This window comes from Spermophilus citellus (assembly GCF_964194105.1).
Source record: "Spermophilus citellus genome assembly, chromosome: 16".
In the NCBI taxonomy this organism is placed as follows: Eukaryota; Metazoa; Chordata; class Mammalia; order Rodentia; family Sciuridae; genus Spermophilus; species Spermophilus citellus.
In genome coordinates this window covers 45,496,445-45,640,623 of record NC_138196.1, presented here as the reverse complement: position 1 = coordinate 45,640,623, position 144,179 = coordinate 45,496,445, and the positions used below count along the sequence as shown (strand labels likewise).

Sequence of the window (144,179 nt, the reverse complement as noted above, 5' to 3'; positions counted from 1 at the left end):
AAATCAGCAGACCATATAGAAATACAGCCAATCAATGTTTGTAGTAGTTCAATTCATAATAGCTAAGTTATGGAACCAGTGCAGGTTCCCAGCAGATGAATAGATAAAGAAAATGTAGTATATATATGCAATAGAGTTTTCCTCAGCTATAAAGAAAAATGAAATTTTGATACTTGCTGGTAAATGGATGGAAATGAAGAATATCTTGCTAAGTGAAATAAGCCAGACTCAGAAAATGAAGCATTGAATGTTTGTTTTTCTCTAATATGAGAAAGCTAGATCAAAATAACAGGGAAAAGGGGGGGTGAAGAGAATCCCATGAAGATAGAAGGGAGATTAATGGAATGGAGGATAGGGATAAAGAGTGACAGAGGAGAGTCAAGGAAGGGGAAGAACTACCAAATGCAATGGACCAAATTATGCTATGTACATATAGGAATGTAGTAAATGAATTTCATCTTTATGCATATCTATAAAGCACCAGTTTTGAAACTGTAAATAAATAGAAGAAAGACCAGTAGAGTAGAGGAAGGGGAACAGGGGGAGTTGGAAAGGAAGGAAAAGAGGAATTATTGGGGACTGAAGTGGAACCAACTATATTTCATGCATGTGTGATTATCTAAAACTGAGCCCCAGTATTAGGTATAACTACAATGCACTGATAAAAACATTTTAAAAGATGAAAACATAATGATTCTGCACTATTTAACATGGCTTTCCACAGAGACAAAACTGAAGGTTAGAATATGTAGCTTCTCTTACCACTACATCAATTCTTTGTTCAATTTTGTTTGTCCTCTTCATAAACTGGCAAGCATCACCACATGGATTTCCATAGGTGGGAGTGAAGCTGGGTCCTCCTTCTGTGTCCTGAAGTACTGCTGAGTCAAAGGACATTCTCACTCAGAATTACTAAGATCAAATTCACTGGACAACTAGTTTTTAATTACACTTTAAAAGTATCTCTTATTATTTCAAATGCTGCTGTATATTCTGTTGGATTTAGTAAAATTTGTTTTTCTTTTTCTTCTACATTCATATAACCCTAAAATAATCCCTGATTGTGATTTAATGTCAGTTGTCATTCATCATTTTATTGATAGGACATAGGAATTGATTGGTTTTAGTTAATATGAGAAACAACTATTCACTTAGATTTACTTGTGCATTCTTAACATAAGCTATATTTCCTTAAAGCTAAAAAGTGAACACATATCCAATTGTGAGTCAATTGGAGAAATAGTAGGGTAAAATTATGATATAAATTTCCCTTTTAATAAAACTGAAGGAGCAAATTCAGATTCTTCTACTTCTGGGATCAGTTGATTCTTCTAAATTTATTCTAAAATTTTCTTTTTATTACCAATTATCCCTAATAATAGAAAGTGCATGTATAAAAATATACAATGCCATACAAGAAAATAATTTTTAGGGACAATAAATAAAATTACATTGTTTACTTTTGAATTTTTATTTTTAGATTGTCACTCTAAGTGTTTGCATATAGATTCAATTAAGCTGCCAATAGGAACTCTAGTAACTACATGAATGTATACTTTGGTCTAAACAATAGGTTCATGAAAATTTAGAAAGGTCCTTCTAGGTTTTTTTTTTCCTTAAAAAAATCTTCATTTAAAAACAAAATTTGGAGGCAGAATCATGGAATTCTAGAATAGGAATTTTCAGACAAGGAATTAATTGAGAGTCAAGAATTGGCATGAATGTTCAAGACTCACCTATAATACTAGAATTTAGAGCAAAGAGTAAGCAACCTTAACAACTCCTCCTATCACACCAATTTTTTCCACCATTTGCAGAGTGACTTATAGGATCCACAATCATCTTACATTCAATTAAGCTATCCCTGCATTCCAGCATGAACCACACTTTAGACAATTACTTGAGGCAAATGTGGGGCTCATCTTGTAATTTCCCCTTTTGCAAGAACCTTCTCCTGATTGGTATCAAATATCCAAAATAGCTTTCATATATTTTGTCTAGTTTTATAGTTGTTTCAGACAGGAGGGTAAGTCCAGTCCCCGTTTCTTCATTATGATTACAAGCAGAAATTCTATTTGCTTTGTTTACACATCTTTTAAGAAGAAAAACATGACAGCAAAAATTAGAATTTGCATTTATATTTTATATTCAGATTGAAACTGTCAGTCTTAATGAGTCCTTATACCATATGATGGATCAGGAGTTATCTTGAGATAAAAGTCTAAGCTTTTTAATGGAGGGGGTTGGTAATAGCATCATTTTCTTTTTAGTTTATTAAAATTAACATGATATTTCTAATTAAGGAGATCTAGAGTTTCTATTACCTAGTTTTAACTACACTGAAAGGTCAAGTGTTCTAAGAAATTCACCAGGAGAAGCCACATGTTGAAGATAATTAAGAACAAGAGAATAACAAGAAAATTATTAGCTGTCAGGTCATGAAGAGTGAACTCATCAGCCACCTTATCAGGCATAAAAACACTTGATGACCTAATTGAATATGTAAAGTTGCAAAAATTTAAATTATTGAGTCCAAGAAATGTAAACCTATATTTACTATCCTGAAAAATGAATTTCATTATAAGTGAGTTCTGTGTTTGAGATATTAGCTAATAATACCTTGGAAATCTCCCAATTAGCAAGGCATTTAAAGACTAATAAAATAGAACAACCATAACATGTCCACACAGAGAAGGTCATTTGATTTGTGATACAGCTTACATTGAAATGTTGGAAAGAGAATTTCTTTTTAATAGATGGTATTATGTTAATTATACATCTATATGGAAAAGACCAAATCAAACCTCTGTTACCCCATACATAAAAATGAATTCCAGCAGTATTGTTGATCTACTACCAAACTGAAAAATAAAACTCTTGGAGAAAAACATAACAGAATATCCTTGTGACCTTGGTGTAGGTAAAAATTTCTCTTAAAAAGGAGAAATAGAAAGTTTAGAGAAATAAAAGCCAACTGTCATTTTGAAAGGAGATGTTTTATATATTTGACAAAGGACTCATAAAGAATATTGAAAAATTTCCTATAAATCAATAAGACAAATTGCCAACCCTGTAGAAAGATGGACAGAAAACTCAAACAGCATTTTATAAATTATATTATACAAAGCCACTAAAAACATAAAATGGTATTCAAATTCATTAGTCATCAAGCAAATACTAATTAAAATCACAAACACAACAGATGGTTAACATGAAAAAGGCAGAAAATAGCAAATTAGTAATAACAAATAGCACCCCTGAAAAATTAATACCCTGCTAGTATGACTGTAAATTGGTGAAAATACTTTGAGAGACTAATTTTTGTCTACTAAACCTGAATATGCACATATACTTTTACCCACAAACTCAGTCTTTTATATTGACCTACAATATAGTGAACATTACTATATATTTTTATATATAATGAAAATAAAAACATACATACAAGAATGCTCATAATATTGTCTTTTAAATTAACCTGTAATGGTTAATTTGAATCATTGACTTGATTGGATTAAAGGATGGTAAGGATTATGGGTGTGTGAGGGTGTGTCTAGGAATGATTGGCATGTGGGATAGCCAACTAAAATGAAGGCCCTCCCTAAGTGTGGGCAGCACTGATCAATGGAATGATGGCTTAGCTGGGATAAAAGTTGGAAGAACAAGGAAGCAGCAACAGACAGACCCTGATTCTTCTTGAATGGGTTATTGATTGCTGCTACAATCATCTGAGGATGTCAGACTCTCAATTCCTCACTCTTCCAATGAGGATTCTGCAGAAGCCTTTGGTCTAGACTAGGGTAGCATCCTTAATCCCTTTTGATCTAGGGCTTCAGCCTCTTGGACTGCACAGCTACTGGTTCTTCCAGCTCTCCAGCCTGCAGATGGCCAACCTAATAAATCCCCCTTTTACAATTACACTTCCTGTTGATTCTGTTCCTCTAAAGAACCCTGACTAATACATAACCCAATGTGAGGGACAATTTAAAGTCAATTTACAGAGGGTTGGACAAAAAATTTACATTCATACCATGGAATACTATCCTGCAATTTAAAGAACTACCACAGAATACCTAATATCACAATGATAATAATGTGAGAAAGATTCTAAACCTAAAGTTTATTCTGTGAGTCCATCTGTAAGATATTCAAGTATAAGCAAAACTAATAAATGGTGTCAGAAATCAGAATTTTGGAATCATTCCCCTCTAATATTTGCTAAATTCATTACATCTAAAAAGAGGCTTTGATAAATAATTCAAAAACACATTCAAGCTTTCTTATCACTGAATACAGTAGATCATTTAAAAATGTTTCAAAGACTCATAAAGAGATATTAGGGTCATTTTAACTGTGTCATGAGTGTATAATCAATACGTTTCAATAAGAGAAATGATAAAAAAATTTATAACTGAAGGGAAATAATTTAAACTATTAACTTTGAATTCTAACATTCCTTTGGAAGCATTGCATACTTTTTTATTTTTGGGGTGCTTTTTAAGATTTGAGTAGGAATTTCTGAAAAATCACCCTATTAATAAAACAACAGCTATATGTACCTTAGCTATTTCAAAAAATAAAAAGTACAATATTCTCCTATCTAGTGATCCTGTCATTCTAAATGAACTAGAAAGAAATGCAAACCCAAGGTTACTGTAGCCCTAAAGGCCTCAGGGTAGATCTATATACACATAGAATAAACTTTGCTCATGTGCACTTCAACAATTTAGATTTTTTCAAAGGCATGTGGACTTTTGTTCTATTTTATATTGTGTTATGGAAATGTCATGCATAAAGATAGCAATGGAAGTACTTATCCAGGCTCCAGGTTTTGTTGATCAGTTATGGCATAATCTGTATGATGGCACTTAATCTATATAAATTCTTAGGAAGAGAAAAATAGGTTGGAAATTGAAGTTTACTAATGTTCTTGACTTTGGTGTTCAAAACAGCAAAGAGAATCTTTCCATAGGAAGAGGGTAGGAGGGCTTGCACAGATACAACCACAGAAGAACCATTTTTAAACGGAAGTATTGGGGCATGAGTTGAAAAAGTTGAAAAATGCATTATGCTAAATGTGAGTTTGAAATAAATGTTTTAAGAGATACATTATTATAGTTAGAATATTATAAATGTATCAATTAGAATATAGAAGTGTGAAAAGTGAAATACTGGTCTAAAATTTATATTCTAAGTTTCCCCAGTACAAAATATTTAGTAGTTTGCAAAGAAGAGATAAGAAAATGAAGAGGGAAAAAAATGGCTGTTTTCTCTGACATGGATTTCAAAACTAAAAATCCAGCCTTTTCTCAACACTTATGGTCCACTGCCTACATTTGGTCTATATGGAAACACAGAGTGAAGAGAAAAGGGAAGAGACACCATGGATAATTTCAAATTCCTCCAGAAGATCTACATGGAAATTACAATATCATTAGTTCCAGTACTCTGGCCTCTTGAGCAAGTTCCCTGCTATCAGTACTGTTTTGAGGCAAAAAACACGGAACAGACTGAAGGAACTGTGGAGCAAGCTGCACTGCATTTTTGGTTGCCAATGGCTAATCCTTTCATTTTAGTACATTCACTATGGATTCTGTTTTAGTCAGCTTTTCATTGCTGTAACCAAATGACCTGACAAAAACAATGTAGAGGAGGAAAGTTTATTTGGGCTCATGGTTTCAGAGGTTCCGTTCATGGTCTGCGACTTCATAACTCTGGGCCTAAGGCGAGACAATACATCATGGTAGGAGGGTTTATTGGAAGAAAAGAGCTCAAGATATGCCAACCAGGAAACACAGGGAATGAGTTCCTCCTCAGGGACAAAATATAAACCCCAAAGTCACATCCCTAATGACCTATTTCCCCTGACCACAACCTACCTGCCCACAGTAACCACCTAGCTATTCCATTCAAGTGAAAAAAAAAAACAAAAACAAAAAAACCCTGATTAGGTTGTAGCACTCATAACCTAACCATTCCACTTCGAAACATTCTTTCATTACTTCACACCTGGACTTTTAGGGGACACCATGAGCAGATGAAACTAGAGTTCGGAAGTGAACTAAATTACCCCAAAGCACTTGAAACACTTAAAATATACATACTTGTATGTGTATGAAAAATAACAGAAATATTGTTACTTTCATTAGGGTATGCTTAGTAATATTTCAGAAAATTTTAATTTAATTCCCTGTATATGAGTTTATTTCCTAAATGTATTAAGAAAGTTAATAAATGTTATTTTCTTTTCCCCTCCATCCATTGCACCTGGAACCATAAAGACTTAGTAGAAATGAATAGATCAATATTAATAATATACACTATCTTCACATTTTGTGGTAAATCAACAGTAAGACAAATTTTCTGATGGACAAAATCTAGGTAAAATTTTAGGTATGTATATGATTCAGAATAATATTTTTATTTATTTTGATTTTTAAATTTCACATTAAATTAGTAAGAAATTTACTTTTTAGTGTTTTAGGAATATTGAATCTTAATAAGTTATAAGTAAGCAAGGAGAAAAAAATGACCTGATTTTATATTTAGGGTAAGCCTCATCATGTAAATTATTTTGAGTTTAGAGATCCATCCTATTACCTATACATATATTTAAATAAAGCTGCGTATGCATATGAATAAAAGCTATGGGGTAGTAGTATTCATTCCACATAAAATTTTAAACTTTCTTAAGGTTGCATGAAGTGATTCACATTATCAATATAGTGATTCTCATTCTGCATGAAGATGAAAGATTCTTATTTATATCTTGTAATTGCTACTTATGAATCCTAAATTTAAATTTAAAATTTTAACTATACCTAAATATTTAAAGGTACAGATTTCTTAATTGCTTACAACATATTGTTTCCATGTTTCTATAGTGATAGTTAATCCCAAACAGGTTTATCCAATTAAAGTAAAACCTTTTGAACCTCATAAGATAATCTTTAATAAAGAAAGGATAATGAGAAAAAAAAAAACACTTCCTGTGTTCTCTACTTCTAACTAATTTTCCTCCCATCTGGACCATCATTCAGTGGAAGAAGAAACCAATTTAGCTCCCAGCTGTCTGAGTGACTGTCTTAAGATTGAACATAATTATTTATTCATTTATTCATCCAATCATTCAAAGATTTGTCATTAGCATTTCCTCTGGATTATGCATTAAACTAAGTGAAAGATTAAAAAGATATGAGAGGCATAACTTGTTTCTTGGCACCTGATAGCAAGTGTTCACCTGAAGACAAAGTATTCCCCCAGCTCAGCAAGTGAAGAGCAGTTCATACAGGCCAGATAATGGTGCATGGAAGGTTTGAAACAACAGGAGACTAGAGTCTAAAAAAGAGTTGTTGAGTGAGTGAAGGTCCATCTTGGCTTGTGGTCATTCTCATGAATTCTTTAGTTTCATCTCCATCAAGAGCAGCTGGATAAAAGTGTACATACAAAGAACAAGTGAGCCACTTTCCCTCCTGTTAGGGTCTGTAAACAAGTCAGGATGGCGCCTGGCATTTTGCCAGAGGGAGTGGTTTGTGAGGTGGCGCCAGCAAGCCATTAAGTGTGGAGATTCCTTATTGGTTGACTGCTGTATCTAGTTTATGTTAATTAAGATAAGCTGTGTGTAATGTATATATACCCCTCCTGTCCTTCAATAAACGGCTCCCACTCCTGCTGTATCAATCTACACAAGTTGCTCACCACCCCCCCACCCCACCCCCGTGGTTATTTTGCTGCAGCCGGACTTCAGCACCCTCCCACCCATGGAGACCACCTGATTCAAAGGTTAATGTGTAAGTAGGGTTTGGGTGTTGTTGTATTTGTTAAACTTGACACCACTGAGAGATCTGATAAAGGAAAAAAGGGAGGAGGAGAAAAAGAATATCAATAAAAAGTTGGCCTGTGATATAAGTGACATATGCTAAAAAACAGACCATCCTAAGATATTTCTGAATTGTGTCAGAATTGTCTGCCTGGAAGAAGAAACAAAATCATTTATCTATCAGTTTCTGTTTGCTACTGGTCAAAAACTGTCCTTCTTCATTAAAATGAACTCTCTAAAGTTCTAGGAATACTTAAAAATGTGAAGGCATCAGCAAAACACTAAAAGAGGAAGAAGAGGTACATGGCAAGGACTTGGACAATCCTACATGGTGTTCAATTTCTGGCTGGAGCTTACTGTGAAGGAGAGGAGGAAGAGGAGGAGAAGCAAATAGCCCTCCAAATAAACTACAGTCTTAATCAAGATAAAATTTTCATGTAAATTAATGCAGAGATATTCAATATTTTAAAATGAAAATATACTTCATTGGATAGGTGTGTGCCTCATGAAGTCAGAGACTGCTTTACTCCTTTGCAGTTTAACCAGAGTTCTTTACTATGCTCAGTATGTATTAGTCAGTATTGAGTAAATAATTATTGAGTAAAAATACAGGTTTCAATGATTTATAACATGAGTGTAAATAAAATACCATTTGGAACCAAACAAAATAATTCTAAGGCCCATCACTGATGGGAATAGATATAATTTAAAGTGAATATGCAGTTTTAATAGTTTAAAAAATATATAAAATCATAATTAAAATCCTTCAGTATAAGCATCTCATTTGTTACATGAGTTCATGGAAAATAATTTATATTGTAAGCATATTGTTTGTTACATGAGTAAATGGGAAATAATTTATATCTTCAATACTTAGTATTTCTCTGTTAATATAAGACATTACCTTCATAAAACCAATGGAAAAATACCATAATGCCAACTGAAAATACTTTCAATAAGTTATATATGTAAAATAAAACTTTGTGCAGAATGATAATGGTGTGACATTTTCAAAAATAAATAATATTCTTAAGTATGTTAAAGAAAACATCACAAATCAAAAGATAAGGAAAAAACTTGCTATAGTCCAGATCTGGAATATTTCCCAAAGGCCCTGTGTTGTTAATGGCTTGGTCTTCCATGTGGCACTCAGGGAGGCGGTGAAATCTTTTAAGAGGTGGGACCTACTTGGGGGATGTCAGGTCATTGGGCCATATCCTCAAAGGGGATATTGTGGCCATGGCCCCTTTTCTTTCTCTTTCTTTTTTAGCTTTCTGGCTGCTATGAAAAGAGAAGCTTCCTCTGTCACATGCTCCACCCATGATGTGATGAATTGTGCTTTCTTAGGTCCAAATCAACACAGCCATGTGACCATGGACTAAAACCTGTGAAACTAACCATGAGCCAAATAAACTTTTCCTCCTTTAAATTGTTTATTAATTATTTTGTCACAGCAATAGGAAGCTGACTAGCACAAGACAATTTAACAGTTTTTCTTTCAGAAAAAAAAATTAGGGGAAGAAAATTTCAAGTTATATCTTTGTATTTTGCTATTTTATGAAAAAAAGTCAAGATACAGCAGATTTCTCTCTCATAGTATATGTGTGTGTGTGTGTGTGTGTGCGTGCACGCGCATGTGTGTGGTGGTGGTGGTGTTGTTTTTGAGACAGGGTCTTTTTGCTGAAGTTGACCTCAAACTCCTGGGCTCAAACAATTCTCCTGCTTCAGCCTCCTATATAGCTGAGATTGTAGGTATGTGCTATAGTGTCCAGTAAATTCAAGATTGAAATGCAGTGGTGTTCAGGAGCCAGCTCCCGCAGGTATACAAAGGGCAATAGTTGAATTTTTAAGTATTTTATGAACTGATTCTGTAGGTAACTTGAAATTAACCACAATGTCAGCATGTATCCCATGAAAATGACTATCTACCACAAATCAGTCCCCATCCTAAAGGCAGTTAAACACTTGTCAACACAAAAGAGGAAATTACTTCTTAAAAAACTAATTTAGCTTTCTAAGGAACTCTTAGAAGACGAGGCCTTCTTAAAAAATATTACAAATAGAACTCATAATGGAAAAGGTCAATATATTTGTTATTTAAATTTTGTGAAATTTAAAAAATGCCAAGAAGTAGCAAGGAAAGCGACTTGTAAAGCATTTTATAGTTAAGATTTACTATAACTAACATAAAAGTAAATCTTAAAGATATTGGAAAACCACTAAGACAAAAAAAGGTAGCTAGAAATCATAGAATTACTGAAAATCCACTCAGTTATATTTAAAATTAACTTTATATGAAATATGAGTTCCATCACTAGAGATCAAATCAATTTAAAGTGAAACATAAATAAATATTATAGGTCCACTATAACACTGGCAAATATTATTTCTAAAAGATAATAGTGGCAACCACTATAGTAAAACAAGCAAACATCTGGCTATTTGAAATGTAAATTAATGCAAATTTTGTAAAGCTAGGTCTATAAGCTTTAGCCAAGAATTTCACCTTCACCTTCAGAATTCTGTGAGAGAAAAAGAATTAGGGATATACTTACAAATTTATATGTATGAATTTCTATCAAAATGCTAGTTAAAATATTTAACTACAAATTAAATACATAAAAAGAGGAACACTAAATAAGTCAATAAAAATAGAGACATAATAAGCAGTCAACAAAGATGTTTTATCTAATACAATTTAGAAACATGGAAAAATTATCATGGTACAACATAAAATTTTAAAGGCTTTAGATTATGTACATACACTCTGATCTTAATTAAATAAGATTGAATTGAAAAACAATGAATCAAATGTATGATATGTCAAGATCATTGTAATGTTTTGAGCAACTAATAAAAAAATTATAAAAAAAGAAAAACAATGACTAGTAGTAAATGTTGCAACATATTAATAAAATTTATTTCTAAGACCATGCAAGTGAATTTTTAATTTATAATTTTTAAAATATCTTTTATATTCTTTTATGATTTTTCAGATCAGAAAAGTATATGACAATTTTTCAATTAAAGTATTGCAAACTGAATATAAATATTTCATTTGCTCTTATATATTATTAGAAAATTTTTAGTCTTCAACTATAATGCTACTAGCTTTTATATAATATGATTAAACTTATTACGCATGCATTATATATATAGCACGTTATAGATATTATGGCGATAATATTTCCTCTTTCTACCATTCCTATATTTTCAAGTATTTAGCTTAAAATATTTCATGTTCCCTATAATTTTCAAGGATAAAATTCACTTGTTGAGACTTGTCTGCACACCAAGGTTAGGGGTCTTTATTTTTAAATTTACTTTGAGACAAAGACTTTCAAGTCAGTTACCTGACAAATAACATGAAGGTTACCCACAGAGAATGTTCCTACTTCTCACATCTTGGAGTGTTGGTCAACATCTGCCAGTATAGCTTTCTTACAACACTATCCAGTGACCTTTAGAATCAATTATAGGCACTGGTCCCTCTACAACCAATTATAGTCATGTTTCCCTAGAAAGAAAGCAAAGCGGAAGCTTACACAATTATTCATGTTAGTTAGCAAAGGCACAAACAGACATTCAAATCTTGCTAAAGTTTTTCTAAATAATAACCAAGAAATAGAACTTCATATTTATTCCTAAAAATGAGAAAGAGCAGAGACTTATAATTGAGCAAACTTGGCTAGCCAGTGTTTACAATTCTACACTGAATTTCTAGGCCTGTACAATGAGTGTTATGATACTATTTTTCATAAATAAAATACATTATTCTGTAAGTAAAATATTTACTGCAAGGATTATTGATAAATAAATTTCTTTATTTTTAGTTTTTATGAAAGAGTCTAAGTTATAAAATTTAAGGAATAAATTTATAAGGGATAAAATATATGCTATTGTTTTAAAGGAAAGTAATGTGTCCTGAACTAAATAAAAAATAATCTGCAACAACAAAATATTGTGTGTAAAATGATAAAAAAAACACCTGTAAACCACAAAACATTTTAGAAAGAAACTAATGAGTCTTCATTTGATATTTTCTAAATGCAATCGATCTGAATTAAAATAAAAAAGTATAATTTTTGAAATTTTATTAAAGTGATTAGAAAAAGAACAAAGAAAGCAAAAATGAATAAACTGGCCTATTTAGCACTGTGTTCATCTACTAAGCAGATTTAGAAGAAATTGTTTGCCCATAGGAGTTCTATGTGGGTAAGACTGTGATAATAAGAGAAGATGCAGTTCTTATATCAATGTAGTATTATTTCAAGTTAATTTGTTTTAAGCAATTAAAAATATCTACAATTTAGGGTTAGAGGAGGAAAGAAAAGGACCTTAAAATTTCCACATGGTTTACTGAATTAAAAAAGAGGAAGAGAGAGAGCAGCATGTCCACTGAGGCATATTCATCTGAGCTTTCTGTGAGCTGTCCATGTCTAATTATTGCCCTTCCATTTGGCTAAACATTCTTTGTGTGCACCAGGGCTGGGAGTACAAAATTGGAAACTGTTGACTTATGAGTAGTATTTAAAACTATAGGAATGTTCACTTTTATCTAGGAAAGAAAGAGTGAGTGAAAAGAGGAGGTCCTAGACTCAACTTCGGAAGAAATTTATATATTTATTTATTTATTTATTTTGGTACCAGGTATTGAACTCAGGGGCACTTAACCTCTGAGCTACATCTCCAGCTCCCCACCCCTTATTTTTTTGTATTTTATTGTGACAGGGCCACACTGAGTTGCTTAGGGCCTTGCTAAGTTGCTGAAGCTGGCTTTGAACTCACTATCTTCCTGTTTCAGCCTCCCAAGCCGCTGGGATTAATAGACGTGTGCCACCACACCCATCTAGAAACTTAATATTTAAGGGATCAGATTAAAAGAGAATCTTGAAAAAGAAACAAAAGTAGTTCAGAGTTGAAAGGAGAATGATGGCGAGAGTGGTGACATAAAAGCTGAGAGAGGAAAGAAGTTGAAGGAAGACAATGGGGAGCAACTGAATCAAATGCTGTTGAGCTTTCTGCTAGAATAAGAATGGACCCCGTGGACTTTTCAAAATGCGTGTCTGAGCATGGCAGCCCCATTGGAGGGAGGTATAAATGATGAGGAACTGGAGATGCCCTCTCTAGACTACTCAAAGAAATTATCAATAAACCAGAGTAGAGGATAGAGTGGCAACAGGAAGGATGTGGTCACAACAGTTTCTTTTTTGACCCAGAAACCATAAAATGCATTAGAATGCTGATGGGAGTAATTAATGGATGGCATTGCAGAAGATAATGCTAAGTGAACTTAGCCAATCCCCAAAAAACAAATGCTGAATGTTTTCTCTGATATAAGGAGGCTGACTAATAGTGGTAAGGAGGGGGAGCATGGGAGGAAGAGATGAACTCTAGATACGGGAGAGGGGTGGGAGGGCAGGGGCGGGGGCAGGGGGTTAGCAAGGATGGTGGAATGTGAGGGACATCATTATCCAAAGTACATGTATGAAGATACGAATTGGTGTGAACATACTTTATATACAACCAGAGATATGAAAAATTGTGCTGTATATGTGTAATAAGAATTGTAATGCATTCCGCTGTCATTTATTTTTAAAAAATCAATAAAAAAATAAAAATAAATATACCATAAGCCAAAAAAATAAAAAAAATTAAAAAGTTGAAAGATACAAGATAATGAACAGTCATAGTGACCCAACACCAGAGTAACTAATTAACACCTTCTTATTCTTCTTAATAATTCCATTACCTCAAGAAAGAGTAAGTTATCCATTCTAAACCACACTAATAGTATCCCTTGTTTCAGTACAGGTTAAGCATCCATAATCCTGGGTGGGGGAAGACTTGGAATCCAAAGCTTTTAAGCATCATTGTGGCACCATAGATAAAAAATTCCACATTGTGAATCTTTGTTTCACAAACAAAGTTAATTAAAATATTGTATCAGATTACTTTCAGGCCATGTGTATAAAGTATTGATAAATGAATATAATAAACATAAATGAATTTTCTGTGTCTGTAAATTATGCCATCTAAAATGTTTTATTATAGCACCCCAAATGAATTGCTATGGGAAGGAAAGCATAGTCTATTCTTCTAAATGCATTTACACATTATGTTTGAGCTTTAAAATCAAAGAAGTAAATAAATTCTAAATAATTGATATATGAACTGCCAGAATTCACTTTGAATTTTCATACAGCAAGGTGATTCATTTTTATAAAGAAGTAGGCACCATGTGTAAGAAATGCTCACATAGGAAAGAGAAGCCTGGAAAAACTTTAATATCTCCACGGAAATCAGAGCTTGACAATTCTATGGCATCAAGGTAGACTGGGGGGCAAAGCAACCTCAAAGAGTAGGGAATTAAAACCCTGCTTTTCTCTTTTAATCTATGTGCACACATTTGCAAAATGTTGAGCAAATGCTATCATGGTGCCATGGGAAACTGTCAATATTGATATTGCTTATAGATAAAGGGGACATATGCAGTAAAAACAGACCAAACAAACCAACTCAACAATTTTCAAGAATGCCAATTACAACCATTGTTAAGAACTGCTGTATTCAGCATGCCTTTCACTAAGCAGATCATTAAATCTGTGTCCTTTTAATTTAATTACAATTTGATGTGCAAAAGTGATGTATATTCTTAAAAGTTTCTAGTGCATGCTGTCTCAGATCACAACTTGTAAAATGATACCATCTTACTGACAGAGTTCAAACAGAGCAATGTGTCTAATTTGAATTTTCTTTTTACCATTCTGTGTAATGTTTAGAAGGAAAGTATAAACAAAAATTCTTACTCATGTAGACTGCCATTATTATATCTTAATTACTGTTAAGTCTTTGTAGTATGTACAGACTGCCAATAAAGATATTAAGAGGATTTTTTAAAAAATAAGCATTTCACTGTTTTATAGAAATATCCACGTTAGACATAGGTGCAGTAGTAGGGGACCATGAAATGACCCCACCTTAAAGCCAGGATATGCAAACTTAGCCTATGGGAAAAATTACAAATATATGATTAAATTTAAAATATTTTGTTCAGATACTAAAAAAAATTTACTGTTAAAATGCACAGAAAAATGAAAAACAGTGCTTTAATATACTGTGATTTAAAAATTAGTAACATCAAAGATTTAAATGTTTTACTTCTTTGAAAGAAAAATACCAGGAGTAGTTTGAATAATTCTTGCCTTCTCATTTTATATGGCTTCACAATCTTTTTTCTAAGTCTGCTTTAAACATTTTATCCTTTCACTTTCAAGTTAGGCAAAATTCCTGAGAGTTCCTTTAACATGAAATCCTTTCTAGCATCGATTCCTCTAGAACATCTGAACTCATTTTGTCACAACCACATGGCTACCTATAAAGTTTGCCCTCACTTTGTTCATCCAGCTGCTAATTGAGAGTCTCTTAAATGGTAACGGTTTCAATAGGGCCCAGTCAGTTACTTCTATCTTTGCATTCAATTTGAATTTTACTTCTAGACTTGTATCACTTTTCATTTCCTTACTGCACTTTCTTTATCCTTGGAGTTTCCTCTTTTGATTCATTTTTGTAAACTGTCAAGGAAGTTTAGCATTGAGAAATAAGGAGACGACACATCTACATGTTTTGCTCTGTGCATGAGATTAATAACAGGTATGCAGTGAGCTATAGTGAGTTAAACCCTTCAAATAAATCTATATGTCTTATTTAATATGATTTGTGGACTAGAGAGCTATCATTGAAGTTGAACTGTATAAAACTAACCACAGTAAATTTAGCAAGATAACTAAAATATGATCATGCTATTGCGTGAATGGTATTATTTAACTAAAACTGTGGAAGCTCAAACCATTCATATCAAAATCAAAGTGAAAATTGCCTGTACAGAAACACTATGAGGTTAAAGTTAAACAATATATAAGTACACACAAATATACACACACAGGCTAGCTGGCTATCTTTATAATAAGAAGAGTAGATTTCAAGAAATATTATCAAGAATAAGACAGCTTTTTCATAATAATGCAGTGAATTCAAGACGTAAAAATCTAAAAACAGAGATACAAAGTACATGAAGCAAATCTGTTACCTCTGAAAGGATAGGTGAATTTACAGGAGAAAAAAATAGGCAAATCTACACAGAGAAAGGGAGTTTTCAGTATAAGAAGAAATAGAAAATCTGTAGGAACACTCAGATTATCAAGTAGCTAGACAAATTGGCCTCTACAGATCACCTTACCCAATGACAGTGAAAGGCACATTCTTTTAACATGCTTACAGGTCAAGCACAAGGATAAATCATTCTTGGAGCCATAAAACAAGTTTAAAATAAATTTGAAAGTATTGAAATTATAAAAATATTGTTCATGTTAACAATGAAATTTTATTAAAAGCAATTTTAACAGATATCATTTAAATTCCCCAAATTAATTGGAGAATTAAATTCCCCAAATATTTGGAAATTAAATGGCATAACCATTTTGTATAACCCATGGATCAACAATATTTTCATATTGGAAATCACAAAATATATTGATTTAGATAAAAATGGAAATATAACCATAAATAATTTATAGAATGTACATAATTTTTTTTCAGAAATAAATTTATAATATTAAATATTAGGAAAGAGCAATTTAATTCCCCTAAAATATTAAATAAATTAAATACAAAAATAAAACTATAAGCCAATGAAATGTGGTGTTTTTTCGCCTGCAGGTTGAGCATAGGGATTCATGCATGTTAAGCAAGTGTTGTACCACTGAGATAAACTCAAATCCTAGAGTCAATGACTGAAAACACACACATACACACACACAAATAGAGAAAATAATTCAAATTTTGCTATAATACCCCAGCCAGACTAATCTTCATAAAATGGGAAAACATCACTTATCAATGAGAGAAATATAATTCACTTTTAAAGATAATTGGAAGATATTGTGACAATATACTTAAAAATTTAGAATAAATAAATAAATTTAAAGAAAGACACAAATTAAGGCAGCCCACACCAGAAAAAGATATAACTTGAAAACCTCCAAAATTTTAAAGAAATTTAATTTGTTGTTAAAAACTTTCTCACAAAGGAAACCATTTATAAGCATCTATGCTAATGAAGTGTATCAAAATTTTTGGAAAGAAATATATCAATACTTCTCAAACTTCGCTGGAAAATACAAAAAGAGAAAAACACCATCATGTATTATGAAGTCTACAGTACTCTGAGCCTTGAAATAGGAAAACATAAGAAAGAATAATTACACTCTCAGACTTACAAGGGTTTGCTTTATAATTTTTAAACTCTACTAATAGTACAAAAGCAATATGCATTCAGTAGAAACCATACTTTGAATTTGGAATTTTAATTTATTCCAGAGCTAGTGATATATAGTATGGTATTCTCCCATGGTGTTGGACAGCAACTGAAAGACACAGGCCCCATGGATTCACAGGTTCACAAGTGTAAATAATCAGAATTTGCTAAATTGGATGTATTAAATGAATTTTTTAACTTTTAACATTTATAACTTTGGATGGATTTATCAATATGCAACTCCACTGTAACTTAAAGATCATCCACAAATAAATCTTAGTCATAAATTTTGTCATTAAAAATCCTCAACAATTAGCAAGTTTAATCCAAACATAAATAAATAGGATAAAAAATCATGACTCTTTGGAGTTTATCCTAAACATGCAAACTTTGTTTAAATTTCAAAAATCAGACAATGTAATTCACAGGATTAACAGGTTAAAAATGAAAACATGTTCATTTCAATAAATGCAAAAAACCCCAACACATTCATAATAAAAATTTTCACAAAAATGAAAATAGAAAGAAACAATTTTCTTAAGATGATGAAGAGTAATTTTTGAAAAGGAAGAAGAAAAATACAAAGGAAAAAAATCTCTAATTGAGGGCATACTTTAAAGTGGAGGACTAAATTCTTAATCCCTAAATATGAAAGCATATTAACATTAACATATCAGCCTACCATGGTTCATGCCTAACAAAATTCAGCAATAAAGAAAATTTGGGCAGGGGATTATTTCAGTGATAAAGCAGGCAGACCTCACCTCAGGCAGTGGGTTCCATCCCCACATCACAGGAAGAAGGAAGAGAGGTGGGGGGAGGGGGAGAGGAGGAGGGGGGGGAAGAGAGGGAGGGAGAGGAGAGGGAAAAAAAGGAGGGAGGAGGAAGGAAATTTAAAGTGATTAGAAGGGAAAAAAATACCTTTATTTATACAATGCATACTACCTGTAGAAAAACTTAAGATATTTATTCAAAAACAACTAGAACTATTATTTAACATCAGCAAGGATACAGGACATAAGTCCAGTATGCAAAAAAGAAAAATGTTGATTGTATTTCTACATACCAGCAGCCAATAATCTGAAACTGACATATAAATAGCATTTTCAATGCATGAATCAAAAATTAAACTATTGCAGGACAAATGAAATAAAGGCTATGTAAAATCTATGCACTAAAACTACAACATTGCATAGAGAAATTTCAAAAGAACGAAATAATTTATGAAATGTACCGTCTTCGTGGAGCAGGAGATAATTTTAGCGTGTAAAGGGAAAGAGAAGTTGATGGAAACGTGAAAAGTCAACCAAAAGTTTAGATTAGATATTGAAAATATAGTGGGGAGTAAAAATATTTATAAATTAGGAGGGCTGGATTATTAAGAAATGATGAATTTTTAATGCAGTCTTCTGTGTCATCTTCAATATGTATCCTTTACCCACTCTGGGAGCCCATGTGTAGGAGTTAAGAAGTTATGCTATAGGAGGTTTTAATAAAGTGCAGAGTTAGTCCAGCCACTTCAAAAAGTTAAGTTTACTAAGACTGCTAGTGATCAAGTAATTCTGTCAGACTTTTTTCCCCTGGAGAATCAGGAATGGCAAGAGACTAATAAAAGTGGAGAAACACCTAGAACTGGATTGCCTGCAGAGAAAAAACAAACAAGAACACCACTACAAAAAAACCCTTGTGATTGGTGTTGGGTAAACTTCTGAAAAATTATTTTTATTCCCAATTCTTCTACCCAAGACTAAGGTATGTCCCAGATTGTCTCTCAAACATTTCTAATGAAGAGTATCATCTGAAATATTGTGAAATTATAATTTAATCATTTTATTCATTCATATCCAGAATATGTATACTTGAATTGTGAGATGTTAAAAATTATACCACAAAATAATATATCAGTAGTATTCCCAAATTGAAATGACTCACATACAAATATAGTTAAGTTTTACAAAGTTCTAAAGTTTTTGAAAGGCATTAATAAAGTATGAAAAAGCAAGTTAACAGTTTTTAACCCTCTCAGACTTAAATGAGAGCTTGAAACATGATATATCAGGAAAGACTAGATTCTTTCTCTTGAAGAGCTGTTGAAGGCAAAGATAGCTAATCTTGAGGTCATGTATGTTATGTTGAATTATGAAAATAATGTTTTACTTTCCTCTTTAAATTTAATGTTTCTGTATTTACGCTGATAACCATGCTACTAAAAACAGAATAACTATAAAAGTTTTTTATTACACCTGGAAAAAAAAGAAAATTTGTTTTTTATAATGCTAGTATTACATGAATATTCAATTTATGGATGAATCAAATGTTTTCCTCACCTCTCCATACACATGCTTTGTTTGGTATGTGTACCAAATCTAGGCACAATTCGCGTCACTTAAGAAAACTTGTACTTATTTCTATGGCAATACACATCATTATTTCAACTGTAAATGCATAGTTATTAACTTTATTACTCCCAATATCAAAGCCAGCAGTTTTTTAGTTTGTTTATAATCTATCCCAGGAAATTAAGGGTATGCTGCTCATCAGGCAACAGAGGAGGAATCAGTATTGTTAAAAATCGTATTGAAGAAAAAAAATGAAAGAACATTAAAAAATTGGATTAGGTGTTATAAAACCTTTCTCAACAAATTTTATGTCTATGTTTTAAAATGTAACAAGGATAAAAATATTGTCTCATAATTCTAATTTATACTCATGATTTATGACATGACATAATATTTGATATGGTCTAGTTCCATTTTGTAGTCAGAGACAAGTTTTCAAAAATATTTACATAGTAGCTTTATGAATATTAAAATATGGTACTTAGTGTTCAACAAAAATTTCTCAAACAGTAGGAATACTCTTTTTCAGAAAGACTCAGGGTTCACTAACTTCAACCCTAATACAAATGTTACCTCATAGTAATGATAACCCTTTATTTTCTGTTTTATTAACATCAAAATTTTCTCTTCACTTGAAGGTATAAGCTGAAATTTTAGCATCAAAAAAAAATACTAATGAGCAATCATTTAACCAGAGTCTATTTTTAAATTGTCTCATTTTAAACAGAGCACTTAATTCAGTCTTTGCTTCACTTAGATTGCATGTATGGTGAAATAATAAGAAAAATAGTGGATGGATGGCTTTTTAGATGTCCTGAAAATGTTTCTAGTGAGTATCAGAGAATGACTATTATCTGGCTCACAACAGTCACAGCACCTCTCCTATTCACTGAATATCCCAAGCCTTTCCCTCCAAATATTTTGATGATCCCTTTACAGAATCAGCATAGCAGTGCTTTCATATTTAACTACTGCAGAGGCTATTTTTTCTACCATTCTATGTTTTGGGTGCATTTTTCTAATATGCAATAAATGTATTTATGTGGGTTTGTTTCTGTGTCTTCTATTCTATTCCATTGGTCTTCTTGCCTGTTTTGGTGCCAATCCCATTCTATTTTTGTTACTATAGCTCTGTAGTATAATGTAAGGTTTAATAATGTGATACCTCCTGCTTCTCTTTTCTTGCTAAGGATGGCTTTGGCTATTTTGGACTTCTTATTTCTCCAAATGAATTTCATGACTGCCTTTTCTATTTCTATGAGAACATCATTAAAATTTTGATTGAAATTACATTAAATCTGGATAGCACTTTTGGTAATATGGCCATTTTTATAATACTAATTCTGCCTATCCAAGAACATGGGAGATTTTTCCATATTCTAAAGTTTGCTTCAATATTTTTCTTCAGTGTTCTGCAATTTTCAGTGTAGAGGTCCTCTGGAAATCCATATGTAGTAGAATGAAATTTAAGTCCTATCTTTCACCCTGCACAAAACTCAACTCAAAGTGGATCAAAGACCTAGGAATTAGACCAGAAAATTTGTACCTACAAGAAGCAATTGTAGGCCCAACACTCCAACATGTTGGCTTAGGAATCAACTTCCTTAACCAGACTCATAAAGTACAAAAGGTAAGATAAAAAATCAATAAATGGGATGGCATCAAACTAAAAAGCTTTTTCACAGGAAAGAAAACAATCAAGAATGTGAAGAGAGAATTGGAGAAAATCTTTGCCACCTACACCTCAGATGGGTGGTAATTTCCAGGAAATACAAAGAACTCAAAAAACTTAACACCAAAATAACAAATAACCCAGTCAATAAGTGGACAAAGGAACTAAACAGACACATTTCAAAAGAAGAAATATGAATGGTCAACACATGTATAAAATATGTTCAATGTCTCTAGTAATTAGAGAAATGTGAATTAAAACTTCATTGTGATTTCACCTTACACCAGTCAGAATGGCAATTATCAAGAATATATGTAACAAATGTTGGCAAGGGTGTGGGGGAAAACGTACACTCATACAGTGCTGGTGGGACTGCAAATTGGTGCAACCACTCTGGAAAGCAGTATGGATATTACTCAAAATATTAAGAAAGAAACCACCTTTCGGTCCAGCTACCCCACTACTCAGTATATTTCCAAAGCAATTAAAATCAGCATACTACAGTAACACAGCCACATCAATGTTTACACAGCACAGTTCACAATAGCTAAGCTATGGAGCCAAACTAGGTGCCCTTCAACAGATGAATGAATAAAGCAATTGTTATACACACACACACACACACACACACACACACACACACACAAAAGGAATATTACTCAGACATAAAGAAAAATGACTTTATGATATTCTCCAGTAAATGGACGGATCTGGAGATTATAATACTAAGTGAAATAAGGCATTTCCAAAAAACCAAAGGTCATATGTTTTCTCTGATATGTGGAAGCTAACCCACAATAAGCGGAGGTTGGGGGAGACAGGAAATAGAAGTCCATTGGATTAGACAAAGGAGAATGAAGAGAAGGGAGGAGGGATAGGAATAGGAAAGACGGTGAACTGAATCTAACATAACTTTCCTATGCACATATATAAACACCTCAGCGAATCTCACCATTTTGTACATTCGTAAGATAAAGGTCCTAATTAGAATAAGATTTATGCCATGCTTGTATAATTATATCAAAATTGATTTACTGTCATGTATAACTTTAAAAAAGCAATAAAAATAATATTAATAAAAATTTTACTATTTCAGTCTTCTCATAAATTATTTCAAAATCACTTCTCCAACTCACTTCTCTATATCTATACTTTCCTACTTTCATTCTATCCTCTTTAAATTCTGAAATTCTACTACTTATGTAAGAATGTAGCATTCATTCCAAAATTCATTTGCTGTTATGTAAGTTTTTAATTTAATGAAGCCTGAATCTCTTATCCATGCTTGTAGGGGTGCTGTGTTTGGGATTGGGGTTGATGACTACATGGCTATGGCATGCTCCGTACCTGGAAAGTTTCTGTGCAAAGGCATAGGATGTCCGGTTGCTATGGTAATGCCCTCCATGCTAGAGTCTTATCAGCTTTGACCTTATTCTTAGGCACATAGCTCCTGGGAATAAAGAACTTGCTAGCTTGATAACTACAATGTTTCACCAAGCTCTCTGCTTCTGGAGCTGCCTGCCAAACAGTAACTTCAGACAATGGACCTTCTTGAAAACTACACAAAGCTCCTAACATTGCATATTGTAACTATGAAATGTAACTGCAGAATAAGCAACCTTACTGATACTCTAAACAATAATGTGGTTATGGTACTAATGATCTAATGTAACCTATTGGTTTAAATAATTGTGGCCGCTTGGACAAAGAGCCACTCTGCCATTTTCCCTGCCTCTGCACTTTGTCTCTTTGTCTCCTTATTATTATTCTTTACAACTGGTGACCAACATTGGGCACGAGAAGAATTCCCTCCCCCAAAGTCCTCCCAGGCCAAAGAGAGTTTGGGACAACAGAATTCGCCTTAATAGAAACCCTTCCAGACGTTGACAAGTAACAGGGGAAGAGAGTAGCTTACTTCTGCCTGGAACAGGTTTTTGACATGCGTCTCTTTCATTGGCTGCTACTGATCCTTAATCAGTAGGCTATGGGTAATTGTCTATGCCTATCTGACTGGAAACAATGTCATCAGGCTGAGTTTTCTCTCCTACTTAGCACGGCTGGACAAACTGTAGGTGACAATGATCTTACTGCCTTGCTGACAGAGAAGAGCTCTTGTTGTCTTTTTTATCCAGAAAGTGGGACACTAAATTTAAAAGACTGGGAGAAAAATAGGTGAAACACTACATGAGAAGCCACGAATTTCTATTCCTGTGCTTCAAACTTGGTTTCTCTGTAGAGATGCAATTGATATAACCTCTATTTATCAACCTGCCTTCTCTTCTCCTCTGTGCCTGGCTATGCATATGCAGCCCCTTTAAATCTGCACCCCCCCACCCCAGCAGCGGCCCTGCCCTGGCAACAACACTCTGCCAGGAGCTGTCCTGGAGCCTCCCACACATGTGACCCCTCTAACTAATTCACTGCCATTGCCTTCATGGTCAGTTGTGGCAGCTACCCTAACCCTAGCTAGATCCCAGTTAATTCAGTGTTTGGAACAAGCTGTGGATGAGAGGGAGGGTCATAACATACCTATTAAGATAAATTCTGCTGACAAACCAAAATATGAACAGTTACCTTTTGCTGTATTTAAAGAGTTACAACTTTTAAATGAAAGGGAAAATACAAGGTTTAACTCTCCTGTCATTGAAACATGTTTGTCAGTTACTGCAAGTAGACCTACATTAACTCTTTGTTTAAATGAGCAGTCAGTTACAGGGTTATTGGACACAAATACTAATGTCATGGTGATATATACTTCTGTGGTATGGCTTAATGCATGGCCTCAAGAGGCCACCTCAGTCTGGGATAAAGGAAACAAAAATAAACAAGTGTCCAAAGACTCCATGTGGCTACCATGCTCTATCCTTTCCAATTCACAACAAATCATTACTTATATTCAACCACACATGGAAACTGTTACAAGATTTACAAGATTCAAAATAAAAAGAAAAAAATGACTCTCCACAAAATATGTAAACTATAGCATCATGCTTTAAGAGAATTATCTTATAATAGGAAGGGAAAAATGGTTACAACAGTTTTACTTACCTTTTAACTTCTGCTGGATCTCTAATTTTCCTAGCCTTATATTTAAAATGTAAATTAAGGACCTACAAGATTTACTAGGCTTATAAAAAAAAAAAACAGTTAAGAAAAAGGAAAAAAGTGTCTCTTATAAATCCAAACTGCTTGGCTGACTCTCTTCTGTGTTCAGCTGGCTTTCTTGACCAGTTTCTCCCTAATGTTATAGCACAGAAAGACAAACATTCTAAATGTACAAGTTTTATTTTTGAAAAAAGTTTTTTCTTAAAAATTTCACAGGCTTCCAACTGGCTCTTATCTGAGCTAAAATTACACTCTGAGCTGATAAAATTTAGTATTACAGTGATGTAAGTTTTAAATATTCTACATAAGTTGATGTATTTTTCTGATCAGTCTTGTTTTATCTAACTATAAAGGTTTTTACATTCTGTCTTTATCCAAAGACCAATTTCTCCAAAGTTATCTCTCAAATACATTCAAAAATTTCTTTTAATAAATCCTTAAGAGAATATAAATATGGTTATGTTGGAACCATGAGTCTGATAAATATCAAGAACAAAAATGCCGGGCTAACCTGAAACTCTTGATTTCAGTGTCCATGATACCTATTAATATTTCTATACCCAACATTTCCAATTATACAGGATATATATGTGTGTATACACACACACACACACACACACACACACACATACACACATATATATATATATATATAATCATGTACTTGATATCAAAATTCACATTTAGACAAATGAGCACTAATAAATAAAAATTAAAATAAAAAATGGATCCAAATGACTAAATTCAAATCAAGTAATGAAATTAAAATATAAACATCTTTAAGGTTCTAACTTATGGGTTTTTCTAGGTGAGCAAACAAGAAAGCCTTAATTTCTAAAAAATATCTAAAATATAATATAATATCCATTACTACTAAAATTTTTCTTCAACAAAACAGGGATGATTAATACTATTAATCATGTTTTTCTTATGTTTTTATGTTACAATTAATATAAGTAAATTAGATTTAACAAATATGGGATTAATTTTCATAATAGAGTTTCTTAAAAACATAAATTAAAAATTACATCTAATGCCAAACTGACCTCTCATTTTTTTTCCAGTAACAACAAAGAAACAGGACACCACCTCCTTTCTTGGTTTAAGTCCTTCTTTAAAATAGGCTTTACAAAAAATTAGGAAGGATTATCAACAATAATGGTGAATCACTTTTCAATATCTAATGTGCCATTGTCATTGATAGTTTTTCTCAAAAATACCTTATGCTTTTACAACAGTAGTTACTAATTATAATAAAAAATTTTATATGTTAAAATAATTATGTTGTCCTCATTTTTCAGGCTATGATATTTTGCCTTTTACTGTTATATATGCTCAATTAATTACTGATGGTCATACTAAAATTTTATCCTTAACAGACATGGACATTCATGTTTTATGCCTTACTTATGGAAAAACTTTTACAGTTCTTCCTCTACTATCAAGTTGTATTAACAATTTTTTTAGAACCAATTGACCTTTACATGCCTCATGACATGTAAAGAAATAGAAAATTCTATTTGTTATATCAGGTTATACATTTCCCTTCTTCCTTAATTTTTATCATTCCTCTTATAAATGGATTAAAGGTGTATACAAATAGAGATAAACAAAGAGGAGTAATACCTGTTCTTATTAATGATAAATGGACTGACTGTTATACCCTACCTCAAATCTCTCCACAGCAAGCTGAGTTAACTACCATTGTCCTGGCACTAAAACTATTTTCCACTACTTTAAACATGGTTACAGATTCTCAATATATAACTAAATTTGTTCCTCATATTTTTATAGCTGTATTATGCCCTCCTTTGGATTCCAACTTACTATCTCTTTTGTTAACCCTTCAAACTCTTTTACAGTGCCATATGTCTCCTTTCTTTCTCTCTCATATACACAGCCACACCAAAATTCCTGGACCTTTGACGGAAGGTAATGCTAACATGGATAAAGCTATAAAATTCCTTTGTCCTTTATTTTCAGATGCTGTGAAAACCCATGGATTATTTCATCAAAATGCTTGATCACTAATGAAAATGCTTTCCATCTCTTCTCAACAGGTTCATGCTGTAGTCAACAACTTTTCTCACCTTTTGGGCCCCTATGTAAAAATATGTTTATCCACAAGGCCTACGTTCTAATACACTTTGGCAAATGGATGTTATCCATTTCCCTCCTTACTTCTTTCTTCATGTTTTTATTGATACTCATTCTGGGTTCATTTGGGTTAGAGTCCAAAGGTCTCATAAGTTATCTACTTACATTTCTCATTTATTACTTTGTTTTGCCACCATGGGCAAGCCTATTCATTTAAAAATGTATAAGGTCCCTACCTGTACATCGTGCTTTTACACAATTTTGTAATCAATAAAACATAATTTTAAATCATAAAATTCTTCATAATTCTACTGGACAAACTTTGGTAGAATGAGCACATTGTACTCTTAAAACTGGTCTTTAAAAAGGGGGGAGGGAAATCTAGCCTCTCTCATATTAATAATGCTTTAGATGTTTTATTTATAGTTAATGCGCTCAACATGCAATACAAAGTTAATACTCACAACCGGTCATCCGCTTTGGATAGACATTTTATTCCCAAATAGCCATTACAAAAAAAATTATGTAAAATATAGGGTTCCCTCAAACCCAGGATGATAAGACCCTATGCTTCTGATCACCTGGGGAAAAGACTGCTATGCTTACACCAGCAGGTTCAGTTTGGATTCTAGCTCCATGCATGAGAACTATCAACTGTGAATGGACATCAGGAACTTCACAACCTGATCCCCAAGTTTTGTTTGATTGTGAATGAAGAAATCCCACCAAACAAAAGGACAATGTTCACTCTCCTTCAAAGAGAAAATACACTGAAAGAGGATCTCAAGCTACTAGACTTCCAGTGACTTGAGGAGATATAAAATGACTAACAGCATCAGCTCAACATGGATTGGCTCAAATGGGGTTAAAATGTACTCCAGAAAATTTAGTTACTGCTTTGATTGCTAAACTCACACAAAACTCTGTAAATGCTTTGGTCTTAACAATAATGTCATTCTATTTTTGTACCCCAGCTAGGGAAACTCAGTACAGTCAGACTCCTTAACTTCTAAAACCCATTAAAATATCTGGGTTTGCTTGGCTAAAATGTTTATATACCTACAAAAATATCTTCTGGTACCTATTGTTGTCTTAAAGGCTAACTGTGTTCTTACCATCCCTATAGGATTTAATAGGCCAAAATCCTGCCTAATATATTCATAAAAGGGCTATTCCCCTTGATATATTCCCCTCTATTTGTATATACCCTTCTCTTTAAGGCAAAATTTGATCCTTCGAACAGCTCTCAGGGCTTACAAAACCACTATAAAACTGGACTATGCTATGGTAAATAATATTAATCATACCTCTATGACAATTAATATGCTTCATGAAAAACAAAAACAACATCATCAAACAATTGGGCCGCAATTGATTATTTGTTATTACATCATAAAAGCTGACAGGAGTTTACTAATACGTGTTGCTTTAACTTAAGTGATAAGAGTAATTCTATTTCAAAGGAGTTAGATTACTTTAATGATATCATTGATAAGGTCTGACAAGATGATGGAGGTTTAGACTTATTGGATTGGCTAACTTCATGGTTATCCAGCTTTACTTGGGTCAAACAATTATTCAAAGGTGGATGTTTACTAATACTAGGATTGTTATGTTGTGTTGTGCTTGCTATTGTCAATGCCTACCCTATTTTTTGCCTCCACCAGTATTAAGAAGAAAACAAATATTATTCATCCGAAAGGCCTTAACAAAACAATAAAGGGGAGCTGTAGGAGTTCTGTGTTTGGGATTGAGGTCCCTGATGACTTCATGGCTGTGGCATGATCTTTGCCTGGGAAAGTTTCTGTGCAAAGGCATAGGGTGCCCGGTTGCTATGGTAATTCCCTCCATGCTAGAGTCTTATCAGCTTCAACCTTATTCTTAGGCACATAGCTCCTGGGAGCAAAGGAACTTGCTTGCTTGATAACTACAATGTTTCACTGAGCTCTAGTACTCCTGGAGCTGCCCCCAGAAGAGCAACTTCAGACAATGGACCTTCTTTAGAACTGCACAAAGCTCCTAACATTATACATTGTAACTATGAAATGTAACTGCAGAATAAGCAACCCTACTAATACTCTAAATAATAATGTTGTTATCCTACTAATGACCTAATGTAACCTATTGGTTTAAATAAATGTAGCTGATTGGACAAAGAACCACTCTGCCACTTTCGCTGCCTCTGCACCTTGTCTCTCTGTCTCCTTATTATTATTCTTCTTTACAAGTGCTAGTTGATTATATTCCTTTTAGGGCCCATGTTCAAAAAATGCAGAATAAATTTAGAAGTTCCTGTGTACATATCTGAATAATAAGTTCATACTGATGATGATGCATTAATGATGGTGTCTGATCCATCAGGGTTTTTTTTTACTCATTAGCTAAGTGATGGATGCTCTTTTACCCCAACTCACAATATATGTTGTCCAAATTTATGTTTCATCTTATTTTCAAATCATGGTATACTTTGAATCTTAAAGTCATTCTAAAATAGTCAAATATCAAATACAAAAAGCTTACTGTATCTTTTTTTGAGCTGGCCAGCCATGTCTTTATCATTGGATTCTATCACTAGAGAAAAGGTTTAGAAATGAGCTGTTCTTAGACATAAAAAATGTAAGTCAGATGGCTAAGGGCACCTCAGTATACTATCTTTAGAAAAGACAGAAGAATATACAAGGGCTGCAGAGGCCCATGAATGAGTAATAGGAAAATCAAGTTAAGAAATAAATCTTCAGAAAAAAAATCAAAATGAATTAAATTAAGCATCATTCTGAAAGAAATTTTGTCTATATACAGTCAGGGTGTTATTTGGATGAGAGGTGTCCCCTGAAAGCCCAGGTGTGAGACAATGCAAGAAGGTTTGCAAGAGTAATGATTGGGTTATAGCCTTAGCCTAATTAGTAAATTATTCCCTGATGGGACTAACTGAAGTGGTAGGGTGTGGCTGAAGGAGGTGGGAATTAGGGAGTGGCTTTGGAGTATATATTTGTATCTGGCTAGTGGAGTGTCTCTCTCTCTCTCTCTGCTTTCTGATCACCATAATGTGGACTGTTTCCCAATGCCACCCTCTCCTGCCATGATGTTCAGCCTCACCTCAAGCCCTGAAGAATGGAGCCAGCCTTCTATGGACTAAGACCTCTGAAACCATGAACCCTCAAATAAATTCTTCCTCCTCTATAATTGTGGTGGCTCCACAGCATCAAAAAAGGGTTACACATGGACATAGCAAAGAGAAGAATTACAAAGAACATAAATATTCCTTTCTTACATGGCTTTTCAATAAGGAAAAAATAAACCATTTAATAAGGTGTAGTGGTGGTGGGGGGGTCTGACTATTGTTTGTGGAGGAGGAGTGAAGCTAGATGCTTACTCTGCACCAATAAATATTTTAAAAGAAATACAAAAAAAAGTAGAGTAAATGTTAGTTCATCAATGTTATTGCTTAAGATGTATACACAGAAAGGAAAAGATATATACATTTTAATGGATTATTATAAAATGAATACCTGTGAAACCACTCCCTCAAATCCAGAAATATATCATTACCTATCTTCTGGAAACCACCCCTTGCTGCTTCCTATAAAAACCCCTTCATTTCCCCAGAGGCAACCACTGACATGACTTTTGTGAGAAGAGTGTAATTCAGTGTCTACATGTTTTTTATCACATGTATGTATCCTTATGCAACAGTTCTGTTTCCCCCATTTTAGAATGCTATATGATTAAAATCAAATGGCATTATTTAATTATTGCCACATTTTTAACAATTATAGCTGTAATATTGATCTTATCTATTTTCTGTATCCTTATTTGATCACAGTAAGACTAAATTCAGCGTGTCAGTACAGTTCAGCATATCCAGCTCAATATCAAAACACTGTACTTTGGGGTATCATTGTCTGGGCAGCAGCACATTCTGAGAACTCTAGTTCTGGCCTCTTCAGCCTTTCCCAACATTTAATACTTGGTTCCCTGAAGTACATATCTCTCTTCTCAAAATCCCTCAGTACTTTAAAGTATGCAGGTTTTTGTTATAGGTCATTGAACTCTTAGTGACATCCAAAATTTTTAGAAATTGATAAACTGGTAGAAAATTAACTCTAAGTAAGAAAACTTTGAGTTAAATTTAATTTCTTACTCTAATAAGTAGAGTAAGAAAACTTTTCCTGCAAAGGTGAGATAAAAAGTATTTTAGGCTTTGTAGACAGTACACTGTCACAAAGACCCAGCTCTGATGTTGTAGTGAGAGTAGTCATAGGCCATATGGTAACAGAAAAAAGGAGGAGAAGAGGAAGGAATAGGAGACATAGAACTATATTACAATCAAATTTTATTTATGCAAACAGGCAATTGAGCATAGTTTGCTGACCTATAGTACAAGGTTAAGATAACCCAGAATTTGATGAACATATGATTAATCAAAATGAAGTGCATATATAACATTCCCACAATTTTCATTTTGTTTTGCTAAATAATAGGAAACATGACTTGAGTTAATGTGATTAATTTAAAAAAAATAATTCTCAGTGAATTAGACAAAGGGGAATGAAGGGAAAGTGTTCTGTAGAATATAATTTATTTGAAATCTTATAAACTATTCTCAATTACATTTTGTGAAATTCTCTAATATTTTAAGGTGCTCTGCTTTATTTCAAATTAGGCAGTTACCATTCTAAGAAATAGTACTTTTTTTAGTACCGGCTTAGAAATATATTTTTTGTACACTGTCGCATGTGATTTTTGGTATCATGCCATTTTCTTTGCCACAAATATTCTAAGGTTTAAAAATATTTACCATTGCAAGATTGTAGTATGCCTTCTTACCTGAACTGACTTTTGCCATTATCTTAAACCCAAACTGACTTGCATTACTTCTATTAATAATGTTTTGATCCTAATAGCCACATGGATCCACAAGTGGGCTAGAAATCATGATTTTCCAAATGCCTAGGAAGGAAAAAAGAATCTACTACCAGTAAGTACTAGTAATGTCCTCCACATATATCCTTTCTAGATTTTAAATCTAAACATAGGTGTGTTTTCTTATATTTATTTCATCAACCTATCTACAAGGTAGTCAAACTAGTAACAGAAACTAATACATATTTTTTAAAAAAATATAAGCAATATCAAAAATGTTGAAATCTACCCAAAATTTTATATATATATAATATATATAGATTTTTACCATGATGTTATAATACTAAACTCCATAAGCAAATAAGTCAATGATGATAGTAAATACAACAAAAATATTTCTAACCATTATAATATTTATATTATCTATTTAAATTTCTGAATTGTCAAGGACAAAAAGAAAACTATTGGTAGATAAGTAAATAAGAAAGTAGAAGATAGAACTATCCTTTTCTTTTGTTTATATAAAAGTACTCTCCTCAGTTGATTTCACAGGACAATATAGCATGCCAATACTTAATTTCATCCTCATTTCATGTGTGTGTGTGTGTGTGTGTGTGTGTGTGTGTGTGTGTGTGTGTGTCAAAGGCCCAGAAACAAATGCCAAAATTAAAATATAATGAAATCACAATAAAAATTATTATAATAATACTAATAGTGATAATTAGCTCATGATTGCCTACTAGAGGAAAGCACAGCTACAAACTCATTTATTTTTCACAACAAACCTACAAGATAGATTATTCCTTTTTTCTTATTACAGATGAGGAAAATGAGGCACCATGAGGTTTAATAATTTTCACAAAGTCACATGTGGAAGACCAACCTTAGACACATCTTTGTGTTCAGAGCTTTCCCTACCCTTCTAGGTCCAAGAGCTTGTCCATGTGGAGGCGTGCCTGACCACAGCCCCTGAAGACCCAATCATCTCACCTGACATTGGGACACTGCCCCTCTTAATCTTCATTGGATGGGATTTTCCCCAGAATTTTTTGTTCCCCAATAAAAGTCCACTCCTGGCATGTTCTCTGTGTTCTCTGTGTTCTCTCTCTCTCTCTCTCTCTCTCTCTCTCTCTCTCTCTCTCTCTCTCTCTCTCTCTCTCTCTCTCTCCTCTTCAGTAAACCTCACTACTTTAATAGGTAGCTCAAGGCTGGGGGTATGAGAAGCCATCCTGGAGCTGGTTTAAAGGTAATTAGAGTCTGTCTCTTTAATTCAAACTCCCTTTGGATTTCCCACATAGCCAAACCTTCATCTGTGAAACCTGTGCTGGCCATGGGCTAATAAGTAGTGGATCCAAGGTTTGAAGCCAGATAGCTTAGCTCCAGAATCTGAGATTTTTACCATGATGTTATAATACTAGACTCCATAAGCAAATAAGTCAATATTGATAGTAAATACAACAACAATACTTCTAACCATTATAATATTTATATTATCTATTTAAATTTCTGAATTGTCAAGGACAAAAAGAAGACTATTGGTAGGTAAGTAAATAAGAAAGTAGAAGATAGAACTATCCTTTTCTTTTGTTTATATCAAAGTACTCTCCTCAGTTGATTTCACAGGATAACATAGCATGCCAATACTTAATTCTCCCACTATCAGTTACTGAAGATGAAAGAATCTTGCAGCTCAGTTAACATTTCCTATGAGATAGCTCCTTTAGGAAAACAATATGAATGTTAATGGAGGTGACTCAACGTTGGTTTTTCGTTTTTAAATTTTGACATTTTAATTCATACTGTTTATGATTTGACAATATACTTATAGATAGTATACTAGATATGAGAGACAATTAAATATGCTTAAAAATATGAACTCATCCCCTGGGTTGGATCCCTAGGAAGGCCAAATAATGATAATAATAATATGCTTAATTATAAAATAGGTCATTTTAAAAAAAGTCTCATTTCACTGATGACAAACTGAGGTTAAGTACCTTGCCTAATGTCACATAGTAAGCTCCAAAGACAGCATTCTAAACCCAGCAACCAGATATTAATGTTCATATCATATCTTCCACACTATACAAAAAAGAATCATATATATATATATATATATATATATATATATATATATATATATAGTAATGAGCAATTATCACAAAAAGATAAAAATGTTTGGTTTCTGGAAATACTGAGGATTCTATAACGTGTTTCTTAGGTAAACAATGTCATCTTTTTTATTGCAATAGTTTTCTACTAGCTGATTCATACAGTATCATTAGAAGTCCTGCATTCCTCATTTTTCTTATGATTTGGATGCAAAGAGTTTATTTCAAGACGTAAATATAATAATTTCAGTACTGATTTTTGAACAATTCTCTTTCATCTTTTTTAGGTACTAGATATTTTTAAATGTAAGAAATACCGTGTTTTGCGATAGGTATTTAAAGACGGAGATGCCTGTTTCTACCACAGTTAACCAAAATAAAATGAACAAATAAGTAAACAAAAATCTCTTCCATGTGATGTAAAAACAACCAGAGAAGACTGCTCCCTTGGGTTAAGATAATGCCATGTGAAGTGCTATGTAAATTTGTTGTAAGCATTATGACAGATGGGGAAGAACTCATTTAAATTTTCAAAAAGCTTTTGCTTTGCAAAGGAATTTTCTTAAGATAATTTGTATTCATATCTCAATAATGGAAGGCTCAAGATTAAGCATTGCAATTGTCATTTATATTACAAAGACAAATGCAATCTTGAGCAATTTATGCTTGTTCCATTTCCTCATTTTTCTAAATCATACTCTTCTTTGAACTATTATTCAGAGGATGACATTGCCTTTTGTCTTGTGGGGTATCCTGAACTCTGGCTAATGATAAACAGTTGCCATTTTCTTTCATCCTCATTATCATAGGCATTGTTCTTCTTCATGGGGTGCTGTTTTAGATGACAGCCTTGTCCTGCAGAGAGCTGCAGGATTCCACCAGATCTATTCAGGCACCTGAGCCTAATTAATGAAGTTTTCACTCTTATTCTTTTTTTTTTTTTTACCAAAAATTTAATAAATGAGAATAGCCACTTCTAAATCTCTATGGGTTAAGTGACTACTTTAAAATTGGTCATTACTAAAGATCTCAAAGCATATCTCATACCTAAGATATATCTGATGAAGAGAAATAGAATATGAAAAATTTTCACATTTATACTGTTTATTCATACTTCCCATGATTTGGCAGAGAGCTCGCCAATGTAATTGGGAAAGTATAAATCATTAAATTTTGAATTATAAAAACTGAATTTGAAAAGGAAGGAAGTAAAATGGGAAAGTAAGGGAAGGGGATGGATGGGAGAAAAGGAGGAAGGAAGGGAGGGAAAAAGAGAAAGTCCTGGAAGGTGGTGTTTAACCAGGTAATAGTGATCTGTATTCCTCAGACCATCTGGTTTCTCTGCATCTGCTTCTCTTTGTTTACCTCAAGAATCATCACTGTTGTAGTACTTTTTGTGAAGGGGTTGACATTCTTAGAAAAACTCGCATCTGGAGGAAAGTGGTTGGTCTGGTGAAGAGTCCCTCACCAAACTTAAACAATCAGAGCTCATTTTTGAAGCCATTAGACTTGGAATCATCTGTAAATTGTGTTCCTGGATCAGAAACAATGTTCTATAATATGTATCTTTGTTGAATAAAGAATTCAATGTAGAAGAAGCATTGCAAGAAAGAAAGGCAAGTTCATATCTTCAAGTCCTTTTTGTTTGATTTTGCTTTTCCCCAGTGAGTCTTAAGCATGTCTCATTTCTCTCTGGAAGAAGCCAACTATGATCAAAGACCGTATCAGGAGGTAGCAATGTTTGCCTTGGCTGTTAACATACAGCAGGACATATATTGGCCTTGTTGAAAGAAGTCTTTGCTCAACCCATGTAGCACTTCCAGTCTCTGCATCATGACTGTTTTGTATATGCTGTGACTGAGGAAAGATATTAACTAATTCACCAGATGGGCCATCTCATCAGTCAGATTATTGGTTAAGAGCTCTCTGGTGGGTATTTATATGGAAAATAAACATTTTCACACTCTGGTCCATTTTGAGAATTTCAAGCACAAATCATTCCCTCAGAGTAACAACCTTGCAACATGAATAATTGATTGTGGCCCTGATCTCACCTGTCCTCCAAGAGGTGGGATATTGCTCATGGATTACCATCTTGGTGGAGAGGGAGAGTTAGGAGGCTTCCACAGTTCAAAAAATATCAATATGGATTCTTCCAATCGTCAATTTTATATCTTCTTAGTACATATTTTGTGTCTTGGGAAATAAACACAGAATGGGTCTACAATTCCCATAAAAGTGTATTTGAGCCAAGAAAGCACTCAAAATGGTAGGAATGCTGAGTCTCTATTAACAAGTTCTGGGTAGTCACTTTGTGATAATGCCTCAGAGATGTTATATTTCCCTCTAGAGATGGCTTCAAGGAAGATTTATAATATATTTTTTTCTTATGGACTGAATTGTATCTCCCTCAAATTCATATGTTAAAGTCCTAATGCTCTTGGTTCAGGATGTGAGTATATTTGAAGACTTTTACAGAGATAATTTTACAGAGGTAATTAAGCCAAATTGAGTCCAATTGCATGGATCTTAATCAAATCTGAATAGTGTCTTTGTAAGAAGAGAAAATTCAGACACATTTAAAGCACCAAATATACACTTGGAGAAGTGACCATGTGAAGAGACAGAAAGAAGGCAGCTATCTGCAAGTGAATGAGACATTTGAGAGAAATCAAATCTGTGGACACCTTGCTTTTGGACTCTGGCCTCCAGATATGTGAAGCAGAGACTTGTGTTTATTAAGCCACCCGGTGTGCAGTATTATGACACCCAAGCACACTCCTATAGTACTGTAATAATTTTCTTTTTCTACTATGATGTTAACACAAACCTAGTAGCGTAAGAGAATACAAATTTATTATCTCACAGTCCTATAGGATAAATGTTGAAAATGGATCTTACTGAGCTAAAATCGAGTTGTCATTATGGCCACATTACTTTCTGGATGCTTTATGGAAAAAATGACTTTCCTAGTTTCTACATAACAACCATATTTTTGGGCAAGTGGCCTTCATTCTCCATCATCAAAGCCAACAATCTTTCATCTGTCCAGCTATTCTTCCCCATCACATCCTTTTCTTGGACTCTCTTCCTCACCTGTCTTCAAATGTTAAAAATCTACTGATAACACTGCACTCACACAGATAATCCAGAATAATCTCCCTATTTAATGCCATTTGAGGGAGTCCAATGTAACTAAGATTCCACATGCAACTTTATTCCTCTTACCCTGTGATGTAACACTGTTTCAGAGAATTAGGATGTAGATGTCTTTGGGGGAAGAGCATTATTCTGCCTACCACAAGTCTTACTGCAAAGTTGTTGGAGAATTTCTTAAAGAGCCCATCATTCAGGAACTGGAACAATTGAGGAACTCTTGTGAATCCCCACAATAAGGACAGTCTGATTTCTTCTCACCAGACCCAGAAATTTTCTATTTATATAGATCAAGTAGTTCCTTAAGAGACCACCCCACATTCATTTACTTCATTTTTTGATAATTATTTCACATGTACTTCATTTTTTGATAATTAATATGGAAGATTAACTCTCCTTCCTTCTACAAATGTCCTGCTCAATTGTCTTTTTGCCAAACCCAATCAGTAGCTAGAGGTCTACAGGGCCTCTTAGGGAAACTAGAGGGGTGAAGGAAGGAGGAGAGTGGATCCTGCATAATAAGTGAGAAATTTCCATCTTTTGATGGAGACCAGGAAGCACAGATCTATCCTTCCTGAATAGATTTCAAAGGAATAGCATTCAAGTCCTTGAGAAAGAATCTCCTGAGTTATAGGAGATGTGTATACAAAGGGTGAAAGAGAAGATTTGAAATTATATACCCTTCTTATCAAATTTTCTGAGAAAAAAGGTCAGGTGGAATAAACAGTAAATTCTGTTGATAACTGAAGTTTCCAAGACAGGAAATCAAAGGGGGCCTGACTTGCCCCATGGGCGTGCCTTTAAGCTGCTAGAAGCCATGTCAAAGTTTGGTGAAATCTCCAAGTGCAGGGTTTTAAATAGAGTGTGCCTGGAAATTAAGTGTCATTACAGTTCATATTATCTTCCCCACATGGTTCTTGGTTAGAATTTGCCAGTGAGTGGTCCTCTCAAGAGACCTGGGCAACAAAAGACAAAGGGACTTTTCTTCTCTGATTGTAAGCATATGAAAGAACAATGAAAGATTTGAGCTTTAGAGACACTCCTGAAAATCATCAATAGTAACTTCCAGAAATATAATGGAGGGAAATGGGGATATATAGCATATGCAATTATGTGTGTTCAGGAAGGCTAAGTGACCCATGTGGCTTATTGGAAAAAATTTCATGGAACAAATATTCTAGTAGGGGCTCTGTTACTGTCAGGTGACCCTAGATAATTTATTGAAGGGACTTTCAGTTCCCTCATTTCAAAATAAAGCGGTTTGGCCTTGAGAATAAAAGGATATGAAGCATGTGAAGTTGTTATAAAGCAAATGGTATCCACACTGCTTCAGTCCACTTGGCTATGGTTCAAGTCCAATTTTATTTTTGAGCCCCTAGGCAGACATCCTATAACAATTTCAGAGACTTCTGGGTAAGAATTTGCTTGATGCATTTTACTCAAATTTAAGTTAAAAGACACTTTTTCAACATTTAAACTTTTATCTAAACCGCTTGGTCTTTCATCACAATTTTGAAGCCTTACTTCTCTAAACTTGATGCATGTGTATTCATGTTTTTAAAATAGCACAAGAAATAGGCTCACATTCACTTTTGTCCTTATATTTTTGTCTTTTTAGTAAGACACGATCACGAGGAAAGGGTGGTTGTGAACGTTGCTCCTGGTAGACAGCTGAGCTGGCAAGGAAATTAGTCACTAGCACTTTGCCTATATTTTACTTTTTCGACTTCCCTAATTGCCTAAGGAGTATGTGACTTTAGGGTGGGGGTATACTTGCTTGCCTTTCAGTCTGAGGTCTCGTGTTCATCTGGCTAAGAGATGGGTTGTGTTTAATGGCTGCTGTAGGTACAGCTGTCAGGGGCTAAAATTTCCCCCACTGGCTTTGTTTTTGTGTCCTCTATTGTCTTTGGGTTTCCCTTCAGACTTCCCTTAAAAAGGACCCTGGAGGCTTTTTCAGTTGCTATCCCCTGGTGTAATAGTGTAGCTGCTGAGGAAGTGGCAAAGTTTGGGGGAGGAGAAGCAATCTGTAATTTTAAGCATTAAATCTTAGTCTTGTAGTGAGTCCTTTTCCTTGCTTGGATTGTGACCTGCACAAGTGTTTCTTGGCTTTCTGTGTTTTTTAAAAAATTAGTATTATTATTTTTCTATTCCCCTATCCAGTTGGACTGACAGGCCATCAGGAACTAGAATTGAGTAATTGCCCTTCAGCTGTTCAGGTAAGGAGACTGGTAAAGTCTTTTCAATGGAGGCTAGTTATTTGCTATTGAAAACACTCAGGGTATATTTTTAAATGATTGCATTTCCCCTACCTCTGCCAGAGACATTGAGTGATTTTTCTTAGCTCTACATTTTGAAAGCCTGATGGGATTCCTGGAGGTAAAGCCCATGAATATTTGAGGGGGGTGTGCCCTGAGACTGCAGCCCCTAGGAGTCTTTTGTTCTAGTGCTGGTCTACACTCAGCCTTCTGGAGTTTGCCAGAATTTCCTTTTAAGTTTTTCTACTAGATTTTAACCTCCAGTGGCTTTTTGCAACAGGAAACTGGTGTGATTCTCTGTATCTGCCCATCTCTCCCAATGTCAAGATGGTGATTTTTCCCTGAACCTCAATTCTTTGATGGGTCCAAGAAAAGTCATTGATTTTCAATTTGTTTTGCTCTTTTCTTGGTATGGCAATGTTAGTAGCAACGTGTGAGCTCTTTAGGAATCCAAGCTAGAACTCTGTATCTTCTATACACTTTCTTTGAAATGCTGACTATGTGATATAGTCTAGTGTTTCTCAAAGAAAAGTAAATACGTTGGTCCCTTCACCCCAAAGAATGTTAATTATATTACCTATTTACACATATAAACAGAACTATAATTAAATGAATGCATATAGATAGTCCATGTTTATATATGTAGAAAGAGTGAGAGATTTTTGTAATGAACAATTAGATTGGTGAAAGGGTGTGGAAGTAATCAAATAGAGAAGTGGTTAGCATTGTGGAAATACATCTTATACGTAACCATAGTACAGAGGCATACTAGAAATAGAGCCCACTCTGACCCAAAAAAGTCCTCAGTAGGAATTCTATGAATTTTGGAAAGTTGGTGTCTCGGCTTCTTTTTCCCAGAGTCTGATTTTTCTAATCCTATCCTTGTGACAGGGTGTTCAAATTCAGCAATATAAAGAAGGAGTTCTTAAACTCCAGATTCTGAAGACCCCCAAAGGATCATATTTTCCAAAGAGAGATATATATACAAGTGTTTGCAAGGCAAACAGAGTAAATTTGATGTTAGTTCCTTGTCATCTTCACCAGGAATTTCTTGATAAACCACTGTGACAAAGGAATAGCCTAACAGCCTTCAGACCAGTCCTGCCTGGCTCAACTTGTGATACCACTTCATGTGGCTAAAAATCATGTGGCTTGTTTTAATGCTTCTCTTACTATTAGCTTTTATTTATTAATTTATTTTTTCTATGGAGCTGGGGATAGATCCCTGGGTTCCACACATGCTGGGCAAGAGCTCTACCTGAACTGTATGTCTCCTGTTCCACTATTAGCCTTTTAGTGACTCAGCAATGTTGTTGGTTTGTGTCTCTCAAATGCTGTGCACCACTCTTGAATTCTTCCTAGCAGCCATACTGTCTTCTGAGAGATGATGTCTATGGGCTTGACAGTTTGGGCTATCATTTATGAGGAATTATAATCCCTTCCTGTTTAGACACCAAAAAGGGCCTGTGGAGTAAAAGTAAACACATGCTCCCAGAACTATTATTTATAAAATTTAGCTCATTAATGTCATGTTGAATGCTTTCCATGTGTGTCTAATTTGAACTTGTTGAATGTCAATAATTAAACGAGGTAGAATGTATGCAACTGTGACAGGGCAGAAAATAAAGGGCTTTCCTCTCCTATGTCCCCATGCTTGACACTCTCCTGCTACTAGGACAATAACTTGTTAGGTGCTGAAAAGAGAGATGATGCTAACTAAATTCAGTACACATGATGCTAACTAAATTCAAAGTGAGCATTATTTGATTATTACTTTTATTTACTAAGCCTCATATCCTTTCCTTTTGTGTTTTATGTTTTAGTGTAAGGATAAAAGGTACAGGAGAAAGATGAAACAAACATGGTCTTCTTTCTATATTATATAGTATGAAAGAAGAGTTAGTGGGACTGATGAATGCTAACAAGGGGCATGAATAACTTATTAAAAGGGAAAAGTCAATCTCTTATAAAGTATGCACCCTGTTCCAATACCCTTGTTGCTTATCATTTTTAGTTCTCTCCCTCTTTATTTTTATCTTTATTTATTTATTTATTTATTTTTACTGTCTTACATGGGGAGAAGGAATGAGTTATCTGACAAATTTAGATTTTGCAAACCAGTGCATTGATGAGAGCACTACTGAAATACATTGCTAAGAAATTTTTCAACACAGGAATGTGTCATTTCCTTTCTTCATAGACCAGATGCTGAAATACTATGAGATAAAGATTTTGGGTTTCAATTGTAAAGAGAGGGAAGTGGACAAATCAGAGCTGCCTTCTTTACAATCAACGGTAAAAGATACTTATTTTTTCCCCCAAATTGCCTTTATTGATTGCATGAGTCTGGTGTGTGTGTGTGTGTGTATGAATGATAGAGAGTGAGAGAGATACTAGTGATACTACATATGATCAATAGTTCTAGTACAGTGTTTTTTTCTATCACTAATAATTTGCTTTCATTGTTTTGAATGGTAAAATATATTTCTGTTCAGGTTTCCATGAGTGAAAAAAAAATGGATGTGTGTGTGTGTGCAAAATACACTAAATACTTTGTAGTTTAAACTGGAAATTTTTTGTCATAAGATTATTCATATTTTGTTAAAAATATTGGCTTTGTTCCAAGTATGATTAATAAATTTTCATTCTTCTTCTTTCTTTCCTTTTCACCTGACACTTTTGGCTATAACTTTAAGGGGTTTATGATCCTTACTTGCTCATAGAGCAAATATTAGCTGATTACCTACTATATGCCGTTGGTTGAACTAGATGTGAGGAAAGGTTACAAAAGATGAAATACATTTTTTTTGTGTCTTCAGGAATTACATGATCTAGTGCATGTATCCAAACAGGTGTAATGCAGTTTGAACACCCTAAGGAGCATAAAGGTGCTGTAGATAACTCCTAAGAGAATATAGGAGAAGCCAAATTATTTCACAGGAAGAAAGTACTATTAAAAAATCCTCATAGAGATGCTAGAATTTAGGTTCATCTTTAAGACTGGGCAAGATTTACACAGAATAGGATGAGGGTGGTTGTTGTCACCGGCCATAGTAGAAAAGTCACAGGACTGAGATTCTAAATGTCTTGTACAGTGTTCAGGAGTTTTTGTTTGTAGTAGCTAAGGGCTGATATTCTGCAAATATACTGCCTGTTTGTATTTAAATCTCCACACCCCACTTCAAGTTATATAATATTAAGGAGTTACATGAAGCTTCAGTAAGAATAAAATATTTTAAAAATGAATTTTAAAATAATGGTGATTTATTTGCTGATGCTTTCTGTGTACCAGGCAATTTATTGATTGATTGATTTGAGTAAAAGGAAAAAAGATTTATTGCTTTGCTAGCAAAGGAGAAACACCTGGGACTCCTGTCCCAGAGGCTGTGATTCTGCCAATCAGCAGGAACAGGTGGCTTTTAAAGAAGTAATTTCATGTATTCTCTGTTGGAGTTGTAATTCAATTGATAATTTGGGAGATAGTCATTTCCGAGATCTGGTACCATCCCAAAACTCTGGATTACTTCTTTCTTATGGTGAGTATGTACTCAAGGACAGATTAACTATGTCTAGAAAAGAGAAGAAAGGTAATCCTGTTTCCCCTGAGATTAGGGAGGGGGAGAAATTAGGGAGGCGTAGGAAGAGAGGAAGAGAAAGAAACATGTCCGATTTAAAAACAAGTTTCAGTGGCAGAGCAGCAAGGGATATATTCCAGGAATAAAGTGGACCACTGTTACATTTCCCCACTTTCAATTTCTACAGTTCATTTCTATGGAAAAATGAGCATTGGTATCTCCAAGCTGCTTCCTGCTGAAAGAGGGCAAAGTTGAGGAAAGTAACCCAAAGTCCTTGTTCTCTATCAGGTACAGCATGGACAGTTAAGGGTAGTCAGCATCAGAGCAGTCCAGAGGTCCACAGTGGCAGATGGCAGGTGACAGGACAAGATATACGGCAGGGATCATGCTAAGAAAACAATAATTCTAGACAGCAAAGCATTAGTTCTTTGTAAATACTTAGAATATAAGCAATTAGTACTTCAGCCAGTCTCTGCAAACCATGAAGACAGTAACTCAGAATCATATTTATGAAAAAGAGATCAAGTTTATCATTGTAGGAGGAGAGGAATATTTGTAGATCTCTAAAATCAGACTCAAATTAACTCAGGACAAACTTGAAACTCTAGAGTCTTTTGTGATCATTATTGTTAGGCACTCCCACACAAGTACTCTTTCTTTATAGCCTCCAGCTTTACTTACCTTTGTTGGGCTGACACAAGTGTACATCTTAAGCTACATTAAAAAAAATAATCTTGTAAGTTGGTCAAAACTGACCTTGTTCCTATCTACTCTTAATAGTCAGCTGAGATTCCTCAGAGATCACTCTTGGGAATGTGTGTGAATCCTGTTGGCTTCTTTAGCTTTCCTCTACCAGTGGTGCCATGTGCCAGGACAGGTGAGGGTCCTGTTGATCATTTATGGCTTCTCTTAGAAATATCAGGGACATTTCCTCTTTGCAGAATGTGCACTGCACCAGGCAATTTACCAAAAATATTTTTAGGCCCCATAATAATTTTAAAATTGATTTTGTAATCATATATATATATGTTTACATATGAAGAAATTGTGATTCAAAATTTAAATATTTTCCTAAAATCACACAGCTAGATAATGTCATAGCCAATATTCAAGTCTAGATTCTGATTCCAAAATCAATGCTTTTTCTTCTTTACTCCCAAGGATGAATACCACTGCCATCAGGTACAATATAGATGTTTCTTATTAGAATCCTTCCCACAGACATATTCTTTAAGGGTAGAGCAGTTGGCTGTAAAGATACATTGATTAAAAAGTTTACCTACACTTTCAACTATTCTAACAAAACCAAGGCTTTTATTTTTAAATAATAAGGAAGCTTCCAAAATAACTCTTCTAACTTAATGGGGAATTGACCTTAAGAATATGCTGACACATCTAAACAGGGCACAATGTTAGAAGAATATACACCAAATTTAAAAAGACATGTGATAACTATATGCTACAGATAGAAAAGTTATTATACACACACACACACACACACACACACACACACACACACATATTAAAGCTGCCCTGGGGATGTCCAGCAGTGGATATGAATTGACAAAAACCCAAGAAGTAAGGTAAATAATCAGTACTTACATGGAATATCTCTTGGGTGGTAATAAGAAAAAAAAATGAAAATAAAAGCCACATTGAAGTATTATTTTAACTCGTCTCAAAATGTAAATAATTCTTAATTATAAACATTGTTAATCAATGGTGCTGAATTTTGTTCAAAACTTCCATGCTCAATATGACATAAATATATATAAAATTTAAAACAACAGGCAGTAAATTCCTAGAAGTTCAAGATAGTTTTCCTTTTGCCTGTTAGTTCAACATATATATGGCAAAGTATCCTAAAGTGTTTGAAAAGAATAAGGACAAATTATGAAAATATTTCATTATAATTGTATTAGCAAAAAGTAGTCCTTTGGATAAAAGGGAAAAATTAAAAAGAAAAAATTTCATTATAAGAAAGTGGCTATATAAATAAGAGATGTATATATAATCAATGAATTATTAATAGCTCATTATTTAAAATATTAAATATCACTTGAAGAATAAAAATGCTGATATGATTTTTAAGGGAAATGCATAATACTAAATAATTTGAACTGTGACAGCAACAATATAACATGTATGTATATGTATAAAACTCAAGTTTCGTAGGAAAAATGAAGGTATTCTTTTTCCAGTGCTATGATAATGGAATGACAGAAATTTTGTTTTTACCTTTCCTTTAATATTGTTACAATATTTTCACAAACAATATCCAAGAAAAATAAAGGATATGGTTTCCAAACACATTAACCTTGAAATGCTTTCATTATGGTTTTCCTGTTTTTGCCTCTGTAAACTTTTCACCCTCTCTATGAAAAGCTGATATTGCAGACATGTGTTTCACTTCTCATGAGAACATGCTTTCAATAGTTTGTACAAACCCACAGGATTTCACAATCCCGTATAGGTGCATTGATATTTGTTGGAAAAGTAACTTTGGTGTAGTTGCTTTTTCTTTTAACTTTGGAAATGGTAGTTAAAGGCACACTGGAAAGGTTGTGTTGTCTTCTGTGTGCTAACCAGGCCCTCCCTTGTGTATGTGTTTTAATGTTATTTTAAAAATTATAATAGTCAGAATAGAATTGAAAATATCTGGTAATTCTAATAATGAACACCTCTGAAGCAGAGTGAGGTCATTGAGGGTGATTTTTTTTTTTTTTTAATTTCAGTTTACAAATTACATGCAAGTCAGAGAAAAAAAAACACTTTATCTTCCAATATGTAACAGAATTTTAAAAATATTTTCAAATTAATGAAATGTGAACTTTTCTTCAGGCATACACCAAGATATAAAATTTGGTCATCTTGCAAAATACTTTTTTTTCCATCTGTGCAATTTTTTATATAATATGTATATAATGGATACTTCATAACTGTGAGAAACTCTCTGATTACTAACTAAAACAATGAAAACCCATATCATGCACCTAACTTGGGTAAGAGAAGACACACAACAGTTAAGACAAATAAGGGAATTTTATTTGTGTTAGATGATGACACTTTTAGGAGGAGAAAAATCAAGACAGGAAGGGAAAAAAGAGGTATGATAATATGATATTTATTTTCTGATTTTCCACCATTGTTTCTGGTTCATACTTCCCTTCTGAATGCACACATAGGAACTCCACCTACCCTTAGTAGTGAGTCATAAGACCCTTATTATTGCAGAGGGGTCCTTCCTACACTCTGGTGAGAGGATTGCTTCACTGACAGGCCAAGAAGAATCTGAGTAGACAGGCCTTGCTGGGTTTCCTCACTCAGACTACCAGCCATCATGCCTACATAGTGCAGTGAAGGGCAGATTTGTAAGAGATAGCTGAACATGTGCAGGTTCTTAGAGAGTGGAGCACCTGAAGACAGCATGGAAGCTATGTGCCTCTTCTCCCATACCTTACCACATACATGTCTTCATCTGGCTGCTTATTGGTATCCTTTTTACAATATCTTTTTCAATACACTGGTAAATGTGTTTCCCTAAGTTCTATGATCAGCTCTAGTACATTAGTCAAACCAGAGGAGGAGGTTATGGAAACCCTGATTTTTACTTGGTCACTCAGAAGTACAGGGGATACAATTGGGACTTGGGATTGACATCTAAAGCCAAGGTGGGGTAGGGGGCTATCTTGGGGAATGAGCCCTCTACCTGTGAGATCTGATGTTATCTCCTGGTAGATATTGTCAGAACCAAAATGGAGTAGAGAACCATCAGCTAGTGTTGGCTGCTGCAGAATTGCTTGCTTGTTGGTGAGGCAAAATCCCTACACCTCTGAGGTCACAGAAGTAACCTGTGTTGTGAGTGTCACAGGAAAATTTGAGTCTTGAGTGATAGTAGAGAATTTGCCTTTTGTATGTTTATGAAGCAAAATGAGAAGGTTATAATTCTAAATCTGATGCTCAGGAAAGGCCTCCTTTTGGGGGGAGCAGGGGAATGACCTGATGTATCTACTGGAGAGAATCGCTTGGGAGACTGTGTGGAAAAGGAAGTATGGAGTGAAGACTGAAGTGGCAGATTGGAGACCTAATAAAATAGTGAGCAGGACTAAAGAGGATAAGACTTGGACAGGGTGAGTGGGGGAATGGTAGAGTTGCAGTCAGCTTCTTCATTGTCATATGGCCAACAGGATCTGATGAGGAATGGCATGAGGAGGATGAGAGGTGAGAGAGAAAGAAGACCTCTAAGTCTGTTGTTCATGCCTTAATGCCTTTAACGTTAACTATTCTGCAATAATTTCACCCTCTAAGTGTGGAGCAGGTTAGAAATCTAAGTAGTCATGTTAGGCAGTTGCATATAAGGGTCTAGAGTTGAGTGGTCTGGGAAAGAGGTAAAAATGGGAGTGTCCCCACCCGTGTAGGTAGTATTTAAAGCAATGAACCTACTAATATCACCAAGGGAGTGAATATGGAGATTAAGGGTTACAAGAACTGCACTCTAGCACACTGTGGTGTTAAGAGATGAAAAGATGAGGGGGAATACCTAGGAAACATTAAAACTCCACTCAATGTACTGTCCCAGAGCATAATCAGCAAATCTCTTCTCAACAAGAACCATGAACATGACCAGCTTTCTGGTATACACACAAATCCTTTCATTTCATTTTATTTATTTATTTTTTGTGACATTTAAAAATTCTTTTGAATTATATACAAAATGGTATATTTTGACATATTTATATAAACATGGAGTATAACTTTTTAAATTAAGATCTCATTCTGTGGTTGTACATGGTGTGGAGATTCACTGTGGTGTATGTCCATAGGAAAGTTATATCAGATTCATTCCACTGTCTCCCCTATTCCTGTTCCTCTCCTTTCCCTTCATTACCCTTTGTCTACTTGCTGATTTCCTAAGAGTCTGTGTCTGCCTCTGTTAACCAAATGAAACAGCTCAAATCCAATATGGTGAGTCATGGATGTCATTGCATGTCTTGAAATTCTGTTTTTTTTTCACCTCCTTCTTGACCCTGACCACTTTTTTGCTCTACTCTTATGGTATCAAAAAGTTCTCCCTTGTTTTTATCTGGGTCTTCTTTTAGTCACCTTTTCTCTCTCTTGGGTTTTTGTCCTGAAAAAGTACTTTTTTTTTTTTTAATTGTATGATTTGATTCTCCTACATTGTTAAAATATTCCATTAGTAAACTTTAATTTTCTCCTCATTCTAAAAGCTCTTAGATTTTCCCATTAATTTTCTATCCCATTGTTCCCATTCAAGATGCCTGGCTGAGGAGATAAAAATGAGCTAAAATATAAAAAAATTAAGATAGATCACAGTAATGGATTCAAGGAGGTCAGTAGTTGTATATAAGTGGACATGAGTTGTGAAGGTGAGCGGGGTCTGGAAAAAAGCCCTGGCTTCTGGACTGAGTGACTGTTTTTCTAACTCTTTCTTCTATCTTGCCATATGCATGACTTTATCATGTGTTTCCACAATGAAATAAAATGATGATGATATAGTTATAATAATAGATCATATAAATGGATAACATGTCAACACTAAAAATCCTAGAAAATGAAAAGATGGGTTGGTGTGAAAATTGCACCATTATCTCTTTTTAAAAATCTGATTCTGGGGGCTGGGGATGTGGCTCAAGCGGTAGCGCGCTCGCCTCGCATGCGTGCGGCCCGGGTTCGATCCTCAGCACCACATACAAACAAAGATGTTGTGTCCGCCGAGGGCTAAAGAATAAATACTTAAAAAAAAAAATTCTCTCTCTCTCTCTCTCTCTCACTCTCTCTCCTCTCTCACTCTCTCTTTAAAAAAAAAAATCTGATTCTGAAACATGAGATTCAAGCTGGATAATTACTGGCTTGGTTGGTACACAGCAAGTAGTTCAAGTCATCAAAGTAGATGAGACCCCAGAAAGAATATGTAGAAAGTAAGAAAAGAAAAGTAACAACAAAAAACACCAGCAATACTATGACAGCAATGTCTATACTGGGTCAATACATAATTTCTTTTTATGGAAAAAAATATATATCCTATAGTTCATGATGAACTGCAGTACATTGTCCCAAAAAGAAAAAAAAAATAACAGAACTATCATTACACCAGAATTGTCAAGGGGAATATTTTTAATTCATCCACCCACACATTAGATTTTGGTGTTCATCTCCCTTCCAGCCCCCTATACATGTCTGAGGTGTTACACAGACCAAATATGTTCATATAGGCTAACGCACATATAGACACTGATTAGAGAATTTTCTTTCTGAAAATTTTAATGTCTTGCCAAAGAAACCTCAGTTTATAGATACAGGCAAATGTGCACATTTCTTATAAAATTCCAATTATTAATTTCTTATTAACTGAAACAATTATTATCATTAGTATAAGCTATAAAAAGATAGATCAAAACTTAAAGAAAAGCAAAACTAAATTTAATCTTTATTTCAGGGCAAAAGAGAAAAGAAAAATGTTTAATAGACAATATTTGTTATCACTACTGATATTAATCCAGGTTACTACAGTCAGAGCAAAAGAACATGTTATATTTTACTAATTTGTATAGTGACTTCAATATATTTTGGAAATCCAGATTGATTTATGCAATCAGAAAAATGAGAGAAGTCAATGAACAGGGTCCTCCCAGTTACAAGCTCTGCAGCCTCTCGCTTGGCTCTGTACCCTGAACTTCAGTTTGATGATGCTGATTGGCTTAAAGTGCCATGTTGTTCATGCCTTCATGCCTTTAATGTTAACTATTCTGCAATAATTTTACCCCCAATTTTTGCTTATTTTTTAAAGTGCTCCCCAAATGTCTTTTTTTTCTGTGTTTTTACCATGGTTACCTAGTTTCCCCAAAGAGTAAGTCACTCCCTTTGGTATTATGCCTGTGCCTTCTTTGTAAAAAAAAAAAAAAAAAAATATATATATATATATATATATATGTATATATATGCATATATATACATATATATAAACATATATAAAATATATTATGTGCATGTATATACATAAAATTGTCTATAATATATAATATATAGATATATACACATGTGGTATATCATGTGTATATATACAAATATATCACAATACCAGGTGATTTTTGATAAAGAATACAGTCTTCCTAATTAGTACATAAATAAGATCTTTGGGTTACTAAGACTATTCCATATAGATTGAGCTTGGCCTCCTCCTCAGTTGCACAGAACTTGTTATAGTGACTTGATATATAACCTGAAATAATGTCAAGTTGTGTAGATAAAAATACATTTATGCCTTGATAAAAGGCCAAGATTAGATCACTGCATCATCATCCTGGAAATTTTCATTTCCCTTTTCTTTAACACGTAACATGTTTAAGTTTTGTTATATAAGAAACATTCATACACGATTTAAAGGCTCTCTTACACACACATACACACACATAAACACACACACACACACAGTGATTTGAGAGATACTGCCACACAAAATTTGATTAATCTCTATTGTTGAAACTCATGAAGATTTTTTTTTCCATAAAAACTAATGTTATTCAGGATGCATGTAGCACAGTGGTTCTCAAAGAGGGTATAAGTTTGGAAATATATAGAGTTGAGGTTTGTGTGGGGTAAGAGTTTCGTAAATTATTGGTGTTACAATAATTTAAGAGATATTACTGACATTTAGAGGGTGACAACCAGAGTTGGTAAATATTTACACAACTAAGATGGTCCCTAATTAAAAAAAAAAAGTTTTCCTGACCAAAAAACAAGCGATGTTTTCTTGAGAAAATTGCAATGGGATATGATCAAATCCAGTGGCTAAGTGGTACAGCCAAAATGCAAACAAACGTAGGTTAGGAACAGGACAGAGGCAGTGTCTCAACAGTATAATTCAGTTCTAAGGAAGCTATCAAAAGACTAAGAATGTAAATTAGAAAAAGAAAGGCCATAAAATCTGAATCACAGACAAAAACTATTTGCCAAGAATCTATCAGAAGAAGCACACCTCTTCACATTCTTATATTTCCCAAACATCCATCTTACCTCATACACAAAAGCAAAACTAATATATAAAGCCAATGCCCTATGAAGCCAAATCATTCATTCAACAAATATTTATGAAATATATTCTATGTTCCAGGTTGTTTTAAGCATGTGAACAAAAACAGACATAATCTCTGTCCTTATGTAGTTCAGTTTAGAGATATTTTAGTCTTTGTTTTATGTTTCTAAATTGATAAATAAATACTCTGGTAAGGAAAAACTGACTTACAAAGATATGCTTAATAAATTCAAACCAGAAACTCTGATAAGAGGTCACAGGAAATATTTGTTCCAAATATGCATAGCTATTTGTTCTAAGGGAAATTATAATATTCTTTTCAGCCAAACAGTTTTTTGTCACTTGGGAAAAAAAATTCTTTTATCTAAAAATCCTACCTCCACTCAAACTCAAAGACACACCATCTATAAACACGGAGACACATTTGTGCATTGACAGATTCGTAAGTTCCATATAAGTCTCTTTATGGGAAAGTTAAAATTTATGTTTAATACATTGCTATATATGACATGTGTATTCATTTTACTAATAATTGTAAAATTGAATGTTTATTATAAATTTCAATTTGAAACATTAGGAAAAAAACACTAGCCAATTCATATGAAATTAATATATTTTTCCATGTGTTTGATAGAAGTATGGGGCAGCTGGATGGCTTTCCTGATCAACTGGAGGACCTGGATACCTATTCAGAATCTGTGAAATTTGATGCTCATTCAATGACAGCACTGCTTCCTCCCAGTAAGTAGAGAGGGGACAGAGTGCCTATGGGCAGCAGGTGCTTGTTTAGTTTTTGAGGGCCATGCTAACTGCCACAAATTGGGTAGCTTAAATTTTCCTCAATAGAAATTTTTCTTTCACAGACTTGAATTCCAGAAGTGTTAATTCAAGGTCCCTGGAAGTCTCTGCACCCTTGTAAAGGCTGAGGGAAAAATCCCCCCAGGGTTCTTCTCAGCTTCTCTTAGGCCCTGGCAATTCTTGGTATTTCTTGGGCTTCTCGCTCTATCAAACTAATATCTGCTTTCTTTTTTCCCCTGTGTAACTCTGTTCTTTTATATTCTTGTAAAGACTCCAGACATTAAGTAAGAGCTACCCTAGTCCAATATGACCTCATTTAAAAGTAAGTATATTTGCAAAGACACTGTTTCCTATCAAGATTACTTCCTTGGGTATATGAGGTTAGGAGTTCAGCATATCTTTTTGGGGCACACACAAAATTGTGTGTGCCCAAAAAAGATATGTTGACAGATGAAATACATGTTTATTCAGGCTATGATAAAAGCTCAAAGTATTCAACTGTGTCAGGACAGAATTGTTTAGAATTCCACTATGCCTTAAAGGATGAATATCTATATCCAAGGAAATGGAGAGGGAGGAGCAGTTAGAGAAAGCAGCACACACAAAGCTAAGGACTCGTATGTGAGTTTTTACTAAGGCAAACCTGGAATATAGCTCTCAACCCCAGCTGTGTGCTATGCTAATGATTGATGGGAGAAGGTGGCACCAGTGACATACACATTAAAAGATAATAGTAAAAGCAGCTATAGACAAAGATGCTCCATGATTGAGGAGGGAGGACAAAGGCATTGGGAGCAGGAAAAATAAGAGAAAAATCTGAGTTATTTAAAAGATAAACTACTCAGAACTTGTGATTAATAAATTGTACATGAGAAAGTGGATGACCCACCGGCTGGCTTCAGGTTTAGTCAACCTGAACGATGGAATATCCCATCTTGCTTCTGTTATGGGTTATTCTTTTTCTTTTTCCAGCAATCTTTCCTTTTCTTTCCTTTTCACAATTTTTCTGTTCCTCTTGATCCTTCATAAAACATTATTGAACAACATGTCAAATTTTGTTTTTAAATTAGAAGTCAGTAAACAGAAAGGAAGTTACTTTTTTATTGAACAATAAAAGAAATAGCCACAGAAAAGAAAATTTTAATGGATGTTTTATTCATCTAATGAGACAATTTGTCTTCCCAAACTACTGAGCTTCCCTTGTATGTTAATGTATTTCTGCCACAATTATTTTTCCATTATGTGAATCACTGTTCCATATAAATGCATCAGGCTACAAAGTTATGGTTAATATATTCTGAAATATCCAGAAGATGAGCTTCATGGATTCATTTCAAAATTTAGTCAGCATGTAAATTCTTTTATTTCATTTTAAAAATAATTTTGATATTATATTCAAATCATAGAGGTACACAAATACAAAATTATTGAGATGGAATTGATAAAGAAATATTTTGCCTAATGGTCATTGAAAGTAAATATTTCTCTAGTTTCAAAATATGAAAAAAATCATAATCATGTTGCTTGAGGAATTTTATTTGACCCAGAATATATTCCCACGTGAAATATGCAGAAGAAGAATATTTATGCCAACGTATGTTAGTACCAATATTAAAATTTACCAATTAATCCTCCCAAATGAGATAATCGAAACTTGTAGAGGGGAGTAACTTTCTTTTGGACTTTCAGTAAATAGATAAGTGAATCAAGTGTTCATAGTCACACCTGAATCAGCTTTTCCTATGACTGTCCCTTTGTTTGGTACAGAGTAACTAAGAATCTAGTTTTCCTTTGTTTTGTTACAATAGGCTTGGTCCTAATCATATAACTAGAGATTATAAAATTTTAATCACATAAGAGCAGAAAGTTTTCTAACAATAGTTTTTGGCTTTTGTGTTTTTTGTAGATCCTAAAAATGGCCCTGCCCTTCAAGAGAAACTGAAGTCCTTCAAAGCTGCACTAATTGCCCTTTATCTCCTTGTGTTTGCAGTTCTCATACCTATCATTGGAATAGTGGCAGGTATGGAATTCTAGAATATTGAAAATTAGCAATTCATCTTGTGAATTATTAAATGTAAAAAAAACAGCATTCAGTTTTCTTTTAATATGGTAGATGCATAAGGAAAAAGTCATGTGTAATTGTTTCCTCATGTTTGTTAAATTAAAAAATAGATTCTGTGCAGCCATAGTATAGAGATATTCCTTATTTATTTTTCCTGTAGTAATTTCCAAAAGTAAGCCCTAGAATCCACTTCAAATAACCTACACTTATAATCACACAAGAAAACTATAACACATTATGGGGAAAGAAAAAGGCAATTTTTCAAAAATAAAACCTTTTTGTTTTTTCTTGAAATAAAAAAACAATAAAAAATAGATTCTGAAACGTTAAGTGGAAGCAAATAGATATTTTTCAAATTAAGAAAAAACAGAATATAAAAGAATAAAATAAAACATAAACATGTGAAGATGGGAATATTTTCAAAAATCTGTTACACTCTGAAGTTCTATGTATATAGGACTAGCAATGGACCATAAATTTCATTGCCAATGTGAACTATTCTAGTTGCCAATGTGAAGACAAACATGATCATTTACACTGACAATGAATTTACCATTAAAACAAGGCTGTTGTTCAGAAGATCTTCTAAGTCTAATACTGAGAGCAGAAAGAAATATTCCCACTATAAAGCAGTGCCTTACACCTACTCTTTAGGTGCAGTTTTTATAATTAACATGATCTCATGCTTCATGAGCTATTACTTAAAATATCTCTAAAAATAACACATTGGCATTCTTTCACATTGAGCTCAAGTATATGTTCCTTTGGGGAGTCTGACTTGGATTGGGAATAGACTTGAGGATATTGACAAAGGCAAATGGCTTGTATGTAATTTATATATACACATAAATGTTTTTCTCCTAAATAACATTTTTATGAATTTGATGAATTTAAATTGGCATTTAAATTTATATGCCTTGTTGCTGTCCTCTTCTTTATGGCTGGGAAAACATATGGCCATATGTTCTGTCAAGAAATAAGTTTAGAAGAAGATGCATTTTTATGTCTATATTAATCAGCTTAATAAGAATATACTCCTGAATAAAAGTTCAAACTTCTTTTATTAAGAGGCAATGTAAGAGGGCATTCCAAAACAAAGCCAAAGTTCCATACCAAAAATATAATACAGAAACAACAACAATTGCAATAGCCCCTGTCATTTTTCTTTTTTAAACATTTACTGTGTTTAGTTACTAGGCTAAAAACTTTCCACAAATTTTCTTACTACACCCTTATACTTTAAGCAGATGCTATAGTGTCCTCATTATCTGTACAAGAAAACTGAGATTCCTCAGTAATGGAGCTGGAGTTCCTATGACTTCTGAATTTTAACCTCTATGGTCTGCTGTTTCTCTAGGTTTTTATAACAAACTTGAATGGTCAGTAAAAATAAAAATAACAATAGCAACACAATGAGTTGTGATAATTTTAGCCAAGAAAATGGTTTCCTCAGGAAAAAATTATCTGATATTTTAGCCATTAAAATACAAATGAAAACAGAAATTGAACCATAACATCCAAACCAACAAGCAAATGCACTATAGTCATCTAAATTAAAGGATTTGATATATCTAGCAGTAAAAAATCAACTTCCTGATGAGACATAGTTATCTGTATGCTATTTGTGCATCTGCCTATCTCTAATGTGAAATGCATAACTGAAAGATGCATCATTGTTTGGGATTATTAACTACACCAGAAATTGGATACATTTTATTTTTTATATAAATCACAGACTATGGAGCCAACCTCAGGAACTGAAGCTTCTGACAGTTCCATGCAGAAGGCAGGCAGGAGTCTAAAAAGATTTCAGGGATTCTGATCAAGGTCCAAATACCTAGACTATTAGAAAGTACTGTAAGTGTCAACATATTTGCTCTAGAGTTGATAACAATTGATCTGAAGTAGTTTATTTCCTAAAATCACAATAGGCACCTATTAAGACTGACAAGAAGCTAATATATTCCAATATGATTGGTTTGCATCAGTACCAAATCCATGAGAATTTGGAACAGAACTCACTGTATCTGTCATTTATTCATAATAAAATATTGATAATCCATTTATAACTTAAAGTTGTAGATCAGAATATTTTAAAGATGAACTAAAATATAGTACATATCTCCACTTGACAAAAATATATTAATATAGACAAAATATATGCCTAAGATAATAAAATGTACTCCTTTTGGAAAATATGAATTAATGAGCCCCAAAAATAATTGCACGTGAAAACTAAATGTCTTCTTAGTTATACAGTTTATTCCATATGCTTCCTGTCCTTAAAGAAGCTGCTGAAACATTGTGAGAGCATAACACATAATGCTTTCCCATAACAATAAAATACAACCTAGAATTGATGTGTATAAATTGCTCCTGAAATACTAAAAATTCGTATTCAACACAATATAAATTTTGGATAGGAAAAGATATTACCAACATGAAAGAGTAAACATGATCTGTAGAATCAAATATAACCCTCTCCCTAGATCTTTGCATAGGCCGTAAAAGTTTTGTCTTCTTTCATATATGAAATAGGAAAGTCACAAAATGCCAGCTCTCCAATAAAAATGAAAGAAATGAACTTCTAAAAAGGAATGAACTCTGACCTTCTTTACCTCACTATATGATAGCATTAAACATTTTTAAGAAAGGAAAGTTTAAGTTAGTTTCATTCAGGTTAAGGAATTAATCAATGTTGTGTTTTTAAATCGATAAGCAAAAGATAAGCCTTTATTGTCAACTCTTTTTCAACTTGTTGCCAAATTGTTGGCCTTTTCTAAAATTAGTTCTTCTCTTTTCATACAGTGAAAAAGACTAACGTTATCTGCATGAAACAAATTTTTTTTTTCATGAAAGCAAAATTATAGGGTGAGCAATTAGGAGTAATGCACCTAGTAAAATAAAGCACAGTGACTACTATATTCATGGGAATATCCAATCCCAGAAAAATTTTTATATTATACAAAATTAATTTTCTAAAGTTAATCAGTATGAAGCATATAGAAAATTGGGTCACATATATTGAGTTAAAAATTATAATGACAAAAACCCTGAAACGTATCCAAAGCCTATTACATTCCACAAAGTGGCCTAAGCATTGTATATTTTATTTATGTAAACACTGAGATAACACTAGATAATATTCCATTTAAACAGATAGCAAAATAGAAGCACTGACAAATTAAATAACGTGTTCAATGCTTGCCAGTGTCACACTTTATAAAGGGCAGAATCAGAGTTGCTAATGATGGAAGTTCTAATTCATAATCCAATCAACTGCTACCCAAGAAGTAATAATTATCATAAAAAGAAACAAAAAGAAAATTTTAAGAGGCCATCCAAAATTTTTCCCATATTGAATTTAATAAATGTAATGAGTTGTGGCAAAGAAATACATTTTTATGTCCAGTTTATTGATAAATAAAGAAATACAGAGTAACACACATTTAATACAGCCTCTATTGTAGATCATATTAAAACATTTTACCTGAAGTTTATTAATTCAGGTAAGTTGATAGTGAAGGACTGTAACCAGGAAAAATATAACACATTTCTAAAAATTAAAATTTCATTGCATATAAAATATAGCATTTCTCAATATAATAATATATAATATACTATATATTATGTTATATATAAAATATAGCATTTCTCAATATAATAATAGCAACAGTCATTACACAAAGTTTTAACTAAAGGTAGTGGCTACAATGAACTCTATGACAATATCTTTCATGCAGAAGGCATTTTGTAATTGAATAGATTTGAAATATGGGCCCCTTTGCTGCTATGGGATTTACATGCTTTATTTCACCAGATTCACCACCACAACTAAGGTAAGTATCTCTTTTGTATCTTTGAGGAAATCTAAGCAAGACACACTTTTTATTGTTCCCTACTGTCATATATGGACAATCTGATGCATCCAAACTAACAAGAATGGGACTAATATTTGTGTACACGAAACGTCTACATTTATGGAGATATAAGTATACATATATGGAGATATAAATATACATAAGATACAAAGAACCATTGCTATTTAGTTTTAAAATGACATTTAACATTTCATTGTGTATAATTGTGTATTATTTTTATCTGCAAAGTTAATGCTTGTGATTTATTTTTCTTCTTTCCTTTTAAACAAAAGAGCATATTGCTTTAGATCATTTTGGAATGATAATTATCTTGTTTAGAGAACATATGCCCATTTGGAAATATGTATCAGCAATTCAGTATGTTCCCCAAATGTCATTTAATAGCAATTTTTTTCTTCAGATAAATAATTTATCACAAGATTGTTCATCAAAACACCAGATACATTACTGGAAACAGAAGCAAACTAAATGTAGGTGGGCTATTAAATAAATCTGAGAGACCCATTCATAGAATACAATGTAGTTAAGAAATTATTTTTGTAAAACAATATTAAATAATACTAAGAAATGTTTATGATATTGCATTAAATTTAAAGTAGCTTCCAGATTTATATAAAATATTTTTATTTCAAATAGTAATATGATAATAGAAACAGAGAACAAGATTTGATATCTATACATCAAGATATTAGGAGTTTTACTTAGAATAGTAAGATGAGGATAAATTATTTTTTCTTAATATATCCATACTTTCAAAATTTCTGCTGTGAATATATACTTTATAACAGGAAAAGAAGAGTTTGATGAAAACAATATATTTTTAAAATGTAAGAAAGTCATTTTCCCAGTTTCCTGCTCCACCAAATGGGAGTTGAACCTGTGAAAACTAAAATGACAATTCTCTGTCAGCTTAAACTATAGGATGAAGAAGATGAACAATTAATCCACAAAAAGGATGATGCTCCTGCTTGTGCTTCACCTTTAACTACATATTATTTTGGTCAACATCATAGCTAACTTGTCCAACGTGCTTACCTCAGAAAATATGTTGAGCATTATCTCATTATATCCTAACAATAGTCTGTGGAGTATAATATAACAGATGTTATATTTTTTAGAATGTTCTCTTACTGGAAAAGCTAAATTTAATGGCCAGGAAGCTTCATATAAGCAGAAAATCAGAAATAATGACATAATCCTGGAATAAATTCTTACGTAAAGTGGGAAAGGGAGGCTGTGTGCTACTCAGTAGTATACTATTATTCACATGTAGCATTTTTAAAATAAATACAGGGTTTAGGCTATTATCCCACATGCAATGAAAATAAAGGAAAGGAGTTAAATTGAGTAATATAATGTATACTTTTAAGAACACAGGTCTTGACTTTATTAATTTTTACTTAAACATGCAGCTCATCTCCTGAAGTGGGAAATGAAGAATTGCACAGTTGATTCAATTAATGCAAATGATATATCTCAAAGTCTGGGACAAAGAAATGGCAGTGAAGCTAAAATGAAATTTCAAGAATTTGTAATGGAAAGCATGGTCAACATGGAGAAGAGAATCCAATCTATTTCAGATTCAGAAGCCAATCTCATAAATTCAGAACACTTCCAAAATTTCAGTGTGACAACGGATCAAAGATTTAATGATAGTCTTCTCCAGCTAAGTAACTTGTTTTCCTCAGTCCGGGAATATGAGAATACAATAGGTGAAATCTCCAAGTCCTTAATAAATCTGAATAGCACCTTACTTGATTTGCAGCTCAATATAGAAAAACTGAATGGCAAAATTCAAGAGACTACTTTGAAACAACAAGAGGTAAGAATTATTGTATTTGAAGGCCATTTTCTGGAATTAAATCTATCCAGATTCTGTTTCTTTGGGCAGTCCAGGACAAGGAGAGTTGCAAACTCTGTTTCTACATCATCGTCTTTACCTTGGCTCCTCTGGCAATCTTTTCTAAAGGTTTCAAGTGGATTTATCTAGTGTCTTATCCATACTTCCAGCAAAAGGGATAATTATCTTCCATTAGATGTAGTCTCTTTAAAGATATTTTCATTTTATAAATACTATTATAGTGTCTTGTTAGATTGTCTAAAGCAATTGTAATTTTTAGATTATTTTAGCAGACCTGAAGAGGTAGGCACCCTGTATTTGTAAATTTTATATAGACCTAATATTTTGTCATTCAAGAATGGAAACCTTATTTACATGGGTATTTTTTAAAAAATCAAATTTCAAAATAATTTATCTTGCCACTCCCAAGAGGTACACTCATGTTCTTATGTGTACAAATAATTATATAAAAAAACTAAATTTTGAGTAATTTATATAATGTTATCTTCATAAAATCATAATAGAATAGTAATGTATGCTTATCATTATTGTTGGATTAAACATGCTAAGTTTTCTACTTCTATGTTATGATATTCACTGATCATTGGGAAACAGCAACAAGAAAAGCACTAGCATAACGGGGCTGGAGAATGATCAGAGAGTCCCCTATAATAAGAGAACAAGACATAGTACAGACCAGTTATCATCAAAATTTCTCTGTCAAAGGTCAGGTGGCAATATTTTAGCTTGTAAGGACCACACAGTTTTTGTCTCAACAAGCTGTTGCTGCCATTATTACAAGAAAGCAGCCATTAGCAACATGTAGAGAAATGAGCAAAACCTGTGATACGATCAGTATTTATTTACAAAAACAATCTGTTGGTTGGATTTGGCCCAAGGACTGTAATTTTTCTGTCCTTTGCCCTAGACCATTCCGTGGTTAATTCTGTCAAAGATCTAGATTACTCTGTACTTATGAAAAAAAAAATTAAGAAACAAGTCATCATTTCTAAAATTTTATTTTTATCTAGTAATACCATTTGTTTCTTTTCATGAACAATAAATGTTTGACCTAAACTTCACTACTCACTTGAAAAAAAATAATCTTCATATTATAAAATACCTAAGGCTTATGCTCGTTATATGAAGCCTGTATTTTTATCATTAGTTAAGAAATGCCAGCATCATTGGAGTGGATTTTATTTGAATAGATCCATTCTTGATTAATGCGATCATTTTCTGTATAAACATATTACAACTACTGATTTTAGAAAATGGACATCACTAGTCCAGCAAAGTTAAAAAGTTACCACTTTGGATGAACACCAACTAAACTACTGGCTGAGAATAAACAAGTTAAGAAATAATGCTCTGCACATTTATAATTTGTAAGATTCAATCACTCTAAACTTTTTTAAAAAAATTTTCCTCACCTTAAGAATGTCACAAGACAATGGCATGAGTGTTTAAATATGGGAACTCGTTGGCAAGCCTCATTTCAATACCAACTTTGATGTCCTGCTTCTCTTTCATGCCTTTCCCTCTCAACCCTGCCAGTGTTTTTCTCAGCCATTAATAAGGATCTGAGCACATCAAGACAGACTGGGATATTAAAGATTCAAGCTAAGGGGAGCGGGTAGTGGGAGACACAAAGAAGAAACCTTCCGGAGAGTTGAGGGACACAGGAGACAGACAAGAAGATGAAATGTCAGTTACAGGAGTCGACTTAAAGTTGTAGAAACAGGATTAGAGGCTCACAGGGGTGAGGTGAGAGGAGAGAGAAGCTAGACAAGATGAAAGAACAAAGACACTGAATTTGGCAATGTGCTAAGTCCAGCAGAGATGATAGACTGTATTTGAACCCACTGTTATTGAGGTATTCTAACCAAATTGAAAACTTTTTGAAAGAAGTAGACATTCTGGACATATTTGAAGTGATAATCATTAGAATCAAAGCCTCATGATCAACAAGCTTTTCTTAGTTTGGATAGATTGATTTTATATTTTGCAGGGAGTTTCAACCTTCCAAAACGGGGTGCAGATAAATAACTGCAAAATCCCCGAGCTACATAAATTTTTAAAGGTAGTAGTCACTTGCAGCAATTTAGACACAAAGTTGGTAAGTTGGTACCAATGAAAGTGCTTGCATGTGCATGCATGTGTGCTTGGAAAACGACCTTGATGCTTTGATCCCTGTTCCTTGAATAATTTTATTGATATTTGAATCTTGATCTTTTTTCTTGGGTGCTGGGGAGAGAATCCAGTGCTTCACCATAGTAAGTAAGCATGCTACCACTGAGCTACACCCCCAATCCTGATCTGTAGCCCAAAGAGGGAATAGACGATTAAACAAATGGCCAAATCAGCAAATGCTGTTTGTTGAAAATGCTTATTGGTAATACCCTCTTACTATCAAGGATGACCAAACATTGATTTGAAAGAAAAAAAAAAAGAGCACTGGTACCATATGAAAGAGAGAGTGGAAATTATCAACTCCATTTTTCATGGAAATGACAGTAAGGTGAAAAAATTACATATTCATTTTTATCAGGGCCACTGTTGATAGAGTATGGAGAGTAGGCATGGATATCCTCAAGAAATACTTGTAAAATCATAAAGCATACCATGAGGATTTTTTAAAAATCAAATGCATTTTCCATCTTTTGAATGTAAATAATTCCAAATGAAACTTGTCAAATGTGAGCATCATGTGCATATTTTTTTTAAAAAGTGAATGAATATCAATAAATAGGTAGCTTCAGCTTTAGTATGAAAAACAATTGATTCTAGGTATCTAGGAAGTCAAATTGCTAGTTCTCTGACCTCTGCTCTGTGGACTTCTGAAATTACCTGACATATTTCCATCAATTTCTAGCCACTTAATACAGTTGAGCTTATTTTATCATGTTACTATAACAGACATTTCATCATTCTATCTTTATTATATGTACCATTTTGTATGAAAAATGCTAAATGACCAGGGAAGGAGGACCTGGAGGGTAGAGCTACTCTAATGTACAGCAAGGTTCCTGGTGGAGGGAGACATAGATTGAACAGACAGGACCTTCTCCTTAAGAATTCTTGAGTGCCATGGGAGAGGAAAATCTGGGTAAACCTTTGTTTCTTGATCCTCGCCATCTTGATCCTCTCATCACCATTTGTCCAGTCCAGTCCAGAGAGGTATAAATTTATTTTAATGCATAGAGAAAGAAATAATATGCTACAGGCTTGTTTCTGTGTGCAGAGGGAAAATAATAATCTATCAACAGTTGAACATGGAAATACTTGTAAAATTGTAAAGCATACCGTGAAGACAGGATGGGATAAGTGCAGAAGAGAAAGAAAGAAAATATTACCATAACACATTAGAAGACTTGGTGCAACAAAAATAGAACCTAATGCCTGAAGAGAAAAATCAGCAAAGAATCTGAAAGAAAAAGTAATAAAGAAAAGCATTAAGGGTCAGGAACTTGATACTTGGATACTATAATTTCATTATAGTTTGAAAAGCAAATTAAGTCACAGTGATTTATTATGTATCTGTTCTTACTCTCCAAATTTAAATATGTTGATGGTACCTAGTATTTGGATGAAAAAAAATGAGTACTGATACAAAAAAAGTTAGGAAGAGAATTAATATGGTAACATACATTTAGAGAGCAGTGTTGCAGTATTGAATAAAAATTTTAATGTTTAATCCCTTTGGTCAAATCTACTTCCAGAAAGCTGTTCTATAGAACCTGTATGAAAATGTAAATGTATATAAAATGGTATTCATTGCAGCATTGTTTAATGTTGTAAAAAGGGGCACAAGCTCTAATCAATAAGAATCTTAATTAAATTTTGAAAAATACACCCAATATGGTTCCACTGTTATTGGAAGTGTCAGTTTTAAAGACTCTAGTAGGTAAATTTTCGTAGTATATCATTGCACAAAGACAAAAACATATTCCAGAGGATAGTATTCTCTTCTCACATTTTCACACATTCTGTACATGTATACACATACATATACATAAATATGCACAAAATATGTATGTATTTGATATTGTAAAATAATAATGAAGTCTCAATAACAGAAGTATAAATAGTGGAAAGTTAAATGCTACTCAATTGAATGTAAAAAAAATCTATCCTCAATGTTCATTACCACTGACAATTACAACATTAAACTTTGGTTATTGCTACAAAACAATTTCATACATAAAGTCATAAAATAGAAATAAGTTGCCATTCTAAGTACGCTCAAAAGAAATTCCACTTCAGATAAATTATTCTTCACATTTTGATATGTACATATTTGGAAATAGAAGCATAACTTAGATATATATTCAAATGATTTTTGTTGTTATTTTTGACTGGGCACGTAAAAATTTGTCCATATAGTCAAAAGAAGAAATGCTTTGCAACCAAAGAATCACTATTTTAAATACAGTCTCTAGGGGCTGAGGATGTGGCTCAAGCGGTAGCGCACTCGCCTGGCATGCGTGCGGCCCGGGTTCGATCCTCAGCACCACATACAAACAAAGATGTTGTGTCCGCCGAAAACTAAAATAAATAAATATTAAAATAAATAAATAAATAAATACAGTCTCTAATTTTCATGTTCTTATTTCATAATATTCCTATAATATGTGCTATAAAAAACAGAAATTCCAAAATTTCTTGAACTTACATATTTGATAATTTTGTGTGTAACAAAAGTTGTGAATGCTCACTATGTTTTACAGGAAATCAATAAATTAGAAGAACGGGTACACAACACATCAGCAGAAATTAAGTCTCTAAAAGAAGAACAAGTTTATGTGCAACAGGAAATAAAAAGAGAAGTGAAAGTATTGAATAACATCACTAATGATCTCAGACTGAAAGACTGGGAACATTCTCAGACATTGAGAAATATCACTTTAATTCAAGGTAAAATGTCTTGTGAGTCCTCCAAATGACACCTTAAAATGCACTGATATACATAGAGATTTGATTTTCAAAATGCAGTGGTTTAAAATAGTTTTCAAACATACATACATTTCCTACATTTCTGCACAGCAGATAGAATCTTAAGATTAGATCAAGACATGGTAAGATGATCAGAAGCATCAGTAGCTTGATATCCTTGATAAAGGGATAAATAAATGAAATACCTCCAAGATCCAACAAGCCTTTCACTGTTGAAATTGCCCCATTTATACTGAAGAACAGTGTAAGCTTTTCTGTCACTACAAAGTTCTCTACATGTTCATAACCCAAACTTGTTAATCCTGTCTGTCAATATTTCCATATTTTTCTTACCTCTTACCTTACTATATAATTAATTAGGAACTTTGTTTGAACTCTCCAAAATAGTGATAATTTGTCAATTTCTTCTTTAGTTCTCATTAGTAAATCAAGGAGAATTGGATCATACTGATTTTTGAATAATATAAGTCACTTTAATTTTACACTAGCTTTTAGGTATTTTTACAGCATAAATATTAGTCCATATTTTGCTTCAACTTTTGATATCCTTTGCTCTAGCTTTGTCATTTGTAAAGCACATTTATCTTTTGTTTTTTTTCTTAATCTTTTTTGGTTTGCTTGTTTAATACAATGTGATAATTTCTTTTCACTTTATTTATGTTTATCATCTTATTCGTTCTTTTTAGTTATACTTGACAGTAGAATGTATTTTGATATATTAGACATACATGGAGTATAACTTATTCTAATTAGGATACTATTCTTGTGGTTGTACATGATGCTGAGATGCCCTGGTAGTATATTTAAATACAAGGTTAAGAAAGTTATGTTCTATTAATTCTGCTGTCCTTCCTATTGCCCTCTCCCATTCCTTCTCTCTCTCTTTTTTTCCCTGTGTCTAATCCAGTGGACTTCTACTCTTCCTCTCCCTACCCTCCCTTGTTGGAGTTAGCATTCACATATCAGAAAGAATATCCAGCCTCTGTTTTTTTTTCGGATTGGCTTATTTTACTTAGCATGATATTCTCTAGTTCCATCATTTTACCACTAAATGCCTTAATTTGATTCTTCTTTATGGCTGAGTAATACTCTGTTGTGTATATATACCATGTTTTCTTTATCCGTGCATCCATTACATGATCATCTCATAATTATCTCATAGTTTGGCTATTGTGCATTGAGCTGCTATAAACAGAGATATGGATGTGTCACTCTTGTATGCTGATTTTAAGTCCTTTGAGTATAAGCTGAGGAGGGTTAGCTGGGTCAATTGGTGGTTCCATTCCAAGTCTTTTAAAATGGATAGTATCCATACTGCTTTCCATAATGGTTGCACCTATTTGTAGTCCCACCTGCAAAGTATGAGTACCTTTCTCCCCACATCCTTGCCAAAACATATTGTTGTATGTATTCTTTATAATTGCCATTCTAACTGCAATGAGATGGAATCTCAGTGTAGTTTTAATTTGCATTTTTCTAATTGCTAATGATGTTGAACATTTTTAATATATTTTTGACCATTTGTATTTTTTCTTCTGTGAAATGCCTTTTAGTTCCTTTGCCCAATTATTGGCTTGGCACTTTTTTTTTTGGTGTTATTTTTTGAGTTCTTTTTATAACCTGGAGATTAATGCTCTGAGCTGCAGGTGGTGAGAATTTTCTCCCATTCTGTAGACTGTGTGTTCACATTCTTGATTGTTTCCTTTGCAGTAAAGAAGTTCTTGAGTTTGATACCATCCCATTTGTTGAGTCTTGATTATACTTCTTGTGCTTCAGGAATCTTGCCGAGGAAGTAGGTTCCTAGGCCGACAAAATGTAGTGTTGGGCTTACTTTTTCTTTTAGTAAGCGCAGAGTTTCTGGTCTAATGCCTAGGTCCTTGATCCACTTTGAGTTTTGTGTAGGGTGAGAGCGTAATTCACCACATCAATATACTTAAAGACAAGAATCGCATGATTATCTCATTAGATGCAGAAGAAACATATGACAGAATTTAGCATCCATTCATATTCAAAACACTAGAAAAACTAGGGATAGTTAGAAGATACATCAACATTATAAAAGCTATATACACTAAACTTGAAGCCAACATTATTGAAAATGGAGAAAAATTGAAAGCATTCCCTCTAAAAACTGAAACAAACAGGAATAACATCTTATATTTATACTCCCCAGCCACCCCCCACCCCGCAAGTTTGTTTTATGTTTCCTTTCTTTTTCTTTCCTCTCTACTTTGGGACTGACATGAGGTTTTTGTGAAAATTTTGTAGTGTATTTTTGTCTTCTTGATTGTTGCCTGCAAAAGTTATTCTAACCCTCTAAAGTCAATCAACATCTTACTATACAAGGAAACAAATGTTTCATCTGATGATCTCCTTATGGTTTCCTGCTGTCTTTTAATGTAGCTATTTCCGGTTTGTTTTTGTTTTGTTTTGTTTTGTTTTTTTACTAGAAATTTAGTCATTGTTTTTCTTACTTTATACAGGCAATATTTATTGATATTTGTCTATGAGTTTACCAGTTGTTCCATCTTCTCAATTTCAGCCATCCATTCTGATGTCATTTTCCTTCTGTCTAAATATATATCTTTTAGAAATTCATTTAATGAAAGTCCATTGATGGTGAGAGGTTTTGTTTTCATTTTCTCTATTTTATTCCTGATATTTAAGATTGTTTTACTATACACGGATTTCTCAGGTTGACAGTTATTTTGGTTATTTTTGTGTTATAGTTGTCCTTCAGCATCTATGAGGTATTGGTTCTTTCAAGCAAAATGGTGGATGCTCAGCTGAATATGTAAACTGGCTTAGGATTTGTGCGTAACTTATGTTCATTCTCTTGTATAGTTTAAATCACTTCTAGATTGTTTATAATACTTAAAACAATGCAAATTCTACATAAACGTTGTCATACTGAATTGTTTAGGGAATAATGTCAAGAAAAAAGTCTTTATATATTTAGTACAGATGAAAAATTTGGGGGGGGGGTGGTCAGTTGGTTAAAATCACACATGCCAAACCTAGGGATATAGAACGCTGATTGTATTTTAAAGAAATTGCTCCCTTGGCTTCTGGGCTTTCCTTGTTTCTCTTAAAATGACTGCTAGCAATCTGCTTATCCTTCTTTGTCTTTAACAGCTGCAAATTTATTAATTAGTGTGTTTTTTGAGAATTTATTTCTTTGAAATTTGTTGTATTTCATACATTTGGGGATTACTTGAGAATTTATTCATTTGACATTCATTTTATTTTCTATATTTGGGGATTAAAGACTGTCATTAAGTTGAGAACATTATTACCTTCCACCCATTTGACTATTGCTGTCATGGTTTTCTGTCCTTTTCTCTGTCCCTTCAATTAAATTATATCAAATCTTCTTACTCTGTCTCCTATGTGTGTTAACCTCGGTTTCATAATTTTAGTCTTCTCATTAGTAATTAAAGGAACAGAAATGAGGCACTCCATGATATTTCATTTTACATATGCTAGTTTAGGAAAATTAAGAAGTCTGATAATCCAAGTGCTGACAAGATAAAAATTAAAAGAAATTCCAGATGAATAGAGAATATTTTTTGTTGTTAATGCTTATAATTTGGCAAAAGTAAACAATGTATATTTACAGACACATACATGCATAACAAAAATGGTTATTTTAAAAATGGAAGCAAACAAGAAACACCAAATTCAGGTTAATCTTTATCTCTGGAAAGGAATTAGATAAATGAAATGAGAAAATACTTAAGTAGATACTTATATATTGGATTGTGACTTTGAAGGGATATTATCTTTATTAATGCACTTTGTATCTTATATAGAATACATATTATATGTGTTCTTTAATTATGACATTAAAATAGATGATAGAGAAAAATTTGAATTGATTGGTGTTCTAACAGTTTGATACCTCTACTTTGGATTTCAAATGAATATCCAAAACTTTCAAATTCAAGACCAGACCCTTGACTTGACCAGTCCACCTATCTTTACCCTCTCAAATCCATTGCTTTTCCAAGTTTATTTATTTATTTATTTTGTCAAGTATATCATTTTCCAACTAGATTCTCATTCAAGAACCTAGAAAGTTACTTTTGTCCTCTCTCTTGTTCTCTCCTGTTATATAATCCACCCATAAATCCTCTTAACTCTTATTACATATGATGTTTCTAATAAAACTCCTCAGTAATCACTGTCTCTACAGCAATTTCTATACTACTCTATTACAAATACCATAATTTGAAGGACCATATTCCAATTGAGTGCAGTATATCAATCTCCCAATTTGTTTCCTAGTCCACTATTTACCAATTCTACAAAAAAACAAATAGTACTATTTTTAAAAATAGCCCCCCCCCCACATTATTTCTGTCTTGTTTTCTAATCTTCCCTCCAGCATCCCTTTGTGTAGCTTGGATAGGTGGAAGAATGACAGTTCCCTGAAGATGTAAAAGTTAAGAAGAAGGAAGTGTGAGTTTAATTGCTTGCCATCCACAGTGAGCGCTAGACTCCTTCTTTTGCTATCAAAATATTGTTTTGTGTCTCTCCACTCTCTTGTGGCTCCACTTAAAATCAGCTTTATACTGATGATTTCCTCTGATTCCCCCTTTCACATTGCTACCCTCCAATTCTCTATGCTATTATTATTTGCTTAGACTTTTAATATCAGTTATCATTGTATACATTATTTCATACATGTTTCCTTATGTGTTTACCATGTCTTCTCCACTAGAATCTGAGCTTCTTGGTTGGGTTCTGTCTCGTCCATCCCTGCACACCCAACACCTGTTAGAGTGCTCATGTCATTGTCCAGGTAGCTGCTCTCTTCAAGACATTAGAATATCTTTGCCTTCTCTCTTGCTCTCATGGCCTGTAAATCCATCTGTGAGTCCTCTTAACTCTTTTTGCATTATATATTTCAAATAAAACTCCTAACCATCTCTATGACAGTGGATGAGCAGTTATAAACTATGTATATTGAGTGAATAAGTGAAGTTTGCACCTCCTTTTTGTTAAGTTGCACTTTCTAATAGCTGTGTCATTCCATTTCAGTTATTTTTATTACATCTTCCAAGACCACTATCGGTTCTTATGTACTGTATACTCTATCCCCTTGTCCCTTCTTTATTTTTCATATAAACTATTCTTAAGACAACCCTGCTAGACTATTGTAAGCATTCCTTGCCTCAAGCTTCCAGACTGCAATTCTTTCCACACCCTTATTAGAGTACAGCCTTCCTAAAGGGAAACCTTCCATTGCAAGAATTCTGTCACCTCCTCATTAGGCAAACATTTGCCAGTAGCGCTCAAGTTATTCTATAGTGTGTCTTTTCAATACGATTTGTGCTTCATTTCTGCCTTTGCCTCTTTTGTACACCAAATATTTCAACCAATTTGACTTTCAGACTAACACCCAGTACATTCTACATCCTGGCTCATGCCTTTTACATTATCCGAAATAATATATTTCCTCACTACTTGTATCTGAAAATATCTACTATCTCTCACTGTACATTTGAGATGTGACCTCTTGTATGAAGCTGTCTCTGATTCTTCCAGCAGTAATACCCAGCTGACATTTACATCTTGCTTAATAACATACCATCGAATATTGAATTTCCAATATGACAGTCACATTTGAAATTATCTCAAACTTTCTTCTAGGGAAATGTTAGCTTTTCTTGGATAACAGCTTCTTAAAATTAGGGAGTAATCTTTATAACCCATGTAGTACCTAACCATAAAATAAATATTAAATAGATATTTATTAACTAATACTCAAGAGGAACATTTATATACATCAATGAATGCTTTATCATATGTTGGTGAAAGATCACAATTCATTACTTTTGTTCCTCTCCTTTCATATTAACAATTGCTAAATAATTATAAAGATAAAATAGACAAGGTTTTGCTGTTGTCTTGTTTTGTTCTTGGTACATGCTAAATATGTGCTCTACCATTGAGCTATACTGTAGACCCAAAGATTTTTTAAATTCCATTTCTCAGATAATTGTAATAATTAGAGTCTAAAAATACAAATAGTATTATAATGTTGAAATGGTGAAGTAGAGTTCAATAGGGGTTGGTGGGAATATCACAATTTAAAGAAACAAAAGGGATAATCATTCCAGGAAGAAAGTTAACAGACATAAAATATGAAATGGCTCAGTGGTGACAAAATAACATGATGGTTATTTGGGGAAAATATTTAGATATATTTGCTTTTCAAGATCTGAAAGCATCCCAAAATATATATTTATTTTATAAAAAAAAATGGATTGTCTTTTACCATTATAACAAAGAAAAGGTCAGCTCAAAAATAATGGAAAAATGGATGCCAAAAATGAAGACTTTTAGTTTTAGAATGTTGTTACATAAGTTATTAGGAAGTGTTCATGTTTTAAATTTACCCAGTTAGGTTTAAGACCTTAGGCAATCCACTCTTGGACCTCTGTAAATATGTGTAATTAAGCAGAGTTTAAGACCTCTTCCAGATTAGACATATTTACATCAGTAAATATGAAAAATGGAGACAGATGGATAGGTTTAGATAACAATGGGCAAGAAGATCTGGTAGATCTTGAGGCAAGATTGAGGATAAAGTAGAATATTGCTGATCATAATGAATAAAACATCACTCTAGAAATTTAGGCAGATGTTATTAGCACTATATTATACTCTGAGGATTCATATACCTGGGTTTGATTTTTTAGTAAACTGGGTAATTTTTATCTGTGATATTTGTGATTGCAAAGTATCCTATTGACATATTTCTTGTGGCTTAGTCTTTCTTTCTTTAAAAATAATTATAGGACTATACATAGTAAGATTTTTGTGTTTATATTTTAAAGAGGTAGTTGTTATAGATAAAGGAAAAAGTATGAATTTTATAGCTTCTTGAGCAAATCATACATTTTGGCTAATATTAATTCTGTTTCCTTTGACATATCATCAAGGGAGCTGACAGGTAGTATTATACCCATCTATTGAGGCACAGAGGCAGTTATTGATGTGATTATGGGGCAGAATTTTGAAGAGGCTGAATAAGAACAAAGAAGGTGACTACAATAGACTTCAAGTCTCTTGTCTTAAAATTTTTCAGTGTTTTTTTTCCAAAACATAGCTGGATATATTACATTTCTTTACAGTGGATACGTTCTAAAACACATTCCTGTTTTCTAAAAAAAAAAAAAAAAAAAAAAAAAAAAAGGTAGAATTGAAGAAATACAAGGCTGAAATAGACACAGTCCATGTAACCCAGAAAGGACCCTCCAGCATTAATTTAGGGCTAGGAGGAAGTGGGCTATAGCAGAGGTGGAGAGGACAGCAGATTTGGAAGGTCACAGGGAAGCTTCCATTGGTAATGTTCTCAAAAGTTCCACCTGAGGGCTGGGGATGTGGCTCAAGCGGTAGCGCGCTCGCCTGGCATGCGTGCGGCCCGCGTTCGATCCTCAGCACCACATACCAACAAAGATGTTGTGTCCGCCAAGAACTAAAAAATAAATATTAAAAATTCTCTCTCTCTCTCTCTCCTCTCTCACTCTCTCTTTAAAAAAAAAAAAAAGTTCCACCTGAGAAGCTAGGAGTAAAGTGGAATGTGACTTTTAGTTCCATCCCTCCAAATACTGAAAAGACATTTAAATCCTCTTCGAATATTCTTGGATGCATTGGAAAAAGTTATAACAATATATGGAAACAAAATTCATAATTGGTGATTTAGGTTATGAGAAGAAGAGATTATGGGGGTAGGAAAGATGATGGGACGAGACAGACATCATTACCCTAAGTACATATACAAAGACATGAATGGTGTGACTCTACTTTGTGTACAACTAAAGATATGAAAAATTGTGCTCTATATGTGTAATATGAATTGTAATGAATTCTGCTGTCATATATAACAAATTAAAAGAAAAAAAGAAAAAAAATGGCAAGTGTAATATGTAGAACACCTAGTTAGAGCTATTTAAGAAAAATCTTTGCCTGGATTTCTTATTTTAGGAATCAGATACCAGATATCAATATTAGTATCTACAAACATGGGAAGATCTTTAACTCCAAATTTCATAAAATAACACAGATTTATTTGTGGTGATCAAGCTAATACTCCAAAATGAGCGCTATTACACAGTTCACCTTAGTTGCATGTAAAATATTTGAAGATAGTAATTATAAAAGAGTTTCTTTTTTTAAATGAAAAAGATAGTGAAAACTTAATTTTAGCAAGGCATGATGGTGCAATTCTGTTATACCAGTGACTTTAAGGGGATCTCAATTTCGAGGCCAGCCTCTTCAACTTAGAGAAAGTCCATCTCAAAATAAATAAATTAATTAAAAGAGAACTTGGGTGTGTTCAGTGGTGGAGTACCCTGGGTTTAGTCCCCAGTACTGCACAAACAAAACAAAACTAAAACCTTCATCTCAGGTGAAGATCCTGAATCTGATCTGCGCTGCCTTGTTTCTTGTCTCAGATATTCTACTTGTTTCTGGAATGTCTGTGTCTTGCTTTAGATTCCTAATTACTAATTGAAAGTCTTTGCTTGTGTACTCCTTTTCAAAATGCCATCTTCGTGTACTGTGGGTTTATTTCTTCAATTTGCTCACCAAAATTCTGGCTGCAAATTGAGTCTTTCTGTCCTGATTGTCCCCTAATTTGACACTGTGTAGTGATGAATGGACTACAGCTGTGTTCATGTAGTGGATGTAAAACCCCCTTCCGAGCTGCATTCTTTGGCATAGACTAGGAGGTCTGTGCAGATTCTCACTGTTGTAGAATTATGATGTTTCTTGTGCAACACACACACACATACACACACACGTGTCTTTCAATAATTAAGCTGCATCTTAGAATTCACTAGTTACTTGCTTAATGACAAGCAGTGTGTAGTTTGCATGATGATTATGTGAAAAAAAATATCCAAACACACACACAAAAGAAATGTTAATGGTTATTCTCTTAAAATGATAGAATTGTGAATTATTTCTTTCATCATATTTTCCTAGCCTTTTATATATCCTCTAAGTAAAGTTGCTTTTCACAATAAAGCATGTCTGTGAAAAGAAAGGAATAATAACCTGAGCTTCTAAAACCCAAGTTGGTCCTTCAAAAATGGAACAGATCAGGTAAACTGACAAGGGACAAGGATGCCAAAAGAAACAAAGAAAATAAGTAGAATATACTTATTTATGAGACAATCTTTATTTATAGGCATCCCTGTGGAATTGTGTAGGTATTGTATCTCCCCATCTAACTAAAATTTGTAACAAACTCTAAGTAGGGATGCTAAATACAGTTGTGTATTGTCCTTAGGTTGTACGTTTGGCCAATCCGTAGCAACTAAAAATGCCTCTTCTAAAACACTACTGTTTCATTATTCAATGGTATATCTAAGTTTGTTTCTTCTCTTTGGATTTGAAAAGAAAATAATGTGTGTGCTTTCAATGAAAGAAGGATTACTTGTCCTGTACATTTCAGTTGGAAGAGGGATGCTGGAAGAACTACCTTTAATTTTTAAACACATATTCAGTACAACAATTCTCAAGTGGTGATCATCAGATATCTATTTTGCTGGACACAGAAAATACGAATGACTGAATCAATGCTCACACTCAACCCTGAGAAGTTACCTGGGGAACTGTGAAGACAAGAAGCCAAAGTTTTCTGTGCAGTCTCTCCATCTTACTTTATAATATGTATATTGATCTAGGGATTCTATTTAATATTTTACTTGAAGAAGCATCCCTCTACTTATTTTCACCTTATTGCTTTTCCCCACATCTCCAGAATTCTTTTCCTTCTTATTCTATTCATTCTTAAAAGCACTCCTCAAATTACACTCACTCCCTTAATAAAGTCTCTTTCATCCTTTGTCACTCATGCTTATCTCCAGCTCTCTGACAGACGTCTGAGTTTATGGTCAGTTCCAACATTGTGATTTTTTTTTTTGACTACTGTGAATGAATTTGTTTCCCTGAGTGTACCACAAATGTCTTTTAGTCCTTACTTAGATGTTACATTTTATAACACATCAATGTATTGACTATCCAGCTTACAATACAAAAACATTTTTTTAAAAAAACTGAAAACACAGCATCTGACTCAATATAGTGATATTTGCCTCATATGTGCATAGTAAAATGCAGTTTTTGAACCATTGTGGTTCTTTTTCTCTGCTCCAAGTTTTTGGGACCTAGGAAAGTGTTAGCCCCACTTAACTATTTAATACCTATTTTGGTGATTTAATTTGGGGCTATGTCATCTTTAGCAGTAGAGAGCATTGTTCTCAATAGCAGAGTAATTCTCCATTCAGAAAGATCCGTCTTATTCATTCTATCATATTGTACAACAAATAACTTTGGATTTCCTCATATAAGTGTCCTAACAAATGATGAAACCATTTTCCTTATTATTTATAAATTATCATTAGTAACTGTATGTTTTTTTTAAGGTCCTCCTGGACCCCCAGGTGAAAAAGGCGACAGAGGTCCGATTGGAGAGAGTGGTCAGCCTGGCATTCCGGGTCCAATAGGTACAGTCATTATAACTACTCAATCATCTAACATAAGGCTCAGTTGTACATCTATGAACGTGTGCAGGTGGAATAATTATTTTGTGTACTGTGGTTTCTGCAAGCACACATATTGAAGGAGATATTATATGTTCTAGTCAAAATAATCATATATCAGCTGGGTGTGTTGGTGAATGCCTATGCTCTCAGCAACTCAGGAGGCTGAGGCAGAAGGGTCATAAATTCAAAAGCCAGCCTCAGCAAAAGTGAGGCACTAAACAACTCTGTGAGACCCTGTCTCTAAATAAAAATACAAAATAGTGGTGGGGATATGTCTCAGTGGTTAAGTGTTCCTGAGTTTAAGCCCCCCAAAATAATCATATATAAATATATGTGTGTGTGTGTGTGTGTGTGTGTATGTGTGTGTGTATGTGTATATATATATATATATATATATATATATATATATATATATATATTCCTATCTGAGATTGAATGACAAGAGGTGACTTGATTTTTTTAAAACAAAATTAAGTGCTTTAGCCAGAGTCACTACTGGAATTATTCATGAGTCGAAGGGTGTCATCTCTGTCATGGACAGCAAATAATATATTGCACAGCTAACTTCAGGTCACATGAAGAATTTAAAAAATCATCTTTGCATTGCATAAATTTACAAGATCTTGTTTTTAAGATACAAAAATATCTTAATATGAGTCAAGGAAAACTTGAGTGTCTTTCTTATGTAATCTTTGACCAGACTATATCTGCTTAAACTCACGAAATGTGAAAGCAAATATTGGCTGGAATGAAGATGGATTTTACCATTGCTGTTGGCCACTCTCTGTATTTTAGTTAAAGCAATATTATTTTACATCATTTCTTTCTATGTTGTAATCTTGAAAGCAATATTTTGAAAGAAGATAATAGAAAACACTGAAAAGGAGAGAGAGAGCTAGCGAGCATGAATTTTCTTTGCTCTTAATAAAATGAAAAAAAGAAAATAACAATAGCATGATTGTCCTACTTCACTTGGCTAGAAATCAAACACCCTACATTCTGTTTGAAAGTAGAGAATATACTGCATGGCCTAATTATAACTAGAATGATTTGTGCTGCCAAAATTATCAAACTACCTTGTAATTCATCCTGTTTCTCTGTGTTTTGACAGATCAATGTATCGATTAACCCTGGTTACATAAGAAAAACATTTTTTTTAAAATTTGACACTTAACTTACCTTTACCATTATGCTTAAAAATCAATATATACAGTTTATATTTTTAAAATATTTTTAAAGACTCTCTCTTGCCACGTTTTATTGTGTGTATCGTGTGTGTGTGTGTGTGTGTGTGTGTGTGTGTGTACCAGTGGGTTGGTGTTGATGTGCCTTTGAAAGCGATATCAGGTAAGAATTTTTACTCAGAAAGATTCTTCTAGTTGACTAGTGCTCAGCAGATCTTAACAATAGTACATTAATGTCATAATCAGGGGAAGTTACCAGCTTTATAGCAGCTGCCAGAGCTACTGTTGTCAAGGATCTGTCGGCTCCTTTATTACAAACTGCAATGGTCAAAGCTTTATAAATCAACCAAAACCTTCAGTCTGTGCTACAACTTGCTGCTCCGGACTTCATCTTGGGCAGCATCTTTTGCAGCTCATTCTGTGCACACTTAAGACAGAAAGAGGGATTTAAGTTTCCACTTTCATTAATGCCATAGGCAACATCACAAAGCTTTTTGGATTCAGTTAGCCAGGGCTCAGTTTGCTTTAGCTGTTACTGCTTATTTCCACAAATAGGTATTGCCCAGTTATCTCATTAATTAGAATTAGACATAGTTGTTGCTGTGATAAATCAGCTGTTTTAGGCTATCAGATTGTCATTTGGCTTCATTCATGGCAACAAAATTTTTCAAATTATGAAACATCTCTCCTAATGGATTCTTCCAAACTTAATTGCTGTATTCTCTCTAGACTCTGCTGGATTATCTAATTGCTTCAAATCTGACTCTGAGATCAGGAACTAAAGACTGCATGGTAGACAGTCACAAAAATTCTGCTCTATGAATTGAGGAAGTTCATAAAATCCCCTACCTAAACTTAGCTAGACAAAGTCAACACCTACACTCACAACTGTGATATGAATATCTGAGAAATGTAAGTGGTCATCAGAGTGGTCTTAAGTAACCCTATCTATACATCCATTTAAATGCACTAAACTTAGCTAGACAAAGTCAACACCTACACTCACAACCGTGATATGAATATCTGAGAAATTTAAGTGGTCATCAGAGTGGTCTTAAGTAACCAATACATCAAATACATCATATTTATTAGTCATGCACTAGAGTGGATATTAAAATAAAATATTCTTTAACTCAAAATAATATAATAGAAATTAATTTTAAAGTGCTAATTCCTTGGAAGCCCACAGAAAGTGTGATCTCTCCCTTTCACCCAAAAAATTCTATACTGAGCACCTTTTTTGTACCTGGGGTTCTGCAATACATTGTGGAGGAAACAGAAATTGTGCTAACTTCACAGAGCTTACAATATGAGTAATTTTATCAGGGAGATAAAAATTTGGTTTATGGTTATTCTCTCATGACAACAATGCTCAAAGAAGAAACACCTCCTTAGTTTCCAAAGGAAAATTTGTAGGCCAGGTAATGGAATATTTACACTCAGTGGAAAAATAGCAAGGTAGCCTGACCTATAGATACAGGAAGGGATCCCTCCAAATGATGCTTTGAGAGAGAACTTAAGTCTCCACTGGGCACAAAATTTTCATCATCCACCAGTGCTATGTATTTTTCTTGCATAGCCTAAGTTTTCGACCATGAGAATCAAGCTCCTGTAGTAGAAAATAGAGTCTACCTTGATTGTGGATGTTGGGAGATGGGAACCATATTTTATTAATATTTATATTCATGTATTTATCTACTTCCACTCCAACCCTTTTTCCCTGTTGCACTCCAGCAAGGGCTTTCCCTCAGGCTTCAACAAAGACAGAATTCCTAAATACATGTTGAGTAGGGCACTTTGCCAGCTGCAGGCTGTTTCTCTGTGTGCTGAGTATTGAAAGCAGATTTCTTATGGAGGTTAAAGATAGTGTTAATAAATCCAACAATGCCACTAATAATTGTGTACATATTATTAAATATAACTAAATTAGCAGCCTTCACAAAATGTTGGTGAAAATAATGATTTTGTTATGGGAGTAGAGAAAGAATGAAGAGGAGGAGGAGGAGGTGGAGTAAGAGAAATAGAAGGAAGGCTAACATGAAGTGTTCATTATATGATAGACTCTTTTCTAAGTGTTTTTTTATATTTATTACTTCTAGCCATCACATTTGTCTGTGATGGACAGACAAATAATAAGCCTATTGAACAGAAGGACAGGGAGGCTAAAATGACTGACTCAAGGTCAATGAACAGCAGATAAATGCCAGAGATGGTATTTGAACCCTAGTGAGCACAATGGCAGAAAGAAGCCTGAATGGAGAGCTGAGAATCCAGAATTATCAGGCCAACTTTATGCAAGTGACTTGATCTCTGAAGTTCTGTGTCATTGCACTTCTGTTGTTTGTGAGTTAGAAGCTGGCACAGAATCTTAAAGAAAATTAGCTGAATGCTACCAGAAAGGCTCAGAGAATCCAGTCTCCTGGAATAAAATTCAACAGTGGAGTTTATGGTTAGGGGCTATATTTCAAACCAACAAGTCACATAACTCTCTCTACCATATAGAATCAGCTTCAACTTTTCCCATAATGGTCTGAGCATTGATTGATTTCTATGAAAATATCCCATGAGCTTCATTGGGGAGTGTATTTGTTCACTTGTTGAAAAGGTACCATAAATCCAACAGCTGCATTCTGAGTGTTACTGTGCTACAATCAATGAGCCATCGTCAGAGAGGTCCCTGCTCTCCTCTAAAGAAGATCCCAAGGCATTGTAGATGACAGTGCTTAGGTTTTCCCAAATTACCTTCTTTATTTATTTGTTGCTTATCTCACCATCTGTCTCTCCCTACTGTGTCACCACATTGGAAGATCTTTTTGGATAAGGATATTTTAAACTCTAAGAATATGCAGAGACTGGCACAGTATGTGTGCTCAATAGATATTTGTTCACTTAATGGAAAAAAAAAACGGTAGAAATAGGAATTACTTGTGAACAGTACACTATTAAGATTCAGAAAATATTTAATTTTTTTAAATGAGAGAATTTAGTGTCAGTGCTTCTTTTATTTTTTTATTTGTTCTTTTTAGTTATGCATGACAGTAGAGTATATTCTGACATATCATACATACATGGATTATAACTTCCCATTCTGTGGTTGTACATGATGTGAAGTTACACTGGTCATGTATTCATATATGAACATAGGGAAGTTATGTCTGATTCCTTCTACTGTCTTTTCTATTCCTATTTTTCCCTTTCTCCCCATTCCCCCATATGCAATTGGTGAACCTCCACTTCTCCCCTGCCCCCTATTGTTAGTCAGTATCCCCTAGCAGATAATAATTGCTAATTCAGAGGTATGACTATAGTGAAGGAAGGTATAAATATATATCAGGTTGCCCTGAGAATATATGTTTGACTTTTTTAGACAGTATGATAAAAAAATCCAACCAATATATACTACAAAATATATAGAATATATTATATATATTATATAGAATATATTATATATATATAATTGTGTAAACAAATTAGTATATATTGAGTAATTAAGTTAATTCTTTTAAAACATATGCTTCATTTCTGATGGAATCAAAGTTTTACACTGAGTTGAATACTATTTCTTACTATTTATAATAATATATTTAAATTGAACATTTCTTAGGGACAGCCAAATTTGGGGTGTCTATGTGAATGAACCTCAAGAAATGATTTTTAAAATAAATTAAATATGTATAAATTCTTCCTCCTGAATCCTGTAAACTAAAGGCAATATTCTAAAAAGTTGATACTAGAGAAAAAAATTAATCAAGCCTCTTTTAATGTGGCTCCCTAAAAGATTCAACTGAAGATTGAATTAATGGAATCTCTATGAATGGATAATTACACTTAAAATAAGAAAATAAGACATAAACTCTTTTATGTTAGTTTGTTTCAATCACTGAACTCTAGGATGAAAAACTTTATTCCAGAAGAATATAACATTTTATTCCATAGGCTTTCATGGCCACCATAGATATGGGGTAAAAATAATGGCCATTTCAATTTTAATTTAAATATATAAAACCTTTGACTTATATATGTATATACTATATACCCATAAATAAGTCTGTGGTGTGTGTGTGTGTTTACATTATAGGTATTATAATGGAATATATAAGAACATGTCTAAGAGACATGAAGCAGTTAACTGAAGAACTAGTACTCCAATTTTTAAATAAATATCCTTTGATAATTTTCATTGCTTGAGTTTTAATTTTTCTAAGACAAATCTTAAAAATTCAATTTTTAGCAAATCATCATTTTAGTTAGAGCAAAATGTGGCATTTAGAAAGATTCCTGATTAATTACATAAACCTTCTAATTAAAACTCCAAGATTTTTTCTTGTATGTTTTTACTTCTAACATTATGTTTTTTTTGTTGAATATCTGAAATGCACTAAATGCACTAATGTTTATACCTATTTTATCTTTCAGTGGCACAAGTGAAATTTTAGGAAAGAAACTATCCTCAATTGGAGATTCACTTATTTCATATTCATTTGTAATACCCTCAAAACTATGTAAACAATGAACTGTTAACCACTTTCTTTTTCATTAACCATGCAGGTCCTCCAGGTCATAAAGGTGATCGGGGGGCAACAGGCTTTCCTGGCACGAGGGGACTCCCAGGATTTACAGGAAAGGCGGGGAGGACAGGTACTTTAATACTGTGCATTCTGCTATCAAATATGCAAATAAACATCAGATCATCATTTCTGAAAATTTCTTGGACAACAAAAAATCGCTCATCATAATAGGAATAGTAGCACACACATGTCGTTTATTTTGTGGTCTGAAAATTTTTTGAAGCTGGTTTCTGTCCACCTGAGGAAAGCTTCTGTGTCCTGAAGGAAAATAGTTTAAAAACACATACACACACAAAGGATTTATGCACTCTATACAATCATAAGTCACCATGAAGAATGGTATCTATCTTAGAGCAAACAGAGTGGAAAGACTGGCAAAGAAAAACAAACTAGCAAAATATAAATACCCCTGTAACCACAACTGGCCAAACTCTGTTAAGACACAGTTGGCAAAATGCTGAAATCTTATTTCATGTGCAATAAACTTCTTGCAATATTTATTAATGCTTAATAATCAACACGGTTCAGCTCTTTAACATTTATACAAATGACAACAGTATTTCCACCAATGAGGCCAATAGCCTAAGCTTGGACACTGTACTCTGCATAGCAATTTTAGAAGAAAGTAAGCCTAATTTATTTGTAATATCAATGTAAATTATCACCAAGAGAAAAAGATCCCTATTGTTGATCTAATTTTTAACATTTTATTTTTAGAGCAGTTTTGGGTTTATAGGAAAATCACACAGAAAACATAGAACTCCAATGTATCACCACACACTTTCCCCCATATTAACATCTTGAATCAGTATGATAAATTTGTAATGATAAATAAACTAGTATCGATATATTATCATTAACTAAAGTCTTACATTAGGGTTCACTGTTTGTGTTTTGCCTTTTATGTGTTTTAGCAAGTGTATAGTGTCATGTGTCCATCATTGCCGTATGTCCATCCTACAGTATATTTTCACTGCCCTAAAGATCCCCTATTTTCCATCTGCTCATCACTACCCTCTGCCATGGGCCAAGCCCTTAGAGACCATTGATCTTTATACTATATCCATAGTTTTGCCTTTTACAGTGTCATGCAGCTGGCAACAAGCAGTACGTTGTCTTTTCAGACAAGCTTCCTCCACATAACAAGATATATTTAAGGTTTCTCTCCATATTTTCATTACCTGTTTGTTCATTTCTCTTTATTATTCAATGATATTTCATTTTATGGATTTATCATAATTGGTTTATCCTTTTACCTAAAGAAATAAATCTTGGTTTCTTCCAAGTTTCAGCAACTATTAATAAAACCACTCAAACCCTTTATTAGCATGTATTTTCATGGACCAAAGTCTACCTAGGAGTATATTTACTGGATTGCATGGCAAACATATTTAGTTTTGTAAGAAGCGGCTGAACTACCTTCTATTTTGCATTCCTACCAATGAATTAAGAATTTCTGTTGTGCCACTTGCTCACTGACATTAGGTATCATCAGTGCTTTGGATTTTAGAAGTTCTAAGAAATGTGTTGCAGTGTTGCTGATGACATCAGTGTATATGACAGCCACAAATAAGCAACCTGTAATTAGTCTCCACTAGAGATGTGATTATCTGAAATGAGTGGTGTGTTTATGTACAAACTACCTCTAAACCATCTACCTTTAATCAGGCTTTTTGGGCAATATAGGAAGAAGTGTGTGTTTGTAATTTGTTTAAAATTATCTACAACATCAGGGATCTCATTTCCAATATGGGCAATTTGAATTCAATAGACAAATATATTTAGAACCTTAAATTTGATGCAATTTCAAAGCTACTTATAGTTGCAAGATAATTTAAAATAATTTTGTGAAAAAAGAAGAAATAATTTAATTTACTGTAAACTTAAAGTAAAAATGAATCTATTTGTCTATGATCCATCTGAAATAGTAATGGTCATTTAGCTTCCCAGGAAAACTCAAAATAAAGTTTTGTTTTGGAATCTTTTTATACTTTCCTAGTTTTATAAAGCTACAAATTAACATTAAAACAAATATCCAAGACATAGCTGTGCAAAAAGACTTTCAAGAATGATGCACAGTCTTTTTCTCTTTCCTAATTGTGAAATTAATGCTGAAGTAATGAAATTAAGCAGTATATTATATTATCTTCTCTGTAAAGAATTAGTACTGATTAATTGCATCTTGTTTTAACTCTCTAGACCATTTTTTTCCTTTAATTTCTTAGATTTTTCCTCTTGAACATCTGAAAATTTGGCACTATGACAAATTTAGGTCAAAAAGATGAGAGGTTTGGTAGGCTTTGGGTTACTTAATGATTTTTGTTTTGCCAATTTAATACTACTTGAAATTATTCAATCAAAATTATGAAGTTAATTTAATGATACAGAATAAAATAATATGTAAATTAATTCAAAACCAAGAAATTCTCTTTATAGTATTCTAATAAGAATAGTTGGGCTTTCATTATATCTTCAAAATAAAATTCAATTGGAAATAATTTGTACATTTTAAGTGCTTCAAGTCTTATACTCATTACCTATTACATTTTTAAAGATTTGTTATATTAGAGGTCATAAGAAATCTTCTCTAAATGGCAAATAAAGACAAATGTCCAAAACTAAGCACAGATGTAGACAAAATAAACTAGAGAAATCAACAGTTAATCAATAAATTAATATTACAACTTTAAATGAAATTTTATAAAGTATACCACAAAAATTGAATTGAGATGAAAAGGTCTTTGTCTTTCATTCATTGAGAATAAAACTTCAGGCATCCGATTCTAGCTAAACTATGGGAGATTTTAAAAAAATGGAAATAATAATAGAGGAGCTCCTATCTCTTATGAACAAGTGCTTTACAAATATTGTTACTCATTTTCAAGGCAACTCTCCAATGAAAGATTTTTTTTTTAAATTTCACAGAAGAATATGCTTTAGCTCTAAAAGTTGAAAGACTGTCATCAGCCACATTTCTATTAAGTGACAGAGCAGACTAAGTCAATATAGAGGTATTCAAACCATTAGGATCATTCAAAATTCTGTTGTTTTTAAACTACATCCCCTAGTGTCTGCATCCCATAATGTATTTTGGATGGAATTATGGAGATTCTTGATTTTGTAGGGGGAAATAAAAAATTCTAACAAAGTTTTGATCTTCAGCCAGAAATCATTAGAATCAGTCCTGTGTTTATGCAAGAAGGTAATTCCTTAGAAGATAGATATATGATGCCTGTTGGAAGAATTAATAATCAAGAGCAGCGCTACTGTCATGAAGTTTCACCATAAAAATCACTTGTTAGTACTAAAGAATGTTTTCCTGAGTATCCCTTAAAAATGTAACTGTGTGTGAATTAGCAAATCATTAGCAAAGATCAAGGTCTAGCAATATTTCCAGGTCTATTTAAATCCTTGCCCCCTATAAAATGACAATATTTGTACTACATCTTTACGTAAATGAATGCTGGTTTTTGAAGTCAAAAGTGACCAGCCTAGCGGTTCATATGGTGCACAGACCTTTTTGCCTTCTGTCAGGAACCAGGTTGTCAGAATCTCAACACTCTCAGCAATCCATCCACAGTCTAGTGCTTTGGCTGCTAAGCCAGAAAGGAATGGAAAATGAGATAGGTAAATTATAATAGAAAAAAAAAAAACAGGTTTAAGATAAGGTGGAAGATACTGGGCTTCCCCAGAATGGTAGGGAGGCACGGTCAGATGAAAAGAAAAACAAAAGAATGAATAAGTACAAAATAAACTATTTACACATCAGCTTTGCTTGTTTTACAAAAGTGGAATATGCATCAGCTTTGTAATAATTTGAGGTAGTATACCAGGTTTGCAGTAGGTTTTCAAAAGTGATAGCAATTATTATTATTATTAATATCTGCATAATTATTATTTTGCATTATCTATAGGTTGCTATACATTGATATTTTAGATTAACTGGCGATGCCCTATCTCCATTTAAAGCAGCATTGTTGGGGCTGGAGGTGCACTCAGTGAGGGTGTGTGCTTAGTACCAAAAACAATTTCTTTTTTTTTTTTTGTTATTGTTTTTTAAAGGAAATCCTGGACAAAAAGGCCAAAAGGGAGAAAAAGGAAGTGGAAGCACATACAGTAAGTTTATAGTTTCTGTATGCATTTTTGTAATCAATAAGATTGTGATATTTGTGGTCTGAGCTTGAGACAAACGTTGAGAAATTCAGCATTGATCCATGGAGAGTCTGTGGAAGCCAGCCACAGTTTTCTACAAATAAAACATGCTAATTGGAGTAAAACAAATAGATGAGATTATGCAACTCTTTCAATCTCATTACCCATTTGTATTCTGTTTTTGTGATGAGTACTATTTTCTAAAAATTCCACATAGAAAAATTGTTCAATTCTCAAGTCAATTTCTATCCACTGGGGGAAAATCAAGCTTATGAATAGAAACAATTACAGCCTCCTTACCTACTAAAACTGAGCTAACTGAAACCTTATATGTAGGAATTTTTTGACAGCCCAAGAACCCTGACAGATTAATTCTCTGAAGGCTGTGTTGGTCAGGGGCTGAGGAGGGTGTTTTGTTTTGTTTTACTGAAACCTTGAAAAGGCCACATTCCATATTCTAGACTTTAAGACCTTCAACAGAATAGATTTAGCAGCTGGGATCTTTGTCAGTGGAATGCAGGCCTCAGGTTGCCATGTAGAGAATCTATAAAATGGACCTCAAAAATAAGGTCATCTTATTGTTAAATGAAATGTGCATTATTTCTTGTGTGTCTAGGTGAAAGTTTCATTAATACAATGAAAGGGTTATGAAGAGGAACGAGGCTTCTTTACCATTAGGAGTGCATGTAGTGTGTGTGTGTGTGTGTGTGTGTGTGTGTGTGTGTGAGAGAGAGAGAGAGAGAGAGAGAGAGAGAGAGAGAGCAGCTGATGTGAACAGAGTTATAGTCTATTCAGGGGTGCATTTTAGACAGATTATAGCAAATCCTTTGATGTACCAAAATCTTGCAATTTTTAGTTGTAATGCTTGTTTTAAAAAATACAGTACCAGTATATCTCTGCTTTCACAAAAAAATAATTTTTAACCTAATACCATGTATGGATGGCACATTTAGACAATGTAGGGTTATGACTGTGAATATCAGCCAATAGCAGGATCTTTCGAAGTTGAACATTGTGTATCTCTTAAAGTGTTTGGTATTAGCGACCATTATCATTTTTATGATTATATTAAGATAACGGGAGCATTAGTATATTTTTTGTGTTCTCTTTTTTGTGTATTTTTCCTTTAAGATGGTCACTTTTACACAAAATTCTTCTTATTCTCCTTTGTCCTTTTCCTCCATTTAAGTTCAGTTGAGCTCTTCTTGTCAGTCTCTCTTCCCCAGCTTTATGTGTATCTTTATCTTTACCTTTACTTTTTTTTGTCTTTCTTTTCTTTCCCTGAGGCTTTCTCTGAGCTTCTAAACACTCACTCTAGTTGAGTTTAGAAACTAAGGAACTTATTTATTTATTTATTTTGTCTGTAAACTGAACAGTCACACTGTCTACTGTTACCTGGGGTTATCAAATGGTTGGAAGATTTTTTTCAACTATGTTTGGAAATGATGTCAGTTACAGATTTTTCAGGGCTATTTTGGAGTTTATGTGCATACTTTCTTTGACAAAGCCATAGAGGGCTACTTATGTACATATGTGTACATAACCTTCATATTCCTCTCTGTGCCTACCCTAAAGAATATATATAACAAATTCAAAATATTTTGAAAAGGAAGAATCATTTACACATACATCTAATATAATATGCTCTATATTTTTCATGTTTAAGTTGATGTGTCTGTCATCTGTCTTTGTCACTATATACGGCTCTCTTTCCTCTGAACGACCACACATTACTCCAATATTCAGCTGTTCCATAATTATCATAATAGAGTCATTCAGTCCCTAATCTTGAACCCTCAATTTTGTTTGGCTTTAATAAATAATGCTAATATTCAACAACTTCGTACATGATATTGTGAGGACAATTTTTAATATAGGATTTACTCAAAGTAGAATCAATAGTTCAAAGGTTATATGCATATTTTTACAATTTGATTAATTCTAACAAATGGCTTCATAAAGTTGTACCAACTTATGCTGAATAAAAATAACTTGCTCCCCACATAATTAATTAAATGTGGTATATGAAAGGATCATATTGAATTATTTTAATATATATTTGTGTATGTTTCAAACACAATTTAAATGTAATAAAAATAACCATTGATTTCCTCTTTTATGTATATGTCAGGACCAGTACAACTTCCTGATCATATTAGGGGAGGACCCTTTTAAGATCAGGTGGGTTGGGCAGGACATTCTCTGATTCCATCTAATTAAAAGGCCTTTCACCTCTGGACAAGTCATCAACACAACTGACTTCCAAGATACCTTTTGTGACTCCTCCAAATGACCCTGGTTCCTGTGTCAAACCTGGCTTCTACTGGCTTCTTCTCCTGATCCTTGGTGCTGATTGGGTCTCCACACTGCCACATTCATACATTCTCCACTCTCCTACCATCACCCCTATCCCCTTTTCATCCCTTGCCTGACTCTCCCATGCAGTGACTGGTGGGGTGCCCAGGCCCATCCTCAGGTACCAGACCCGCAGCCCTCTGCCGTTCACTCTCTTAGTCATGCTAATCCCTCTTTAATTCATCAGATCCTAAGGAGAATTGATCATATGAGAACTGATTATATGTGGTTCTTTAAGTTAAAAACATTATTCTCAACCAAGGTTAGGGATGGCATAGAAGAAAATCTATTCATTCATTCATTCATTCACTTAACATATGTTCACTATATTCATCCAGAAACAGGATGTAACAACTAGTGAGATAGATATTGTCTCTGGCCTTGCAGAGATAATTGTGCCTGAGAGATTCAGACAAGCCGGCAATTATAACATACCAGAGCTCTATGGGGAAAGAACAGGACTTTATAAGTGTTCCGAGGAGATAAAGATTCCCTAGAATATTAAAAAATAAATTGATTTAGTTTTCTTAGTTTACCTTCCTTTCTGATCTCCAGCTTATAGCATATTATTTTTCAAGTTTTAAAAAAGTAAGGTAATGTGGAGCTTTGGATAATTTATTCAACACATTTGAACCAAAATGTGTTTCCTTAAATTACCTATTTCAAACAAAAACATCTTACACATAATAAAACAATGCTGAAAAAAAATTTATTACAACAAATCTCTCTGTATTTTAAGCTTTAAGTATAGATTCAGGAGAAAGATAAATATTTTAGTAGAAGTAGAGTTATTTTGTGTAAGTGAAGAAGAGAAAGAAATTGAAGAAGTAGGAAAGGCAGACAAAAACGTATTGGAAAAATGTGGGATGATCCCATGTTATTTTTGAGTGCCTCTGTCCTGAGAAATGTGTGACCACATTTTCACAGCTCTCCTTTTCTTCAAGTTTTAACACACAGCCCCAAGGTTTACACCATTAAGGTTCTTGTAGAATTCCATGTAGTATGTCTATGTGTCTCTCTTCATTTCCTTTCCCTGCCCTTGTTAAATGGTCATGTCAACACCTACCTCACAGGGTTGTTGTGAGGACCATATGAGATATCCTGTGTGTGAAGATGCTCTGTAATATCATAAAGTGCTTTAAAATCATAAGATATGGTTCACAGTGGTCTCTCTGAACAGAAACTGCTGTTCCTCTCTGGTATAATGCAGACATTTTAAATCTGCAGTTGTAATAAGAGAGAAAGCAAAATGTAAATGCAAGGAGCTAAATAAATGTCATGGATGAAAAAAAATGCTAGAGAATAAGACAAGATTTTATATTAGAGCAATGCAAGTGTGACCAGATCACAAATCAATGAGTCTGTGTAAAGAGCATTAGTTATAAATAAAAGAAATGACTACACAGAGTGCACACCAGAGGATGGAAGCTGTCAACAGAGATCAGAACAAAATGTCAGGAGAATAAAACAAGTATTCGGACTCTGAAAGACACAGCCTGAGCCCAGGATGCTTCTGTTGAGAACATTATAAGAAGGCAGGAACAAATTAGCGTTTCAATGAAACTGGTTTGTGTCTATTACTGCATGACCCCAGAATCTCCAGGGATGAAAGAAAGGGATGATTAGCCAATTTTTCAGAGTTCTCAGTATCAGCAAACCATCACCATTGAATAGCTAGTTAGTGCAAACATCTAGAGATAAATTGGGCCTCCGTCCATGGTTTAATTTGATGTGATTTCCTATCCCACATTTCACTAGAGGCCAGGTTGAGTGTGGGAGATGTCTCCTGCCACCAGGTCTTGATCCACACTGGCTAGAGAATGACCCTGAAACCAGAGATCCCGGGAGGCAGTTCCAGGGGATTCAATTCACAAGTCATTGGATATCCCAGACTAAATATAGATTTTTGAGAGAAAAAATAGATGCTGTCCAGTCTGAATCCACCCACTTCACCAACTTTATCAATGTACAATGATAAGGAGTCTATACCAAACCCCAAGGTTGGTCTCAATGAATTGTTCAGTATGTTCTCACCCTAAATGAGAAGAACAAGTGTTTCAGTCAAGTGAAAGAATTCCTACCATTCAATTAAGCACTTTGTGAGGCTCTGTCCTACACAGTCACATTATGGAGGTGTGGTTTGTTAGTATCTTTTAATATGTTTTGCTCAGACCCAATGAGACTATAAGAATTTTGAGTATCTTATTCAGAATCTCATACAAAGAGAAGAAAAATTTATTTGTCTTTGGTTTCACTTCAATTGAGGACTCAGTTCAATCTCAAATTTCTCAAAGCACTCAGATCACGAATTTTAATAATGAACACTTAAGGGCACTGGCTGAACACCATGTGCTTTTGATACATCATTCTATCTAAATTTCAGAAGAGTGATCAGGGTAAGTACTATTAAGATCTCCATTTAATGGATTAAAAACTGAGGCCTATTGCTAATAAGTGGAAGAGCAGAAACTCAAGCCAAATCTATCATTCTCCAAAGTCCCTATGACTTTTATTCAACATCTCACACTAGTTTAAAATGTGTGTGTTTGTGTGTGTGTGTGTGCATATACACATGAATAAATAGTACAAATATTTAATAGGGAATCTGTGGAAGGAGGGGAGAGAACAAGATTTGTAATGAGCAGTTGGATTTCCTAGAATAAGCTTTATAATTTGAGGGCTCTGAGAAGATATAAAGTCTTATAGTAGGTCAAATTTAAAAAAAGCATTTTGATTAATCTTTATTTGTTTATGTTTCCACCTTTGTAACCGCTCTAGACATTGCCTGCAGTCTCTCTCCCAAGAATATTACTCAGAAGCATAGACTCATAGAATGCTCACAGGGCGTCCATTATCACTAATGAGAGTTACTTATGTGTACCTGGGGAAGAGCTACCTGTTAATATTCCATCTTGATTTCAGTAACTGGCTCAATTTTAACATTTCTCAGTATCATTTGGCTGCTTTGATCTCTCTCTTCTTTTATTGTGTTTCTTTTTTTAACTCCACAGTGTTCTTTCCTTAGTCGCACTAGTTATGAGCTAGCAGAGCAGAATATACCTGAAGGTAATGATGACTCTAGGTAAATTAGATAAATGCTACTAATTCTTGATGGTTATGTGGTGCTTAAAGCTTGCTGGGATTGCACAAATTGTTGCTAAAGACATACAGCATTTCAGTAACACAATAGGTATGTTCTTTAATAGCATAAATATCCAATATGTCTTTAAATTTAAATGGATATTTAAATCAGTAATAGATCATGCAGTTAGCACTTGTCCTATTTAGTTCCTACCCCAAATAACTCTTGCAGCCTGACTCACCAGAGTCAATTGGAAGGGGAAAAAAATCAATACAGACCCATCCAGGTCTTTCACACCAGCAAATTTGAAATTCATCCAGTATGTGCAGGAATGCAGATGGAGAAGAAACATCTGGCACCCTGCTTCCCAGCCCTCCACAATCTCTGAGGACCAAAAAGCTTTCTTGCCCCTCTCCAAAGATCTTCAAAGATCCTATTCTGCTGCAAGAAATTTAGCTTTACGTGAACTAACACAAGTTCATTTACTTTGTTCAAATTAAAGCACCTCTGAGGATAGGTTCACAATCTATTATTTGGTCCCTTAACCTGCCATCTCCAGAAATGTGCTGCTCTCATAATGTGAATCTCAAGACCAAATTCCCTAGAACAACATAGATTGCTTGCACATGAAGTGTCCAGGAAATTCTTCCCATTACGACTTAACCAACAGACTCTTGATTTTTCCCCGGTGCTACTGTTATTCTCTTTTTTTTACGGCCCTGAAATCCTCACATAATGCTTGATCCACTTCAAAGTCAAACACCTGAATCCCAGGTAAGTTAGAAAAGCTATTTACAAGATTCTAATGTGAATTCTTCAGCAAATGACCCTACTTCCTAATAATGTTTTGTATAAATCTGAATTTTCACTTCCCAGAAATGCTGACCGATAAAGCTGAATATAAACATCCGTTTGTATGCACAACATTTTCACAAAAACTCCACATGGCATTCAGCATAATACCTCTGCCACCTGCAAAATGATTAGCTATCCTATCATGAAATATCCTCCATCCAGAACTCTTTCCTGTTATATTCTTAAATCTCATAATCAGTACATCAACTATACCCAAGGATATAATTTCTGGGCACCAAAAGAAGACATAACATATTAATCATGGAGAGTAACCAGTTGAATAAATTATTATTAATGTATTCAGGTATTATTGAGGTAGTTAAGGTTCTTAATAAGTACTTCTGTAATTTTTAAATAGGACCTTCCTTCCTTCCTTCCTTCCTTCCTTCCTTCCTTCCTTCCTTCCTTCCTTCCTTCCTTCCTTTTCCGTCATTAAGTTACACCCATAGCTCTTAAATTAGAATTTTAAGTACTCATTTTTTTAAAAAACAAGATGTTTGTTGTGCTGAAATCACATCCTAGTTAGTATATTTGGTGCTTTAATTACCATCTGTGAATTAAAGAAAATGTTTATATTTTCAACTTTATGCCACCAAGGTTCTCTATTGATCCTCTTTCTTATAAATATTCCAAAATGCAAAACATAAGTGAAAAGGGGGAAAGGAAATTTGTGTGAGTCTGGTTGTAATACCAAAACAGAACACCAAAAGTTGGTAGCTTAAATAACAAATTTATTTTCTCATGGATCTGGAGACTGGAAGTCCAGGACCCAGCTGCTGGCAGAGCTGTTCCCCACAAGGCATCTCTGCATGGCTTGCAGATGGCTGCCTTCTCACTGGGACCACATTTGGTGCTGTGAGTGCTGTACTTGTGTTTTTTCTCTGCTACAACACAGATCCTACTGAATTTGAGCACCTTCCTGATGAATTCATATGATCTTACTTGCCTCTGTGAAATCCCTACTTCTAAATACACATTGAGAGGCAAGATATCAACATGTAGATTTGACAAGGACACAATTTAGTCCATTAGAAGAAGGTATCAAAATTGATCTTGTGTCTTGGACAGTTTCCTGTCTAAATTTTCTCAGCATAGGGCTGAGATAATGTTTTGAAAAATGTTTCCAAGAAAATTTAGTTTTCTCTGCTTTTCTATCAATTTGTTCTTAAGAGAGTTTAAATTATACCATAAACAAATTCAAGGCATTCTGGTACATTTCATAGTTCTGAGAATAAGTTCACTTTTATTTGTTTCTGAACAATATTATGTTTTCTCAGTTCACTGACATTCTTCTACATTATGGCATTTCATGAAATAAAAGTAAACAATATCCAATGTTGAAGCTATTAATGAAAAATAGAATGACCTTGGAAATCATTTATATTTTCCCCAAAATGATCACCACCAATGTATTTGTAAGAATAGATAAGTGGAAAATAATGAAAACATGGTCAATCAAGAAATAAAATGTGTTGGTTCATATGAATATTCCAAAATGCAAAACATAAATGAAAAGGGGGAAAGGAAATTGTGTTAGTCTACTTGTAATACCAAAACAGAACACAATAAAAAAGAAAGAAAGAAAGACAGAAAGAAAGAAAGAAAGAAAGAAAGAAAGAAAGAAAGAAAGAAAGAAAGAATTAACTCTTTCAGAAAGAAAGAATTAACCTTTTCATAAGATGGGTTTTGCTTCAAGAATGGAAGGATCCAAGAGTTCAAATTAGATCATTTGGACTGAACCTCTGAAACTGTGCACTCTCTCTTTCTCTCTCTCTCTTACTTTTGTTTATTTTTCTTTAAAGAATGGTCTTGCTGTGTTTCTCAGGATGAACTAAAATTCCTGGGCTCAAACAATATTCTTGCCTCCTCCATTTCCTGAATAGCTGGGGTTAGAAGCATATACTTCTGCTTCCACTTTTCTCCCTTACTCTTCATGTGTCACATTCATTGTCAGATAGGCTTTTGCTGAGCTGTCTTATCTTTACATTTAGCTGTGCCTGAGAAAAAGTGCCACCTTCTTCTTCTTCTTCTTTTTTTTTTGTCTCCGCTTGGATTTTTGAGCTTTCTCCTTGATTAACTCCTGTATCTGGAGAGGGTCTATATTTATTGCCCAACAGGTGGAGAAAATACTAAATAGGTGGTAAAACAGGATAGTCCCTTCAGAATCCCAGAGTGCAGGGTCCAAGATACAGAAAAAGTGGACCAAGCTCACTGTGTTGTTCAATAATATTTAGAAATATTATTGCTGCTTGTTTATTAGAAAGCAATGCACTAGTTCAGTTATTCCATAATGTGAAAGATTTAAAATTAAGTAACCATACCAATTCTGGTACATATTGATATAGAAGTTGTTTCTAGTTTATGTAGGATATCAGAATATCCTCTGAGGATTTTATCATACAGAGATGACTGAACTCGTCATGCAGATTCAAATTTCAGTGGGTTTGTGTAATAGACAGTGGTAAGTGCTTTATAAAAGTTCTTTTTGGACTCTGAATTGCAAAGCAGTAAAGAAACTTTTATAATAATGATACTTTTGTGCTACCATCACCTATTTCTAATTATTTGTCCAGACATAAGAGTTTTCATAAATAATAGTGTCATGATTTGGATATGAGATATTCCCCCCAAAGCTCCTGTGTTAATACAGGAATATTCAGAGGTGAAATAATTAGATTGTAAGAGCTGTATCCTAATCTGTCCATCTTAGTTTGAATGGACTAACTGGGTGGTAACCAGGTCGGCCATGTCCAGAGGTAGTGGATCACTAGAGGTGTGTCTTGGAAGGGTTCATCTTCTCTGCATCCTCTTCCTCTGTCTATTTGCTTTCTGGTCACCATGAGCAGAGCATCACTTCTCTGCCATGTTCTCTGCCATGATGTTCTAATTCATTCTGGGCCCAGAGCACTGGCAACAGCCAACCACGGACTGAACCTCTGAAACTGTGCTCAAGTAACTTTTCCTCCTTTAAGTTGCTTTTGTTAGGTGTTTTTGTCACAGTGACAAAAAGCTGACTAACATAACTAGCATTTATAATATCCTTCTGTGCCAGGCGCTCTGCAAATCACTTCATATACTACCTCTCCTTTACTTAATCTCTCACAAGAAATCTGTAAGTCTGCTATTTCTCCTATAAGGAGTTAGGGCTATTAGTAATCTATGAAAATCACATAACTAATATATGTGTCATAGGTCTCAAGTTTTAATCTCCGTTTATCTGATTCTAAATTTTATCACTTAAGAAAAATACTTCAGTATATCTTTTCTCTCTAACCTCTTCACAATAAATTTATCATTTCTCACATAATAAATTTACGTGAGAATCATATAATATTATACACAAGATTATGAATTATCATAATGCATTGATTGATTCTCACGAGAATCCTATAAGGTCATAACAAAAAACATCATAAGGAATGCAGAAATTAAGATGCAAACAGGCAGAACACCTGGGTCTAGAGCCAGGTCTCCTGGCTTCTAGCCCAGAGAAGAATCCTGTTTTAAGAATCTGTCCTTGGGCTGGGGATGTGGCTCAAGTGGTAGCGCGCTCGCCTGGCATGCGTGCGGCCCGGGTTCGATCCTCAGCACCACATACAAACAAAGATGTTGTGTCCGCCGAGAACTAAAAAATAAATATTAAAAATTCTCTCTCTCTCTCTCTCTCACTCTCTCTAAAAAAAAAAAAAAAAAAAGAATCTGTCCTTACCCTGATGAGTGAGAACTGAAGTCCTCTTGAAATAAATAAAGCCTTTACTACTTTGATCTAAGAGCCCACATATTGATGTCCACCATTTGCTAAACATATTTCTCTGTTCTTTTCTGTTACAATATATGCCAATATTTTTTTCTTAATTCTAATGAGTTTCTACCATAATTACCCTACAGTGATCCAGCAAATGAAAGCAACTGTTTCTTGGAAGAGGAAAGAGCTTCTTTTTAGAATTTTTGAAGCTTCGTGTAATATATCCCTACCCATTTCTGGGCACAGCTGTTGACATGAATTATAGTCACTCCTGCCAGGTTTACACAGAATAAAGACCATATGCAGTATTGTCTTCTACCAATTCCATGAAATCAATCTGTACATACAAGAGGCATATTGTCTTTCAATTATTTAGATGCAAAGTCAATGTCCAAACACTCAGTTTTTTGGAAAGGTATTTTTCCACCATAAAACATTAGAAAATCCTACCCTAGCTTTCAGATCTGCCAATAATTAGAATAACTAAACTTTAAAGGGCCAAATTTGGGACATTTTACTTCACAGTACCCAGATATCACATCCCTAAGTTTTTAACTTTATAGGCTCCTAAGATTACTTTCAGAATAAATTGTATTCATAATAGTATTACTATTTTTATATAGTACTTTGCAGTTTATAGTACAAATTTTTCATATATTGTTATATTAGAAACCTCAAACCTAGGAGATAGGTGTTATTGTATTTATTTTATAAATGAGCAAATCAGGGCTCAAGGGGGTTAAATTCCTTAACCAATGTCTCAAGCCCTTAGAAGAAGGGTTATAAGGACTTTCATGTTATCTGATACATAGATTTTCAGAAATCAGAAAGCATGGCAACATAATTTATGCTGTTTTATGCTGAGAGCCTTCTAAATATTAAATTTCATATCTTAATAGATGATTTGACTATTTTTGTGTTCCAGGATTTTAACTGAAGAGCAAAACTTTAAACAGTCCACAAATGGATAGTTTATACTATAGTTTATACTATTCCCCTTTATAAAGTTTTTAAAGTTCTCTTTCTGAGTAATTCTAGAAATTAAGAATCACTTAGAAATGAAACATTAAGTAATAAAAAGATTGCTCTAAAATGGCAGCAAACATACCAATAAATGAACACTACCCTTCAAAAGATAAACAATATACTTCTGGAAATAAAATTGTTTTTGTAATTGACAATTTCAAACACAAAGTTCTTCTCTCATCTTAAATATTTGCCATTTTTAGAAAGATCATTCTAACTTTTATCTATTGATTTAATTAAAAATTGACAAATTAAAAGGAATTGACAAATTAATTATAGGAAATGACAGTCTTCTTTCACATTTTTATGTATTGTTGTAATTTTCTCTTATCATTTAGACTTCCACAATATCATCTGAGTTTAGTGCAATTTTATCTTGAGTTCTCAATCAATGAGTTGAGTGCAATTTTATCTTGAGTTCTCAATCTTTATTTTAGTTGTTCAGCAGTTGAATTGTGTGTGTACAGAGAGCCTTCTTCACTGCTTGGTTTCAGGCTTCTGACTTCCAAGACTGTGAGAGAACAACTTTCCTTCAAGCTAGGGTTTGTGATCATTGACTATGGCAGCCCTGTGAAACTAATGTATGTAGGCATCTTTGGCCAGAAACTTCTCTCCACACCAACTCATTCCAGCAATGAGCACCACATCTCTGCCTTTATTTGAAGAAGTGCCTTAGCTTCACTTGGGAATCTAACAGAATTTAACCAAGATGTGGGCATAATGGGAAAGCATATGCAGAAGCATCTACAACTTCAAGTTGAATCTTAACTGCACTTGAAATTCCCCAGCTAGTGGGTACACCAATCTTTTCTCACTGATCATTCACCTCAGTCTCTCCTCAGCAATCATAATAACTTTATAGACTTTATCTCCACTGAAATTTTCTCCTTATAGTTTTCTTCTCTTTACTTTGAGATCTCCAAAATTCTTGTATCCCTTGACTTTTGAACTAAGATACAAAATATGTTGCATTATTTTTCTGGAGAAAACTAATGTTATCTAGGTGTGCATTCCATAGCTAAATACCTCACTAAGGTAATTATCTTAAATAATCATTTTCTGTTCTGGAAGAATTTTGCTATATTGTGAAGATTTCAGGTCAAACTGCAATCATATATATATGATTTCTGTATTACATTTGGAATTCAAATATAACAACTACTATTGTAATAATTTTTACCTTAAAATAGAATTCCAATAAGTGCTACAAAAGAAAGAAACATGACCCTGGGGTGAGCAATATAACAATAATGTTATACAAGCTTCTGAATTTACAATGAAATTACATCGTTATAAGTGCACCATAAGTAGAAAACATCATAAGTTAAAAATGCATTTAATACACCTAAACAACCAAGCACGACCTACCAACACAGGCCAATAGAGGTCTCAATAGTCCTTGTAGTGATGGGGCTCATTGAGAGCTGCAGTTTGCTACGACTGCCAGCACCTTAAGAGGGTATAGGATGGTGTTTCTCTGGCCATGAAAGGACCAAAATTCAAAGTTCAAGATTCATTTATACTGAAAATGCATTGCTTTTGCACATTTGTAAAGCTAAAACACCATAAAGTTAAACCATTACAGGTTGGGGACCATCTATAATTGAACTACTCCTCAAAATAATTTTTTAACTTTGGTTTTTTACTTCTACTCAATAGCAGTGGTGGTCACATGTGAAGAAGACCCCAGAGGTCACATCCTCCCTGACTTCTGTGTGCAGATTACAGTTTTGTCTATCATATTAATATTGTAGATTCATAATATCTTAAGGAAAGACATATAAAAAAACTCTTTGATAATGTGTTTAGGGCCCAGGTATGACACCATTAACATTGCTGTGAATTTGTTGTTTGATTCTGTAAGTAAAATATATTTCAAATGTAAAGATAATGTAAAATGTAAAGAAGAAAAAATATTTATAGCAAATAGCTAATAAATAGTTATGTATAAAACAACTTGATTTTTAAGATGTTGACAATTACTCTTTGACTATACATATTTTTTATTTTGGGGGTTACCAGGTATTGAACTCAGGGGCAACCACTGAGCCACATCCCCAGCCCTATTTTGTATTTTATTTAGAGACAGTGTCTTACTGAGTTGCTTAGCATCTCACTTTTGATGAGGCTGGCATTGAACTCGTGATCTTCTTGTATCAGCCTCCCTAGCTGCTGGGATTACAGGCATGCACCACTGTGCTGGGCCACATACTGGATTTTATAAAAATATATTAAGAATACCATCGAGTTCCCCTAAGCCTACCTCCCTTTATTTTCAGAGTGAGCTTTTATCTTGGCGTTTACATGCTTTGTTTTACTTACACTTTTATGAATTTACTACATGTGTGTATACATAAACAATACATGGTATTATGAGTTACTTTACATAAATAACAAAATACTGTTTCTCTCCTTCTGAGCTTTGTTTCTTTCCCCTCAATTTTGTGAATTTCAGCATTATGAAATCATCAATGCTTCCTAACAGTAAAGACATTAGCAAATATTTAGCCTACTAATTATTTTTATTAAATTGGTCATAATTTTAAAAAATAATGTAATTAAGAAAATAGAGAAAAGATATGTATTCAATTTCTGCACCACATGCAATAATACTGTTCATATGCTTGAGAATTTCCTTTTAGTCTTATTATGTAGCAATTTTTTTACATAATTATAATTAATTTTTTATTGCAAATTAAAATTTTTCTAACTTTCCCTTTCATTGGCGCATTATAATTACACATAATGAGAATAATCAAAATTTTAATCTTAATATAATCACCTAAGATGCTCATTTTAACAATTATGCTTAATTCCTCTAAAACTATCCATTAAACCCAGGCATGGAGTTGTTTGCCTATAATTATAGATACTTAGGAGGCTGAGGTAGAAATATCTTCAGTTTATGGCCAACATCATCAATTTATCCAGACCCTGTCTCAAAATTAAGAAAAAGAGGGCTGGGAGTATACCTCTTTATTTATATAATTAATTATAGAATATTAATTATACTCCTCTATTCTGAAATATTTAATACATTTATGTTTTATCTCCAGCTTTAAAAAAATAAAATTTATAAAAAAATAATTACTGAAATTGTTAACTTTTATTATATTTGGAGTTCTCCCTCAAATTAGACTACAAAGCTATTTCTTCTTTTGTTTACCTAGCTCTGTTACCTGTTTTTCTTTTGATGTCTTATAGTAATAGAAATATGAATTAACTATCTGTGTAATAACTTCTTTATATACTTTTTTATTTTATATATGAACTTTAGAAAGTATGAAGAAATTGTTAGTATCTATTCATTCCTCAATAACTAGAAATAATGAGGCAGGAGGATCCTGAGTTCAAAGCCTCAGCATAAGCGGGGCACTAAGCAATTCAGTGAGACCTTGTCTTTAAATAAAATACAAAATAGGGCTGAGGATGTGGCTCAGTGGCTGAGCGGCCCTGAGTTCAATCCCTAGTACCAAAACAAAGCAAAACAAAAAACAAAAAACTAGAAATAAGAATAGTGAGGTTGCCTCTAGAAAGTTAAACTGCAAATGAGCATACAATGAATCAGAGCAGAGATATGTCAAATCTCCTCACCTGACAGAATGTATTAACATATACAAAAAGCAAGCATTGGCTATTCCCAGAGGCAAAAACCTCACTGATATGTCTCATTGTAAATTTATAAATTAGTTAAGCTAATAATTCACTGGTTGTGATTTGACTTTGCACGTAGTTGCCCGTGGGGAAACACTATCCTGGTCATGCAGATTCAAATATTCAAGTTTTTGAGGCAATTACATCACTCATTGTAAACTGAATTGACATTTAGTCCCAATATTCTGTTTAGCATGAGTCTGTCTCTTTACAAGTTAACAAAAATCAGGTTTTTAGAATGTATAAGGCTTCTAATCAGACCCTCCTACCAAGTGCTTTAAGCCTGGCAGGTTCTCAGTAGTTAGCCATGTAGGTTTTGCCTTTCAGACCCATGTCTATATGTCAGTTACATCAATCTTTCCTTCCAGTTTACTCTGTTTCTACACATATGAACTGTATTTCCTCTAGATATTTGAAAAACACTAAATTTTGTTTCTTCTATTCTTTCATCTTTAAGTACTTGCCAATATAATCCACTCAGGTAATGTAGTCCACAAACTCATACTAAGAGGAGCTTACCATCCCTCATGCACACATACTATAACTTTTCATTAAGTGACCACTAAGTGACAACCTACACACTGTTGGGTGCTAAAGAGATAACCATAAAGATCTTAAGTCCATTGGGGAAAATAGACAAGGTCTTGATGCTTTTGTACAAACCAGTAGTGCTATAGGAACCCCAAAATGATACTTTACCATACCTGGGATGGAGGGTGGAGAAATGAGAGGGGAAGTAGGGAAAGAAGAAAAATGTATTTCAGGGACCAAAGCCTCAGAAATCAAGGAGAGTTAAGCTGGGCGCCTTGGCACATGCCTGTACTCCCAGTGGCTAGAGACTGAGGCAGGAATATTGCAAGTTTTGAGGCCAGCCTCAGCAACTTAGCAAGGCCCTTATCAACTTAGTGAGACCCTGTATCAAAAAAATAAAGAAATAAATCAGAGTAAGACTTATATAGAAAATGAGAGTAGTTACATAACTGGCATACAAAGCCTAAGAATGTAGAGGTGGAGAACTTTTCAAAGGGTTTGACTGGAGAGGTGAGCAGAGATCAGTCATGACCTCATTTATCCCAGGAGTCAATTGTTAGGAGTATCCCTACTTAAATCCTCTTTCATTCTTGTTTATTGTCTTGGTAACTATACCAGGATGCACTCAGATGTCTCTGTAGACCAGATAGCAAATATATATTTTAAATTCTATATGGTCTCTATCACAACTATTCACCTCTGCTCTGGTAACCTGAAAACAGCCATAGACAATATATAAGCCTATAAGTGTGGTTGTATTCCAATAAAACTTAATGTGCAAAACAAAAATCAGGTTGGAATTGGCTAGTGGACCACAGTTACTACTGGTCCAGAAGAGTCCCTCCATAAGGTAAAATTCGTGTTTGTAAATATTAAAGCCTAACTAATCTCATATCTAAAACTACATGGCAGATCTTGTCTTTCTGCAGAAGCTCATCATAGTTGAATCATAGCTCCTCTTCAAGAAGAATAACTGCTAAATGGGAAATTAAAAATCTCCTGAATTTGTAATGACAGATATACTCTACAGTTTTAGATACAAAAAGTTATAGCACTAAACATCTAATATTATTAATATTGCACAAATATACCAAGATTATTAAAATATCTTTTACAGAATGGACTTAAGATTTTGTCTGCTTAAAACTCTTCCTTTAACAGGGATGAATCCCCACCCTCACTCCTGGAGAGCCATGTTATTGCAGGTGACCGTAAATATTTGACCCAAGCTATTTAGTCCAAATGTGGGCATCTTTCCCAAACAGTGCCCTAGAGAGCATGCCTGGATCATTAGAAGTGCCACTAAGAAAGACACCACATAACACAAACTAAGGGTTGTTAGCAAAGTTCCACTATGCAAACTGGAGAGCAAAGATACACAGCTTGCAAGAAAAGATTAGATTGGAGCAACCTACAGATAGAAACCTGGATAACAGCTGGGTAGTTCTGAGCAGATTTGTCTTGGCTCATCAGTTCCAGATACCTAACTGTGATCTATATCTCAGTTCCACAAGATATCACATTTTCCTTAATTCTATGTTATCCTTTTCATTTTTGTTATTTGGTTTCTGTTTAGATTTTTTCACCAATTAAAATGTTATAATTAATACAGAAAATTATTCAGCAGGCACATATTCAATGCTTTTCTGTGTTTATCTGACTTGAATCTGGAAAAGTCTATATTAATAAAGTTAAAAAGAGAATTAGGACAGCCATCATATATACATATATACAAATACGTGTGTGTGTGTGTGTGTGTGTGTGTGTGTGTGTGTGTGTGAAAAAATCTGTTTGACTAAATATATTAGCTTGATGCCAAGGAAGTATAGATATCATATAATGATGAGTTAGTTAAATCAGAAAAAAAAATCTGATCTGCAACCTAACAGAATAAAATGCTGTGACTAAGATTATATGAAATGCTGTGATTAAGACTGATGACAAAACAAACTTTTCTCCATCAAAACAGAGTAGCACAATGGTATGGGATGTCAATTCTCCACTGAGTCTTGACTTGCCTCAGTCCTCTTTATTAGTTCAGAGATAACTAAGGATTAGCAAAGAATGATCACCTGTCAATAGTTGATTTATAATTGAAAAATATTTCAGGTGACAGATAGGCATAAACATATTTGATCATTTTGGCCCTAAAGAATTTGATTGAAGGACTTCCTCCCTCTTAGAATCCTGTGAGCATAGATAGGATTTGAGAAAGCAGCAGTCGTTCTCTTTGCAATAAATGAAACTAAATTATTTTATAATTATTTTATAAGCATTGGTAGCTATTTCTGATATAACATGCATCCTCTCTTAAATATATAAAAGTATGTAATGTGATCTTCTGGTTAGGGTTTCTCAAAGTGTCATATCTGGACCAACAGCATCGGCATCACCTGAAAACTTGTTAAAAGTAATAATTATCAGGCCCCATTCAAGACCACTATATCAGAAATTCTGGTTGTGGGGCCAGCAATTTATGATTCTGTTACATATTAATGTTTGAGAACAACTGTTTCAGGACAAGCAAGACTCATTAATGATATTTTTTGAGAAGTAAAAAGCAAAGAATGCACCCTGAGAATGCCTACATACACTAGTTTGGGCAATGAGACAGCCAAGTTCACATAATGTTTGAATATTCCTGCTTTTCATAGCATGTATGATAAATACATTAGGCTTGGATATATTCTACTCACATAAAAATAAGCATTTGGACATGACACAAGTTAATAAAAGTTGGTTCTAATTTTGAAAATCTTTACACAATTCATTCTTAGATTATTCTTTCTCATTTTCGTAGGCAATTATAGTGAATGATTGGGTCACCCAGGTATTTTACTCAGTAATTGAAAGTTTAAATAACTTAATTACAAATTATTTCTATTTCGAAAATATTTTTAACTTATGCTTATTGAGTAAGGAATGACTTATGCACTTTGGCATGATTATATTAATTCAGTATTTAGCATGGAATTACATTTGGAAGAATCAAGAAAATAATTATAATAATATATATAGCAGGTCACCTTTTTATATTTTTGAGTGGCTCAGTTAGTTTTGTTATGGGATATGTTCAATTTTTCTTACATGTCATTGACTTACTGGTTCAACTAAATTTCTTAAATTGGGGGGAAAATGTTACTGAATTCAATTAATTGACCTCTGAAAACTATACCCTAACTCCATTTTCACATTAGACAGATATTTTTGTTATGATAATTACTTCTTGATCTTTTTATAATATAGTGTTCCTCAGGCTTATATTTAAAAGAGATAAATAGAACTGTATTTATTCATTGACTTTTTATGATTATTAAGAATATTAATAATTGTATATAGTATTAATTACATTTTAAAAAAATATCTTCCTTTAAATTTCATCGTATTCTTCACAGATGAATTTTTAAACAAATACTCACTGGAATAGCATACATAGGTTACTTTAAAAAACTTCATTACTCAAGATAAATCATTTTATATTAATTGTATACTTTTATTTATCTGCCCCTAGGTTGAAAAATGTATATATTTGTTTTTTAAAGTAGGAAAGAAACATTTGAAATTCATGTGAATCTCTCTGTAGAATGATCAAATTTTTCAAAACATCATACATATGATAACTTTCATTGGTTAGATATTACAAAACAAAATTACTCTTATAATTATGAACACAGTTTATTTCTTTGTAAAGCTTAGTGCTCTAGTCATTTTTCAGAATACCCACGAACTTTCTGATTATATCATTAACTTTTATCCAAATGCATGCAAGAGGACACACATACATACACATATACAGCACCAATGTTTGGGGGGAAAAAATCCAGAAACCTAATAAGAAGGAATGCCCCTGCCATTTCTAAATGAATGTTGTTGCTAGTTGTACCTTGTTTCTCTTAGCAAAAGATAGGAAATTTTCTATGTTTTTGTTTCTGGTATTATAAAATAATCTGCTCCTTGACATCCTGTACCACTGAAAATCTCTGGATTGTGTGTTCAAGATTGTGTGTTAAAAATGTGTCAGGAAAATACTGAATCGTTTTGTTATACATTTTTAAATAGTATGAAAAATTTTTTAAACTTTAAGAAACGTGTAACTATTGATTTTAAGCTCATGGAAACATAATCATTGAAGTGTTCTCATACATAGAACATAAAAATGTTAGAATGGATTTTGCTCATCTCTTACCAATGTGATGCTTGCAGTTAAACTCTTGAGCAATAGGTGGTGCTAGAAAGTTTAATATTTATTCCCATAGTGGAACTTATTGAAAAAAAAAAAAGCATGCTAAAACACTTTTTTGAAAAGAAAAATGCATTAGGAAACAAAGTGCACATAATTAATCCTATTGTTTTTTTATTTATTTACTTCACAGCTCAGTCCAAGACAGTTCGGCTGGTGGGCGGTAGTGGGCCTCATGAGGGCAGGGTGGAGATCTTCCACAATGGTCAGTGGGGCACAGTTTGTGATGATCGATGGGAATTACGTGCTGGACAAGTCATCTGCCGGAGTTTGGGATACCAAGGCGTTCAAAGCGTGCACAGGGGAGCTCATTTTGGACAAGGTAATTGAAATACAATCTTGTTTAAATAAAACATGAAATGTAAACATTCTTTAATGATGTGGGACCAAATGGGAAAGGAGCCATAGGATGGGAGAAAAGAATTCCATGTAGGATTTTTAATGGTCAATCCTAGAAAACATAAATAAAAAGAAAGGGATGTTACAAATATATTTCATATTTAAACTAAAGAAACCCAAATATTTAAATTTCATTTAGACTCAATTGGTTAGTGAAGAATATTGACATAGAGGGAAATATTGTTATTGATAAGGCAGATAAAGAAGAGTAGAGCATAATGAATTACTGACAAGGCATGGAACATCCTGGGTGACACCTGGGGGGGGGCATCTATCTGGGAAATATATATGCTTACTAATATTCTGTCTTCCATGTGACTGAAAAGCACCAGCCTTAGGTGTACCTCCCATGAAGTCTCATAGAAATGAGACATACTATTCACCCCTGATTGACTACTGTATTCACCCAGGACAGTGAAAAACCATGGGAGAGAAGTAATTGCATAGACTTTCTGTCCCTACTGTTTCTGGCCTGTGCTCCTTAAGAGAAAGATGAGAAACCTGGTTTTGAGGTTAATAAAACATTAAATAATTCTTTGGCTGCATACACATTGGTGTATTTCACCTAGATGACTCAGTATACTGCTCTATGCATGTATTAGCAGGATGCAAAATGTTTTAACGTATGTCCATGAAACTTTTACTGTCATTTTTTCCAAATTGGCATATTATGCTAAGCTTTATGTATAAATAAACATACACAGATGCTGCAATTCTAAATGACATAGATAATTGGAAAAGATAGCCCCACACCCAAGCATTTTAATAAGTATTTCCCACTTCAATCTGATACTTTGTCTCAAATGGATGTTGACAAAAAATAAGATGTAACCTTCTTAGTTTCCTAAGTGTTATTATTCTAGATAGATGTAGGCAATCTGGCAAAATGGGAAGGAAAGTGTATGTAAAATTATAAAGACAAAATAGGAGCATTTCCAGATAACCTTATCTATAGTGATAAAATAGGAGAGCATGTCAAATCATTATATCAGAGGACTTGAATAAGATGAAATAGCCTTTCTAAATGCATAAAGATATTAAATGACATTATGCTACAATTTAGTGAGTAATGAGTATATGCCAGGCATTGCACTAAATGTCTAAATAATATTGATAATAGGTCATAGCTGCCTCCTTTATTCCTTTATGTAAATGAATCCTCATATCAAATGTAAGAGACAGATTTAAGCAGGGATTTGAGGTTCTGAGGCCTTCACAGACCAGGAGGATATTTTAATTTCATGAAGAGACTAGACAGATAATACAGAGTGGTAATGTGCAGTGTTTATGTATCCAGATTCAGCCCCTAGCTATAAGATTTTCACTTGTGCCTTAGAGGTTTGAATGTAAAAAAAATGGAAAATATATTTAATTTTCTACTACCTGATAGATGTTGTAAGTTTCCAAATTTTCTATCCACACTCTTTCAGAACTTGTTTCTCAGGCTCCAAAGTATATTCCTAAATCTTTTTTGCACCTGTAAAATTTACCTACCCCAAAGAAATGTTTTCAAGGTCAATTTTTTTTTTGGGGGGGGGGGAATAAAAAAATAAAATATCCCCCAACCCTTGGCCACTAGAGGACCAAATGATGCAGCCAATCTCCTAACCAAGTCTGAACTGCCAGTCTGCATTTCTACAAATATTTTATGGAGTGAAAATTCATTTCTATAATAACTAAGGTGTACACAACGAAAGGCTCTTTATTTTAAATACATAATTATATAAAACATTTCCATTGAATGTTAGCATCTATGAAGCAGACACCTGCAGTACTAACATAGGACACACAGTTCCCTTCAGGGTCTTATTCACCTGTCAGAATAAATTCTCCGGTTTAAGAAAATACAAAGTGTTGATGGTTTGGCTTCTTAGAATGTAACACTGTGGCAAAATGAAATACAGAATTTACCAGTTGTTCAGATAATTTAATCAGTATTGATAAGCTTAATCTGAAAAAGAAAAATATCCTAAAATGTCTTTAATCAAGATGAGTTCTTTGGTAGCTTTCATTGTCCAGAGAGTTAGCAACTCTGCATTTAGCTTTGTTTCTATAAGAAACCCAGTAGTACAGTTTATTAATCTCTTGTGTCTTCAGGTAAACTTTTTATCTATTACAGAGAAAACCAAATTGAGAACAACAATAGTAATATATGTAATTTAATTCATGGGGAACTAATAACCTTTGGCAAAACACGATGTATGGTACTCTAGCTTTATTTCTTCTCTGAGCATGAAGACTTGTTTCTTTGCTTTCCCCTTGGAGTTCCAAAGGTTATTGTTTAGATTGCATTAACTTTAATGTCTAAGCTCACAAATGAAATATGCTTTTTTCCTCAAAGCTTTTTATTTATTCCTGCTTATACCTCTAGCAATTTTTGGTCTAAAGCACTGGTAAGAAAGTTTGGAAGTAAGTATCCTGAAATACTGGGAATTAATATTTCCTATTTCAATAAGGAATGAAAAAATAGGGTTTAGTCTCATGTTAAATTGTTTACTTGGTACTATCAGGATGTTGGTTTTCCTTTTGTATTTTTTGAGCACCTATTAAAGCAAATTGGAAAAACTAGGAGCTTTGTTAGAGAATATGAGAGAGGTGAAACCTTAGCTCTGCTACTCATGCCACAGAATTCCAGTTTCCTTTCTTTAAAAAAAAATATCAATCTGGCAGATTTACTTTGCATCTTAAGTGTACTAGCATATGGAAAGTAATCACCACAAAACCCCATAGTATTGTTTAATACTAATAGAGATCACAGCTAATATGCTGTATAATTATAAATTCATTTACTATTCTTTTTGAAAGAAGAGTCAGGTTAGTATTATATGGTATAGAGACATTGATAATGTTCCAAGAGTCAGAAATGTAAATGTGATTTTCCATCGCACAAAGGTGTGAGAGGTGCTCTCATCATCTCCCTATTTCTATTGGTCCAGCTCTTGTTTCAGCTTTCTGTTTGCAGTTCAATACCAAACAACTAAAGAATGATTAAGAGAATTTTAAATAATAAAGCAAGACGAACTGGGAAAAAGACATAATAGAACCAAGGTTATTTGTTCTGAAGGGGAAAAAGTGTTTGAAAAGTAAATTTTATGATCTGCTTCGTTGGATATTATATTTTAAGAGTCAGGCTTACATTATAAGCTGCTTTGGGATTAGACATGCTGAACAACCTTTTTATGTAAAACTATTTAGACTCCCCCTTGTCTTTTTACTCCTCTACTTTAAATTTACAGTTTTACCCACAAGAGTGGAAAAAAAAAAGCAGTTTTGAAGGCAGAATAGAGACAGAAGAGGAAACTTAGAAATATGAGTGAATATGTAGAGGAATAAAAGAGAAACATGCATGAGAGTTCTAATTATTATTCTCTTAAGAAAATAAGAAAAATAAGATTAATATTATATTGTACATAATTACCAAAATTAAAACAAAAAGAGAAAAATTTAAATTTATCCCTTTCGTGTAATTCCTCCATTACAGAAAGAATATCATTTTCTGGACACAGGCTCCCTGACCCCCCTCCATTTTTTTTCTGGTTTTAAAATAGCAAACCTGGCTTACAAGTGATAATCCTTGTTAGCTTTAAGAACAATTAGTTTTGCAGCTGCAAGCAAAATGATTTATTGGAATAAAGCTTAAAACATGCTCCTTTAAATAGGTTCTTTCATTTGGATGCACCTTTTGCATGAAGTAGAATGTTCTTTCTATTTCCTGAGTAGACAAAACCAGTTAAATTAAGGAAGTACTAAGAGCCATCTGGTATTTATCATTGTGTAGGGCAGGGAAGGGAGGGGAGTCACTTCTCCTTCCTATCCACCTCTTGTTCCAGTGGTCTCCCTGTAGCAAACTCGGTTGAGTTTTATCAGACAGTGGTACTACCTAAGGGAATTTGTTCAGGTATGTCTGAGCCTATGTGGTTTCCGATGAGAAAACTAAGAGCTGAACTAGGAGTAGCTAATTCATCTTAAGTTTATAGTGCTGAACTCCAACTTCAAAATAGAAGCAAAAGGAAATTTTAAACATTAAGTGCCAACTTTTATTCATTCTTAGCTCATTATGCTTTGTTTTATATTACCACTTTCACATTCCATAATAAATTTTATAGTGGACTTTTGTTTTTAAATGCAAGGAAAAATAGCAAGCAACCAAAAAAGTGTAACTCCACACCTCTGAACTAAATAGGGAATGGGAGTAAAATAATCCCCAAATAAATAAAAAATATCAATAGTTAAGAATTTCAAGTTTTACATAATTCTTCTCCCTCCCATGGAAGGTTTTGAAATGTAAATATTAGGATGTTGGGTATTTTGGAAACCCTATAGGGTTTATATCTATTTTATTACTTACAGTAACAAAGATAGTACTAAGAATGGGAGAGAATCAGTTGTTAAGTACTATTTATATAATCTCCTTTAGTGCTCACAGAGCTTGTGAGAAATAGATATTATAGCCCTAGTTTCTCATAGAGCAAGTAAGTATAGCTAGTAGAGGTCACAAAACTTGCCCAAATTTACACACCCATTGTGGGGGGAGTGTGTCTCACTTTCATTCCTGAACCTGGAACTCATGCCACACTATTTTCACCACATAGAACATCCTTCTAAACCCTTTATCCTTAAGAACTTCATTTTTTAAGGAGTTTTCTTCTTTAGAATCTAAGACTCATGGGATGTTAAAAGTAAGTGAAATCTTAGAACTATTTGAGCCCCACTCCTTTTTTTTCTGCATATGACAACATTGAGAGAAAATAAATGGATTCTCCAGAACCACAAAGCATCCATACCATAACCTATGTCCACATGGTCTGCTATATTTCCATCCCAGTGGCATTTTCAACTTTGATTCCAAACATAATATTTTTTTTTCCTCAAAGGAGAAGGTCTTCTTAAAGCACTTCCCTGATAAGTCATCAAAGTAGTAAAATTTATGTCACCCATCCATGACTAGATATAATGAAAATACTTCCAGATGCTTTTAACCATTAATAATCTTTGCTTCCATTTCCATCTACTCAGCAGTTAATCTCAAATCTCATCATTTTACTGAGTGTCTGGTCAGTGTATGAACTCCAATTACCTTTTTTCCCCATAGCAATGGTGGCCAACTGAAGATCAGATTAAAGATACCAAAATCACTTAAACTTGAAGAGGCAGAGCTGGGGATGTAGCTCAGTGGTAGAGCTACAGGTATGAGGTTCTGTGTTTTTCCTAAGCATCTCTCTCTCTCTCTCTCTCACACACACACACACACACATACACACACACTTACCCACTCACTCATACATTCTCACAAAAGGTTAATAGGAAATATAATTACCTGTGCACTATACTCTCAAGCATCACAAACCAAGCTCATAAAACTACAGAAGCCATAGACAACAGTTTTATTGTTTCCTGCTGTTAGAAACAAAATAAGTCCACTTGTCCTTCCTATAGCCCTCAAATTTAAAGAAAGTCACAGATGCATATATGCCCGGATAGATAGATGAAATAGATATATAGATACGTAGGTGACATGAGCAGATGACAGATACATAGAAATAGATGAGATAGATGATGAATACTGATATAAATAGATAGGATTGAAAATTTCAGGATTAAAGAATAAAAATGTATCTAAAATGTACACATCCAATTTAAATAATTTTCCACTGAGTAGGAAATATGTTTCAGAGGCAAATAAAAAAAAAAACAGCAGCAACAACAAAAATCCTTGAATAACTGTTATTATCTTTAAAAAACCCATTTTTTAATCTTGTAGGTTCATATGAGTATAAAATTTTATGAGTTTTATGCTACCTTTGCATTAATTTTTTAATGCAGAAAACAATTTGGAATGAGATAGAAAATATGTTTTAAATAAAAATTTCCCTTAGGCTCCATAGTCTTGAATATATTAATATAAAAACAACAACAACAAATATTTGGAAGTTATTTTTATAACTATTTAAGCATCTACACAGCCAATGAATATCATTAAGTGTCAGTATACTTAGCTGTATTCTTTGCTGTTTTAAGAAAGTCATATATCCTTTCTGAGTGACAGTTTATCTATGAAATGAAAGTATTTGCCATCCTTTTTCAGGGTTATTATGAGAAGAAACACTTAGAATTGTATGTGAAAATACCTAGCATATTGACTTACACATATGCACTCATGTTTGCTGTGCCTGAATCTTTTCCAGATAGCAAAAGACACAGTTACCAAAACCTACAAGTGTTTATCACATCTGTGTGTCCCCAGTAGAAAAAAGAAGTTCAATAAGAGGTTCTAAAGGAAGATATCACTCTGCCACCCTACATGTGTGTGCAGTTGCTTCACAACCCTAGAACTTAAGGCCCAGTAGAAGGTCAGGGCAAGTGTGAAGGATTTTGGTCTTGTTCACTCCTGTAGATACTCAAAATACACTTCTGTCATGGTTGTCTAAAAACACAGGGGTGTGCAGTACATCGTTGATAAAGGGCACTGGCTCTGGGTAGAAACAGGTTAGGAATTCCCTGTGACCTTGGGAAAAGTTTCTTATTCTGAGTTTCAGTTGCTTCAATGATAAAATGGCATGATATCAGCACTTATTTTTTTTAACAGTTATTTGAGGATTCAATGAGATAATATGATAAATGAACATTGAATGCTTCCGGTTACATACTAATTCCTTAAAAGAGTAAGCTTAAATTTCCATTATTATCACCATGTCCTTGCTATTCTGACATTCATAATTCCTTAACCACAGCGTCTAAAAATGGGCACTCACACATCAGCCCATCAATTGACTAAGTCATTTCTTCCCTGTGCTGCCCCTGCTGGAACGGTGCTACAGCCCATAGGAAATTCTCACTTTCATTCTCTTTTCTAGGAGTCTAGAAATTCTGCACTTAATTGCTGAGGGCCATTGCCAAGTAGGAATGATGCATCGATATTTCCTTGCCAGCGTACCCCATGTTAAATGGACTTGCCTTGGAAATTTGCTGTGACCTTGCATGTGTGTTTGAGAAAGGTGACCCTGCTCAATGACCAGGGTGGATCCAGGTTTTAGGAAGTATCCAGGTTTAAGATAATTTGGTTTTAAGGCGTTCCCGGTTTAAGACAATAGGGGTTTTAGGGAAGTTGGAGGTTGAAGATTATTGCTGCCGGGATTAGGGTGTTCCTGCTGCTTGTTCCTGTTGAGTTCTCCGTGAGATTCAAATGGGATATTGGAAAAGCCTCGTGGAGTAGGTGAATTGGGCAGCAGCAGAACTGGGATTGCCCTAGAGCGTGTGCGGAGGCCGGTGTGAGTTCGGGAATAAAGAATTGCTGTTTGAATCTACAAAGCTGTGGTGGCTCGTGATTCTGTGCCAAGCCGAGACTTTGGCATTTGGTGGCCCGTACGGGGAACGAACCCGAGACCTTATCAACTACTAAATATAAAATCAAGTGCTCTTTACTTATTAAGTTCCATAAGGTAATATATTTTAACATTATGTGTGTTTTCATAAATTGGTAAATAGAAAAAAGTTTAATATTGCTTTGGTCTGTGTCTTTGCTGAAACAAGGTTACTAAGTCTTAAGATTCTATCAGGTGTAATTTATATACAAAAAGTATAAGAAGTTTCAGTTGGGTTTCAATTACAATATTATAGTACCTTAAAAAACATGAAATTATTTCATCTTATTAAAGTGGAGTAATTTGTCTAAATCAGAAATTTTATAAGAGTTGTTTCAGAATGTGAATTTATAAAAAGGGTTAATGGTTAAAAAAGAGATATAAAAAGATTCAAGATGTGGAAATATATTTTAATATATAAGGTTAAAGGAAAAAGAAATGTTTCTAGATGAGATAATCTCTGTGTGGTAAAGTAAAAAGTTGTAAAATGCCATTTAAAAAGATTTTGAGGAAACTAGACTTAATTTAAAAGCTTGAGAAAGGAAGAAAGAAGAAAAAGGTATTTGTACATGGCAGATTGAGACAAAGCTTCTTAATGGAGAAAAAAAAGCCTTTGGTTGAAGGGCAGCCATGTAAACTAACATTAAGCGATTTAAACAGAATCTAAGCCTCGTTTAAAAGAGTAAAGCTGTAGGTGGTGAAAAAGTACATTTAAAAGTACAGTATAGATGATAATTGGAAGGCTTTAAAAGGTTAAATTGAAGGTGGTCGAGATACCTTCATGGCGGAAAAAAAGATTGCTTTACTCATCAAACTATTAAAATGTACTTTAAACCAAAAAGAAGGAGATGAGATAATCTTTGTGTGGTAAAGTAAAAAGTTGTAAAATGTCTAAATAAGTTGCAAAAGGCTTTAAAAGGTTAAATTGAAGGTGGTTAAGATGCCTTCATGATGGAGAAAAAAAAAACCATGAAAATGGGAAGATAATAAGAAAAGATATTTAGATAAAGAAGATTAAAAATTTGAAGTGGAAAACTTTAAAAACAGAAGTACAGAAGGGTAAAAAAAAAGAAAAAAGAAGATGTAGAAAGATAAAAAATATATAGGGAGATAAAAAAGACGTAGAAAGACAAGAATTTTAAACCCACAAAATAGGAAACAAAAGAAAACTAGGAGAGAAAAAAGCAACTAAGGGTAAATATAAAAACCTTAGAAGAAAACTAGAAGATAGAAATAAGAAAATGGTTGAAAATGTCAAGTAAAGGTATTTCAGATAGAAAATGCAAAAAGCTAAGATAACTATTAGATACAGACATTCTAGATAGAAAAAGGTAGAAGAGAGAATTTTAAAGTCAAATATTGGATAAAATAGAAGAACAAGGAGATTATTAGTAATTTATTCAAAAAGCCCATCAATTTTAATTTTTGGTGGTGCAGAAATTACAAGTCTTACATGAGGGTGTTAAAATTTATAGGCAAGTCCATTTAACATGGGGTACGCTGGCAAGGAAATATCGATGCGTCATTCCTACTTGGCAATGGCCCTCAGCACTTAATCCAGTGACTGGATTCATAAAATATAGAGGAAAAACCTCACAGTAGCCAGTGACAGAGGCTATGGAGCCTTCTATTCTTGTGCTCCCAGAAGTATAAGAGTCATGGTTTTTACCAAAATTTCTCTTTTCTTCATTTACACATAAATGTCCATAAATGTGATATGCACAATTTATAAAGATCCTAGTGTCTTGACTCCCTTCCATTTTGGCACTGGTATTGTCTTACTATCTGTAGATATTATTGTCTTACTATTGTTGTTGTTTTTGTTTTTGTTTTGTTTTCATATTTGATACTGGGGATTGAACCCAGGGCCATTTAACCCATTGAGCCACATCCCCAGTGATTTTATATATATATATATATATATATATAATTTTGAGATAGGGTCTTGTAAGTTGCCTAGGGCCTCATTAAGTTGCTGAGTCTGGCTTTGAACTCTTGATCCTCCTGCCTCAGCCTCCCTAGCCACTGGGATTACAGGTATGTACCATGGTACCCAGTTGTTTGTTTTCCAAAACTTCTTTTATAAACCTAAAAGGAAATACACACAAACGTATTCACATTTCAAAATATGCATAAACAAAAGGGAATATGCCCCACATAACAAAAGCAATTTGAGAACCAAAAAGTGATTTTGGAGGGGTTTCTGGAAAAACTCAATACTGTTATAAACACTTCAAAAAATAGTTGCGCTCTTCAGTTTACTATTACTACTTTTGCAATTGATCAGCCCAGGAAAAATCATTGCTTTTTCATAATAGAAACACTGTGGCTGGGGTTGTAGTTCAGTGACAGAGCTTTTTCTTAGCCATGGGTTCCATAATGAACACCACAAAAACAATCAAACAACCCATAATAGAAGCATAGTTTGGACTCTAATTGTTTAATTACTGTTATGGTAAATGAAAAATGCAATGTTCATAGTTACTTTGATAATGCAAACCAAAAGAAAATTTTGTCTCATGCTTGGATCTTTCTAGTGAAGGCATAGATTACTCATAAATTAAATGAATGTATCATTTATTTGATATGTGAAAACCAAAACTTTCTGTTCAATTCTAAGAGCAAATGAAAGCATGTCATTAAAAAAATTTCTATATAGACATGTATTAAGTTTCCTTCTGTCTTACAAATTCTTTCTTCTTCAGTCCAACTACCAATCTTTTGCCATTTTTAAATGTACATCTTTTTAAAATGTACATCTGATGATGTCATTTTTTTGGTGACTTAACAATACAAAGTTCAAGAATTTTTTTAACATGGACCCCACTTTCTACCTAAACTTTCTAATGAATCTTCCTCCAGTGATTAATGTATTTTGTTTTTTAGATGCCCAGAGACTAATTATTTTAATACATCAAGCATTTTCATGATGCCCTTATTACTTGAAATAACTTTTTAATATATACTTATATAAAATGGAAAGCCTCCATAAATTTTTAAGGTTCTTTCCAGTGTTATCCACATAGTAAATAACAAAAGCACCAAGAGCTGATTATTTATACATGCAAAAACCACTATACAATTATGCACATTATTAACCATGTACATATTATTATATTTTATTTGTTGAGCTCACAGAATGTTTAAAAACTTGGTGAGAGTAATATCATCATGCATGCCTCTTTGAAAAAAAAAAGTCTTCTATAGATGCACAGAGGTCTAAGTTGAAGTTATTTCTAAATATGTCTTATATAGCTCTTGTGACGGAAAGAGAACCTTTCAAGATCATATTGGTCCAACTTTGGGAAAATCATCATAATTATGCATACAGTATTAAAATATTTATTTATTATCCACCAGTTTTGAAAAGATTTTGATTAATTCAGTGTGGAACCATCAGTATCTTTATGGCATGAAGTGTTCTTGAAAACTCCTTAGGAGATTTGCAATTTTATCTAGCTAACAAAACCTGATGAAACCATTTATTTAAAAGTTTTCAATGGTTTGAACTATCTCAAGAATATAAAAGAAGGAGAACATTTATAAGTGATCTACTTATGAAACTTTAGGGAATAACACATCCAAACATCTATTTTTAAAATTAGCTTTTCTTTTCATTGCATGAGTTTCTTTTAAATAGAGTTGTTTGCTTATTGATAAAAATGGAGTATTTACTTGAAAGTGGTGGTTAAGTATACTCACTTAGTTAAATATCTGTCAGGTAGCTTACTGATGACAGCCGTTGTTTTTCTTATAAAGGCCTGAGAAGGATCTCAGACAAAGATCATGTGTGTTAGCCCTGACATTTTCATGTTATTTGCTTGTTCTTGTAGTTAATAATATTTTCTTCTTTTTTTATTGGTTGTTCAAAACATTACAAAGCTCATGACATATCCTTTTCCATACATTTGATTCAAGTGGGTTATGAACTCCCATTTTTTACCCCAAATACAAGTTGCAGAATCACATCGGTTACACATCCACATTTTTACATAATACCATATTAATGACTGTTGTATTCTGCTACCTTTCCTATCCCCTACTATCCCCCCTCCCCTTCCCTCTCATCTTACCTCTCTACCCCATCTGCTGTTGTTTAATTCTCTCCTTTTTTTTCCCCTTTCCCCTCACAAACTCTTATATGTAATTTTGTGTAACAATGAGGGTCTCCTTCCATTTCCATACAGTTTCCCTTCTCTCTCCCTTTCTCCCACCCCACTCATCTCTGTTTAATGTTAGTCTTTTCCTCATGCTCTTCTTCCGTGTTCTGATCTTAGTTGCTCTCTTTATATCAAAGAAGACATTTGGCATTTGTTTTTTAAGGATTGGTTAGCTTCACTTAGCATAATCTGCTCTAATGCCATCCATTTCCCTGCAAAATCCATGATTTTGTCGTTTTTTAGTGCTTCGTAATACTCCATTGTGTATAAATGCCACAGTTTTTTAATCCATTCATCTATTGAAGGGCATCTGGGTTGATTCCAAAGTCTAGCTATTGTGAATTGTGCTGCTATGATCATTGATGTGGAAGTATCCTTATAGTATGCTCTTTTAAGGTCCTCAGGGAATAGACCGAGAAGGGCGATAGCAGGGTCAAATGGTGGTTCCATTCCCAGCTTTCCTAGGAATCTCCATACTGCTTTCCATATTGGCCACACCAATTCGCAGTCCCACCAGCAATGTACAAGTGTACCCTTTTCCCCACATCCTCGCCAGCACTTGTTGTTTGACTTCATAATGGCTGCCAATCTTACTGGAGTGAGATGGTATCTTAGGGTGGTTTTGATTTGCATTTCTCTGACTGCTAGAGATGGTGAGCATTTTTTCATGTACTTGTTGATTGATTGTATGTCCTCCTCTGAGAAGTGTCTGTTCAGGTCTTTGGCCCATTTGTTGATAGGGTTGTTTGTTATCTTATTGTTTAATTTTTTGAGTTCTTTGTATATTCTGGATATTAGGGCTCTATCTGAAGTGTGAGGAGTAAAAATTTGTTCCCAGGATGTAGGTTCCCTATTTACCTCTCTTATTGTTTCTCTTGCTGAGAAAAAACTTTTTAGTTTAAGTAAGTCCCATTTGTTGATTCTTGTATTTAACTCTTGTGCTATGGGTGTCCTATTGAGGAATTTGGAGCCCAACCCCACAATATGTAGATCGGAGCCAACTTTTTCTTCTATCAGGTGCAGAGTCTCTGATTTGATATCTAGCTCCTTGATCCATTTTGAATTAACTTTTGTGCATGGCGAGAGAAAGGGGTTCAGCTTCATTTTGTTGCATATGGATTTCCAGTTTTCCCAGCACCATTTGTTGAAGATGCTATCCTTCCTCCATTGCATGCTTTTAGCGCCTTTATCAAATATAAGAAAGTTGTAATTTTGTGGATTGGTCTCTGTGTCCTCTATTCTGTACCATTGGTCCACCTGCCTGTTTTGGTACCAGTACCATGCTGTTTTTATTACTATTGCTCTGTAGTACAGTTTGAAATCTAGTATCGCTATGCCTCCTGATTCACACTTCCTGCTTAGAATTGCTTTTGCTATTCTGGGTCTTTTGTTTTTCCATATGAATTTCATGATAGCTTTATCTATTTCTACAAGAAATGCCGTTGGGATTTTGATTGGCATTGTGTTGAACCTGTAGAGAACTTTGGGTAATATCGCCATTTTGATGATGTTGGTTCTGCGTATCCATGAACAGGGTACATTTTTCCATCTTCTAAGATCTTCTTCTATCTCTTTCTTTAGGGTTCTGTAGTTTTCATTGTATAAATCTCTCACCTCTTTTGTTAGGTTGATTCCCAAGTATTTTATTTTTTTGAGGATATTGTGAATGGGGTGGTTTTCATCATTTCCATTTCAGAAGTTTTGTTGCTGATATACAGGAATGCCTTTGATTTATGCGTGTTGATTTTATATCCTGCCACTTCGCTGAATTCATTTATTAGTTCTAGTAGTTTCTTTGTAGACCCTTTTGGGTCTTCTAGGTATAGGATCATATTCCATGGTTCCTTACAGTATAGTTTGTAAATCCTTTCCTGATTGGATCAGTTTTAGTTGGATTAAAATTGGATAATATTTTGGCAAACTAGGCACAGCTCAATGAAACATATTGGAAGCTAAAAATAATGAATATGGGGCTGTGGAGTCCTCCTGCCGGTATTTCTTATGTTCCAGACATGCCCCAGGGTGTTTTGAAAAACAGTTGCCATAGTTTGACAGGTAGATCATCTAGTTATCACATATCTCCATTGCTATTGGAACTATTTCCTTCCCTATGTTTAGATTAATAATCAATCTCTTTACACCCTTAGAAAAAGAATCAGTTATCCTTTAATCTGTACTTTCATGGACCTGCATAGGAACCTTTGTTATAACTCTCATTTCTTGGTACATTAGTAGTTTACATGTTGACTGGAGTATAAAGTTCTCTGAATCAGGGGATTCGTTTTGGAATTCTAACAGAGAGCACAGAACTTGCATGTAGATAATGATCAATATTTGGGTTTAATTAGTGAATGGGCTAATGGCTTTGTCCCACTACACATGACCACTTACTTATGCTTACTAATGCAGTTGTATCTGATTTTTGCAGGTACTGGTCCAATATGGCTGAACGAAGTATTTTGTTTTGGGAGAGAGTCATCTATTGAAGAGTGTAATATCAGGCAATGGGGTGTGAGAGTCTGTTCACACTCTGAAGACGCTGGAGTCACTTGTTCTTTATAATGTATCGTGTTTGCATTCATATTTATGAAATCTTTGTTGTAAAACGAGTATTATCTTTTCCCACTAAAATTAGTTTAATGAAAATTTAAGGCATTAAGAGTATTGTCCAAAGACCAGTAACATTTTTAAATAATCTGATAAACATATTGAACACCTTTATACTTACTCTATATTTAAAACATTTTAACTCCTCTAGGTTTTTAAATGGAATTTTCTAATGTAATAACATTAAATTAAACACATTTGACGTTTAAGTCTCCTAGATCATGAACGTCAATGATAATTGAAAGACACTAATCACTGGCTCTAATTTCTGATACTTTCACCACCAAATTATAATTTTGTCATTTTAATCTTCATCGTAACATAGTTAATTGATTTTAATTACTTTCTGAATAATGGGAGGGTTGAGAAGATCTCTTTTGTGTCCAGTTGGCAAAATTCTCCATTGCATACATATTTTTAAAGGCAGAATCTTATCTGGATATTAATGTCTGTAAATGTAACGTGGGTGTTAGATAGCATTGCTAATGATCTCTTGGCCACGTTGGAGAACTTATTTTCATGGCCATGTGCTGACTGCTGTTAACTATAAACTTAGTTGAAAGGACACATATTGCTGCATGTGTCCAGGCAACTGGTGGATCAAAAATGTTACTTGTCAACATACAGCTCAGTTTTTTATGCATTTTTAATTGAGTTGAATGCCTAAGTTGTTATAATTCTAGGGCACTGTGCTTAAAATGTATGTGTGATTATTCCATTTTAACACATATAATGCAAATGCCTTGAGTGTAGAAGACAGAGAAGTTTCAACTATTTGTCTTTGGAATCTTTCATAAAGTCAGTCAACATTTATAAACACAGAAAAGGTGGGGTGGCAGGCATCTTCAGGCTTAAAAGGACAGTAATCCATGGTATGCTCCCTCAGAAAATCCCCAAAGCCTATCCTAGAATATGAAAACCACCCTTTAAAGTAGCTGTCTACATGTAGGGCAGAAAGACCAGTGGGTGTTATTGAAATTCAACTGAATCCTTAAAAAAAAACCTTAATTTTCAACTGTCCTATATTCAACTCATAGGAATCTGTGATTATATAATAAGTTTGTTAGATAATTGCTCGACTCTTCTTTCTTTGTGACAATAAGCAAAAGTACAGGCTTAAGCCTTTTTAATCACCTGAGTCTCAGTACCCAATCACTTGAAGAGGCAAATGTTATTTTGGAATTGCAACTGTTGGAAATAACTTACTGAAAATGCATTTTATTATGTTGTATTCTTCCGCTGTGGACCACTGGCAGTTTTCTCTATCGGGGTAATTTTGTAGTTAAGAAAATGGATTCTGAATCTAGACTGACTGTGTCAAACCTTAGTACCAATTTTGCAAGTTACAAATTCTGTGTGTTCAGGTCCACTGTCTATGGATTTTATTCTCAAGGCAAATAAAAGTGTTTTAAAGATAATCTTTGCATCATCAGCCTGCATGACATGTCTGAAAATTAGTGCCTATGGGCTGTGGATATTATATTGCTATAGAATATATGGATACTGATTTCCCACTTATGTATAGCTAGTTGTATTTTTATTAAGTAATCTAAAAATTATTTTTCTGTAATTGAGATGACCTACAAAGCTCAGTCAAGTCTAGGAAAGAAGTGAATAACACCAATGTAATCTGAGGACTTAATTTACTTTGAAACAGTGAATTGCATTAACTCCTTCAAGGATCCTACATTTGTGATTTGATTTTAATTCTTTCAAAAGGAACCAGCTGATCAGAAGCAATGAATTTCATTCATCTCATCATCTAGCATCAAAATAAACATAAAGTGTTTATTTAGAAATAAAGGAAGGGAGGCAGGAAGGAAGAAAGAAAAAAGAAGAGGAGAAGGAGAGGGAGAAAAGGGACAGTTGATATTTACAGTCTAAGCATATTTCACTTCAATTATCTGAATAGTTTTCAATCAAAACTTTCAATTTTTCCCAAACTCATGAACCATAACAAAATATTATTCTCAGGTGAAGTGTTGAATAGTGGTATGTGCCTATTACAAATTAAATAGTGATACTTGCTATTAAGGGGAAAATGCAACTTTTAGAGCCTTAGTAATGTATTTGTGTTCAGGGTGGCAGTAACATTTATGCCAAAACCAAACACAGTCTGGTAACACAAATTTCCCGTCCCTGGCTTACAGTGATATCCTAATTATCCTTCAGTGGCAAATGTGTAAAGATTTTTACTATATACTGCTATATAAAAATACAATGGTAAATCACATCTCCATAAATAAATTTTATAAGAACACTTATTTTATATTTTCAATTATGCATCCAGATAGAAAAGCAAGTTCTAAGATGATATATATGTTATAATTATATTTATGTTAATATTTAAATATCTAATAAGTTATTGTTTATGGATTCAAACAGGTGGAGTAAATACACATAATCGTATATTGAAATGGTACCATAACCTCAGCACAGTGATTACCGCTGAGGTGTAGGGAGGACAACTGAGATGGGCAAAGTGGGCTTTAGACAAATCTGTAGGTGTATGCAGATGCAAATATAACTATGGATGCATATTTGAAAATATAAGAAAGCAACAATATCTGTTATAAGAGAGTCTGGTCCATTATTTCTGTATATTTAAAAATTTTAATAACTAAAACTATGAAAGACTTTTTAACATATGCTATGACATTAAAAATAGAGCAAACTCAGCTGCTTGAAATAGAGTACAAAGATGCTTGCTTCTGTATGTCCTCTAACTGAAAGACAAAGATTTTTACCTTCCTCTTTCCTGAATGCTGCTCTTTGAGGCAGTTTATGTGGTATTCTTCACCCAGTGAGAAAGACTGAAGCGTCCAAAAAACAAGCAAGATGCTGGGTCAGGCAAGGGCATGATGCAGCATGTTGGGAAATACAGGATCCCAGAGAACATCTTCCAAACACTTCATTTTTTCATGTTTTTCATCTGTTAAGAACATCAGCAAGCCTGGAAGCAGGGGCTTTTTCATTAGAAGAAGGTCTAATAAGCTCTGGGACTTGTGATAGGAGCTCTGGATTTCCAGTAAGAAACGTGTGTTATTTATACAATGAGATTGTTTTCTAATTTGTAAAATTAAAAAAAAAAGAAACAGTCAATATTCTTATTGATTTCAAATAGGACATTTGTGGCACAGATAAAATATTTACTTGAGATTACTCAGCTATGAGAGGGAACCAAGTTTCCTAATTCACAAGTCAGCTAAGCTCTGATGCTTTGGTTGTCCCAGAAACTTTGTATGTTTCAAATGTGTCCTCTAAAGCCCAAGTGTTCAAAACTTAACCTCCAACACAATTCTGTCTCTTCACAAGTGTTGAGATGTGGGGCTTTTAGGAAAGGCCCTCATGAATGGATGAATGTCAATGTCACAGAATTGGATTTTGTTATTGGGAGAGCAAGTTTGGTGTAAGTGGGAGTTAGTCCCTCTCTCCTGCTCCTTTGCCCTCTTGCCCTTCCACCTTCTGATGCAGGATAATTCAGTAAGAAGATCCTTATCAAGCCTGTACCTCTGTCTTGGATTTCCCAGCCTCCATAACTAAGAGAAACACATTTGTTCTTTATAAATTACCCAGTCTATGTTATTCTTTTAGAATAGCAAAAAAAAAAAAAAAAAAAGGGACTGAGAGAGACTTTAATGGGCAAATAATTTTCTCTATATACTTGAGTAAAATTCCACAGATCAGCTATTACCAGCTTTACATATAGGAGGGAGGTGTAAACAAATTAATCAACTCTGTGCAACTTTACAAGAGCGGTATAGTTTTTTTTTTTTTTTTTAAATGTTAATACGGAAAGTGTAAAGCAGATTCAAACGACTGGTACAGAAATTAAATATTGCAGTGCTCTTACTCAACTTCCCTTTTCTCTAACCTACCAAAACAAAGAAAAAAATAAGTTAAACACACAAAAGCTATAGTAACTAAGCCAAATCTTCCCTCGCTCCTTCACTACGTTGGTGGATTTACATTTCATGATTACAGCTAAGCCAGAACAATATTTTCTTCAACTTAACTTTGTACCTTGCTCTGGTTTATCATTGGCCATATTTTCTTCATGCTTAGAGAGTCACCACAGGACCAGCAGGATGCTGACACAGCATCTACAGATTGCAACTGCTGGCTGACTTGGTTTGTGGGGGGCAGCAGCTCGTGTTCCCCCTGAGGTAGTTCCTGGAGCCCTCAGGAGCCCCTTTCAGTTTCTCTCACTCCCAGGGCCAGGTGCATGCTTAACCACATGGTGAATTCATCCCTTTCCCTGAAGCCCACTTGGATCATGGAAGTTGGAGGCAGTGAGGAACTAATGCAGGTTCTGGTCTTCCTCGTGGGTTCCATCTTAGTCAGGCTCTCCCCTAGTTCATGTCCGCCTTTCTCATGGCTGACCATGCTGTATTCAGACTAGAACTAGGTACTAAAACCACAGACTTGCAGAAGCTGCTTAATCAGCAACCAAAATCCACAATTGCATAAGACTGAATCCCCTGAACAAACTCCCTGTATCATTTATATATGCTTCTCTACTCAAACTGTAACCACAATTTCACACAAAAGAAAGACTAGTGCTATTTTGTTTTTACATAAAGAAGACTGATGGAAAATTGACTGACTTAACAAAGAAATGGAAAGAGAACAAAGAAAAGGAAAGAACCCCCCCCCCCCTGTGATCTGGGAACATAAGACGACTTATTCTCAACTTTAAGCCTTCCACAGAGAAATGGGCAAGAGAATATAGGACATTTAATAATTGCAGCTATGAGCCGAATATTTAATCTCTTCAAGCTTATAAAGAATACAAGTTAAAAATGCAATTATTTTTAATTACTTTGTCAGCTGAACTGTGCTTTCTGAAGGCAACACTATGCTCAGAATGAAATACAGAAATCCAGCTATGAAAAGAGTTATGCAGAGTTTAAAGCTATTGCTTCATAGTTTTTTTTTCTATGAAAAAGTTAAACACAAAAAAACATAAAAGGGAATTAAATATGACCCTTAAAGCTCTTTTAGGGTTCTCTGAATTAAAAAAATAGAATTACATGCCTACAACAACTTTAGGGGAAAACACAAAAGACTAAGAAACACTTACTTGTTAATCATTCATTAAGAACTTCCGTATGACCAAATAAGTTCAATCAAAACTTCTAGAAAACTTTTCATTCTTCTCACAAAAATGTCTTTGGTACTTCATACTTACATTATATTCCTAAAAAGACTGCTAAAACTAATGACACAAAGTGATCATTTTTTTCTTTTTCTTAAAATTACAAGGAGCACAAAACAATTATTCCACTGTTAAAGTTTCAATGGCAGGATAAAATGAGAACACAGATATTATTTTGAATAAAGGAATTATTTTGAATTAAGGAAGTCAAGGCCCTCTGTTTCTTGCTCAACTGACATCATATATTCAAGTCAGCTACCAAAATGATTAGATGAGAAGAAACTATGAATTGGAAAATCTAAGAATTAAAGAAAGAAGGAAAGACAGGAGGGAGGGAGTGAGGGAGAAAGGAAGGAAGAAAGAGGGTAACTTCAAGGAATAACAAATTTGCTAATCATCTCTTCCTTATTTGCCAAAGATCTTGAATAAGAAGTCAGTTTGTGATATTTTTTCAACATCTATGATAAATAAATAAGGTAAAATTATTTGAAAGAAAAGGGTTTTGGAACTGTAGTAATATTAGATAATTATTTTTATCATGATTATTCAAATTTTAAAGTTTATCTATTACTTAATAAAAAGTCTCATCCACATTCATCATCCACATTGCAGGTAGTAATGAGGTAGTAATGAAATCAAGAAACAAAAGAAGATCAGAAAATTATTATATAAAAATTTTCTTCCAGTATCTGAATTCTCATATTATATTTTGGGGGATATCTCCACCCCAGAATTGGACTTGCACGCACAGACAAAAGAACAGCATTTCATATGCTAGGACTCCATGTGTTCTATTTTGTCATTTTAAAGTAAAATGATATTAATTATTCTGTTAATCATCAAGATAGAGAGAAATTATGTCACATTGATATAAAGTACAAATGCATAACATTTTACATGTGTGGATTATGTTATTTAAACAGAGAATAAAATCTTAAAGAGTCCATTACTATTTGCTAAGTGACTTGTCCATGCAAAGAAAACAATGTCAGGAAAGAACTGGCATATTTATTAGAAAACCATGTGATATGGTAAGTGTAGCAGGAAGGAGGACAGGGGGATATGTAGCTTGAGTATCCCTCATCTGAAATGTATGGGATCAGAAGTGTGTAGATTCCTGATTTATTTTGCATTTTGGAATATTTGCATATATGTAATGAAATAGCTTAGGGATGGGAGCCAAATCTAAACATAAAATTCATTTATATGTCATATACACAGTACACACATAGCTTGCAGATAATTTTATTCTTTTTTTAATTTTTTTTATTGGTTGTTCACAACATTACAAAGCTCTTGACATATCATATTTCATACATTAGATTGAAGTGGGTTATGAACCCCCAATTTTACCCCAAATGCAGATTGCAGAATCACGTGGGTTACACATCCACAATTTTACATAATGCCCTATTAGTAATTGTTGTATTCTGCTACCTTTCCTATCCCCTACTATCCCCGCTCCCCTCCCCTCCCATCTTCTCTCTCTACCCCATCTACTGTAATTCATTTCTCTCCTTGTTTATTATCCCATTCCCCTCACAACCTCTTATATGTAATTTTGTATAGCAATGAGGGTCTCCCTTCATTTCCATGCAATTTCCCTTTTCTCTCCCTTTCCCTCCCATCTCATGTCTCTGTTTAATGTTAATCTTTTCTTCCTGCTCTTCCTCCCTGCTCTGTTCATAGTTGCTCTCATTATATCAAAGAAGACATTTGGTATTTGTTTTTTAGGGATTGGCTAGCTTCACTAAGCATAATCTGCTCTAGTGCCATCCATTTCCCTGCAAATTCTATGATTTTGTCATTTTTTTATTGCTGCATAGTACTCCATTGTGTATAGATGCCACATTTTTTTTTATCCATTCATCTATTGAAGGGCATCTGGGTTGGTTCCACAGTCTAGCTATTGTGAATTGTGCTGCTATGAACATCGATGTGGCAGTATCCCTGTAGCATGCTCTTTTAAGGTCTTCAGGGCATAGTCTGAGAAGGGCAATAGCAGGGTCAAATGGTGGTTCCATTCCCATCTTTCCCAGGAATCTCCAAACTGCTTTCCAAATTGGCCGCACCAATTTGCAGCCCCACCAGCAATGTACAAGTGTACCCTTTTCTCCACATCCTCGCCAGCACTTGTTGTTGTTTGACTTCATAGTGGCTGCCAATCTTACTGGAGTGAGATGGTATCTTAGGGTGGTTTTGATTTGCATTTCTCTGACTGCTAGAGATGGTGAGCATTTTTTCATGTACTTGTTGATTTATTGTATATCCTCCTCTGAAAAGTGTCTGTTCAGGTCCTTGGCCCATTTGTTGATTGGGTTATTTGTTATCTTATTGTCTAATTTTTTGAGTTCTTTGTATACTCTGGATATTAGGGCTCTATCTGAAGTGTGAGGAGTAAAAATTTCTTCCCAGGATGTAGGCTCTCTATTTACCTCTCTTATTGTTTCTCTTGCTGAGAAAAAACTTTTTAGTTTAAGTAAGTCCCATTTGTTGATTCTTGTTATTAACTCTTGTGCTATGGGTGTCCTATTAAGGAATTTGGAGCCCGACCCCACAATATGTAGATGGGAGCCAACTTTTTCTTCTATCAGAGGTAGAGTCTCTGATTTGATATCAAGCTCCTTGATCCATTTTGAGTTAACTTTTGTGCATGGTGAGAGAAAGGGATTCAGTTTCATTTTGTTGCATATGGATTTCCAGTTTTCCCAACACCATTTGTTGAAGATGCTATCTTTCCTCCATTGCATGGTTTTAGCCCCTTTATCAAATATAAGATAGTTGTAACTTTGTGGATTAGTCTCTGTGTCCTCTATTCTATACCATTGGTCCACCCGCCTGTTTTGGTACCAGTACCATGCTGTTTTTGTCACTATTGCTCTGTAATATAGTTTGAAATCTGGTATCGCTCTACCGCCTGATTCACACTTCCTGTTTAGAATTGCTTTTGCTATTCTGGGTCTTTTATTTTTCCATATGAATTTCATGCTTGCTTTATCTATTTCTACAAGAAATGCCGTTGGGATTTTGATTGGCATTGCATTAAACCTGTAGAGAACTTTTGGTAATATCGCCATTTTGATGATGTTACTTCTGCCTATCCATGAACAGGGTATATTTTTCCATCTTCTAAAATCTTCTTCTACTTCTCTCTTTAGGGTTCTATAGTTTTCATTGTATAAATCTTTCACCTCTTTTGTTAGGTTGATTCCCAAGTATTTTATTTTTTTTTTGAGGATATTGTGAATGGAGTGTTTTTCCTCATTTCCATTTCAGAAGTTTTGTCGCTGATATACAGAAATGCCTTTGATTTATGCGTGTTGATTTTATATCCTGCCACTTTGCTGAATTCATTTATTAGTTCTAGTAGTTTCTTTGTAGACCCTTTTGGGTCTTCTAGGTATAGAATCATGTCATCTGCAAATAGTGATAATTTAAGTTCTTCTTTTCCTATTTTTATGCCTTTAATTTCTTTTGTCTGTCTAATTGCTCTGGCCAGTGTTTTGAGAACTATGTTGAACAGAAGTGGTGAGAGAGGGCATCCCTGTCTTGTTCCAGATTTTAGAGGGAATGCCTTTAACTTTTGTCATTCAGAATGATGCTAGCCTGAGGCTTAGCATAGATAGCTTTTACAATGTCAAGGTAAGTTCCTGTTATCCCTAGTTTTTCTAATGTTTTGAACATAAAGGGATGCTGTACTTTGTCGAATGCTTTCTCTGCGTCTATCGAGATGATCATATGGTTCTTATCTTTAAGTCTATTGATGTGGTGAATAACATTTATTGATTTCCGTATATTGAACCATCCTTGCATCCCAGGGATGAATCCTACTTGATCATGGTGCACAATTTTTTTGATGTGTTTTTGTATTCGATTCGCCAGAATTTTATTGAGGATTTTTGCATCTAGATTCATTAGAGATATTGGTCTGTAGTTTTCTTTCTTTGAGGTGTCTTTGTCTGGTTTCGGAATCAGGGTGATGTTAGCCTCATAGAATGAATTTGGAAGAGCTCCCTCTTTTTCTATTTCCTGAAATAACTTGAAAAGTATTGGTATTAATTCTTCTTTAAAGGTTTTGTAAAACTCCACTTTATACCCATCCGGTCCTGGGCTTTTCTTGGTTGGTAGTCTTTTGATGGCTTCTTCAATTTCATCCATTGATATTGGTCTGTTCAAATTGTGTGTATCCTCCTGACTCAGTCTGGGCAAATCATATGACTTAAGAAATTTATCGATGTCTTCACTATCTTCTATTTTATTGGAATATAGGTTATCAAAATAATTTCTAATTGTCTTCTGTATTTCTGTAGCATCTGTTGTGATATTGCCTTTTTCATCCCATATGTTAGTAATTTGAGTTCTCTCTCTTCTTCTCTTCGTTAGCATGGCTAAGGGTCTGTCGATCTTATTATTTTTTCGAAGAACCAACTTTTAGTTTTGTTAATTTTTTCAATAGTTTCTTTTGTTTCAATTTCATTGATTTCCGCTCTGATTTTAATTATTTCTTGCCTTCTGCTACATTTGCTGTTGTTTTGCTCTTCCTTTTCTAGGGCTTTGAGATGAAGTGTGAGCTCATTTATTTGTTGGTTTTTTCTTTTTTTGAGGAATGACCACCAGGCAATGAATTTTCCTCTTAAAACTGCTTTCATTGTGTCCCATAGATTCCGATATGTTGTTTCTGTATTTTCATTTATCTCTAAGAATTTTTTGATTGCCTCCTTTATGTCTTCTGTAACCCATTAATCATTCAGTAATATATTGTTCATTTTCCATGTGATGTAGGATTTTTCTTTCCTTCTTTTATCATTGATTTCCAGTTTCATTCCATTATGATCAGATAAAATGCAAGGTATTATCTCCACCCCTTTATATTTACTGAGGGTTGCCCTATTGCATAATATATGGTCTATTTTTGAGAAGGATCCATGTGCTGCTTAGAAAAAAGTATATCCATTTGATGATGGTTGATATATTCTATATATGTCAGTTAAGTCTAGGTTATTGATTGTGATATTGAGTTCTATAGTTTCTTTATTCAACTTTTGTTTGGAGGATCTGTCCAATGGTGAGAGAGGTGTGTTGAAGTCACCTATAATTATTGTGTTGTGGTCTATTTGATTCTTGAACTTGAGGAGAATTTGTTTTATGAACGTCACAGCACCATTATTTGGTGCATAAATATTGATAATTGTTATGTCTTGTTGGTGAATGGTTCCTTTTAACAGTATATAATGTCCTTCTTTACCCCTATTGATTAACTTAGTCTTGAAGTCAATTTTATTCCATTTGAGGATGGCCACCCCTGCTTGCTTACGAGGACCGTGTGCATAGTATATTTTTTCCCATCCTTTCACCTTCAGCCTGTGTATGTCTTTTCCATTCAGATGTGTCTCCTGGAGGCAGCATATTGTTGGATTTGTTTTTTTAATCCATGATACCAGCCTATGTCTCTTTATTGGAGAGTTTAAGCCATTAACATTCAGAGTTACTATTGATATATTGTTTGTACTTCCATCCCTGTTTGATTATTTATTCTTTTTTTAAAAAAATTTAGTTTGTTTCTCCATGATTATCTTTCCGCTCGCCCTCTGTCTTTACCGAGGCACTTCCTACTGATGGTTTTGGTTATTGTTTTTCATTTCTTTCTCGTGTAGTGTTTTGCTCAAAATGCTTTGCAATGCTGGTTTTCTGGATGCAAATTCTTTTAACTTTTGTTTATCATGAAAGATTTTTATTTCATTGTCATACCTGAAGCTTAATTTTGCTGGATACAGAATTCTTGGTTGGCATCCATTGTCTTTCAGTGTTTGAAATACATTGTTCCATGACCTTCTTGCTTTCAGTCTGTGATGAAAAATCCGTTGTTAACCTTATTGGTTTACCCCTGAATGTAATCTGTCTCCTTTCTCTTGTAGCTTTTAATATTTTCTCTTTGTTGTGTATATTGGATATCTTCATAACAATGTGTCTTGGCGTTGGTCTACTGTGATTTTGTGTGCTCGGTGTCCTGTATGCATCTTCAATTTGTATATCTGTTTCCTTTTTTATTTCTGGAAAGTTTTCTGTAATTATTTCATTCAGCAGGTTACTCATTCCCTTGGTTTGAATCTCTGTACCTTCTTCTATCCTGATGACTCATAAGTTTGGTTTTTTTTATGTTATCCCATAACTCTTGGATGTTTTTCTTGTGATTTTTTACCAGCCTTTCTGAGTTGGCTAGACTCTTTTCAAGATGATATATTTTGTCTTCATTATCTGACGTTCTGGCTTCTAATTGCTCCACTCTGTTAGTGATACTCTCAATTGAATTTTTAATTTGGTTTATCGTTTCCTTCATTTCTAGAATTATTGTTTGATTATTTTTTATAATCTCTATCTCCTGATAAATATGCTTTACTTCTTCTTTTATCTGTTTATGTAATTCATTTTCAATGTGTTCTTTCACTGCTTGAATTTTCTGTCTTGTATCCTCTTTAAGGTTCCATTCCATCTGTCTAAGGTGTTCCTTGAGTTCTTTATATGACCATTTTTCTGATGACTCTAGGTCCTCCTGAATATTTAGGCTGTCCTGCATTGTTTGTACTCCTTTTCTTCCTTGCTTTTTGAAGCTACTCATGTTACTTCTTGTTCTGTTTGACTGCTGAGTTACTGTTTACTCCTATAAATTTATTTGATGCTTGGGAGGAAAGGTATTAGAAGCGAAGGGAAGAAGTCACTAAAGAGAATGAGAGTAAGCAGGTAGAATTCAAGGAAGGGGGAATAAGAAAATTGAAGAGAAATAAAAAGACAAAAGAAGAAAAAATAATAGGAAATAAAAAAGAAAAAAAAATTTAAAAAAATAATTAAAAAATTAAAATTAAAATTAGAAGAAAAAAATTTTAAAAAAATTTGTAAAAAAAAATAAAAAAAAACAAGAAAGAAAAATGAAAATGGGGCTGGGGTTGTGGCTCAGTGGTAGAGCACCTGCCTAGCACTTGGGAAGCACTGGGTTCGATCCTCAGCACCACATAAAAATAAATAAAATAAAGGTATTCAAAAAAAAAAGAAAAATGAAAATGAAAGAAAAACCCAAATCAAAAAAAAAGAGAAAAGAAAAACAGAAAAAAAAGAAAAAAAAACTAATAAATGCAGTCTTAGAGTTTGATTAACTTCTCTTCCAGTAGGTGGCGCTGTGCCCACCAGGCCAAGTTTCTCCTGTCAATACGCAGGAACCAATCACTGTGCAGCAGCTCCTCCCAGACTGAGCGAGTCTCCAATCCTGAGTGCCTAGGGCCTCCTCTTGTGTCTAGTCACTTCCCACTTTTCCTCTAGCCAGGCCCCTCTCACGGGTGCCGCTCACCACAATACTGGCTACACGCCAGGTCTGCTGCTCCCGGGAGCCCTGTTTTCATGAACGACTGGGCACACTCTTCCAGTTTGCCATTCCCTCAGACCCTAAGTTTGTAGAGCTTGGGGCTGAGAATCCTCAGCGAATTTTACTTGCCCTCCGGTAGCCACGCCCCCGGTAGCTGGTGCAAGAGACCTCAGCTGTCAGCACTGGTGGGAGCAGTAGTTCTGCGCCGTGGGTCCCGTGCCACCTCAGATTCCCTCGGTCTGGCTATCGTGCTCACAGGAGAGTTGGGAGGGGCCCTTACGGGAGAGCTGGGAGCGGCCCTTAAGGTTTCCCCAGTATGTGGAGGGGGAAGGCTAGGGAATTACACACCTGTAGCCGCAGGTTTCAATGAAGTTATCTCCTCCACTGCAGTCTGATGACGTCAGTTCTCTGCCATGGTGGTATCTCTTGCAAATGGCGACAGTTCGTTTCCCTTTGCCGGGCAACCAATGCAACGGGTGGGTCCTTACTGTCTCTCCCAAACCTGTGGCCACTACCTATGAAGGCTCGGTAGGCATTTACCTCCGGAGGATGAGAAGGGCTGATCAGTATTTTCAGCTGGATGGATTAGTGCTGAGTCACAGCTGTTTGTCTGCAGGAAGCAGGTGAACGGGAGCTTGAATTCAGCCCAGCCGGGCTCAGTGTGTGTTCTGAGAGGCCCAGACTGTTCGCCCCAGATCCACGTCAGCTCAGCATTGCCTAGTGATCCTGAGCAAACAGATTTAGGTTGTTTACGACTCCCTATGCCTGCACAGCTGAAGAGGTCAGAGACTTGATCTCTCTGCGCCCACCGCCATTTTGGAATCCTGAGTGCTGGTTTGGGATTTTTCTCCCCACTCCAGGCATAAACAGAAATGATGTGCGAAAGAGTCAGCATGCAAGGGAAGGTACTGCGATGTCCTAAGTCCAAGGGCTGGAGTCGGTCCCTGCCCTAGTGCTGCTGCTACTCTGAGCTCAGCTGGAGCGAGCGGCAATCGCAAGCCCAGCAGCAGTAGGGGGGTGGATAGACCATAGCATAATGAATGATAATTTTATTCTATATGTTCAGTGCACCTGCATTTTGACTATGACCCACCACCTGCAGTCAGATCTGGAATCTTCTTGTTGATGTTTTGTTGGTGCTCAAAAAGTTTCACATTTTGAAGCAATTCTGATGTCTGGTTTTCAAGTTAGAGAAGCTCAACCTGTATTTTTGTACTGGCTCTATCTCTACTAGATGTACACTTTTTAAGGAAGTCATTTAGGCTGGAAGTCTCAGCCTCCTCGGGTGGAAAATGGAATGAATGATTATATGTGACCTACCTCATTCAGGCTGTGATTGTAAGAATCTGAGATTAACATGAATTACCAGCAGAACAAAAGCTAGTAACTTTCACATGCCCCTAATATTTACCACCATCCTGCATTTGATGGTGTTGATGCAGGTAAAGAAGGCAAGAACTTTTACTTTACCCATATCTTTAGGGAAGGAAAAATGCTTTGTGAAACAGCTCAGTCTAATTTAGTGAAGGAAGCATCTTGCAAACTGGAAAACATAAATAAAACAGAGGAGCATTTCTAATTCTGCCTGAGCATCCTTGGTTTGCACAGTAAAGACAGCCAACTGTATGTCTCTGTAGGATTCAGATAAAGAAGAGGAGAAAGATAAATTTTTACAAAGACTGATTCTAAATGGAGCCCTCACAGAAATCTCTAACCAAGAAGCATTGGTAAGCCAGGTGGTGGTGCGTAACTGTAATCCCAGAGGTTGGGAGGCTGAGATAGGAGGATTGTTCATTCAAAGCTATCCTCAAAAAAAGTGGGTGCTAAGCAACTCAGTGAGACCCTAAATAAATTACAAAAATAGGGCTGGGGATGTGGCTCGAGTGTACTCAAGTTTAATCCCCAGCACCCCCGCCCCCCATAAAAAGCAGCAGCACTGGCAGATGAATCCTTTCCAGAGGGATCCCCTTCCTCCTGCCTTCCAGAGTTTCTGTCCCTTTCGGTCTTCCTCTTTGTCAGTTTTCTTCATTCTTCACTGTTTCTTCTCTTACCATTGTTACTCTAGAAAATGACTGGGGTTCAATTTAAAGGTGGTTAAACTAAAATTGGCAGGTCCTAGAGAATGCCCGACAAGGGCATCATCAGGAGGACCTTCGCCATAAGCAGTCAGCATCTGACCCAGCACACCCTGGTCCAAGTTAGGCTGCAGGAAGATATAGAGAAGTAGGCAACAGGGAGGAAACCTGGACCCCACTCTGAAGTTCTTATGATCTGAAGAAGAATAATGTGGTCCAGCACAAAGGTCTTTATAAGAAGTGATAGGATAAAACTTTAGGTCAGGTGCAACACCAACAGCAGAAAACAAACCAATTGCTAGAAGAGCAAAAACTACAACTCAGGAATTTTTAACTGTATAGAAGTGGCATCTGGGAACTACTAAAAAGTCCCTGGAAAGGGAAGTACTATCTAATGATGATCGTGACTAGAAGAAACACTGGTTTTCTGCAGGCTTGAGAGACTGGGTGGGTGTAATACTTCAATGAAACTGAAGTCTTGTTTAAGCTAAAGTGATACTTCTGACTGTTGCCCCAGAACCATTGAAAACTGGCCTCAAAATGCAGACGAAGCCTTCTCAGTGACCCTGATGAGTAGTGTAAAGTTACACAAACCGATACCACTTTCCATGCTTTAACAATGTTTTCATCTTTAAAATTAATTATTTACACCCTGACACTGTACCTCACAGCACTCCTGTTGTGATAAAAATTATTCAGATAGAAAAATGTGTGTAAATCATACATTCTAAACATCTAAATTAGAACTATTTTGTTATGATTGCTATTGAGGAAGAGAGGGTGAGAGGGGCAAAGAGAACTTCTTTCTGTTTTGCAGGTAAGAAGTGAGTCTGAGAGATCCAAGATGGCGGGCCAGAGGGAGGCAGCATTCTGTGTCATTCTGTGACCTAGGACTCAAGCAGTGAGAATACTGCTTCTCTGTGAGCGATATTCCTGATCCTGCTAAGGAATCACAGTCCCCTACTGGTCCAGGGTTCCAGACCACAGCATCAGAGTAGGTCTCCCTACTACTTGCCCATGCAGGACTACTGGGTACCCTAGCAGGACCATCAGCACCTGCGTAAAACTTTTGGCCACCCACCTGAGCAGAAGTCACCGCTCCCTCACAGAACATCTGGTAGCTTCCCAGCCTCAGGAACTCTGGCTGCCACTCACTCTTATGTGGACCCCCATCTACCAATGTGGGGCTCCTCCAGTCACTGCCATCTTGGGATGTAGCAGCAGCAGAGATAATGCATGCACAATGGCCAGCATACACCCAAGAACTTCACACAGGCTCTGAAGTCAGCCAATATCCACACATTGCAAGCCACAGAGCTTGTCTCTGAACTCATGGTCCAACATCATCACTCAGCTCCCCCCACACCATCGGACAGTCTACCACCTAAAGCAGGCACATCCATCTTGAGTCACCTTCATCACCTTCTTCAGTGGGGGGGCAATACCCAGTTTGGAACTCTGGCCAGCGAGGTACCCAGTTTGGAACTCTCCTCGCTCCCAACAGTCACTACCCCAGCACAGTGACACCCTGGTTACCTTCACCATGCTGAGGGCAAAGATACTAACTAAAAACAGACAACCTCACCTACTGCATGAGAAGGGAAGCAGGAAAGATATGGATTTCCAACCAAAACAATCCTGTTACTTCCTTCAAGATTTTTTTCTTCCTCTCCTTCTCTATTCTCCTGCCTTCACATCCCCAACATATGTGAAACCAAGTACTTTGCATGAATTAGGATTTTGAGGACAAGGACATCTGAATAGTATATTAGAGTTGTGTTGAATATTTTTATTTTCCTTTTATGTCACCAATTTATAGTATTTTAACATTTTTTATTTTTTCTTAATATGAATGTGTTTGTTTTATGTACTCTACTGTCTCCCCAATTACTTGTCTATCCCAAATTGCTTCCTCTTCTTTCTCCTGTTACTAATCTTCCTCTTTAGATTTCTCTTTCACACTTCCTAAGATATAACAACTCTATATCCTCACCTCCTATCTCCTTAGCATATCATCTTAATCCTCAACCCTGGTTCTTTGTCCACCATCAGAAACTGTAAACCCTTTTACAAACTTACTGAGTGTATTGTAGATAATATTGAATTCACCATTTCTGTACATTGTGACCAAACAGTAAATGACTTACTAGCAAACATTTGTTTTTAGGGTGTATACTATTTATATTGGGGTCTGATAACATTGTCCTTCACCTCAAAGGAGTAGTATTGGATCCTTACAGGGGAACTATAAGCCTATAGGGTAAAAATGGTAATGCCTCAGATCCACAGTGCTAGAAGGGAAGACACGCAAACCATATGAAAGACAAGGGAAGAAAGTGCCCAAAACATATCAAGATACCATGTTAGTAGAATCCATGCCCAGCACAGCAGAAGAAATTACAGAGAAGAGTTCAGGATGTACATAATTAAAATAATCTGCAAATTAAAGGATAATATAAGAGAGCAAATACAGGCAGCAAAAGATCATTTTGACAAAGAATTACATAAACACATACAGTAAGCAAAAGATCATTTCAACAGGGAGATAGAGTTTCTAAAAACAAACAGAAATCCTTGAAATGAAATAAACAATAAACCAAATTAAGACTTCAATTGAAAGCATTAACAATAAATTAGACCACTTGGAAGACAAGACCTTAGACAATGAAGAAAAAATATATAATCTTGAAAAGAAAGTAGACAACATAGTGAAAATGGTAAGAAACCATGAGCAGAACATTCTAGAATTATGGGATAGCATAAAAAGACCAAATTTAAGAGTTATTGGGATAGAGGAAGGCATAGAGTTCCAAACCAAAGGAATGAGCAGTCTATTTAATGAAATAATATGAGAAAATTTCCCAAACACAAAAAATGAATTGGAAAACCAAATTCAAGAGGCTTATAGGACACCAAATGTACAAAATAACAACAGATACACACCAAGGAACAATATAATGAAAATGCCTAACATACAGAATAAGGAGATAATATTGAAAGTTAGAAGAGAAAGGAATCAGATTACATATAGGGAGAAACCAATTAGATTACCTGCAATTTTTCAAACCAGATCCTAAAAGCTAGAAGATCCTGGAACTACATATATAAACCTCTGAAAGAAAATGGATGCCAACCAAGAATCTTATATGCACCAAAATTAAGCTTTATATTTTATGATGAAATTAAAACTTTCCATGATAAACAAAAGTTAAAAGAATTTACAACTAGAAAGCCTGCACTAAAGAACATCCTTGGCAAAATATTCCATGAATAGAAATTGAAAAACAACAATGAAAATCAGAAAAGGGAAGTATTACACTAAAGGAAAGACTAATAATGATGCAGAGACCAAGTCAAATTAAATACCACCCCCCCCAAATGGCTGGGAATACAAATCATGTCTCAATAATAACCCTGAATGTTAATGGCCTAAACTCACCAACTAAAAGACATAGACTGGCATATTGAATTTTTTTAAAAGACCCAACAAATACTGCTTCCAAGAGATTCATCTCAAAGGAAGAGACATCCACAGACTGAAGGTAAAAGATTGGGAAAAATCATACCACTCACAAGGACTGCAGAAGGAAAAAAGGATTTCCAACCTCATATCAAATAAAGTAGACTTCAAGCTAAAGTTAATCAGAAGGGATAAAGAAGGACAAATCATACTGCTTAAGGGAACCATTTATCAACAAGACATAACAATATAAATTTGTATTCCCCAAATAATATAGCTTCTACATTCATTAAACAAACTCTTCTCAAGTTCAGAAGTCAAACAGACCACAACACACAAATTCTGGATGACATTAAGACACCTCTTTCACCATTGGATAGATCATCCAAACAAAAGCTGAACAAATAAACTATAGAATTCAATAATACAATCAATAACTTAGACTTTAACTGACATACATAGAATATTTCATCCTTCAGCAAGTGAATACACTTTCTTCTCAGCAGCACATGGATCCTTTTCTAAAATGGACCCTATAATATGACACAAAGCAACTCTTAGCCAATACCAAAAAATAGAGATACTACCCTGAATTTTATTACATCATAATGGAGTGAAATTAGAAAACAATGACAAGATAAAAATAAAAACTACTCTAACACCTGGACACTAAATAATATGCTACCGAATGAACAATGGGTTGCAAAAGACATCAAGGAGGTGATTAAAAATTTCTTTGAAGTAAATGAGAACACTGATACAACATATCAAAATCTCTGAGACACTATGAAATCATTGCATGGAATTTTTCCTTAAAAGAAGAAAAGTCAACAAATAAATGACTTAACATTACATCTCAAAGCCCTGGAAAAATAAGAACAAATCAACACCAAAAGCAGTAGAAAACAGGAAATAATTAAAATCAGAGCAGAAATCAATGAAAATTAAACAAAAGAAACAATTGAAAAATTGACAAAACAAGTTAGTTATTTCAACAATGAATAAAATTGAAAAACCCTTTGCCATGCTAATGAAGAGAAGGAGGGAGAAAACTCAAATTACTAATGTCCATGATGGAAAAGGAAATATCACAACAGACACTACAGAAATACAGAAGATAATTAAAAATTATTCAAAAACTTGTACTCCAATAAAATAGAAAATTTTGAAGGCATTGACAAATTTCTAGAGTCATGTGATTTGCCGAAATTGAATCAGGATAATATACACAATTTAAAAAGATCAATTTCAAGAGGTGAAAAAGAAGATGCCATCAGAAGCCTACCAACCAATAAAAGCCCAGGACCAGATGGATACACAGTCTAGTTCTACAAGACCTTTAAAGAGGAATTAATACCAATACTCTTTAATTTATTTCAGGAAATAGAAAAAGAGGGGACACTTCCAAACTCATTCTATGAGGCCAATATTACCCTGATTCCAAAACCAGGAAAACACCCATCAAAGAACAACAACAAAAAAAACTTCAGACCAATATCTCTAATGAACATAGATGCAAAAATCCTCAATAAATTTCTCACAAATTGAATGCAAAAACATCAAAAAAATAGTGCACCACGATCAAGTGGGGTTCATCCCAGGGATGCAAGATTCGTTCGCTATATGGAAATCAATAAATGTAATTCATTACATCAATAGACTTAAAGATAAGAAACATGAACACCTCAATAGATGCAGAAAAAGCATAACAAAATATAGCACCGCTTCATGTTCATAATACTAGAAAAACTCAAATTAGCACTATTTGCCGACAATATGATTCTATACCTAGAAGACCCAAAAAATTCCACCAGAAAACTTCTAGAACTAGTAAATGAATTCATCAAAGCAGCAGGATACAAAATCAACACCCATAAGTCAAAGGCATTTTTGTATATCAGTGACAAATCCTCTGAAAGGGATACGAGGAAAACTATCCCATTTACCATAGCCTCAAAAAAATAAATAAATAAAATTCTTGGGAATCAACCTAACAAAAGAGGTGAAAGACCTCTTCAATGAAAACTACAAAATGCTAAAGAAAGAAATTAAAGAAGACCTTAAAAGATGAAAAGCTCTCCATAGTTCTTGGATAGGCAGAATTAATATTGTCAAAATGATCATACTACCAAAAGCATTATTCAGATTTAATGCAATTTCAATCAAAATCCCAATGATATTCCTCATAGTAATAGAAAAGGGAGTCATGAAATTCATATGGAAAAACAAGAGACCCAGAATATCTAAAGCAATCCTTAGCAAGAAGAGTGAAGCTGGTGGCATCACAATACCAGAACTTAAAATATACTACAGAGCAATAGTAACAAAAATAGCATGGTATTTGCACCAAAACAGACTGGTAGACCAATGGTATACAACAGAGGACACAGAAACTAACTCACATAATTACAGTCATCTCATATTAGACAAAGGCACCAAAAACATACATTGGAAAAAAGATAGCCTCTTCAACAAATGGTGCTAGGAAACCTGGAAATTCATATGCAATAAAATGAAATTAAACCCCTGTCTCTCACCATGCACAAAACTCAACTCGAAATGGAGTGAGGTGAATGAGAGCCTACTAATTGGAAAAAAAATTCTTACCACACACATGTCAAATAGAGCACTAATCTCTAGAATATATAAAGAACTCAAAAATCTTAACACCAAAAAAACAACCAAATAACCAAATCAATAAATAGACCAAGGAACTGAACAGACAACTCAGAAGATGATATACAATCAATCAACAATATATGAAAAAAAAATGTTCAACATCTCTAGCAATCAAAACTGTGATTTTATAAGTGTTGGTGAGGGTGTGTGGAAAAAGGCACACTCCTATATTGCTTGTTGGACTGTAAAATGGTGCAGCCAATATGGAAAACAGTATGGACATTCCTTGTGAAACTGGGAATGGAACCACCATTTGATTCTGCTATCTCACTCCTTCATCTACACCCAAAGGGCTTAAAAAATAGCATACTATAGGAACATAGCCCCGTCAATGTTTATAGGAGAAAAATTCATAATAGCTAAACTGTGGAACCAACCTAGATGCCCTTCAGTAGATGAATGGATAAAGAAAATGTCACACACACACACACACACACACTGGAATATTACTCAGCAACAAAAGAGAATAAAATCATGCCTCTTGAAGGTAAATGGATGGAGTTGGAGAATATAATGCTAAGTGAAGTTAGCCAATCCCCAAAACCCAAATGCCAAATGTTTTCTCTGATATAAGGAGGCTGATTTATAGTGGGGTTGGGAGGGGAAGCTTGGGAGGATTAGATGAACTCTAGATAGGGCAAAGGGGAGGGAGGGGAAGGGAGGTGGCAAAGGGGTAAAAAAAGATGGTGGAATGAGATGGACATCATTACCCTAAGTACATGTATGAAGACACAAATGGTGTAAATATACTTTGTATACAGAGATATAAAAAACTGTGCTTTATATGTGTAATATGAATTTTAATGAATTCTGCTGTGATATATAACAAGTTAGAATAAAACAATTTTAAAAAGTGAGTCGGACTTGGTATAATTCTGTACATATAATATTTGTGTAGGGTGAATTTTTAATGTATGATAACAAGTTTCTTAGTAGTTCTGATGAATCAGTTTGGCATAATTTTCTTGCTTGATTGTATAATTCACATTATGACATGGCTAATCGCTTCCTTAACAATATCTCTTGTTCTTTTCTCCTGGCCCCAAAATGTGAGGTTCATGCTGGGCTTATCATATGCAAGTTTAAACCCCAAAAGACTCAATCCATGAATAGCAACTTTCCCATAGTGTTGGAAATAAAAGTACTTACAGGTTCTTGTTAAAGTCAATGAAATAATGTAAGAGCAATTCAGTATAATTTTTAGTTGTTGGCATTCTACAAGAAGTCATTTGGAAAGAAGAAAATTTTCAAAAGCAAAAGGCTGTTCTGATTGGGATTTTATTAAAACTTTAGTTATAGGGAGAATGAACAGAATTCTATGTATTAATTTCTAGTCTTGTATGACGAAATTCTAATTTCCCATTCCTAGAGTCTTTAAAAACATACTCTGGGGACATTAAAGTATTCAGTAGAATGCCTATTTAATAAATGTATCATTTTGAATATTATAAATGTGTTTTTATGGTGATGAGAAATTCTTAAAGATCTCGATTCCCCTTTCCAGTGATGGGGTTGGAACTCAGAGTCTTCGGCCTGCTGAGTGTGCTACCAGGCACTCTACCAATGAACTATACCCCCAGACCAGATGCAGATTTTTAATCTATGCTGAATTACAAAGTGGGAAGATAACATGTGTAGAGAATTTCTCTTTTTCTTATGGTCTGGAATGAGGATGTCTTGTAAAATTAGTAAATCCTTTGATATTAAACAGATTGATCTCCTTTCCTACCATAGGAAATGTCTCATTCGTCCATTTTACTTTCTCTTCTCAGCTACCACTTCTTTATACTCTTCTTTTTTTCTAGGACTCTCACCTAGCACCAAATGCCTATTAATTTCTTATTTGCCACCTCTATGATTTGCACAAGTCCCCCAAAAGTTCATGTGTTAGAAACATAATCCTCAAATTGATATGTTGATGGTATTTGGATGTGAGATCCTCGGGAGATAATTTAGGTTAGAAGAGGTCAGGAGTATGGCACCCCTAAGATGGCATTAGTGGCTTTTTAAGAAGATGAAGAAAGACCTGAGTTTGTACACTCTTGCTTTGTGCCATGTTATAACACACCAAGAGAGCTTTTACCAAATGAAACTCCTTGATTTTAGACTTCCAAGTCCTCAGAACTGTGAGAAATACATTTCAGTCTCATATATTGTGTTGTAGCAGCACAAAGTAGATTACGACAATCACAAACCTTCATTTTGTTTTATTTTAGAGCTGTGTTCCTGAGTGAAGAGTCTTACTTTCCTCCTCTAAATCTACCAACAGTAGCTTATTTGCTACAGTTATCATTCTGTCTAAGAGGATCAGTTTTGAGCTCCCAAAGCGATATTCTCCTCTATTCTACAGATCATTTTCAAAGGGAGAACATCACCACACACAAAAACTAAAAACAGGAAGGTATTTATCTAGGTACTGCATGATGCAAAAATGAACATGATATACCCGTAAATAAGAGGGGAACATGATGCATCAGCAAGGTTTTAGATATCCTGAGTTAATAATATTCAAATTTTGAAGAAAAATATAGCAGAGAAATAGGCACTGTTAATTAATGGCTCAGCTGCCAGTTCTTCAAAATAAAACTAAAACCCTATAAAAAATGCAATCTCCACCAAACAGGTGTGAGTTGAAATCACTAGTGTAACTCTCATCCTGGTGTCCATCCTATTTCCTGAGAGCTACAGGGTCTTTGTGCCTTAGAAACCTGATTTCTCTGTACCCTACTGCATTAGATGGCTAAGTTACTATATATTGGTCTCGGTGTTATCTATAATAACTTCTAGTTATCCTAAAGGTTCCCCACTAGCCTTGAGAAGTTTGGAGACGCTCCCCAGGTTGATGGGGTCTTATGGTTATAGTTAATCCACATCAACACCCTCTCCTTTTTGGTCCAATAAACCCTAACTATGCCTCTGCTCTTATCAATGGAGACCACAAACACTATAGTACTCTCTATCCTGATTTTTGGAATTGTCACTTGTTGTATGGACCCTAACTGAAATATCAGTCTTTTTTATGTAGCCCCTTCAGAAGAGACAGAACTTCCTTTACCCAATCCTTAATCCATCTAATGCACACACTCATTCATCTTGTAGTATCTCTCCAGCTGTCATTTGAAAGCAGTTCAATTGTTTTTATCACTTTATTCTATTGGTAATGTAATACATAATTTTATAGTCCAATGCTTTGAAACAATGCCCCATTTAGAAGATAATATGAATAACTACTAGTTTAAGCATGGAATTGTTAGTAGACCATAAAAAGGTATTTGTTCATATAACGTATCACTCATTTCTTTCTTACCATACCCTTTATCTAAGCACTGTGTTGATGTCTCTGTGCAGTAATAATTTTGTTTTTGAACTTTAAAATAAGCCTTGAAATGGCTTAAAGATCTGCTTAGTCAAGGAGGCATAACCTTCCCTGGGTATTGGTGTCAGGGAATATTAACCGGGCTCCCTGAACATTTTCTGACTATTCATAGCATAATTTAATAAATTAAAGCTAATGTAAAACATTTAAAACTTTAATATTAGACAGGTTGAAAATATAATAAATTTGTTATTAAGCTTTCTTAGCTGAATGTTCTCTCAAGTGAAAATGGTGGAATCTCAGAATCAGAAGCTCTCATACAATGGAAAGAAATAAAAGAAATGAGAATTAAGAAGAAAGGCTGTAAATGGGGGAAACTGTTGATTTTCCCAGCATTTGTTCCATGCAAGGATTCATCAATAGGGCAGAGTGGTAACGGAGGATAGAGGGAGTGGAATATGGTGGAGGGGATGGTTGTTAGAGATCTGTTAAAGTGTAGTCATACACTTTGCACATCTACCATGATGCAATAAGATCATCCAGGCTTTGGGTTAAACAGAGAAATGTGGGATCTAAGTACTTACCATGGTTTTGCAAAGCACAATGGAAGGAGTACAGAATCCAAAGCCAGAGAGACCTGGGTTCAAATCATGATTCTGTTATTTTGTCAGTTTACGAGTTGTAGAACCTTAGGCAAATTATTTAACCTTTCTTACACTCATGGGTCACATCTGTTACATTAGTGTAATAATTATTATAGTAGAGAATCATGGTCATCTCATACCCTTGCTCATTGGAAACCTTATTAAATTTTATACACTCTGTTTAATACAGACCTTGGAAGGGCAGGACAGGGATTAGCATCAGGGATATTTCTTATAAATAATGGAGTAAGATTCTGATCAAAGGGGAAATAGAAAGGAGACTAGTATCTGAGACATTTAAGAGGTTATAAATTTGGGACAAACTTCAAGTAGGATGAGCAGTTTGGGGTCCTAGGATTCAGCCCTGGTACATGATGAGCTGCTGGGCTCTGTAGTAAGGAGGATGTTGAACACGGTACCATACAGGAGCCAAAGAGATGGCACTGCTGTCAACTCCCAGTTTACCTAATAGAGGCAGCCACTGAATCTAAGAGAATGTTCTTTGCTTCTGCCTGAAGGCTGTCCCAGAATATCCTGCCCCAGAGTTAGATTGGTATTCAAACTAAAGACTGTTGGTCAACAAGAAAAGGGAATTACCCATTCCCAACTTCTCTCATGGATTTATGAATACACTCATTGAATATTCCACCAAACCCTTAAAAATTGTCTTTGTAATTTAGGCATTAATTTTTAGATAATTTCTCCTGGGTTTTTTACCCTGTAGTGTTTTCTCAGGTTTCTGTGCATTGTTGAAACATTACCTCCAAAATCTCAAGAGATACAAACCACATGAACTGCCTCACTGTGATAAAACTCAAAGATAGAGGCCAATATGTGGAGGATACAAAAGACTAGCACTGGAGATCTATTGTTTTTTAAATATTTTTTTTAGTTGTTGATGGACATTTATTTATTTATGTGGTGCTGAGAATCGAACCCAGTGCCTCACACATGCTAGGCAAATGTTCTACCACTGAGCCACAACCCCAGCTGTGGAGGTCTACATTTTAGTTCCAGGTGAGAGTCAGGTTTATAGGCCATTCTTGAGTTCACCTGCTGTGAGATTCTCCTGAATTTTTTCCTTTTTCTCTGCAGACTTGAGTCAGGCATCCTG

The 144,179-nt window shown here is 34.2% G+C and overlaps 1 protein-coding gene across 2 annotated transcripts; it reads left to right on the top strand.

The window, feature by feature from the left end:
* The first annotated feature begins 40,945 nt into the window (after positions 1-40,945).
* Positions 40,946-121,402, top strand: MSR1 (macrophage scavenger receptor 1). Of its 2 annotated transcripts, XM_081269176.1 has the most exons (10): positions 40,946-41,028; positions 50,996-51,102; positions 53,066-53,179; positions 58,515-58,924; positions 63,673-63,859; positions 74,341-74,421; positions 80,193-80,282; positions 84,275-84,328; positions 103,986-104,174; positions 118,201-121,402. In XM_081269176.1, exons 2-10 carry the CDS (start codon positions 51,000-51,002, stop codon positions 118,332-118,334), a joined length of 1,362 nt encoding a protein of 453 aa, XP_081125302.1. In that variant the 5' UTR covers positions 40,946-41,028; positions 50,996-50,999; the 3' UTR covers positions 118,335-121,402. The 2 variants fall into 2 exon arrangements, with proteins under 2 accessions (XP_081125302.1, XP_081125303.1); XM_081269177.1 differs by lacking the exons at positions 103,986-104,174; positions 118,201-121,402 and adding an exon at positions 86,496-87,983.
* Positions 121,403-144,179: the final 22,777 nt, after the last annotated feature.

What these genes read in the sequence shown, in the direction of transcription:
- MSR1 (XM_081269176.1), top strand. Translation starts at nt 51,000, where the DNA reads ATGGGGCAGCTGGATGGCTTTCCTGATCAACTGGAGGACCTGGATACC. An exon ending in GACAGCACTGCTTCCTCCCA is followed by an intron (nt 51,103 to 53,065) that starts GTAAGTAGAGAG and finishes TGTTTTTTGTAG; the next exon opens with ATCCTAAAAATGGCCCTGCC. An exon ending in TATCATTGGAATAGTGGCAG is followed by an intron (nt 53,180 to 58,514) that starts GTATGGAATTCT and finishes TTAAACATGCAG; the next exon opens with CTCATCTCCTGAAGTGGGAA.